The sequence below is a fragment of the Dendropsophus ebraccatus genome, chromosome 11 (genome assembly GCF_027789765.1).
Source record: "Dendropsophus ebraccatus isolate aDenEbr1 chromosome 11, aDenEbr1.pat, whole genome shotgun sequence".
Taxonomy (NCBI): Eukaryota; Metazoa; Chordata; class Amphibia; order Anura; family Hylidae; genus Dendropsophus; species Dendropsophus ebraccatus.
The window spans coordinates 13,917,748-14,046,848 of NC_091464.1; the positions used below are offsets into that span (position 1 = coordinate 13,917,748).

Here is a 129,101-nt window from a genome sequence, read left to right on the forward strand (position 1 = left end):
TCCCACCCAGTACAGGGAGCTCTTAAAGCAATGCTCTTAAACCAAGTCACAATTTTGAAAAACTGTGAGCTCTTCCTGCAAAACGCTCTTAATCCAAGTTACTTTTAAACCGAGGTACCACTGTATATAGTAACAAAAATTTTTTTTTAGCAATTCTTGTGTTTTTCCCCCCCATCTTTTAGTTTAAACCGTTTACCAAGGGGGAACAATATTGTTATATTTTAATAGTTTGAACAATTACGCTACGGTATATAATATTTTTATTTTATTGTTTTTACATGTTTTATTTGTATAATGGGAGGGGGGGGGTGGATTTTAACTTTTATTGAGGGAGAGGCTTTGGAATGTTTTAAAAAAAACATTTTTATTCTTTATCTTTTACACTTTTTAGGTCCCCCAGGGGGACTATTACATGCAATCATTGGCTGGCATACACTGATCATTGCTATGCCATTTCTGGAGCAGAAAGGGCCAGAGATACGTAATTTACTTCTAGTACACAGAGCGTAAATGTATGCCCTGGCACCACTAGGCGAGTTCAGAGCGGAGCGGCGGCCTTGCTCTGAACCGCCACAATCCCGGCTGCTATGTGCAGCCCGGGACCGCCGCAGGAAGTAATTAACCATTTAAATGCAGCTGTAAAACCAGAGGAGCGGTTCCTCCATCTGGTCCGGCTGCGGGTCTGCGCTGTAACGGCAATCTATTGTTCTCAGCTGCAGCAAGCCAGAGCATTAGATCACCGATATCATTGATCTATGCAGTATACATGTACGGCATAGGTCTCAATGAGAGATCAATGTAGTTATACTAGAAGTCCCCCAGGGGGAATAACCCTAACCCCAGGAGGAATAACCCTAACCCCAGGAGGAATAACCCTAACCCCAGGAAGAATTACGGTAATTAAGTTACATATCATTAGAATTGTAGCGACTTGAGGAACATGTGTAACAAGTCAGTTTTACCTTAGGCGAATGGCGTAAACACAAAACTGTCCCATATAAAAAAAAAATGTGTTTTATTTTCAATTTCACCGCACATATAATTTATTTTCTGGTTCACAGCATATTTTATGCAAAAATTAAGCCTGTCATTGCAAAGTACAATTAGTGGCAATTAATGTTCAGTGTACTGAACCAGCTGCAGAAAAATCCATATCCTTATATTGCTGTATAGTTGTTCATAATAATATTACTGTCACTCATCTCCCGGAGGGGGGGGGGGGGGAGTCAGTACAAGGACCTATATTTACAGCTTATTACCCCTTGAAGAGAATCCGTCACCTCTGAAAAAACAGTAGCCAATAGGACTCAGAAAATAGCTGAAAAGTTGCTGATCATTTGATGGGATCTTTGCAATGAAAATCCACATATTTGCCCCTTCAAAGCTATGGCTGATACATGGACTCTTAAGTGCAATTTATAATCAAACGTATGGATTGTAGTAATAGGGACCTAAAAAAAAAAAATACAGCTGCATTATAGTAAAGAACATAGCCGCCATTGGAGGGATGGAGGAGAAGGAAGAGCAGTGTGTGATTGTTATGTAAAAAGGTGAAGAATGTGGAGGAGGGACGGTGAGGAAGACAATGGCGGAGGAGAGGATGGTCAGGGAGCAGCCACAATGGACAGAAAAGAGTTCCTTGTACCGGACATAATTAGTGGAGGATAAAAGTCCTGGAGAGATCAACTACAGATGCCACAGCGGCTTAGGAGCTCCGGGTCACATCCCTGGGTGTCAGGGCAACTTTCTCTTTATAATATGCTGCTGGTGAGTATACAGGTCAATGATTATATATATATATATATATATATATATATATATATATATATATATTCCTATCTTTCCCTCTCTCTCTCTCTCTCTATATATATATAAATCCCTATCTCTCTCTCTATATATATATATATATATAAATTTTTTTTTGTTTCATACCAACAATTATGCATGATTTTCTTTATATACACATTTGTTACTTTAACTTGAAACTTGTAATAGCGCCATCAGCAGCGAGCGGGGAATGAGGAGCAAGCGAGCGATGACCTGACATCTAGAAAAAGATGGATGCATGTGTATGCAACGCATCCTTTTTGATCCGTTTTTCCATTGACTTCCATTATAAAAAGAAAGAACGAATCAAATCGGATCAGTTTTTTTTTAGCGGACACAAAAATGAGGTCGACCACGTTTTTGTGTAATCCGTTTGGATCCTTTTTATGTATAATGGAAGTAAATGGGAAATGGATCAAAATGGATACACACAGTTGCATCCATTTCTTTTCATGAGTTTTTCGTCAGTTTTTTACAAAATTCAGATAGCAAAAAGGGATTGCAAAAACGTAGTGTGAACCCAACCTAATAGGGGCTTAAAGCTTTCCCCATCTCACCGGACCAAAGATTGGTTGATCCATGGCCTCCCTTTGCTGTAGCTTAGGGCCCTATTCCACCGGACGATTATCGTTCAGATTATAGTTAAATCGTTCGAATCTAAACAATAATCGTTCAGTTGAAATGCAGTTAACGATTAACGACCGAACGAGAAATCGTTGATCGCTTTATAAGACCTGGACCTATTTTTATCGTTGCTCGTTCGCAAAACGATTGCAAATCGTTCGCATTGAATAAGACATTGTTTGGTCGTTCGCAATAGATACGAACGCAATAGCGAATAAATAGCGAAGTAAAAACAATCGCAATTACGATCATAAGTAACGATTATTGCTCCATGGAAATGAGTTAACGTTTTCAGGTCGGCAACGATGAAACTACTAACGGTAAATTTGTTCTTGTGTTGTTGATCGCATCTTCTGAGCCGACCGTATAATCCTCCGTAATTGTTTCTTAATCGTTTGTGAATCTTTCAGTCTATGTAGACATCGTTCATTCATTATTAGGATTGTTCACATACTATTGTTCTGGGTATTATGGTGAATGTTTTCAGGTTGTTTGCGATTGTTTATTGTTCGGAGAAAATGTAAAATCACTTTGTCTAATAGGACTGTAAAGAGGGAGCTAGGTTGCAGGTGCTTGTGCAAGTCTCAGATCATGTGAGCTTACCATCTCAACGTGCTGCCAGTCTGGGGCACCCATGTGGTCAAACTACCCAGAGTAACAGCAGCAAAGAACTTTGTATTTGTGATTTACTTCTATAAAAATTTTTCCAGTTTTTTAGTACTTATCAACTGCTGTATGTCCTGCAGGAAGTGGTGTATTCTTTCCAGTATGATACAGTGCTCTCTGCTGCCACCTTTGTCCATGTAAGGAACTGTCCAGAGCAGTAGCAAATCCTCCTGCTCTCCAAACTGGAAAAAATACACCATTTCTGCAGGACACACAGCAGCTGATAAGTACTGGAAGTCTTGAGATTTTTTTGTAATAGAAGTGAATGACAAATCTCTGGCACCAGTTGATTTGGAAGAAAACATTTTTTTGGTGAATAACCCCTTTAATGTTGTCTGACGGCCCCTGAATCTCTCACAACAGCAGATATCAGGGAAAAGAAAGATGGAAACCTAGCGGATCCCTCATACTCCCCATTCATTTCAATGGGTTTCTATTGTGCTCCATTTGCATCAAATCCATCAGTGTTCCGTTTGTTTGTTTTTTTAGAACGGAAATAATATTTTTTATGTACATATTTTTTGTCCGTCCAAAAAACGAACCGCTTTATAGTCAGTGATGACTGATCTAAACAGAAGTTGTTTCCGTTCATGTCCGTTTGCAAGTTATCCGTTGCCTCCGGTTTGTTTTTCACTGAGCATGTGCAGAAGAGGTGAGAAACCAGGAAGGAATATAAACTGATATGGATGAAAGTTTATTAAAGCCAAAGTGCAAACGGACCAAACGTCTAATTTTGCAGTCAGTTTGCTCCTCAGTTTGTGCTTATTTGTTCATTTAAAGGGGTTATCCAGTGCTACAAACATGGGCACCTTCTTCCAGAGACAACACGACTCTTGTCTCCAGTTCATGTGCGGTTTGCAATTAATCTCCATTCATTTCTATGGAACTGAGCAGCAAAACCTACACCAAAAAAAGAGTGGTGCTGTCTCTGGAAGAAAGTGGCCATGTTTTTGTAGCGCTGGATAACCCCTTTAATATGGACGGATCGCTTCATAAATGAGACAAATGCAGATGTGATCCCAGCCTTAATTTTAACTAAAAGTAAACAAACAACAACATAAAAACAGGATGCAAATGTTTTACAATACGGGTAGTTTAAGGTTGGCGTTCCCATCACTCTGAAGTTTGGGCTTTTACCGTTTAGGGCCTGGAGTTTATTCATTTATCCACAAAGGGGCAATGCAGGTCTTGCTGGGATAACTCTGTGCGGCTGCAGCTCTGTGTGTGCATCTGGGACTGGACGTCACCCTCCATATATTATCTTAGAATATTATCTTCACAGGGTGTCAGATATATTGTATATACAGTGTTGTCTTGGATTACGAGCATAATTCCTTCCGGGACCGTGCTTGTAATCCAAATCACTCTTAAACCAAAGCAAATGTTCCCATAAGAAATCATAGAAATGCAGACAATTGGTTCCACACCCCAAAAATAATGATTTATTATTCTGAATAGCATGTAAAACTAGAAAAACAAACATTTAGAAACAGCTGAATATGTGATATTATAAGTTACTTGTATATACAGGATGGAACTGCAGATCCCCATAATGCAGTAGCGTAGCACAACAGGCTAGAATTACCCCCACAGTCCTGTCCCCTGATGTGAGCCTCAGCCTAAAGTGGATATGCTATAATTTGAAGGGTGAGGGAGACTTCCTGGGTCAAAGTACAGGGCTATAGACCCTGTTATGCAGACCATGCCCCTCCCTCATATGCCCTCCCACCCAGTACAGGGAGCTCTTAAACCAAAGCGATGCTCTTAACCCTTAGGGGACACAGCCAGTTTTCATTTTTGCGTTTTCGTTTTTCCCTCCTCGTGTATATAAGGCCATAGCGCCTGCATTTTTCCACCTAGAGACCCAAATGAGCCCTTATTTTTTGCGCAACTAATTGTACTTTGCTATGGCAGATGTAATTTTTGCCTAAAATGTGCCGGGAAACCAGAAAAAAATTATATGTGTGGTGAAATTGGAAAAAAAATATGTTTTTTTTTATTTGGGGGGGGGGTTGTTTTTACTCCGTTCGCCCTGGGGTAAAACTGACTTGTTATATATGTTCCTTAAGTTGTTACGATTACAACGATATGTAACATGTATAACTTTTATTTGATTTGATGGCCTGTAAAAAATTAAAACCTTTTAAAGAAAGTATATGTTCCTTAAAATCGCTCCATTCCCAGGCTTATAGCGCTTTTATCCTTTGGTTTATGGGTCTGTGTGAGGAGTCATTTTTTGCGCCATGATGTGATCTTTCTATCGGTACCTTGATTGCGCATATGTGACATCAGGAATGTGATTAATTAATAGTTCGGGCGATTACGCATGCGGCGATAGCAAACATGTTTGTTTATTAATTTATTTATTTTTATTTATAAAATGGGGAAAGGGGGGTGATTCAGACTTCTATTAGGGGAGGGGATTTTGTGTTATTAAAAATACATTTTTCTTTTACTTTACACATATACTAGAAGCCCCCCTGGGGTTAGGGTTATTCCCCCTGGGGGACTTCTAGTATATGCACTCTGATCTCTCATAGAGATCCATGCAGTATAGTTATACTGCATGAATCCATGAGATCGGTGTTCTATTGCTTTTGGCTGCTGCAGCCAAAAGCAATAGAATGCCGAGCCGGGATCAGCGCCATTACGGCGCAGACCCCGGCCCGGGATGTATGCGGGGATCCCCCCCCCGCAATCGCGCCGCAGGGGGGCGATCCCCCCACTAGACCACCAGGGATGGATATGAGCAAGTATTTAGAAGCAGCTGTCAACTTTGACAGCTGCTTCTAAGTACTTAATTAGCGGGCACGGCGATAGGACCGTGCCCACTAATAGCCGCGATCCCGGGCTACATGCGGCACCCGGGATCGCGGCAGTTCAGAGGGGGGTCGCCGCGCGACCCCCCTCTGATCTCCCATAGCGGCACGAGGACGTTCAGTAACGTCCTGGTGCAGCTATGGGTTACAATTTTGAAAAACTGTGAGCTCTTCTTGCAAAATGCTCTTAATCCAAGTTAGGGTACTATTACACAGATCGATAATCGGCCCTATCCGGACGATTATCGTTCCGTGTAATAAAGACAACAATCAGCCAATGATCATTGTCATCGGCTGATCGGCTGATATTTTTCCATTGACTTCCATTATTTAAAAAACGGATCAAAACCCATCTGTTATGTAAACAGGGTCGACCACATTTTTGAGTATGTTAAAAAAAACGGATACCTTTTGATATGTTTTTTTTTTTTTAGTTTAAGTCAATGGAAAAATGGACGCACACAAATGCATCTGTTTTTCCATCAGAAACAAACGCAGCGTGAACTCTGCCTGCTATAAGAGTAGACATTGCACCACAGTTATTAGGTGCTATAGACAATTTTTGCACTTCGACCAACAAGGTCAAACAATATGGACCAAATTTTGGTATAAAAATAAAGTAACCAATTGGTAGGATAAACCGTGTCCAAAGCTGTGTGAAATGTATCCTCCACAAGTGACTGTAATACATAGGGGGCTTCAGACTGTCTGGTTCAGGTTTACACTGTCTAAGACAGGATTAGTACATCTGCCCTACTGTGTGCAGTGTACAGCCGGAGCACAGATCCCACAAGTGCCACCCATTGTAAACCTTACACATAACACAGCACTGGCTAGTATGGGAGATATTGTTACACAGAATGTGTGTTTTTTAGTAATAATTCTAGTATTCTAAAGTCTCTATTACACGGGGCTCCTCGTTCCACGCTTGCTGCCTGTGCTATTACACGCGACGGCAGTGAGCACCGGGGGAGGGGGGGCGGCGGAGAGGTGCTTCTCAAGAGTCTGGGGAAGTTGGATGCAGGCCAAGGTAGTCCTAGTGGATATAGCCTATGACCTATGGCTGTACCCATGTTTCCAGGACTCCCTAGGGTGGCATCTAACTTCTCCAGACTATACATATAGGTATACCACTGTACCGGCATACAATGGCATATGTTGCCCATGGGTTTTTGTTGTAAATCAAATGTAGATTGCACTGTAGTACAGGTATGTGGATAGGCAAATTCGTACCTCTCTGATGTAAGCCCAGACCATCTTAGTACTGGTAGAAATAGAAGAAAATTGCTGGTTTTATTGGCGCAATCTCTATGGGATGGACCCTGTAGTTCCCCACAGGATATTCAACACAGATTCAATAGTTTGATCAAAGTTACGGCTTTATTGGCAACGTGCCCTGATGAAGAAAGGGTTAGCCTGCTCGAAATGCGTTCAAGTAAAGCCCTTTAAACGAAATATTGAATTTGTGTCGACTAGAGGGCCCAGCCATAAGGGATTGTGCCAGTGAAACCACCAATTTTCTTCTACTTATTCCAGTGCTAATAATGTGACGGAACCCCAGGACAAGTTACCGGGAGGTGGAGGCTGCATCCCGCCTGACATCCAAGCTCTCAATAGTGTCGTCCCTATCCATGTACGACTTCATCAGGTGAGCGTGCACTGCACATGCATTCTCCCTGACACCCACATAGTTCATACTGGATGCCAGATACCTCAGCTCAGGTTAATCTCCATCACTCCGCAGGATATGGACGGATACTCCACTCCCACAATGGGAATAATTGGGTTTCCTTTATATGTTAGTAACTAAGGTTTGGACCTTTCCCATATTTTATATCTACCAACCCTGCTGCTTTTTACAAAGAAGCTGCCTTAGCACTGAGAGTGACAGGTATACAAAGGGTTACCTGCCAAGTCTTCCACTCCAGGTAGAAGGTTGCACATCCGGGCCCGGTCTGGTTGGCCGGTTTGAATACTCACACCCCTAACCTCCCCTCCTACTTTCTTACTGTTCAGGTAACTATGTATGTTTGTGCCAGAGGCGGAAGCATAAGCAGTGTCTGCAGAAACACGTCTGGGTCTCAGCTTTGTCTAGTATCCATAGTAAGGGATCACAGTCCAAGCACAAGACCAACAGCTAAAGCAAGTGAGTCCTTTCACCTATTTATTGCAGGGAGCCAGGTTGTGTGCACTGACAGAACGTCCATGAGGGATGTCTACATGGAGTGACAGAACGTCCATAAGGGATGTATACATGGAGTGACAGAATGTACATGAGGGATGTATACATGGAGTGACAGAACGTCCATAAGGGATGTATACATGGAGTGACAGAATGTACATGAGGGATGTATACATGGAGTGACAGAACGTACATGAGGGATGTATACTGTACATGGAGTAACAGAACGTCCATGAGGGATGTATACCTGGAGTGACAGAACGTACATGAGGGATGTATACATGGAGTGACAGAACATCCATGAGGGATGTATACATGGAGTGACAGAATGTACATGAGGGATGTATACTGTACATGAAGTGACAGAACGTCCATGAGGGATGTATACATGGAGTGACAGAATGTACATGAGGGATGTATACATGGAGTGACAGAATGTACATAAGGGATGTATACATGGAGTGACAGAACGTACATGAGGGATGTATACTGTACATGGAGTGACAGAAGGTACATGAGGGATGTATACATGGAGTGACAGAAGGTACATGAGGGATGTATACATGGAGTGACAGAAGGTACATGAGGGATATATACATGGAGTGACAGAATGTACATGAGGGATGTATACATGGAGTGACAGAAGGTACATGAGGGATGTATACATGGAGTGACAGAACGTACATGAGGGATGTATTCTGTACATGGAGTGACAGAACGTACATGAGGCATGTATACTGTACATGGAGTCACAGAACGTCCATGAGGGATGTATACATGGAGTGACAGAACGTACATGAGGGATGTATACTGTACATGGAGTCTCAGAACGTCCATGAGGGATGTATACATGGAGTGACAGAACGTACATGAGGGATGTATACGGTACATGGAGAGACAGAACGTCCATGAGGGATGTCTACATGGAGTGACAGAACGTCCATGAGGGATGTCTACATGGAGTGACAGAACGTCCATGAGGGATGTATACATGGAGTGACAGAACATCCATGAGGGATGTATACATGGAGTGACAGAATGTACATGAGGGATGTATTCTGTACATGGAGTGATAGAATGTACATGAGGGATGTATACATGGAGTAACAGAACATACATAAGGGATGTATACATGGAGTGACAGAATGTACATGAGGGATGTATACTGTACATGGAGTGACAGAATGTACATGAGGGATGTATACTGTAAATGGAGTGACAGAAGGTACATGAGGGATGTATTCTGTACATGGAGTGATGGGATGTATACATGGAGTGATAGAATGTACATGAGGGATGTACACATGGAGTGACAGAACGTCCATGAGGGATGCATACTGTACATGGAGTGACAGAACGTCCATGAGGGATGCATACTGTACATGGAGTGACAGAAGGTACATGAGGGATGTATACTGTACATGGAGTGACAGAAGGTCCATGAGGGATGCATACTGTACATGGAGTGACAGAACGTCCATGAGGGATGCATACTGTACATGGAGTGACAGAAGGTACATGAGGGATGTATACTGTACATGGAGTGACAGAAGGTACATGAGGGATGTATACATGGAGTGATAGAATGTACATGAGGGATGTATACTGTACATGGAGTGACAGAAGGTACATGAGGGATGTATACTGTACATGGAGTGACAGAAGGTACATGAGGGATGTATACTGTACATGGAGTGACAGATAGAGCCGGAAACAGATGACAAGCGTGTGCAGACTGATCATAGATTTAAAGGGGTTATCCAGTGCTACAAAAACATGGCCACTTTTCCCCCTACTGTTGTCTCCAGTTCAGGTGCAGTTTGCAATTAAGCTCCATTTACTTCAATGGAACTGAGCTTCAAAACTTGCACCAAAACTGGAGACAACAGTAGGGGGAAGTAGCGCTGGATAACCCCTTTAAAACATGGAAAGGTTCACTCCCTATCTGTCAAACATCAGCAAAACTAGAAAATATGGAAATCCTACTAGATCTGCTTCTGGTCAGTGCAAAGGGGGCCGAAAAGTTATAGCTTCTTATCTAATGTGACTGAAAACAGATATTGTAAGGTATAATCTGTTGTACCATGATAGATAGATAGATACTCTGTGGCGCTAAAGATCATCGAAGTGCACTGCAGTACCGGCCGGGATGAGTTTTTCCGAGACTGGCCGTTCCGTGACCGGTCTCGTACTGCACATCGTGTGCACATAGCCTTAGACCAGATACTTCATTTTGTATTTAAAAAGGAGTATGTAATTTGCTTTCCCTTTTATGCTATTAAATAAGGTTTAGACCTTTCCCATATTTTAGACCTGCCAACCCTACTGGCCGGCAATGGTTTGGTGTAATAGGGCCTCAAGGCCATTACATGGCTGGAGCATGAGATAGGGAGGACTGCACAGGCAAATGCCGGACTGTTCACCAGGCCCTTTGCTGAACTCAGTCACACATCCCCTATGTGCGTTCAATGGCCCAGGATTTTTTTTGGCCCCTATTTGGTGTAAGGTGTAAAAAACTGAATGGGGCTCCATTGCAAAATTTACGGGCCCACGGCCGTGCAGGGTCAGGGCAGGTGCTGGTACGGGCTGGCAGCTGTCTTTGGGGTGTATACTGTGTCAGTCCCATAGAGGCAGACCACGCCACACGGGTCCCGTAGCAGCTGTGTGGTCTGCCTCTATGGTAGCTATGCCAGTGGACATCGATATCAATATGCATATATGTGCATTGTAGACCCCACTCTAACCATGCCATGGGTACATATTACGTCCCCACTTGCATATGGGTCAGTAATGTATGATCTTTCTCCACCCTGTGGACACATTCTAGTTTGCAGTTTTTTCATAGTAAATGTATAGGGCCCATTGAGCACCTAGTTACATCAAGTGTGCAGGGTGGTGCATTTTATCTATTAGTTATCCACTTCCGATTGAATGAGATTAATGGATATTTGTAGATTCTGTCACGTCATACCTTGTATACCTTCCTTCAGGCAGTCGTGCTGTATATTTGCGCAGTGGGGTGTGTTGCTGTGGGTTGGTGTCTGTGTAGTCTTGCAGTGCATCTTGGGTGATATAATGCTGGCTATCGTCCAGGTAATTGTCATTATTGGTTGTCACCACTCACGCAGGGAAGTGTCTGGAGCGTTAGATGGAGACAGATTGACCATACATTGCATTTACACAACATTTATGAAATGACAATATTGCCTATAGCTGTATTCCTGGAGCAACCTCTACTTGTGTACTCCATCTACAATACTACTAATTGTGTATGACAGTCTGTCTGCTCTTATCCATCAGATATTCTTACCTGCAACATACCGGGCATTTTTCTCTTTGTGTAGTCTGTGTTCTCCTTGGGACTTGCAATTGTACATATCCTGGGGAAAACACTTGCGTGTTCTACAGACATCAATGTTTGGCGAGACTAAACAATTAGTAAATCCATAGTTTAATGCAAATCTTAAAGGGGTATTCCGCTCAAACATAACTTTTCATATGTTGCTGCTTATGGTGAGACTAACAATTCATTATATACTTGTTATTATCTATTCAGTCTCTTTTCCCCAGTTCTGAGCTGCTGCTTACTGCTGAAGGCATAAAAATCTGTGTATGCGCCTTTCTCTCCAACTCCCCCTCCTTTCCGAGACGGCTGATCTGGAACTTTGTAGCTTTTTTGTAATGCTGGGAAGGTTATTCTGAGGTCAAGTTGCTAATAAACTCAATCACAAAGTTGCAGATAGGGACTCATCATCAGTCGTCTCAGAAGGGAGGAGACGGAGAGAAAAGCTCACACACATTTTTTGTGTCTTCAGCAGAAAGCAGCAGCTGAGAACTGGGAGAAGGAGACTAAAGATAATAACAAGTATTAACTATTGTTATTATTAGTCTCCACATGGGCAGCAACCTATGAAAAGTTATGTATAAGCAGAATACCCCTTGAGGGTATGTTCACATGTACCGGATCCGCAGCGGACTTCTCGCTGCGAATTCGCAGCTAGACCCACTGCGGATCCCTGCCCAGTAAGCTCTATGGCCAGACAAACTCGCAGCAGGATGCACGTCCCGGCCAGCCAATCAGTGCGCTGCGGCGGGGCAGCGCACTGATTAGCCGAGCGGGACGTGCAGGAAACCCCCGAAGCAAGCCGGGGAGGTTAACGGGGCTGGCCATAGAGTTTACTGGGCAGGGATCCGCAGTGAGTTTCGCTGCGAATTCGCAGCGAGAAAGCCACTGCACATCCGACGCATGTGAACGTACCCTTAAGGACCAGGGTCCATTTTTCAAATCTCACTCCCTTTAACTTTAGATGCTTATAGCTCCCTGATTTAGCGATATCTGTAAAATTTTCTTGTGAAAAATGCCCCCATTTCATGAGGAAAATTGCAAAATTAGCATTTTTCTAACTTTTAATTTTCTGCGGTCACCATGTGGGTTTAATCATGTGACCATTTTATTGCCAGCATCATTACATGCACTTTTTTTTTCTTCTACATTTATTATTTGCAGGCTTTATTTTTTTTTACATTTTCACTTTATTTTATTCCTTGGGGACTTCACTATCCAATTGTCTGATGACAGGCATAATACATAACGTGCCTGTCATAGGCATAGCTGATCAGACTCTGAGCGCCCTGCATCGTTCAGGGTCTCTTCGCGCTGAAGAATGAACATGTTCATTCTTCAGCGCTGAGAGATGCAGCGTGCGCGCCTCCCATAGACTGTCATTATGACACGGAGGCTGGCGACATCCGCCACCGAGTTCCGCCTCTCTTGCTCTGTGTGAACGGGGCCTTAGGACTGAGCCTGATCAGCGACCATAGCTATAACACTCAGGGAGGCCTCCACTTGTCATAGCTACCACAGCAGCCAATCACAGCCCAGCTTTCATTTCATACACAGCTCAGGTAAGATGAGAGCTGAGCTGTGATTGGTCGCTCTGGGTAAATCACCCAGTCTGAGTCTCAGACAGATAAATCTAGGGCAGCGTCTTGGGGATCCATGACAAATCTGTTATGTAACCAGCACGACCTCTGACCCCGTCTGCCCGATGCTACCTGTCCGCCATCTATAAAGGACTAGGTCACCAGACATTAATGAATACATTCTGCCAGCTGTGATTTACAAGCTGTACATTCATTAAGTCGTCTCTCCTTATAACATCACATCTGGTGTTACTTTATATAGATGCTGAAAAAATAGCTAAAAATACTGCTTACACCTACACGTACAGCGACTAATAATAAAATATCCAGAACAAGGCGGATGGTGCTGTGCACCTGACCTGGGAGCTAAACTCTGCACATGTACGACAGTCATAGGAGACCATAGGAGGATCACAATGTCTGCAAATAACCATTATTCTTTCCGTAAAGAAACATTATGCAATTTAAGATGAATCCTTTATATTTCAATTCCTAATAGTCTTCAATATCAGTGCTTGCTGTCATTTAATAGAAAGTTTCATTGTTTAAAGGGGTAGTTCACCTATTTTTTTTTTCTTTCAAATCAACTGGTGCCAAAAAGTACCAGAGATTTGTAATTTAAAAAAATCTCAAGTCTTCCAGTACTTATCAGCTGCTGTATGCCCTGCAGAAACAGGTGTATCTTTCAGTACTTAAATTACAATTTTCTGGCACCATAAAAGAATTTTTTTTTGTAAACTATCTCTTTAAATTTAGCGGACAATAATCAACTGGTTTCAGAAAGTGCTCTGGAATCATGGGAAAAAATGAATCCATCCTACTGTCAGGATGGATCATCAGTAGCAGATTGGTGGGGTACCGACACCTGACACCCCTGCTGATCAGCTGCTTCCAGAGCCGCAGTGCCCAGACACAGAGTATGGAGCCGCAATCCTTGTCTCCATACATCGTATAGTAATAGTGGTCGTCCCAGGTTACTGCAGCTCAGCTCCCCCTTTTCTACTAAGCTGCAGTTTCCCAACATGGCCACTACACAGAGTACAAGTCCAGGCTTCCAGCTTCATACGTTGTGTTTACATCCAGGTGCTGTCACTCTCCTGCACAGCTAATAATTCATTCAGGTTTACCTGAAAAAACCCTTTAAGCTACCTTGTTATTTAAAGGTTTCAGCCCCCCCCCCCCTCATAGTATCATATGAGTATCCCATGTCACCTTCCTTGCTTGCCCCTCGGCTTTATCTTTGAAAATCACAAAAGATAACAGCACAATGAAGGTTTTCATCATGTTTTCTGAAATCTAACTCTTTATGGGCCTGTATCATGCCTTAAAGTGGCAGTAAGCGGAGCCGCTAGAATCCATGCCTCCGTCTCTTTTGCTTCGGGTAGATATGTTAGCCCTCTTTCTTCCGTATTTTGACATTTACGTTACAATGAAGCGCTCTCTTCTGGACGGTTCAGATTTCAGTTTGACAGTAATGTCAGAAATGCAGAAGTCGATGCATTCCCCTGCGCTGTCTCATCTGGATTGTTGTAAGACATTTGTAACATTATCATACGGATACATATTAATAAGCCCTCCGCATTGTTCTCACCATTCACTGTACTATGCAGCCATCATCTCTTCTCGCCGTGGCACTCCGCACATCTGTCAGACGATTTACCTCATTCATTTACAGGCTCTACAATATATATATGTATATATGCCAAGGCATACCTGTAATCAGGAGATCCCATGTGTGCACCTATGCTTAAAGGAGAACTCCTGTTAAGAAAGTTTTAACCCTGCTCAACACCCCCCCCCCCCCCCCATAATCTAAGCTTGTGTGTAATAGATTTCTATTACATGAATTGATCGATTTGTCTGCAGCACATCCTGACTCACACCCTAAAGCTGCTGAATATTCTCCCTTCCTGGTCCACTCTGCCTCCACTCCTCTGTCCTCCCCCTCCCTTCTGAGACACAGGTCACATGATCTGTCTCTTCTGTTGCCAGGCAAGCTGTAACAACTCATCTTTTCCAGTTACATCACACAGTGATTACCTGACCTGGGGCGGGGAAAAAACAGCTTCTCCTGAGTAGTATAGGGGAAAGGAGACACTGTTGTTTCATCTCTCTCTCTAATCTATCTATGTAGATGAACAGATAGATAGATAGATAGATAGATAGATAGATAGATAGATAGATAGATAGATAGGAGATAGATACTTTGTTTACTGTGCCAAGCAGAAGCAGTGGTGGGCAGGTACTACAAGACAGGGGCGGGTACCCGGCAATTGGCTCTGAAGTACAATGCATGCTGGGAGATGTAGTTTCCCAGCCGGCTGCCATGATGTGAAACTGGGATCATTTATAATAATTTGAATCCGGGGTTAGGAGCAGCTTAGACAAGTGGTAAAGGTGTCAAACACTTGGAGTTCCCCTTTAAGGATTAATAGATTAAAAACATATTATCTATTACTGTTAGATGAGAATGAAACCGGCTGTCGAATAGATGAACAATCGGTCACTGACAGTGCTCTTACCTGAGCATACACTAACATGCATAGGCAGCGATCTCTGATGAATGAGTGAAATCCCTGGGGGCGGCTGCACCGTCTCATGTATATAATATAACTCCCTATGTGACAAAAACTCCAGCTTAGCAGATCACCTAAAGCTCTGTCAGCACTTACTGTGTCTGTGATGAATGAACCAATTCACGGCTAACAAGCAGGAGATGTCTATGGTCATGTAACAATGACAGGGACAGCTATAACAGTCACTATGTGTGGACCCATCCTTACGCCTGCACACGCTTAGCTAAATACAGCTATTTTTTGTACCCAAACCATAGAGCATTGATGTTTTTGTTGGGGAGTGAACCGTAGAGCATTCTGATGGCTGTTTTTCTGTATTCTGTGGTTTGGAGAAAACCTCACCCTCTGCTTCCAATAGTGAGATAAAACAACCAGTAGCGTGGGACCGTACATAGAGATGTTATTATGGACTTGGCAGAGCCAGGGGGCTTTTTTTTTTTTGGTTTCGAGTATATTTTTAGGTGACAGCAGTGAGTGGAAAAAATGCTCATTGTATAGTAATACTACATGGTTATTGTGATACTTCATGGCTATAGTGATATCAATATAAAGAAAAGGCGGCACTCACCATCATTCCGTGCAGAACATAGTGCTTTATTTATTTCAGTATGTCCATAGTTACATACATCTTAACAGGTAAGACGCCAATCGGCCATGATAGTGTCTGGTGACAGCTGTTTCGCACTGTACAGCGCTTCTCCAGGGGTCTGGAGAAGCACTGTATAGCGCGAAACCGCTGTTACCTGACAACATCATTGTTATAGTGATACTACATGCTTATATGATACTACATGGTTAGTATAGTGATACTACATGATTATAGTGATACTCCATGGTTAGTATAGTGATACTACATTGTTATAGTGATACTACATGGTTATAGTGATACTACATGGTTATAGTAATACTACATGGTTATATGATACCACATGGTTAGTATAGTGATATTACATGGTTATAGTGATACTACTTGGTTAGTATTGTGATACTACATGGTTAGTATAGTGATACTACATTGTTATAGTGATACCACATGGTTAGTATAGTGATATTACATGGTTATAGTGATACTACTTGGTTAGTATAGTGATGTTACATAGTTATAGTGATAACTATAACTAAGTGGTAAGTATAGTAATACAACGAGGGTATAGTAAAACACTAAGGGGTGGTAGTTGTGAGTTCCAAATATTCGATACATGGATGACAGAATAAATAAATTAGCAGGGGTCTGACTCCATATCAGTTGTGGAAGGGGCTCTGAATAAATTACTTAGTCAATTGGAAAATTGTTACTCTCCACAGAACTAAATTTTGCATCTCAATATTGCAATGCCAACTAGTGGACACCCTTAAAGGGGTTAAATGTTATATAGATTTCTAATTTACTTCTATTTAAAAATCTCCAATCTTCTGGTACTTATCAGCTAATGTATGTCCTGCGGGAAGTGGTGTATTCTTTCCAGTCTGACACACTGCTCTCTGCTGCCACCTCTGTCTGTGTTAGGAATAGAGATGAGCGAACCGGGTTCGGGTTCGAGTCGATTCAAACCCGAACGTTCGGCATTTGATTAGCGGGGGCTGCTGAACTTGGATAAAGCTCTAAGGTTGTCTGGAAAACATGGATACAGCCAATGACTATATCCATGTTTTCTACATAGCCTTAGGGCTTTATCCAACTTCAGCAGCCACCGCTAATCAAATGCTGAAAGTTGGGGTTCGGATCGACTCGAGCATGCTCCAGGTTCGCTCATCTCTAGTTAGGAACTGTCCAGAGCAGGAGAGGTTTTCTATAGGGATTTGCTGCTGCTGTGGACAGTTCCTGACATGGACAGAGGTGGCAGCAGTGAGCAGTGTGTCATACTGGAAAAAATACACCACTCCCTGCAGGACATACAGCAGCTAATAAGTACTTGAGATTTTTAAATAGTAGTAAATTACAAATCTATATACGTTTCTGACACCAGTTGATCTAAAAGAAAACTTTTTTTTGTTGGAGTACCCCTTTAACTTGTTTTGCTGTTGCCTTGTATTATTATTAGTTCTCATACAAGTGCTATACAATGGACATGTTGTGCAGACATTTTTTAGTGATTAAATTCTGTCTGCTCATAGTGTGATGGGGCTGGTATGTGAGCAGAGTTAGCATGTATATGCAGGCTGTGCGTGAGATATAGAAGTATGCACTCACTGATCGCTATCGTGGTGACATGCTTGTGGATATTAATCAGGCATGATGTGCTTATTATCTATGGGACCTTTCAATAATATATATATATATATATATATATATATATATATATATATATATATATATATATATATAGTCCTCCACGTCCTAAGAAATATACTCCATTTGATATACCTCATCTGCATGGTGGAGAAACATGCAAAAATTGTCCTTTATTTACATTCAGTCATTGATAGGAAGCGTGATAGGGACAGGATCCCGGCTTTTTTCCGTTCACATCTTGACCGCACGTTATCTATACTTTTCTTTACCTAAAAATAAACCGGCCACACAGGTCCAACCTGATGTCTGTCCAGGTGTGAAAACAGTCTCATTCTGACTCTCGCTATGAGCGTGCACATTTGATATTTTGTTGCATCTTTTATTTAGTCCACCGATACAAATACTGAAAAAAAAAAATAAATATTCATTTTCAGAGGATGTCTTATTTTTCAATGAAGAAGATATCACATGACACATGCACAGCGGGGACAGAGCATATGGTATGGAGGCTTACGGCCACCAGGGGGAGCTCACCACAGCACACTCATACAGCACAGCAGGGACAGCGTACAGTATGGCGGCTTACGGCCACCAGAGGGAGCTCGCCACAGCACACTCATATAGCACAGCAGGAACAGAGCGTATGGTATGGCAGCTTCCAGCCACCAGGCGGAGCTCCCAACAGCACACTTGTACAGCACAGCAAGGACAGCGTATGGTATGGTGGCTTCCAGCTACGAGGGGAAGCTCACCACAGCACACTCCTACAGCACAGCAGGGACTGAGTGTACGGTATGGCAGCTTTCGGCCACCAGGGGGAGCTCACCACAGCACACTCGTACAGCAGGGACAGCGAATGGTAAGGTGGCTTCCATCCACTAGGGGGAGCTCACCACAGCACACTTATACAGCACAGCAGGGATAGCATACAGTATGGCGACAGGCAACGGGTTAATGGCAGACTGTATGAAGCTCTTCTTCTGTGGGTTGGGGAAAACAGGGATTGCGGCAGGCAATGGGCCTCTTGATGCCTTTTCTATGGAGACTTGCTGCTGCTCTGGACAGTTCCTGACATGGACAGAGGTGGCAGCAGAGAGCACTATGTCAGACTTGAGAGAATACACCACTTCCTGCAGGGCATACAGCAGCTGATAAGTACTGGAAGACTGGAAACTTTTAAATACAAGTAAAGGACAAATTGATTTAACTCTCTGACTCCAGTTGAATCCTTTAATACACAATAGAGTCTTTTCTATTGGGTATAATCTGATGTTGCATGTAGTTTATAGGTTGGTCTTTCCATGTGACATGTAAAACCATCCTGATGTCTATGACTTTATGGGGTTTTCCTTCAGATTCATGTTTAAGCTTGTATGAGCGGCAGTCGCACATAAGACGTACACCCTCCGATTGTCAACATTAATAAGAAAGCCTTATTATTCCTGCTGACTGTCACACCCCAAAGGATTGGGCTGTCAGTGACTGTCATACCCCGGAGAACTGGGCTGTCAGTGACTGTCACACCCCAGAGTAGTGTCTGTCACACCCCGGAGGATTGGGCTGTCAGTGACTGTCACACCCCGGAGTAGTGTCTGTCACACCCCGGAGGATTGGGCTGTCAGTGACTGTCATACCCCAGAGTAGTGTCTGTCACACCCCGGAGGATTGGGCTGTCAGTGACTGTCACACCCCGGAGTATTGGGCTGTCAGTTACTGTCACACCCCGAAGTATTGGGCTATCAGTGACTGTCACACCCCGGAGAACTGGGCTGTCAGTGACTGTCACACCCCAGAGTAGTGACTGTTACACCCTGGAGGATTGGGCTCTCAGTGACTGTCACACCCCGGAGGATTGGGCTGTCAGTGACTGTCACACCCCGGAGAATTGGGCTGTCAGTGACTGTCACACCCCGGAGGATTGGGCTGTCAGTGACTGTCACACCCCGGAGGATTGGGCTGTCAGTGCCTGTCACACCCTGGAGGATTTTGCTGTCAGTGACTGTCACACCCCAGAGGATTGGGCTGTCAGTGACTGTCACACCCCAGAGGATTGGGCTGTCAGTGACTGTCACTCCCCAGAGGATTGGGCTGTCAGTGACTGTCACACCCCAGAGGATTGGGCTTTCAGTGACTGTCACACCCTGGAGAACTGGGCTGTCAGTGACTGTCACATCCCAGAGGATTGGGCTGTCAATGACTGTCACACCCCAGAGGAGTTGGCTGTCAGTTACTGTCACACCCCGGAGAACTGGTCTATCCGTGACTGTCACACCCCGAAGTATTGGGCTCTCAGAGACTGTCACACCCCAGAGGATTGGGCTCTCAGAGACTGTCACACCCCAGAGGATTTGGCTGTCAGTGACTGTCACACAGCCTTGGAGCTGGGCTGCCAGGCAATCCAGAGTGCCTCTACATCAGGTCGCACTGCAGCTGCAGCGGGTGACATTGTAGTCTCATTGTGCGTGACATGGACAGGACACGTGGGGTGAAGTTATTGTCACGCTGTCTTCTTCTCTATATGTAAAGATGAGACATAAATCTAGTAGTTTCTCTGTATTGTTAGTGAAGGGTATGTGAGGAATCTGGAACCCTGTCGCCAGGATCCACCATACCTAGTCGCACTATTTTTATCATGTTAGAGGAATGCTGTATGCTGCCTGACTGGGTGAAGGTCCAGGGAGATGCACACAGACCCTGTATACTGGAGAGATCACAATACACTACCTATGATATACATAATATATAAACATAGTGCAGGGGTAGGGAACCTTGGCTCTCCAGCTGTTGCAAAACTACAATTCCCATCATGCCTGGACAGCCAACGGCTGTCCAGGCATGATGGGAGTTGTAGTTTTGTAACAGCTGGAGAGCCAAGGTTCCCTACCCCGGTATAGAGTTTTTTCCCCTCTAAACTCACTGTCAATTTGGACAATACCTAAGGACATGATGTCGGAGCTTTATAGCTGTAGTCAATCCATAGAATGCGGTCTGTATTTATCAGGGGGGATGTTGCCATGTCTTAAAAAGGGGTACTCCGGAAAGAAAAAAAAAAGGTTTTGAAATCAACTGGTGTCAGAAAGTTAAGCAGATTTGTTAATTACTTCTGTTTAAAAATCTCCAGTCTTTCCATACTTATCAGCTGCTGTATGTCCTGCAGGAAGTGGTGTATTCTTTCCAGTCTGACAGTGCTCTCTGCTGCCACCTCTGTCCATGTCAGGAACTGTCCAAAGCAGAGGAGGTTTTCTATGGGGATTTGCTGCAGTTCTGTACAGTTCCTGATATGGACAGAGGTGGCAGCAGAGAACATGTCAGTTCTTTGGACGGACGGCGGATTGAGCTTGAGAATATCACAGAATCAATGGGACAGGTGGAAATTTCTGTGCGTGTTCCTTAGTGCGCGCATACCCTTACAGACAGGATAAATGACTGACCTGCTACTTGATCTCTAATCCTGAGAACATTCATGATGATTTCCTGACATGAATATATATATATATATATATATATATATATATTTATTTTTTTATGCCCAGTATCCTCCTGGTATATGCAGGTTACACAGATGATGACTGCCACAGCACAGACCCCATCGCTGACTTGCTGACCCATGAGAAGATGACGCCCTAGGGCACCGTGGGGGAGGGGGGGTACCTGCACACGCCGGCCTTCCAACACCCTCCAGAACCTGTACGGCCACTCCAGTCATGTGACCTGGAGCTTTGGGCAGGACTGTGACAATTAACCTTTCAATTGACCTTATACTGATGTCCTAATAGTGATGATGCCGGATTTACTTGTAAAACATCAGGGATAAGCCGAGGCATCTAACCAGTGCGTTTCTGTGCCCGTATTAGGGCCCTATTACACAGAACGATAATCGTCCAAATCGGCCCTATCCAGCCGATTATCGTTCCGTGTAATAAACACAACGATCAGCTGATGACAACGACCATCGGCTGATTGCTGACATTGGTTTGGACCTATAATTGTCGGGCACCGACCGCGCATCGCTACGTGTAATAGCGGTGCGCGGTCGGCGGCTGACAATTTCCAAACTGTATACATTACCTGTCCATGGTCCATGGCTCCTCTTGTTCTGTGCTTCTTCCCGGGTCCCGCACGCTTCAGCGAGGCCTGTCTAAGCTGACAGGCTGCTCAGCCAATCACTGGCCAGGACCGCCATGGCCAGTCAGCTGAGACAGGCCGCTCTGAACCTGGAGCGCGCGAACCCGGGGAGAAGCAGAGCGCAAGAGGAGCCATGGACCATGGACAGGTAATGTATACAGTTTAAGCAAGGGCTGCAAGGACATCTGTAACGATGTCCATGCAGCCTTTGTTAAAAATTATCGGGCCGTGTAATAGGCCCAGTAAACGAGCGCCGATCTAGCAGATCGGCGCTCTTTTACAGTTATTATCGGGAAAAATATTTTTTTCAACTCAACCAGTACCAGAAAGTTATATACATTTGTAATTTACTTTTATTTAACAATCTCCAGTCTTCCAGTACTTATCAGCTGCTGTTTGTCCTGGCGGGAGTTCTCTCCAGTCTGACACAGTGTTCTCTGCTGCCACCTCTGTCCATGTCAGGAACTGTCCAGAGCAGCAGCAAATCCCCATAGAAAACCTCTCCTGCTCTGGACAGTTCCTGACATGGACAGAGGTGGCAGCAGAGAGCACTGTGTCAGACTGGAAAGAATACACCACTTCCTGCAGGACATACAACAGCTGATAAGTACTGGAAGACAGGAGATTGTTAAATAGAAGTAATTTACAAATCAGCTTTGGATGAAAGACCATTCATAGAAAAGTTATGGTGCGTTTGCACAGGCAGATTTATCTGACAGATTTTGAAAGCCAAAGCCAGGAATGGATTTGAAAAGAGGAGAAATCTGAGTCTTTCCTTTATGACCTGCTCCCTGTTTATAGTCTGTTCCTGGTTTTGGCTTCAAAGATCTGTCAGATAAATCTCTCTGTGTAAACGTCCCATTAGTCTCTGATAGGACAGTGTGCTAGGGCCGGTGATCAGCTGATTAAGCGGCATTAGGGTTGAGCACTTATTCTGGTGCCATGTACGAGGTCCCTGCGGGTGGCGTCACACTCTCCTTCCTGCTGGAAGTGGTATAATCCCAGTGACCGTGGCCTGAGGCTGTATACAGGTGCTGCTATATTCCTGGATCACAGACACAACAGTCTATTGGGCCACAAAGCAGCTGTCTCCATGGGAAACCCCTCAGGCCCTGTTCACATGATGCATCCTGTTATGGAATCCATGTCACATATTAGAGGTCCAGGCTGGGATTTCTACTTTCCGTGTCCCCTATATCCTATGGAGCTGATGCACATCCAGACTGGCTGACGCGTAACCTGCGGGTCCCATCACTCAGGGCCCTATTACACCAGCAGATATCTGACAGAATAGTTTGAATTTAAACGACAATCGTTCAGTGTAATTGCCGGCAACGATCGAAAAATCGTTTGTAAGTCGTTGATCGTTGATTTAGATCTGAACCTAAAAATCATCGTTCAGTGTAATTGCACATTGTCCATTGTTTTGCTGGGATTAAATGGATTAAACGATCATAGTAACGATCGCAATAACGATCGTAGTAAACGATTGTAACTAATGATTCTCGTTCTGTGTAATATGGTGAACGATTTCAGGTTAACGATAAACAATCTCCTTTGCGATCGTTTATCGTTAATTGTTGAAAAACGCTCTGTGTAATAGGATCCTAAGGGCCCTATTCCACAGTAACGATAATCGGCCGGATCGGCCCATTATCGTTCGGTGAAATAGAGAAAATGATCAGCCGATGATCGTGTCATCGGCTGATCGTTCATTTAGGGCCAGACCTAAAATCATCGTTCCCCCACCGCACATGGCTACGGTTGAATAGTGGTGCGCGGCGGGCGACCGACGATCTGACAAGCAGCAGCATCATACATTACCTGTCCAGGCTTCTTCTCCGCGCTGTCTTCATCCCCGGGTTCCGCACGCTCTATCTTAAGAATGGCCGGTCAGCTGACGGAGCGCTCAGCCAATCACAGGCCGGGACCGCCGCGGCCTGTGATTGGCTGAGTGTGGCCTGTCAGCTGACCGGCCATTCTGAAGATAGAGCGCGCGGGACCCGGGGATGAAGACAGAGCGGAGAAGAAGTCTGGACAGGTAATGTATGATGCTGCAAGGACATCAGTAACGATGTCCCTGCAGCCCTCGCTCAATGATCATTGGGCCGTGGACTAGGCCCAGTAAATGAGCAGCAATCTAGCAGATCGCCGCTCGTTTACATCGTTGATCGGGCCCTCCTCGGTCCGTGGAATAGGACCCTAAGCCAAAGCCAGGAGTGGATTTGAGAAGAGGAGAAATCTCAGTCTTTCCTTTATGACCTGTTCTCTGTTTATAGTCTGTTCCTGGCTTTGGCTGAAAAAAATCTGTCTGTGTAATAGGGCCCTTACAATCAAAACTGTTGTCTACTCAACATTATAAACTATGGGGCACATTGTATTGTATATATGTGTGGACGAGCGATGACGCATGTTCTGCACGGATTTTCGGTGGAAATCGCATCGGATTATCGGATGTCACTTTACATGGAGTACTCTGTGTGTTAGGCTGGGTTCACACTGCGTTTTTGCTGTCCGTTTTAAGGGCAACTCCTGAGAAAAAATATATTTCAAATCAACTGGTGTCAGAAAGCTGTATAGATTTGTAAATTATTCAAACCAAGCGTCTGTCCTCTAGAGTCTGTCAACTGGAGTCAGTATAAATGAATAAGAAAAACCGATTAGTACTATCAAAATAATTAGAATACATTTGTATTGAAAATCAATCATTTACCATGAATGCATAACCAACACATATAATAAGATAATAGGATAGTTTATCAGGTAAAAAGTGGCTTATTCGTGACTTTGGAGTATAACCACCATCATGGTAACTGCTGTAGACAATGGTGGGGAAGTAGTCCAAGGTCTATTTGGTCCTGTATCATATGAGATAGCGCCCCAGATTCAGGCCGTGCGATGTGCTGTCTGTTAGCTTCCCCGGCGTATATGTGATCTTATGTAGCCGTACAAGGAAGCTTGGTATATTCTTTGCTGATACATAGTTTTATTCCACGGGACGATTATCGTTCAGATTATCGTTAAATCGTTCGAATCTAAACGATAATCGTTCAGTTGAATAGCAGTTAACGATTAATGACCGAACGAGAAATCATTGATCGTTTAATAAGACCTGGACCTATTTTTATCGTTGCTAGTTTGCAAATCGTTCGCATGGAATAAGAAGTCGTTCAGTACTTATCAGCTGCTGTATGTCCTGCAGGAAGTGGTGTATTCTTTCCAGTCTCACACATTGCTCTCTGCTGCCACCTCTGTCCATGTCAGGAACTGTCCAGAGCAGAAGCAAATCCCCATAGAAAACTTCTCCTGCTCTCCACACTGGAGAGAATACACCACTTCCTGCAGGACATACAGCAGCTGATACGTACTGGAAGACATGAGATATTTTAATAGAAGTTACAAATCTCTGGCACTTTCTGACACCAGTTGATTTGAAATAATTTTTTGGATGGAGTACCCCTTTAACGGATCAGTTTACGTCATACCCCATGGTGACATCAGAACCCATGGTCACGTCATACCCCATGGTGACATCAGAACCCATGGTCACGTCATACCCCATGGTGACATCAGAACCCATGGTCACGTCATACCCCATGGTGACATCAAACCCCATAGTGACATCATACCCCATGGTGACATCAGAACCCATGGTCACGTCATACCCCATGGTGACATCAGAACCCATGGTCACATCAGACCCCATGGTGACATCAAACCCCATAGTGACATCATAACCCATGGTGACATCAAACCCCATAGTGACATCATAACCCATGGTGACATCATAGCCCATGGTGACGTCTCATGCTGCACACTAATACCACTAACATCATACCCTATGGTGACATCATACCCCATTGTGACGTCATACCCCATGGTGACACCATACCCAATAGTGACATCATACTCTATACTTTAACACCGCTGACATCATACCTCATGGTGATGTCATACCCCATGGTGACATACTATCCCATGATGACATCATACCCCATGGTGACGTCTCATGCCGCACACTCTCCTATTCATCTGCTTATTCAGACAATGGAACTGATAATTAGTTGCAGAATGTTGTGAATCTCATCCGCCCCATGTGAACACACGCTTTGGGAATCCGCTGATGTCGCCCGCCCCGCTCCTGTGTGCGGTATGACGGTGTGTGCTCGGTCCGGTATGAATGCGGTTATATACGGGGTCGGGGGAGGCGGGGCACACGGATGGGCGGGGTTACACAGCACCTGGGAGCGTCCCTGATAAGAGCAGCTCCGGTGGGCGGGGCAGGGGGCGGGGTCGGCTGCTCGGCCAGTTCTCGGGATCGGTGTGAGCTGCGGGAGTGGCTGTCACTTGTCACCGCGCTGTCACCGCCGGGCACAGGTGAGATGGCTGCGGCAGCCTGCTAGCTGTACGGCCGTGCTGTGTGCGGGGGAGGCCCGGCTGTGCGAGCGCTCCACGGCTCTGCTACACCCCGAGCGCAGCAGGTACGTGTGAGGGCAGGGGCTGCGGTTTTTACAGGGGGCTGCGGTTATTACAGGGGACTGCGGTTATTACAGAGGGCTGCGGTTATTACAGAGGGCTGCGGGTATTACAGAGGGCTGCGGGTATTACAGAGGGCTGCGGTTATTACAGGGGGCTGCGGGTATTACAGAGGGCTGCGGTTATTACAGGGGGCTGCGGGTATTACAGGGGGCTGTGCAGGGGGCTGCGGTTATTACAGAGGACTGTGCAGGGGGCTGCGGTTATTACAGAGGACTGTGCGGGGGGCTGCGGTTATTACAGAGGGCTGTGCGGGGGGCTGCGGTTATTACAGGGGGCTGCGGTTATTACAGGGGACTGTGCAGGGGGGCTGCGGTTATTACAGGGGGCTGCGGTTATTACAGGGGGCTGCGGTTATTACAGGGGACTGCGGTTATTACAGAGGGCTGCGGTTATTACAGGGGACTGTGCAGGGGGGCTGCGGTTATTACAGGGGACTGTGCAGGGGGCTGCGGTTATTACAGGGGGCTGCGGTTATTACAGGGAACTGTGCGGGGGGCTGCGGTTATTACAGGGGACTGTGCGGGGGGCTGCGGTTATTACAGGGGACTGTGCAGGGGGCTGCGGTTATTACAGGGGACTGTGCAGGGGGCTGCGGTTATTACTGGGGGCTGTGCAGGGGACTGCGGTTATTACAGGGGGCTGCGGTTATTACAGGGGACTGTGCAGGGGGGCTGCGGTTATTACAGGGGACTGTGCAGGGGGCTGCGGTTATTACAGGGGACTGTGCGGGGGGCTGCGGTTATTACAGGGGACTGTGCGGGGGGCTGCGGTTATTACAGGGGACTGTGCAGGGGACTGCGGTTATTACAGGGGACTGTGCAGGGGGGCTGCGGTTATTACAGGGGACTGCGGTTATTACAGGGGACTGTGCAGGGGGGCTGCGGTTATTACAGGGGACTGTGCAGGGGACTGCGGTTATTACAGGGGACTGTGCAGGGGACTGCGGTTATTACAGGGGACTGTGCAGGGGGGCTGCGGTTATTACAGGGGACTGTGGCAGGGGGCTGCGGTTATTACAGGGGACTGTGCCAGGGGGCTGCGGTTATTCAGGTCATTGTAGCGGGGGGCTGCAGTTATTCAGGGGATTGTGTAGGGAGGGCTGCGTTATATAAGGAAATGTTCACACCTGACTTCTCTGCCTCTGCTGTAATACCATTGTCGTTCTGTCTTGTATTACATTACAATCCCCCCAGTATCCTGCCTCTCACCCTTTCCCTGACTGCTGTGTGTGAACAGGGACTTGTTTACATCCTGTGCTGGTTACGTCCAATAATACAGGTGACCCTGAGATTGTGAGGTCACTAGGAGGATAGGGCCGGGTTCACACTCTGAGTTTGGCCCACGGCTTGTTTGGGGGGTCGGAATGGCTGCGGCCAGATGTTAGCTGAGAGTCAATGGGGAAGAATAATAGGTGATGCACACAAGATGGTTTCTGGTTTGGTGTTTTTGCAGTTTTGGTAAATGGCAGTGGGCCATGCCTTCTATAGCGGAGGGTAAAAACACCAGAAAATACATCTATAGATACAGCATATTGGCAGCTCTTCACCAATTCTTCTTCTTCAAAAAAATCTGGAATGCAAGGCTCACTCGACCTAAAAAAAAGAATGATTTTGAAAAAAAAAATTGAAAACAATTTTAAATGAGAAAAAAAGCATGAAAAACTGCCAAAAGCGTGAAAAACGCTTTTCTTTTTTTCAGTCTTAAAAATCAGTATGGAGAAGAAAGCTTCTTGGCTGAGCAGTGATAAAACTCTCCGGAAATCCTGGTGATAGTGCCCTGGGCGGCTGATCGCTATGCTGATATTGGTGTGTAGGGTTGATTGGTGTGTATATTGGTGTGTATATTTGTGTAATAGATTGGTGTATTGGATTGGTGTATATTGGTGTATTGGATTGGTGTATATTGGTGTAATGGATTGGTGTGTAAATTGGTGTATGGGATTGGTGAATATTGGTGTAATAGGTTGCTGTGTATATTGATGTAATGGATTGGTGTGTATATTGGTGTAATAGATTGGTGTGTATACTGGTGTAATAGATTGTTGTGTATATTGGTGTAATAGATTGGTGTATATATTGGTGTAATAGATTGGTGTGTATACTGGTGTAATAGATTGTTGTGTATATTGGTGTAATAGATTGTTGTGTATATTGGTGTAATAGATTGTTGTGTATATTGTTGTAATTGATTGGTGTGTATATTGGTGTAATAGATCAGTGTGTATATTGGTGTGACTGATTGGTGTGTATATTGGTGTAATAGATTGGTGTATATTGGTGTAATAGATTGGTTTGTATACTGGTGTAATAGATTGCTGTGTATACTGGTGTAATGGATTGCTGTATATTGGTGTAATGGATTGGTGTGTATACTGGTGTAATAGATTGGTGTGTATATTGGTGTAATATATTGCTGTGTATATTGGTGTAATAGATTGCTGTTTATATTGGTGTAATAGATTGTTGTGTATAGTGGTGTAATGGATTGGTGTATATTGGTGTAATGGATTGGTGTATATTGGTGTAATGGATTGGTGTATATTGGTGTAATAGATCAGTGTGTATATTGGTGTAACTGATTGGTGTGTATATTGGTGTAACTGATTGGTGTATATTGGTGTAATGGTTTGGTGTACATTGGTGTAATAGATTGGTGTGTATACTGGTGTAATGGATCGGTGTGTATATTGGTGTGACTGGTGTGTATACTGGTGTAATGGATCGGTGTGTATATTGGTGTGACTGGTGTGTATACTGGTGTAATGGATCGGTGTGTATATTGGTGTGACTGGTGTGTATACTGGTGTAATGGATCGGTGTGTATATTGGTGTGATTGGTGTGTATACTGGTGTAATGGATCGGTGTGTATATTGGTGTGATTGGTGTGTATACTGGTGTAATGGATTGCTGTGTATATTGGTGTAATGGATCGGTGTGTATATTGGTGTGACTGATTGGCGTGTTATGCTGCCAGGGGTGTGGGGCACCTGAAGAGGGGGGGCCCGGCTGCCAGCCATTCTATAGCTCTCAAGTTGTTGTAAAACTAAAACTTCCAACATGCAAACCAGGCTGTCCAGGCATGCTGGGAGTTGTAGTTTCACAACGGCTGGAAGGCAATAAGTCGGCGCATGCCTGGGACTAACTCTGTGTCTGTGCCCCAGTGATTTCTATGGGAGTCTGTCTCATTACTCTTATAGACTACAGTACTGATTTTTCCCATCGCAGATTTTGCGGATTCCACTTGGAATCCATGTCCAGTAGTCAGGATGTGGACTAGTCCCACCAGATAGGGCAAAGTCTCAGAGTCCAGACACCTGAGGATATGCTTGCAATGGATTTTTCCTTCTTGTAACGATTGCGCATAGTTTTTTTTCTGAAAGTGTCCCGGCTTCTATGCCGTGTTCTCCAGTTGGATGAAAGAGCTGGGAAAGATTCCACAGATGCTGGGAAAGATTCCACAGATGGTGGGAGAGAGTCCACAGATGGTGGGAGAGAGTCCACAGATGCTGGGAGAGAGTCCACAGATGCTGGGAGAGAGTCCACAGATGCTGGGAGAGAGTCCACAGATGGTGGGAGAGAGTCCACAGATACTGGGAGAGAGTCCACAGATGGTGGGAGAGAGTCCACAGATGGTGGGAGAGAGTCCACAGATGGTGGGAGAGAGTCCACAGATGGTGGGAGAGAGTCCACAGATGGTGGGAGAGAGTCCACAGATGGTGGGAGAGAGTCCACAGATGGTGGGAGAGAGTCCACAGATGGTGGGAGAGAGTCCACAGATGGTGGGAGAGAGTCCACAGATGGTGGGAGAGAGTCCACAGATGGTGGGAAAGAGTCCACAGATGGTGGGAGAGAGTCCACGGATACTGGGAGAGAGTCCACAGATGGTGGGAGAGAGTCCACAGATGGTGGGAGAGAGTCCACAGATACTGGGAGAGAGTCCACAGATACTGGGAGAGAGTCCACAGAGCGCTGGGAGTAGAATCAGCCGCAGAGGGGATGCAGGAGCAGGACCCTCCGCTGCTTCTTCTACCATCCCAGTGCTGAAGGGAGCTGCTGGAGCTGCTATAGCACTGTTCACATGGATTGGAACGAGCCACTCAGCGTCATGCATCTTTGACACTGGAGACCACCCAGTTGTCGGTTATTCATTCTCAGGAAAAGGGAAGGAATTAAAGGGGAACTCTGGCAAAATGTTTTTCTTTTCCCTTTCAAATGAACTTGTATCAGAAAGTTCTATAGATTTGTAATTTACTTCTATTTACAAACTCTCCAGTCTTCCAGTACTTATCAGCTGCTGTATGTCCTGCAGGAAGTGGTGTATTCTTTCCAGTCTGACACAGTGCTCTCTGCTGACACCTCTGTCCTTGTCAGGAACTGTCCAGAGCAGGAGAGGTTTTCTATAGGGACAGTTCCTGACATGGACAGAGGTGGCAGCAGAGAGCACTGTGTCAGACTGGAGAGAATACACCACTTCCTGCAGGACATGCAGCAGCTGATAAGTACTGGAAGACCGGAGATTGTTTAATAGAAGTAAATTACAAATCTGTAGAACTTTCTGACACCAGAAAGCGAGCTTTCCCCTTTAAGTTCTGCTGCTGGTTTAGGTATTTGGGGATGTGACAGCTTCTCTTTCATGTGTGATTTATTTCGGGAGGTTACACATTTCCCTCCTGCGCTCTCAGCTTTTCCATATCGCCCTTATCGCACTCTCCCACACACAGTGGGCACTGTCAGCTCTTACTTTTAGGCCCCTAATAGACCCCATCTTTGTGGCGTGTAAAGCAGGTGGTGGCGGCCCAGTAGCGGCAATGGTTAATAGGACAGTATACAGGGCTTGTTTGTTTTCCGCTGCAAACATTGTTCCAAGGTCCCTGGTCCTTTTAGAAGAGAATGGAGGCTGTGACAGGGCTGCGTACAGCTGCTGGCAGCTCTGAGGGCCGCTCTATCTGACTTCTGTTTACGCCGCTCTATTACAGAACGGACACAAACGTTTACGCTGGATTCGTAAATATTGTCGGGTTTGGTTGTTTTTTAGCTGTGTGGTTTATTGCATAGTAAACATCAGATTGTTCTTTCTGGTTTTGTCTCTGTATCACAGTAGTTGGCGTTAAGTGTGTTTGTCCGGGGACCTGCAGCCCTCCGCATCCCTTTGGTATGTTAGGAATGGGATGGTATGGTGGGATGTAACATGATACAGAGATACCTTGATACACTAAGCAATGGATCCGACACCCACACAGATACACAGGGATCTGCTGCACTCACATTCTTGTATGGAACATGCTATAGCAATGATCCCCTATGGAGCCACACTGGACAAGAAGGGTAGTCAACAGAATCCCAGCTAGTTGTCACCTGGAGCCATCTATGCTGGAGTCCCTTTAGGCCTTATTCACACGACCCGACCACAGACAATTTTAGGGCCCATTAAATCCTATGTGTGCATTCACACCATCCATCATCTGTGTTGTGATCCTTGCTGTGAAAAAATAGGACAGGTCATTGTACAAATGGCAGCACGGATGCCTCTCCCCGCTCCTGTCACCTGCTCCCTTCTCCCCCACTCCTGTCACTGCTCCCGTCTCCCCACCGCTCCTGTCATCGCTCCCATCTCCCCCGCTCCTGTCACCGCTCCTGTCTCTCCCATCTCCCCCACTCCTGTCACTGCTCCCGTCTCCCCCCGCTCCTGTCATCGCTCCCATCTCCCCCACTCCTGTCACTGCTCCCGTCTCCCCCCGCTCCTGTCATCGCTCCCATCTCCCCCACTCCTGTCACTGCTCCCATCTCCCCCACTCCTGTCACTGCTCCCGTCTCCCCCCGCTCCTGTCATCGCTCCCATCTCCCCCACTCCTGTCACTGCTCCCTTCTCCCCCCGCTCCTGTCATCGCTCCCATCTCCCCCACTCCTGTCATCGCTCCCATCTCCCCCGCTCCTGTCACCGCTCCTGTCTCCCCCCCGCTCCTGTCACTGTTCCTGTCTCCCCCCGCTCCTGTCACCTCTCCCTTCTCCCCCACTCCTATCTTCCCGACTCCTGTCACTGCTCCTGTCTCCCCCTGCTCCTGTCATCGCTCCCATCTCCCCCGCTCCTGTCACCACTCCTGTCTCTCCCATCTCCCCCACTCCTGTCACTGCTCCCGTCTCCCCTGCTCCTGTCATTGCTCTTGTCTCTCCCCCACTCCTGTCACTGTTCCTGTCTCCCCCCGCTCCTGTCACCTCTCCCTTCTCCCCACTCCTGTCACTGCTCCCGTCTCCCCCCCGCTCCTGTCATCGCTCCCATTTCCCCCGCTCCTGTCATTGCATAAACACAGATAGGTAATAAGTTCATGTTAACGGGGGAAAAAAGTAGAAAATCTGTGGTTTTCTGAGCGCTGGCCCCTTCATGGACCCGGTGAACGAACCTCAAAGGATCAGCCGACATTTGTAGCAGGAAAAAATCTTTATTGTGACGTGTTTTGAGGAGTTGAGACTCCCCTTCATCAGGCATGTGACATCACACCATAGTGTCCATTATATAATACAAGTAGTCATTGGTGACCCAGAACGGGTTCTGTGGGCACAACGTCACAGGTGGTACAGTAATGTCTAATAGTAAAAACTACACTATATAGAGTAAATACATGTACTGGCTGACCAGTGACTACTTTTATTATAAAATGGATACATGCCTGATGAAGAGGAGCCTCAACTCCTGGAAACACGTTGTAATAAAGGTTTGTCCTGCTACATACATATGATCCGTGTCAGAACTACAAGGTTCGTTCACCACGTCCACGACGGGGTCAGTGCCAAGAAAACCACCATTTTCTTTTACTTACTTTCCCACTGCATCCATATCCGAGCTCTGCCAGAGACATTGGGAGGTGGTAGGCTGCAGACCTGTAACTTATAGAGTTGTGCCTATCAGTATGAGGTGAGCGTGCACTGCTGTATGTGACCTCACACTGCTCACCAGCTATAGTCCTCCGGCACACTCACAGCCTATGGTGCGTTCTTGCTGCATATATACAAATAGTTGGATCAATATGATTACTATCTTTATGGGTTAAATAAATGGTCATCATGGAAATATGTTCTATCCATCATAACATGTATATTATTCCGGGATGAATCAGTTATTGTAAAAGCAAATACATGTGTTACACTGGATATGAGTTACAGCTCTCCCAATGATAATATTCATTGCCAATGGATCAGAACTAATGTGTAACATCATGAAGCTTATAGACACTGCTACTTGTAAGGATAACAGTACAGGACTGTGCCGGGATCATAGATGGCGCTCATATCACCATCAGTCTATGGCTGTGACTGGCCTCATTGGGCCCAGGGATAGCAGCACCGCTGTGGGACAGGACCTCTTGGTGGAGGTTGCAGTCCACACAGCCTTGGATTGGGGCAGTACTGCAAACGGATTGCAAAAACGTAGTGTGAACCCAGCCTAAATGATCTCAAACGATTCGAAATCTTTCAACCAATCACACGGAACGATGATAGTTACTTATGATGGTTCTTGAAATCGCCCTGTCATCGCTACTGTGATAGAACAAATGACGTCTTATTACACCGAACGATCAACGCGCGAACGATCAACGATGAAAATAGGTCTCGTTTAATCGTTGTCTGCTAATACACCAAATGTAATTGTTTTTTTGCCCAGAGGCTGTACACATATGATGAGAATGGGATGATGTCATATAGTGTTATATTATCACTAGTAATGACATCACTCCGTGCCATATAAGGGGCATAGACTGAGTTATTGAGGGATTGTGTCACTGCTGATGATGTCATTTATTGGGGGGGGGGGGTCACCTGAAATGTTGATAAGAGACGGGCGAACCTTGAGCCTCAGTCTCTGTTATTACGCCCTGCTACTGTGCTCGGACTGGGGAGGGTTTTATGGGACTATCATTAGGCAATCTTTCTCATTGCTGTTTATGACGCTGCTGCCGGTCTGTATGTTTACTTTGTGAGCGGTGGCTATTGACATTAGATATTTGTCTGCACAATGTGGCATCTGACATTGGGGAAAAAATAAACTAGACTTGGGATCTTGTAGTCCAGTTCTCTTGTCTCTCCCTCCAACAAGCACCTTAAAGGTGAACTGTGGACTCGAAAGAATACACCACTTCCTGCAGGACATACAGCAGCTGATAAGTACTGGAAGACCGGAGATTTTTAAATATAAGTAAATTACAAATCTATATAACTTTCTGACACCAGTTGATTTAAAAGAAAAAAAAATCACCCTAATTCCCCTTTAAATAATTGCCATCTATTTACTCCCCATAGCCTGCTGTCATGAATGTCCATGGCGCTAGACACACATAATCAGAGAGCTGAAGGCTAAATAAATAAGGGCAAGTCAAATAAATGAGAATTACTGGGATAACAAAGTTACCATTGGCCGACGTGACTTATTAACTCAATTTACTTAGCGCAATGAAGATGATTTCTGCAGGAAGGCAAACTCCTATTAACTAGTCGGTGACATCCAACTGGTGGTGAAAGCGGACGGAATAAGTCAGTGAGCGCCGCCATATGTCGTCCAGGAAAAGAGCGTGTATGTATCTAGATATGGAGCAGTAATAATAATAATAATAATAATAATAGATATAGTAATAATAATAATAATAATAATAATAATAATAATAATAAATAATAGATATAGTAGTAATAATAATAATAATAATAATAGATGTAATAGAAACGAGGAACGAAAAGACATTCAAATGTATTCCCGTTCACTATTGGATTATATTACCTCAGAGTGCATAGTCTCTTTGTAAAGTGGGAGTGTTAAACCCAATATATTATATCATATATCATTATACAACCCAATATATTGTATATTATTATACAACCCGATAAGCCACATTTATTTAAAGGGTTTGTTTAACCAAAAAAAAAATTATTTCAAATTAACTAGTGCCAGAAAGTGACATAGATTTGTAATTTACTTCTATTTTAAAAATCTCCCGTCTTCCAGTACTTATTAGCTGCTGTATGTCCTCCAGAAAATGGTGTATTCTTTCCAGTCTGGATAGCAGCAGAGGTTTTCTATGGGGACTTGCTCCTGCTCTGGACAGTTCCTGACGTGGACAGAGGTGGCAGCAGAGAGCACTGTGTCAGACTGGAGAGAATACACCACTTACTGCAGGACATACACCAGTTGATAAGTACTGGAACACTCAAGATTTTTTTTTATAGAAGTACAGTACAAATCAAAAAAATCTAAAAATAAAAAATGTTTGGTGAACTACCCATTTAAGTCATATTAACACAATAAATGAAGTTGACCAAACTGGGCCTGAGCTGAAGTATCATACACAGCGCACGGACAAGGAAAACCGGACTGAGCTAGTGGGACTGTGCAAGGACGTAAACGGGCAATAATCAGTGAGGTCAGCGCTTGTTTCAGTCCCGTTACACAGCAGAATAATCTGTCTGGCCACACGAATGATCCTTGTATTGTTCGTGGACTAATAGAACTGACGGCACAGATATGTATGTAGCCATGCTGGCAGCCCTTGCTATATAGAAAATAATAAAGTTTGTATTTACCTCTCCAGGCTCCTCCGCTGTCCTCCTGCCTGTTCCTCACTGACGCCGTCTCTATAGTGACAGGCAGCTCAGTGAGCGGCCTGTCACTGCACAGGCAGGTTCGGAAATGTCAGTAGTGGCTCCGGGAACAGGCAGCGGGACACTAGAGGAGTGCGGAGAGATAAGTAATAACTTTATTATCTTCTATACTCTTTTTAATAGCCGCCGACTGCGCACCTCCTATTACATGTAGCAAGGTGCGTCCAGCGGCCGACGACTTTTTAATACCCTTTTAAAAAATATGTTTATACTGAAAGACAACGATCAGGCAATGATCGGCTTCATGGTTGATCGTTGTCTTTATTACACAGAGCAATATCTGCCCGTTTCTGCCTGATGCAATGATCTAGTGTTTAAGTGCAGTGCCGACTGCTGTCTCTAATTGGGTCTCAATGAGAAATAGATTGTATAGTATGGCATACAGCAGCATCCATTTTTGAATCCATTATATTCCTTTTTAACATATATAAATTAACCCTTTCACGACCTGGGGTCATTGATTCCTCGATGCCCAGGTCGTTTTAGGACATCAGCTTATGGGATCATAATGATCCCAGAAGCTGATGTCCCTGTGTCTGCCCCCCTCTTCTCTGTCCCCTGCCGCTGTTACTATCTAGTGACAGCGGCAGGGGAGAGAGGGGAGGTGGCAGAGCTCATGGGCGTGTGCCTTGTGCGCCCAGCCTTCCCTCCCTCCCCCCGCCGGCTTCCATAGCCAGGAAACCGGAAGCCTGAGGCTTCCGGTTTCCATGGCTACCATCGGGGCTCTGCGATCACTTCACAGAGCCCCAATGGACACCAGACTCTGTAAAGGGAGAATCCTCTGTCAGAAGCCCTATAGATGCTGCGGTCGTGCTGACCGCAGTAGCTGTAAGGTTAACTCTTAGCACCGGAGCCGCAGTTGCGGCGGGTCTCCGGCTTTCATTGATAGCCAGGACCCGCCACGGATGACACAGGCGCAGCTCCTGCACCTGTGTCATCCTATGGCGTGAATTAATGTTGCTGCAGTGACGTTAATTTACTGCCCACCGGCGGGAGGGGGTTAAGGGTGTGATCACCCTGAGTAAAACAGAAGCGGAATTCCACAGCGGAGCCCCAGCTGCGGACTCTGCTCAGAATCCCGCCTGCCTCAGTGTGTTGGTGGCACGTCTCGCACGCCTCGCACACTTCCACTCTTCACTCAAAGAATTGACATTCCGCCTGTTTTACTCATATTCAGCCAGTAATCATTGATGTAATAGCAACGGCAACAATCCTCATCTTTCAACTTGTTGAAAAAAACCTACAGTCTGCTGACCATTGCTCCTTGTAATAGCAGACCGCTTCTCTCTTTTATGGGCCACCCAGATGATCTAAAGCTTATCTGCCCCTCCCGCAGCTCCCCGCACCTTCGCGGTCTCACCTTCTCGTTGTCGGCACGAGTAATAGCGGGGAAACGAGGAGCAAGCGAGTGCTGATCTGACAGGTCAGGGTTCTCTTGTTCCTAAGCATCGGCCCGTGTAATATGACTTTAAGGTCCCCCTACACTTTAGACCATTGTTGGCCGATCCCTTTGTTCAAAGAGAGATGAGCTCCCGCTGCGGCTTACCCCTCCCCATACAGAGTACAGGAACGCCCGGCAGTGCTGAATGTTCTGGTGTATAGGGAGGGCAGGCGGGAGATATAACGTGTGTATAACATGAAGGTGTATGGGGGCCTTTAGACAGAGCAGAACAATGGAAACAACAATGGTGATGTGGACAAAGCCTTTAGGCAAGAATGAAGGAGAAGATCATGTAAGATAAGTGGAAGAATCTACAAAGTTACTCAACACTTTATGTAAATGTTATCTGTGGAATGTTGTAAATTGGTGTTGAGAAGCCGGGCTTCCTCTGACTGTCAGCGGAGACAGACCACATCTAGATAGGGCAGGCTCGCACAAGCCCCTCGTCCGCATCTCCCCTCCGCTCTGCACACTGCAGAATTGCTGCTTTTCTCCATGACTTCTAATAACCCTTTATTATACAGAAGATATTATAATCCTGTATTTCTGGTGTAGCCACTGGAATCAAGTATTTTTTTTATAAGGAATGTGTAATCACGTACATGATGGCCGTGCAAGACTGTTTTGTTTCCTTATGTAGCTCAGTGCCACAGATGCCAACCGTTTATATATACCTGCATAGCCAGCATAGTTATATACTGAAATTGTCCCCACTAGGGTTTACAGCCGGGATGGGGAACCTTCGGCTCTCTAGCTGTTGCAAAACTACAATTCACATCATACCTGGACAGCCATCGACTGTCCAGGTATGATGGGAATTGTAGTTTTGCAACAGCGGGAGTGGCAAAGGTTCCCTATCCCTGGTTTACAGCCTAGTACTTATAGTCAATGGTCACTTTATTAGCGACCCCTAGCTAGTAGTGCATGGGACCTTCAGATTGGCAGGAATTTGCATAGATTTCACTGGGTGTCGGTATTAGTCATCAGGGCCATGTGCATGAGATAGAGCGGCCACCGGCGGCCGCTCTATCTTGTCCCTGAGATGCTTTATAGGAATTAGTTATTAGAACGGTGAAGGCCGGGGAAGCATTGAATACTCGCTGCATGGTACTGGGACCAGTCCTTGACTAGATGACCCTGGCATGGTACATTGTCCTGCTGAATGTCCTTCTGTCATAGGGTAAACAGCTGCCGTGAAGGGTCAGCCATAACGCTCAGATAAGTCCTTCCAGACAACCTTCCATCCAGGGGGACCAGGGGGTGGCAAGAAAACGTTTCTTAAGGTCATACACCTCCAATAGCTGTTTAATCATTCAGCCGTCAGTTATCTTCCCCTCCCATTCTCCTCATGTACAGGAACGTTTGATACGGACGATCGTACCTGCGTTCTCTGAGGAAGGTGTAAGCCGCAATGAGAGCGCTCTTTCTGTGGCTTACCTCTACCTGAACAAAGGGGTTGGTGGTGATTTTCCATCACTTCCAACAGCTATAATCTCCGACATCACTCAGCCAACTATAGTACAAGGTGTATGGGGACCATTACGCCACCTACACCAGTCGGATCTGGTCCTGTCTCATACATGACCAGTAGGGTTCATCTATTCATGCTGCCAAGTTCTGCCCTTACCATCAGACAGGCAGTGCTTCCACCAACCAGTGATCCAGCTTTTGCCATTCTGTTCCTCCTAATGCCCTATTACACGGGCCGATATTTAGGAGCAAGTGAGCACTGACCTGATGGGGGGCGGGTGGGTTGGTTCAAGCAGCTGCGGGAGGGGCTCCTTGGGTGATCTTTAGATTGTCTGGGTGGCCCATAAGGGCCCTATTCCACCAGACGATTGTCGTTCAGATTATCGTTAAATCGTTAGAATCTAAACGATAATCGTTCGGTTGAAATGCAGTTAACGATTAACGACCTAACGAGAAATCGTTGATCGCTTTATAAGACCTGGACCTATTTTTATCGTTGCTCGTTCGCAGTAGATACGAACGCAATAGCGAATAAATAGTGAAGAAAAAACGATCGCAATTACGATCATAAGTAACGATTATCGTTCCATGGAAATGAGTGAACGTTTTCAGGTCTTTCGCAATAGCGGTCGTTTGAGATCGTTAATCGTTAACGATTATGCAAACGATAATCGTCCGGTGGAATAGGGGGCCCTAAGAGAGAGTGGCGATTTGCTGCTTCCGTCCCTATTAGGCTCCGTGCACACGGAGCAAAACTGGCGGAAATCTCTGCCGCAGAATCCCGCCAGCCTCCCTATCATAATTATCATGAGTCTACATGTTAATTCTTCAGGGCAGAGAGAGGAGGCGCACAAGCCTCCCATAGACTGTTATTATGACAGGGAGGCTGGAAGGATTCCGCCAGTTTTGCTCTGTGTACACGGAGCCTTACACGGAGTGTCGGCCAGAAGATCGTCGTTATTGTTGTAATTTTTTTTCAACAGGCAGGGATTGGCCTAATGTGCATGTCTGCTGACAGTTGCCTTCTAATGCTGCATTTACACGGAACGATTGTTGTTCGAACTTTCGCAATAACGATCGCATTTGAGCGATAATCGTCTCGTGTAAACACAGCAAACGATCAAGCGACGAGCGAAAAATCGTTCATTTTGATCTTTCAACATGTTCTCAAATTGTCGTTCATCGTTCGCTAAAAATTAGCAGATTGCTTCGTGTAAACAGTCTTTCAAAGATTCACCCTATGTAAAAGATGGGCTTAAGCGATCCTAAAAACGATTGCAATAACGATTTTCCTTACGAATTTTCTTACGATTTTTCTAACGATTTATTCGTCTAAACACTGATCATTATAAAAACCAAATTGTTGCTTCAAAATCATTAAGCGATCGATTGGGCGAATTATCGCTTCGTGTAAATGCAGCATGGGGGTGCGTTTACACAGAAAGATTTATCTGACAGATTTTGGAAGCCAAAGACAGGAATGGATTTGAAAAGAGGATAGATCTCAGTCTTTCCTTTATGACCTGTTTCCTGTTTATAGTCTGTTCCTGGTTTTGGTTTCAAAGATCTGTCAGATAAATCTGTCTGTGTAAATGCAGCATTACAGTAGCTATTACACCAAGTGATTATCGTCCGTAACGGCTGATAATCGGCCAAATACGGCCAATAATCGCTTGGTGTAATAGGGCCTTTAGACAGAAATGACAATGAGACTGGTCATCTGCTACAAGAGGAACAATGGGGGGAATTTATGAAGACCGGTGTACTTATAAATCAGGGGCTTCCTCCCTACCTTGCCATGCCCCCCCCCCCCCCCTGCCCACATATCAGGCAAGCGTACGTCATAGAAAAGGTGCAGATTTTTGGATGGTTAAAAATCTTCGCCTTTTCCCTGGTGTATGCAGATGATGAATTCCCCCCAATGAGTGTTCCATTCAGGCGTTAGTTGGAGCACCAGCATTGCACTGTGCACTACCTGGTGGACATTCTACCCAACAGGAAGGGAGAAAATTGTAAATTCTGATCAGTCTTGGAAAGTAGTTGAAGCATGTAAGCGTATCCGTATGAGTACTAGTAGCCCTCCGTTCATGATCACCTCTCTAAGGATCTCCAGTAACATTTCCTACATTGCAGTGGTACATTAACCCGGCGGAGAGAAGATCCTAGCATTTCCGAGCGGCCTATTTCCTTTGTAGGCAGACGGTTAATGGAGCGAACCTTGCCATGATTGCTCCAGCAATGCTCCCTATGCTTTGTTTCTGCTGCCGAGGTGGAGGGGGGAGAGTGGCCGGGCAGGGTGTGGTTGGAATTTGGCTGGATGAAAAAAAAAGATTGAAATACAACATCTGTCTCCAGCTGTGTAAATGAAAGAACTTTACTAGGGCTGGGGTCATCGTCAGGCGTTTTACATTCTAAATTCCATAAGACATTGTGTCGCACTATAATGAATGGGTAGGAATAATAACTTTGTGCCAGATGAGGAGCGGGTGACTGCGGGCGGCTGCGGGTGGCTGACTTGTTTGTCTGCTGTCACCTAAGATAGGAAAGTGATACATGTGCTACTGTCCTGGGGGATTGTAATTCTTCTATTTGCTTTCATTGATAGACTAGTTACTGGTAAACCAGTTCCTGAAGCAAAGAAGGGAAACCTTGAAAGAGGGCTACACAGTAAAGGCCCGATTATCGGCCGTTCCTGTACATGCACTTCGGCTGATCCTTGTCTTTCAAAACTAGAGCGATAGCGACGGTCTGCTGTAATAGGAGCGGCGGCGGCAGACCGCTGCTATCCCCTATGGGCTCCTCGGTAGATCTAAGTTCATCAAAGCAACCCCCCCTAATAGCAAAGACAGCGAGCGTGGAACAAGGATTAGGCGAGCACTGATCTGACAGGTCGGAGCTCTCTTGCTCCTTAACATTGGCCCGTGTAATAGGGCCCTAAATTTGGTCGTATGACACAAAGATCCTGCCATGTCACTATAGACCTCAGTGCAAGCTGTGTGCGACTTCTCTGTATACAGGGGGTAAAAAAGGCAGGTCTTATAGCCCAGTGTCTATAAGACCAGCCTCACATGGCCTTAAAATCATGGAAAATTTCTATAAAAACGCCATGGCGTTATTTATTTTTTGCAAAAACACCATCAACTTGATGTTAGCTGGCGGTCAGAGAAACTTTATGATCGGCCTTACACACAGAGGGGGAGATTTATCAAACATGGTGTATAGTGAAACTGGCTCAGTTGCCCCTAGCAACCAATCAGATTCCACCTTTCATTCCTCACAGACTCTTTGGAAAATAAAAGGTGGAATCTGATTGGTTGCTGACATTTACGTCCATTGATTTCTATAGGGCTATTAGTTTTACGGCTCTGGAATTCATACAGAAAAAAAAAAAATAGGGCATGTTCTAGTACAGACCATAATTAGATGATTAGCCGATAGAAGTCTATGGGATCCGCAGTTTTTTGCGGGACATTACAGATGCGCAAATACGGATCTGCAGAAAAATACGAATTCCCCAAGAAACGTCATAGGCTGAGAACAATCATGTGACCTTTTTTTAGTTTTTTTTAGCACTGTACAATTTTTGCAGATGTGCAAAAAAACAAAAACGGACAATTTTTTGGTGCGGATTAGGGATGAGATCACAGACATTAATGTACGGACCAGAAAAAGGTGTGAATGAGGCCTGATGTGTGTCGTTACAAACCCCCCATGAAATGTATGCAGGACACCCAGCTTCTCTGTGTTCCTGAAAGGCAAAAGGGAATGGGAAGATTTTTAGTCTAGGAGGTTCCACAGAAAACCAGGCTAACCATATATTATACTAAGCAGTGCTGGATTATGTGTGATCATACATAGATAACTATTGCATTACTCCGCAGTGTTATGGGAGGTGACAGGAGAGGTTTCCTGGTAAATGATTGTAGCATGATAATTTCAATCCGACATGTTTTGATAGTACTGACACAACAGTGTTTGGTAGCAAGAAATGTGTGCCGACACATGATAAAGGATGATCCTATGCAGTGACTTAAAGGGTCACTCCGTCGTGAAAAACTTTTCTTTCAAATCAATTGGTTTCAGAAAGTTATATAGATTTGTAATTTACTTCTATTTATAAATCTCAAGTCTTCCAGTACTTATCAGCTGCTGTATGTCCTGCAGGAAGTGGTGTATTCTTTCCAGTCTGACACAGTGCTCTCTGCTGCCCCGTCTCTACATGTCAGGAACTGTCCAGAGCAGCAGCAAATCCCCATAGAAAGCCTCTCCTGCTCTGGACAGTTCCTGACATGGACAGAGGTGGCAGCAGAGAGCACTGTGTCAGACTGGAAAGAATACACCACTTCCTGCAGGACATACAGCAGCTGATAAGTACTGGAAGACTGGAGATTTTTTTCACAGTGACAGCTGCTCCATGCTCTCTTCATAACCCCCCAGGATTCCTTCAGTCTGTCTTGGCCTGTTTGTTGTTCTGTCCCCATCTAATCCCAGTAATACGCTTTGTCTAACCTCATGACCCTGTGCTGTTTTTACCCGAGCGATAAGATAAGAAGGTATAAATGGAGAACAGAATGTGTCTGGCAGGCCGTCCACATGTGTGTTCTGTCCAGATACCTTTGTCACACTTTATTGACCTGAACAATACAGAAAGAAAATAAATGAAGGTTTGAGTGTTTGCAGGGCCGACCCTAAAGAAGACCTAATGACACCTCACAATGATCCCTATGATCCCTATGATTCTGAGGGACCATAGTTATGACTGTCCAGGGTGTAAAACAATCGTAATAACCACTATACATCCTGACAATGGGTCATTCATACTGCAGATTTTACTGTGAGTTCCCTTAGGGCCCTATTCCACCGGACGATTATCGTTAAGATTATTGTTAAATCGTTCGAATCTAAACGATAATCATTCGGTTGAAATGCAGTTAACGATTAACGACCGAACAAGAAATCGTTGATCACTTTATAAGACCTGGACCTATTTTTATCGTTGCTCGTTCGCAGTAAATACGAACGCAATAGCGAAGAAATATCGAAGAAAAAACGATCGCAAATACGATTATCGTTCCATGGAAATGAGTGAACGTTTTCAGGTCTTTCGCAATAGCGGCCGTTTGAGATCTTTAATCGTTAACGATTATGCGAACGATAATCGTCCGGTGGAATAGGGCCCTTATTTTCTGCCTTTTCTGTGCAGTCACATAACATTCTGATGTATCCACCCCAAATTGTGCCGGATTTTTGTCTTGTCTGTTGACAGACGCAATGACTGCTCATTCCGAGAAACAAAAGCTAAGCTGTGATTGGCTGATAGCTGTTCATACGTCTATATCAGAGACTGGTGAAAAGAGGGTTAAAGGGGTACTCAGGTGAAAAGTTTTTTCTTTCAGAACAACTGGTGTCAGAAAGTTATATAGATTTGTAATTTACTTCTATTTAAAAAATCTCTAATCTTCCAGTACTTATCAGCTGCTGTATGTCCTGCAGGGAGTGGTGTACTTTTTCCAGTCTTACACTATGCTCTCTGCTGCCACCTCTGTCCAGAGCAGGAAATGTTTTCTATGGTGATTTGCTGCTGCTCTGGCAGTTCCTGTAATGGACAGAGGTGGCAGCAGAGAGCACTGTGTCATGCACCACATTCTGCAGGACATACAGCATCTGATAAGTACTGGAAGACTGGAGATTTTTAAAGAGAAGTAATTTACAAATCTATATACGTTTCTGACACCAGTTGATTTGAATAATCTATGGGTCCCGGTACTCATCTGAAAGAATCATTTCTGAGTTGATATGAAAGGTTTCCAGCTTTTCCCTGTCCGGTAATAATTCTGGGTCACGTGGCTGATTGTACGCGGACACGTCCGGGACTTTGTGTAATGTACACTCATCCTGAGTGGGTAGTGAATTGCTCGGGTTATAATAACTGTGTAATGTAGTTACCTGTTGGCATCCATCATAAGTGCAGACTTTACAAGGCGGTAACTAACAATCATAGTGAATTGTAGGCTGTGCAGGTAATTTAGGCTTATGTCTGTAGCCTGCTCCAGGGTGGCCATAGGCGGGCGGGCGGCGGGCAGCAGAGACCTGGAGTATAGCTGCCATATCTTCAACCCTCTTGAGTCGTGTTAATCACCCAAAAAAATTTCCAAAAAGTTTCCAGTTGAAGCATTGCCATGATTCCTGTTTGTTTATTGGGATATGTGGGTGCTGAATGGAGTATCCAGGAGAAGGTCAATGGAGTGGGATGACATCATGTCCAATGTATTTGGACGGTCATACTCAATCATTCTATACGGTGAGTGCACTGCCGGCCAATTTCCTATTGGCTTCAATGGAGCGTATTATTATATTCAAAATACTGCCGTATTTTACCTTTATTTTACGGTGTGTGAACATAGCCTGAATGTCATCAGCTTAGGATAGGGCAGTCACGTACTCTGCTGCCATAAGAACACATAAACTTATACAGTGGCATGCAAAAGTCTGCGCACCCCTTGTTAAAATGACTGGGAACGGTTAAGAAAGTCGAAGAAGAAATTATCTCCGAAAGGCAGAAAGTTGGAACACACTTTTTAACATTTTTAAGCAATATCAGTGCAATTTTGGTTTTGTACAGTTTTAGGCTATGTTCACACAATGTAAAAACAACATTGTTTTATAAAAAGTTGTATTGTGGGAACATAGCCTTAGAGTGAAAAAAGGAGAGGAGTATCAAAGAGTTTTGTTTGCTCTGACTTTGACCGAAGTCTCAGACCTTAAATGGCCGATAAGGGTTAAGGTTCACAATCATCATTGGGAAAGGCCAAGTGCTTTATAAATACCCAGACTTGTCCCAAAAGATTGGGTCCTTCTAAGCCAGAGCTTCGCTTTGGCTGTGCAGGCATGATGGGAATTGTAGTTTTGCAACAGCTGGAGGGCCGATGGTCCCCCATCCCTGTTCTAAACAGCTGCCTAACCGTCCTTTTACAGGACACGATCCTTGTTGCTGCAAATGAGTGCCGATCAGCGAGATCAGTGCCCGTTTGCAGTACCTTCACAAGCGTTTAAATATATTGCTATCGACCGCACATCTTCCTATGTAAACTGGGGATGTGCAGCCTATAGCGATAAATGTGCAAAACGTGATCAGCTAATCGGTTTCCCGCTCATCACCAGATGTCTTTTCAACACGGGCCAATTATCGGATGAATGAGGGTTTCTAGGAACGCACATTGTTAGTCTATGTCTATGTAAAAGGGCCTTAACACTGGAAATGAAAATGGTTGAGGTCCACAAAGCTGGAGAAGGCTATAATGTCATTAAAGGGAATCTGCCATTTGCAGAGTTATATAATAGCAGAAGAAGTGGTGCTGAGCCACAGTATGCACGCCTCCTCCCCCACCTCTTCTTTCACATATCCTCCCTTCCTTGGCTAATTGACATACAGGACTGGAGGCTCGAGACTGGGAGGCTGTGAGGGTGTGAGAGATAAGAGGCGTGCATGCTTTGGCTCAGCATCACCTCTGTGGCACTTCAGCTTCAAAGGAAAAATATAACACTACAAACGGCCATCAGCAAAGACAAAGGCTCGATCTGTTTTATCTCCCTATCACCTATCTGCCTGTGTCTGCAGCTCTGTACCTGCCACAGACCTGGCAGATTCCCTTTAAGAAATGGCAGATAACAAGAAAAGGTCTGGAAGACCAAGAAAAATTTCAGAGAAAGACGCCTGTAGAATGGCGAGACTGTAGAAGATCTTCCGGAAGATTTAGGGTATGTTCACACTTACCGGATCCGCAGCAGATTTCATTTAAATAACTGAACACAGCATCAAATTTGCACCATCAAATCTGCTGCGGATCTGCTGCGAATCCTGTAGGTGTGAACGCACCCTTAGCAGACTCTGGACTTGTGGTACATTGTTCTATGTCTTCTCCTGCATCCTCACTAGAAAACTCACTTTCAAAAGTTTGAATGTAGACAAGTCCTGTGAACCAATGAGGTTGGCCTTGGCCACAATGAGAAAAGATAGGTATGGAGGAAAAAGAGGCCGACAATTTCCTGAAAAGAACATCTCTCCATCCATTAGGCATGAGGGGGGATTGGTCATGCTTTAGGGGGTTTTTAGGGTCAGAAGGAAGAATGGATTCAGTGAAATTGCAGAAGCAAAGAGAACACCTGTAAAAAGTCTATGGTCGAAAAGAGGAAGGCTTCTACACATAGGTAATGACCCTAAACACACATTAAAACGCACAATAGACCACCTCAAAAGGCAGAAGCGGAAGGTTTTACCAGGACCCTCACTGTCCCCTGATCTGAACCTCTGTGGATAGACCTCAGAAGAGCCGTGCAAGCAAGACTGGGAATCGCACACAACTGGAGGACCCTTACGGGGAAGAATAATAATAATAATATTTGTTTGTATAGCGCCAACAGATTCCGCAGCGCTTAGAATGAATGGAAATCCCTCAAACAAGGCTACAAGAAACATTAGAAGAAACTCCAGAAATTCTCCAGCTCCTTGATCAGTAATTTCTTGATTAATTCATTTGTGAAACCGACACATTTCGGGCTGACTCACCCTTATTCATGGTCTTACAGATTTAGGCTATGTTCTCACTACGTAAGTTCTGCAGAAATCACAGCCGTTGTAACAACGGCCATGATTTCTGTGGAACTTACGTAGTGCTGCAGGCTGAGGGAATCCCGGCCAAAGTGTAAACACATAGGGGGAGATTTATCAGACATGGTGTAAAGTGAAACTGGCTCAGTTGCCCCTAGCAACCAATCAGATTCCCTTTCATTCCTCACAGACTCTTTGGAAAATGAAAGGTGGAATCTGATTGGTTGCTAGGGGCAACTGAGCCAGTTTCCGTTTACACCATGATTTGATAAATCTCCCCCATAGTATACACTCCGGCCAGGATCCCTAGCGGCACCGTAAACAGCTGACATGTCAGTTTTCTGCGGCCGCTATTCAGTGAATACAAGCCGCAGAAAACCCTGTCAGTTCACACAATGCAGCGAGCGGTCCGGCCGCATGCTTTATTGTTTGCTGTGGGGAGTTCAGAACTCGGCGGCGGTAAAGATCATCCAGCCGGGATGATCTTTTCTGAGATCGGCCATTCCGTGACCCAGCCGGGTCACAGAACGGCCAGTCTCATACTACGTGTGACCATAGTCTAAAAAGACATACAAAACATTTTTTTACAAGCTGTGATTCCTGCCAAAGAGGCTGCTAGGCACCATACAGGGGGCTCAAAGTTTGGTTTGGGCCCTTTTTACTTTAGGCCGCTCGGCCATTCAGTGACTGGGGTGGTGTCCCGTCAGCGGGACCCAGGAGCTGCGCTACAAGACAGGTTCGTTCGAGGACGGGTTCGTTTATTATTTTCCGGCATCTGCTTGCCTGCCTTTTTTGAATTTTTCAGGACTTCTCCTTTAACTTCATGCCGTTTGGAGATAATTTATTATTCCACTTATTTATCTGTTCCCAGTCCCAGTATGATCAGGGGTGCCTAAACTTTTGCATGGTACTGTAAGGAAGCGCTGGACATACATCACAAACCTGCAAACCTGACACTGGTTTCACTAGACTCTTTTTTTTTTTTTTTAACAATATTTTATTAAGTAGGCAAAAGCAAGAAAACATCTCAAAAGGAGCATGTGAAAGGTTTCACTAGATTCTAGGGACATGAGGTGTATTTTACTTATACTTATTACTATAGGCTGCTTGTGTAGGCAGAGCTATGTATATACAGTATGTCAGCATATGTATAGACATCAGGTTTATATCTCTGAGTCATTGTATTGCTCTTTTCATTTTTTATTAGAGTTCAGTGTTTGATGCTGGAAGTGGAGCAGTTTAGTCTATCAGTAATGTATAGATTGCGGTAAGATGACATTCAGGCAGAAAAAAAGATAATTTTCACTAGTGATTCCAAGTACTGAATGGTCACACATACCAGGGATTGTGTTACACATGAAGACGGAAAAAATCTGATTTTCAGCACTTCTATAGAATTCTGCTTCTTCCGAACATTCTTCTTTATCTGACAACAGAATGAAATGACATTTTCTCTGGCAGGTAAAGTGTTAAACTATTAGATTTCTTCTCCTCCTGTAATTTTCGGTAGATAGATATATGATAGATAGATAGATAGATAGATAGATAGATAGATAGATAGATAGACAGACAGATAGATAGACAGACAGATAGGAGATAGATAGGCAGATAGATAGATAGATAGATAGATAGGAGATAGATAGATAGATAGATAGATAGATAGGAGATAGATAGATAGGAGATAGATAGGAGATAGAGAGATAGATAGATAGGAGATAGATGATACATAGATAGATAGATAGATAGATAGATAGATAGGCGATAGATAGGAGATAGATAGATAGATAGATAGATAGATAGATAGGCGATAGATAGGAGATAGATAGACAGACAGATAGGAGATAGATAGGCAGATAGATAGATAGATAGATAGATAGGAGATAGATAGATAGATAGATAATAGATGGATAGATAGATAGATAGATAGATGATACATAGATAGATAGATAATGGATAGATAGGCGATAGATAGGAGATAGATAGAGAGATAGATAGATAGATCTTCTTTATCTGACAACAGAATAAAATGACATTTTCCCTGGCAGGTAAAGTGTTAAACTATTAGATTTCTTCTCCTGTAATTTTCGATAGATAGATAGATAGACAGATATTCAGAAAGAGTGCTTCCTTCGTTCCTAGATAGATAAATAGATAGATAGATAGATAGGTAGATAGGTAGATAGATAGATAGGCAGATAGGAGATAGATAGATAGATAGATAGATAGATAGATAGGAGATAGATAGATAGGAGATAGATAGACAGATAGATAGATAGGAGATAGATAGGAGATAGATAGATAGATAGATAGATAGGAGATAGATAGATAGATAGATAGGAGATAGATAGATAGATAGATAGATAGGTGATAGATAGATAGATAGATAGATAGATAGATAGATACATAGATAGATAGGAGATAGATAGATAGATAGGAGATAGATAGATAGGAGATAGATAGATAGGAGATAGATAGATAGATAGATAGATAGATAGGTGATAGATAGATAGATAGATAGGAGATAGATAGATAGATAGATAGGAGATAGATAGATAGATAGATAGATAGATAGATAGATAGATAGATAGGTGATAGATAGATAGATAGGAGATAGATAGATAGATAGATAGATAGATAGATAGATAGATAGATAGATAGGAGATAGATAGATAGATAGATAATAGATAGATAGAAGATAGATAGATAGATAGATAGGAGATAGATAGATAGGAGATAGATAGATAGGCAGATAGATAGATAGATAGATAGATAGGAGATAGATAGATAGATAGATAGATAGATAGATAGATAGATAGATAGATAGATAGATCTTCTTTATCTGACAACAGAATGAAATGACATTTTCTCTGGCAGGTAAAGTGTTAAGCTATTAGATTTCTTCTGCTCCTGTGATTTTCGGTAGTGTGTAAGCCCCCTTTCATGGATATTGAGGGGCTACAGATCGGTGCATTGTGTGTCTGGAGGGGGATGAACATTCCTGGAGCTAATATTAACTCCAGATGTTTCTCCTCTCAGACTCTGGAATCCGGGAAACACCTTATCTGCTGCAGAGTGTTCCAAAACCTACACTCAAGGCTGGTCCTGATGTGAGTGCAGCCTAGACGGAGGAGGAGGAGGGGGCATGCAGCGCACTAACCAGGAACTTTCTATAGACTGCATAGACGCTCCTTCCAGATAGGCGGCAGACACAGATAGCTTTATTTATTAATATTTACATTAGAGATGAGAGAATTAGGCTTTCTAAACCGAGATTCATTCTAAACTTTGCAAAAAGTTCAGGACAAGTTTGGAGAAATGGCGGTGGCTCGTCCTAAAAAAAAAAAAAAGTTTTCTCACCTGTCCGCGCTCCCCAGATGTCCTTCTGTGGGCCTCCAGCCCATTCAGCCAATCACTGACTGAGACGGGACATCACTGCAGGCAATGTGACGGCCTGTTCAGCCAATCACTGGCCGCGGTGCTGTGTCAGTGATTGGCTGAACAGGATGTTGCCTGCAATAAACCACACTAAAACAGCTAAATACCTGCAATCGTTTAGCTTTTTTAGTGTTTTTACTTTTAAATCAACTGGTTTCAGAAAGTTATATGTATTTGTAATTTACTTCTATTTAAAAATCTCATACGTATCAGTGTGACACAGTGCTCTCTGCTGCCACCTCTGTCCATGTCAGGAACTGTCCAGAGCAGGAAAGGTTTTCTATGGGGATTTGCTGCTGCTCTGGACAGTTCCTGACATGGACAGAGGTGGCAGCAGAGAGCACTGTGTCAGACTGGAAAGAATCTACCACTTCCTGCAAGACATACAGCAGCTGATAAGTATGGGAAGACTGGAGATTTTTATATGCAAGTAAATTACAAATTTCTATAACTTTCTGAAACCAGTTGATTCGAAAGAAAAGATTTTCGCCGGAGTACCCCTTTAAGGTTTGGACGAATGCAAACGCAAACTTGTTGAGCTTTACTTTTGAAAAGTTGGCTGATCTCTAATTTACATGTATCCTATTGAAAATATAGCACATACATAGAATGCTAGTGGAAAGAAGCATAACCTGTGTAGGACCTAAGCTGTGTCATTTTAGGGTATGTTCCCACTACGGAATGGGCAAAGAATCCGCGCCCGCGCCACAAACTTCCCTTGAAATTCTGCCTGTCCCATTGACTCAATGCGATTTCTTTGGGCCGATTGCGCTTGTACATACCCTAATACAGTCTATAGGACTTGTAGGTACGAGTGCTCTGCCTGTGAAGAGCTTGTGTGCAGGTGTATGTGAGCAGGTGGAGGACCTTCCAGAACACCATAAATAGAAGAGACGTAAAGTGTTACACAAATATATATAGGTCATGCCTCGAAGAGGTCAGGTGCCTCCTCCTCATAGAACAGGATGTTTGGGATGACTTGTGCTGAGCATAGTCCTGATCCGCCATAAGCAAGGTTAAACTTGGAGGGATTTTCTTGCATTTAGCCTGGTTTTCGAGTAGGGTGGAACACGATAATTGAGGCGATCCTAAGACAACCGTCTAATGGAAAGATTAAGGTCACCGAAGAATCAGGATGTGATTGAGATCTACCCCCTGCTGGTAAACCGGGGACTTTACAGACGAGATTCAGCTTGATTTATAAGTCAGATAACTATACGGTGAAGCCCTGGACTTTGCAGCACAAGCTAATGATTTGAAACAATTGTAACTCGGTAAACCAGATGGATTTCTTAAAGGGGTTGTTCACCAATTTTTTTTCCTTTCAAATGGTGCTGGAAAGTTATATAGATTTGTAATTTTTTTCTTAAAAAAAAAATCTCAAACCTTCCAGTACTTATCAACTGCTGTATGTCCTGCAGGAATTGGTGTATTCTTTCAAGTCTGACACAGTGCTCTCTGCTGCCACCTCTGTCCATGTCAGGAACTGTCCAGAGCAGCAGCGAATCCCCATAGAAAACCTCTCCTGCGCTCCAGACTGAAGAGAGTACACCACTTACTGCAGATCATACAGCAGCCGATAAGTACTGGAAGATTGGAGATTTTTTTATAGGACTAAATCACTAATCTATATAACTTTCTGGTACCAGTTGATTTGAAAGAAAAATATTTTTGGTGAACAACCCCTTTAATTCAAGCAGATACCTCTATGTCCCTATCCTGATACTGTACTAGGTAGAAAGGCCTCTCATTTTAACCCACTGCTACCTGATCAACCCTGTCGGTGATCGGACACCTTCCGTCTCTCCTCTCTCCCATCCACGTCATCGCTGCTTCTCTCTAAATTAACCCCTTCACCGATAGCTGCTCCAGGCGGCCGGCACTAGCACCAGCATCGGCAGGTTTTCAGCCCCTTGAGGAGGTGTGTGAAGAGAGAGAGAGAGAGAGAGTTAGCTGATTAACCCCTTCTTTACTGATACAGTGCTCTTTATTGATGCAGAACACCTTTCCTACCTTATTCTTGGGTTGTAGAACGAATCATCTGCGTTTCAATAATTTCTTATGGGAAAGATATACAAGTGATTTGGATTACAAGCACGGAACTAATTCTGCCTGTAATCCAAGGTTTCACTGTATGTGAATTGACTCTTGGTAGAATGCTGAATAGATTAGTTTACGTGGTGCACGGCTGTCATTGTGAGCTATAGGCCCTGTGGGTTCCATTCCCCCAGTCTCTCCGGATCCCTTCCTTACTGCGGAGCAGCGTGGGCACCTGGCTGCCTCATATCACTCCGACTCCCAAAGCTTCTTTCACCTCTCACCTATTATCTGCTTATCCCCTACACCAAGTGACCTGCCCTCCTCCTAGTTATCCCTGGCTGTGTCCTCTTCTGCCCATGGCACTAGCATGTGCCACCTTCTCCCCATCACCAGCCTCTCCCATATCGCACAACATGCTGAAGTTTCGTGTCGGTGGCAGGGGCAGGTACGTACTTCTCTTTAACCCCTTCCCTGCTACCTCTCCAATACACTTGACCGGCTGATGTAATTTATTGATAGGACAGCGAGAGGGAGGCAGTGCTGCATTGCAGTATCCGACTATGTAGAAACAGCTGAACTCACCGATTGGGAGAATAATGTATTTATAATGCTGTCCTGCAGTTATATATAATGTATAGGCTTTGTTTTATCATTGCTCTTATGTAAGCGTCCTCCTCATCATCTTCATCCATCCTGTTTATAGCCACCAGGTGCCCCCTGTTCATTCCCAGCTTCGAATTGGAAACTCAACACAAACTTATAGCGATTTGTAATGCCGCGCTTACACAAAACGATTATCGTGCGAATTTGCGCGATAACGATCGAATTCGAACGATAATCGTACGTGTAAACGCAACGAACGATCGAACGACGAGCAAGAAATCGTTCATTTTGATCTTTGAACATGTTCTTAAATCGTCGTTCGCAAAAAAAACGCAGATCGTTCCGTGTAAACAGTCGTTTACTTATTTTACCTATGTGCGAGATAGGCTTAAGCGATCGCAAAACGATCGCAAAACGAAATTTCCGTACGATATATCATTCTATCTAAACGCTGATCGTTATAAAAAAAAAAAATCACTACTTCTAAATCGTTAATCGTACGATCGGGCGAATTATCGTTCTGTGTAAACGTAGCATAATTTATTTCTATTTAAGTGTCTTCAGTCTTCCATTACTTATCAGCTGCTGTATGTCCTGCAGGAAGTGGTGTATGACAGTGCTCTCTGCTGACATGTCAGGAACTGTCCAGAGCAGGAGAGGTTTTCTATGGGGATTTGCTGCTGCTCTGGACATTTCCTGACATGTCAGCAGAGAGCACTGTCATACACCACTTCCTGCGGGACATACAGCAGCTGATAAGCACTTGGAGACTGGAGATTTTTAAATAGAAGTAAATTACAAATCTATATAACTTTCTGATTTTCGCTGGAGTACCCCTTTAACTGCTCAAAGCGAGAACCTGCTCATAGAAAGGTGATGACATGTCGGACGCCAGGGTTTTCATTAGTTCAGACAACTCGCGGAGCCTGTTGTCCTGTAAGATATGCAGATTATTCACCAAACTTAACAATTCAGGGACCTGCCTTAGTTGCATCATTGGGTATATAATATATAAGGGTGTTGTGGATGTTATTCTTTCTGGCTTGCACAATGTCCGTCTTGCAGTGATAGGAAGCACAGGGATTAATGATTCATCTCAGGTGGTGTTTGTGTTTGTGACGTTCCTGCCCATTAGAATGGTAATCAACCTGTAAGTTATCTTCATGAAATCCATTCACAGGGATGGGGAACCCTCTGCCCTCCAGCTGTTGCAAAACTACAATTCCCATCATGCCTGGACAGCCTTGGCTGATGGGAATTGTAGTTTTGCAACAGCTGGAGGGCCGAAGGTTCCCTATCCCGGACTTAGAGTAACACTGGGCATGAGTCTACAGTAGTATATGGAGTGTGGCCATGTACATTCTATGGTTGTTGGTCTATTGAGATCTTTGATTTTGCTACTGGAGACCTGTATAGACTCCATGGGGGAGATTTATCAAACATGGTGTAAAGTGACACTGGCTCAGTCGCCCCTAGCAACCAATCAGATTCCACCTTTCATTCCTCACAGACTCTTTGGAAAATGAAAGGAGGAATCTGATTGGTTGCTAGGGGCAACTGAGCCAGTTTCACTTTACACCATCTTTGATTAATCTCCCCCCTTGTGTATAACATTATAGAATATAAATTACTTCAGGGCAGACATTCACTGCGGCCACAAACCCTTGTAAGGGGCTACCATAGCTAAGCACTGATCACGCATGCAGGTGGTTGTATGTTTATGGACAATATAACCAAATATTAAATGGGAAACCAGTCGATTTCTTTGAAATCGACTGGTTTCAGAAAGAGATATAGATTTGTAATTTATTTCTTTTTTAAAATCTCAAGTGTTCCCATACTTATCAGCTGCTGTATGTCCCGCAGTAAGTGGTGTTTTCTCTCCAGTCTGACACAACGCTCTCTGCTGCCACCTCTGTCCATGTCAGGAACTGTCCAGATCAGGAGAGGTTTTCTGTGGGAATTTTCTGATGTTCTGGACAGTTTCTGACATGGACAGAGGTGGCAGCAGAGAGTACTGTGTCTGACTGGAGAGAATACACCACTTCCTGCAGAACATACAGCAGCTAGTAAGTATGGGAACACTTGAGATTTTCAAATAGAAAGTTATATAGATTTGTAATTTATTTCTGACACCAGAAAAACATCTTCGCTGGACGACCCCTTTAAGGGGAACTTTTCATCGCTTTCATGCTACCCGAACCATGAGTCATTGGGGCAGTTTTTTGCTCACCAGCCTTGACTGATAGATCTCTACCTGTTTGGGTTTAGGAAGAGAACGATCAATCAAGGTTCCTTTTAAGTGAAATTGCCATATATTGCTCACAACTGTTTTATCTCCTATAACATTTTTCTTGCTTTATATAATGTATGTGTACATAATACCACGCCGATATGTCCAGTATACTTAGGTGGTATTCCGGAGATAGGCTTGCTTATGGACATTAGATAGAGATGGGGCAGAAAGGGGGGAGGGGGGTTAAAATGACATAATAAAAAATAATACAGCTCCATTATAGGGGAACGGAGGCTTTTATCTTTTTGGTTCTGTCCAACAATTCATTCACATATTGATATCGGTCCGACGTCCGTGGTTGAAATCTTAAGTAGCTTGACCTGAGACTGGAATAGTTGTGCTGAGCAGAAGCAGAACATCTCCTACAAGTACAACCAGTCCAGCAGGTGACTACTATGGCCGACCATGTTGACTATTTTGTTGATTATTTAGCTTTTTTGTGTGTAGCTTGTGTACTATATACATAACATACAAGAAGGCTAAAATTAGGAATCCGATGTGTGTTAAATTTATTTGAAGGGGAACTCCGGCTAATTTTTCTTTCTTTCCAACTGGTGTCTGAAAGTATATACAGTGGTACCTTGGTTTAAGAGTAACTTGGTTTAAGAGCGTTTTGCAAGAGCTCACATTTTTTCAAAATTGTGACTTGGTGTAAGAGCATTGCTTTGGTTTAAGAGCTCCATGTACTGGGTGGGAGGTGGAGTCGAAGTCTCCCTCACCTTCCAAATCATGGCACTCAGATACACTCAGATCAGATCCACTTCAGGCTGGGGCTTACATGAGGGGACAGGACTGTGGAGGTAATCTCTCCATAGCTGTAACCCCTCTCTCCCCGGACAGAGAGTGCTGCATGTATGTGCCCACATCTGCCCTGCTCATTCCTTCATGCTACCTGCAGTCTCTGTCCGCCCTTGTGTTTCCCATCCTCTCCATTACTGTACAATAACTTATAATATCACAGGTTCTGCAGTTTCTGAATGTTTGTTTCATCTGTTCTACATGTTATTCAGAATAATAAATCATTATTTTTGGGGTGTGGAACCAATTTTCTGCATTTCAATGATTTCTTATGGGAAAATTTGCTTTGGTTTAAGAGTGATTTGCATTACAAGCTCGGCCCCGGAAGGAATTATGCTCCTAATCCAAGGCACCACTGTGTGTGTGTGTGTGTGTATATATATATATATATATATATATATATATATATATATATATATATATATATGTATATATATATATTTACTTCTATTTAAAAATCTTAAGTCTTCCAGTACTTATCAGCTGCTGTATGTCCTGCAGGAAGTGGTGTATTCTTTCCAGTCTGACACAGTGCTCTCTGCTGCCACCTCTGTCTATGGGGATTTGCTCCGACTGGACAGTTCCTGACATGGACAGAGGTGGCAGCAGAGAGCACTGTGTCAGACTAGAAAGAATACACCACTTCCTGCAGGACATACAGCAGCTGATAAGTACTGGAAGACTGGATATTTTTAAACAGAAGTAAATTACAGGCTATATAACTTACTGACACCAGTTGATTTGGAAAAAAAAAAGTGCTGGATAACCCCCTTAAGGCTTTGTGCACTCAAATATGGTAGCCATAGAAGTTCAGGGTATCTATTATAGATGTCTTTTAAATGAAGACGAGTTGAGTTATTTCCCCCATTTTTTTCTTCCCCAGCCACGATGCGCACATTACTACTCTTCTGCACCCAGTGACTGGACTGATCCCAAAGAAGACAGGACTGGGGTGAGTGTGGACTCTTCTTCCATAGACGCTACAGGACGGATATTATGCTGGAATCCATACACTCTTCTTTTTTCCTGGTCCTCCAGGTCTGAGATGAGCTCAGAAGCAGGAGGAAAGCGCACCAGTAACCTAGCCAACGAAAATCCCACCTTCACCATGGTTTCTGACACCATTCAGGATGGCCCCAGCATTAGGGTAAGTTTACTATCTTTAACACCTTCCCGTCCAAAGGTCATTTTGTCCCGGATGTCCAGATTACACATTTTTTTTAATAAGAAAAACAATTCTGATATATAATTTAAAAAGTCAGCAATCCTGGTGTTTTTTTTTTCTCTTTTCATTCATGAATTCACCATGTGCCAAAAATATTGTTACATTTTAATAGATCGGACATTTCGGCACACTACAATACCAAATATGTTTATTTTTTTTTTTTTTTTTTTTTTTTACATATTTTTATTTGTATAACTGGAAAGGGCTGATTTAAACTTTTATTGGGAGTTTTTTTTATATATATTTAAAGGGATTGTTAACCAGCATTTTTTTTCCGTCGAATCGATTTATGGTTCACTTCTATTTAAAAAATCTCCCAGTCTTCCAGTACTTATCAGCTGATGTATGCCCTGCACAGGAAGTGATGTATTCTTTCCAGTCTGGAGAGCAGAAGGGTTTTTTTATGGTGATTTGCTGCTGCTCTGGACAGTTCCTGACATGGACAGAGGTGGCAGCAGAGAGCACTGTGTCAGACTGGAAAGAATACACCACTTCCTGCAGGACATTCAGCAGCTGATAAGTACTGGAAGACTTGAGGTTTTTTAATACAAGTAAATGGCACGTCTGTGGAACTTTCTGGCACCAGTTGATTTGAAAGATTATTTTAGTGAAGAACCCCTTAAAAAAAAAAAATAAATATATATATATATATATATATATATATATATATATATATATATACTGGGCATCAGCACTAGGAACTTGTATAGCCGTATGAATGACAAGAATGAGTTAAAGGTCCTAATTTCAGAAACCATTCTTTAATATGGAAGTAATTGGATTGTTATGCAGAGATGATGATGGATCACACTGACTGATCCCCTTATTTCCCTGTAGTGGGGCCCTTTTCTTACTCCCCTTGCTGTAGTGGAGGTCTGCTCTCCATGTAGTGACTTCCTGACAGCTTATGCATATACATTACTAATAGTATACAGTATGGGGTCAGGGGTCTGAACCTCTGGTGAGGCAGGAGGAGGATTTCAGACACCATCAGACTCCCTGTAGATAATGTATTCTTAGCTGTGACCTTTTGAAGCGGAGCTAAAAAGTGTAAACTAACCAACAGAGAAAACAAATAGCTGGTTGTACACTACATATGACATACCCGTATCTATGGGAATACCACGGTATACATCTTTAGATTATGCCAGTCTCAGAAAAGATCATCCCGATCGGTACTGCAGTACAGGCCGGATGATCTTTAGTGCCGCTGAGTTCTGATGCGGGCGCATCCGTGCGCGCCCGCATCAAAACTCCCCACAGCACACAATGGAGCGTGCGTCTGGAGCCGCACGCTCCATAGTGTGCAATGACGGGGTTTTCTGCGGCCGCTATTCAATGGATAGTGGCCGCAGAAAACTGACATGTCAGTTTTCTTTGGCGCCATGTGTATACACTCCGGCCGGGATTCCCTTGGCCTACAGTACCACATAAGTACTGCAGAAATCACGGCCGTTGTAACAACGGAACTTTTGTAGTGTGAACAAAGCCTTAAAATGTATCCGCACTGGGGATGATTTACTCCTGTTGTTCAGTCAGAAAATTATGGGTCTTGTGTCCATTTTTCCTGCCGATTTATTGTTCCGCCTTATTTACTAACGGTGTGTCACACATAAATACCAGAAACCCGACTCACCCGTTGTTTTTGAAGAAAAACCTGAAAAGTGGGTGTGTCCTTTACGACCCACATATTTAATTAAGCAATCCATCTTTTTTAATAGGTTTTTTATTCTAAAAATCAGCCGCTTCTGGTGTGATGGGATGGTCGGGTTTTAGTTTTCTCATGTGAAAATCCTTTCAGACTCACTAAGGGCAATAGGACACATAATAAATCTGTCAGGTCGGGAAACTAAAAGACTGAGGTGCAGGGCTCATGAAAACCAGGCAATCTTAGTCCCACTTACTTCCCTTCCCTTTCCCTTTCCCTTTCCTTTTATTAGTTTTAGGGCCCTATTACACGGGACGATTATCGTGAGAATTATCGTTATATCGTTAAAATTTAAACGATAATCATTTTCTATTAATGCATGCAAACGACTAAGGAGAAATCGTTCATCAATCGTTCATCTGGTGCTGACACCAAAATCATCTTTAACCATTTGCAGTATTTCCATATTTGTTCACTAATTGCTCAGTGTAATTCCAAATCGTTCCTTCATTTGCTGCGATCAGAAGGAATAAAACAACCGTAGTAGCGACTATCGTTCTCTGTAATACGGTGAACGATTTCATGTTAATGATAAACAATCTCGTTTATAATATTTTATTGTTAAAAATCGTTTCTTCTAATAGATTTTTAATGATTAACGACTAACGATAAACGATTGAAAACGAGACTGTTTATCGTTGAACTGAAACGGTTCACCACATTACACAGAACGATAGTCGTTAGATACAATCGTTACTACGACTGTTATTGCGATCGTTACTACGATCGTTTATTCCTTTTGATCTCAGGAAAACAATGAACAATATGCAATTACACTGAACGATTAGTGAAAAAATGTGGAACTTTTAGGTCCAGATCTAAATCAACAATTACACAGAACGACTATCGTTTAAATTCGAACGATATAATGATTTTTCGTCCCGAATAATAGGGCCCTAAGTTTTATGCATCACTTTTAAACAAGAGGTAAACGTTAACATTCCTGCCTTCCTGCAGCCACCACTAGGGGGAGCTGACTGAAAACAGATTTGTATAACTTCCATTGATCTTAAAAAAAACTTTGGTATGGTACCAAACCATGCAGGGATATGGTGGTGGAGTTGGTTTATTTCTGTGTGATCTTGTGGTGATCGTTGATTTTGACACAGTTTGTTTTTGTTCTATAAAGTCTCGACCGTCTAAGAAAGGAATTGCCTTTGGGAAACGCTCCAATTCCATGAAGAGGAATCCAAATGCTGAGGTCACAAAGACCGGCTGGTTATACAAACAGGTAGGAAACCGATACAAAATAAACATATATAATTGATATCAGCAGCTGACCTCCTCTTACCGGCATCAGTCTAGTTTTCTTTGTAGTTCCCACCATTTTGGGGAACTTAAATCCAAATGGAATGTGAGCTGGTTAGGAGCACTGTGGGCGTTCCTCGGCTCCCCAGTGCACTGTTCAGTCCGCCCCCTACTAAAGGAGCCAGCAGGCGGGCCAAACGGTGCTCTAGGAGGACGAGGAACGCCCACAGGGCACATAACAAACTTAATTTACATATGGTGGGAAATACAAAAATAACAAGACCGGCGCTGGAAAGATGAGGTAGGCGGCTGCAGGGAGACATCAGCAGGTTTTTTTTTTGCACAAAACTGCTTTCCCTTTAAGAAGCTTTAAAAAATAAATGTCCTAGTTATCAATGGTTGTTGCTACTTTTTGCTTTAAAGGGGTACTCCAGCTAAAAAAAAAAAAAAATTCAAACCATCTCTATTAAAAAAAAAAAATCTACAGTCTTCCAGTACTTTTCTTCCAGTACTGTATGCCCTGCATACATGTGGTGTATTCTTTTCTGCCTGACACAGTGCTGCCACCTCTGTCCATGTCAGGAACTGTCCAGAGCAGCAGCAAATCCCCATAGAAAACCTCTCCTGCTCTGGACAGTTCCTGACATGGACAGAGGTGGCAGTAGAGAGCACTGTGTCAGACTGGAGAGAATACACCACTTCCTGCAGGAAATACAGCAGCTGATAAGTACTGGAAGACTCAAAACTTATGGCACCAGTTGTTTTGAAAGAAATTATTTTTATGGCGTACCCCTTTAAGTTGGAATCCAACCTGCTGATATATCCCTATTGCACAGAAGACGCAGAGGAGGAAACTATGTCTCTTACCTTCATCCTCGGCGCCGATCCAGGGCTGTTAGTAGTGTGCTCCACGGTCCTTCCTCCTCTGTGTCGTTCCGGTACAGTCAGTCGTCTGCTCCACGGACTAGTGACACCGTTAGGAGCACTGCCCGCCCCCATAGCACCGATCTGGCCTGCCCCTGGCTGGTCCGCTCCTTTCATTATCATTAGAACGGGATTGGCTGGCCGGGAGCTAATCGGGCCTATAGGGGCGGACAGTGTCACTGAACCGCGGAGCAGACTACTAACTGCACCGGAACGACGTGGAGGAGGAAGGTAAGAGACATAGCTTCATCCTCTGTGTCTCCTGTGCAGTAGGGACATATCAGCAGGTTATAGTTTCCTTTTTTCAAAACGTTCCCCGTAGGTTCCCACCAGATGTGATACATTTTCCCTCTGCACTTTTTGCACTCCTGTATTATCCCTTTTTCTCTTGCCGGCCATTAGAGACAAAGCGTTACCCGTTTTCCCCAGCAGGTTATTTATTTCGGCATTTCCTACATCTCTAAATTGTAATTGAATTACTTCTGCTCTACTTCCACATTTTGCAGTGCCCGGCTCTCCGGCTTGGCATAGAGCTGTACCAGGTGCTTGGTTTTATGTCATCACCATCGTTCCCCTGTTTTATAATATCGCTCTGCTTTCCTCCTCGTCTCTTCTCCCCTCTTTGATGGCCTATATCTCTGTTCTCCGCAGGCCAGCTCTGGAGTGAAGCAGTGGAACAAGCGCTGGTTCGTCCTTGTCGATCGTTGCCTCTTCTATTACAAAGGTAGATAGAAATACCTGAATCTCTGTGCCAGGTTATTATCCAGTACCCTCCCCCCCCACCAGAACAGATGGATAGAGGACCTCTGCTCCCATCTGTTGCCGGTCCCAATTCACCTGTGCTCAGGCATGGAACAGGTGGAGTCTGAATAATTTATCAGGAGCCTATTGTGTTATGTGTGCTTGTGGAAAGCCGCCCACACACTGTTATCACTGGCAGGCATGTATGTGCGAGGATTAACTCTGCGGGGAAGGTATTTACTATGGCAAGGGCCGTGCAAACAGCATTACTCCTGGAAAACAGCCTGGCAGAGAAAGAGTTACGTCAGGTGCATAAAACCAGTTTGTCACGATATGTCATCCTCCTGCTGTCTGGGTCTCTCCCCTTCGCCTGCGTATTGTTTGGCAGCTATTCGGCATCCACATTTTCCTTCTATATGTTCCTCGCAGACGCTGTCGCTCTGTCCTCCTCCCCGGCCACCCTGACTATTTCATCTCTTCCTTCTTCTTGCCTCTTTCTTTCAAGATTCTCATTGTTTTCTTAAATTCAGATGAAAAAGAAGAAGGGATTTTGGGAAGCATCCCCTTGCTGAGCTTCCGCATCGCTCCCGTGCAGCCCTCGGATAACATCAGTCGGAAACACACCTTCAAGGTCAGTAGGGTTGCCGCGTGGTTGTAAACGTAAGTAAGAGTGAGGGGCTGCATTCACACGTTCGGTAGTTTGTTTCAGGACTGTATATGATGTCTGCAATCTTCATCCGCAATCTTCAAAAATTCATCGGTATTGCGTCCGTAATTTGTATTTTTGCGGATCAGCAGAGAAGGGGAAGGTGATAGTTAAAGGAGAAGTCCGGTCATTCTAAAAATCTGGCAGCCGACGGGGGAATTTGATCAAGAGTACAAACTTGCCTCTCCCTCTGTGCCTGCGGTGAGTGGCAGGACCAGCCTCGGGACCCCCGGCAGGCTCCGGGATCTCTGGTGCTGACATGTCATGACCAGACTGATTGGCTGAACAGCCAGTCCATCAACTCGGGGGAAAATGGGGTCCTGAGGCCGCTCCTGCTGTTCACTGCACAGGGAGAAGTAAGATCGTACTCAATATCAAATTCCCCACTGCCGGCTGCCAAATTTTAAAAATGGCCTGACTTCTCCTTTAAATAAGTGGGAATGGTTTAAAATGATGAATCATCCGTAATTTCTTACAGATTTGAGGCGTTACGGACGTTTCATCCATAAAAATTACTGCAGAAATTTCGGACTTCTATGGGACAATCTGTGCCCGTCTTAGAGCTTGTCAGTAAATTTTGCAGATTTTACCTTATTACAGATCTGTAAATATACGGACAGTGAGGCAGATTTATCAAACATGGTGTAAAGTGAAACTGGCTCAGTTGCCCCTAGCAACCAATCAGATTCCATTTTACATTCCTCACAAACTCTTTGGAAAATGAAAGGTGGAATCTGATTTGTTGCTAGGGGCAACTGAGCCAGTTTCACTTTACACCATGTCTAATAAATCTCTCCCAGAGTGCACAGCCCAATTGAAATCAATGAGCCCGTAATTGCGGATCCACAAAACAACGGAACGTGTGAATGTAGCCTTACTATGTGTTGATCCATAGGCGAGTATTTGAGGCCGCGTAAGGCGGCAGGTCTCCATTTTCCTATAGGGTTATTAAAATGTTCACGCAAACTACGATTTTTCCAGGTTGTCGCCCGAAAACAGTGTAGACTGTAAAATCCAGGTGACTTTCTTCGATTTTAGAAGAGATCTCATCCAATACTTATGACTTTTTGTTGAAGGATTGCTCCTTCTTAGGGCAAATACTTACTGACGACAGTGACATGTTTAAAGGGGGAAACCATTTGAACCTTACGATTTATATATAACCAGACAAATATGAGTTCCTCCATTTCTTACTATACGAAACCTAACAAGTCTTGTCCAGCATTGTAACGATTTCCAATGGCGTCTGATGATTTGGGAATCTTTAAACATGAAGCTGTCTTTAGTATATTTTATTCCTAAGAGATCCATTATTTTTTTTTTTTTATTATTTTATGTTCCGACAAGTCATATAAATCGTTCATTTAAGCCACCAATGGGGGTTTGTGCTTTGAGTGATGCAAGCCCCCCCGGCGTATGCTACCTCTCTCACCTGTTCTGTCTTCCCTCCTGTGCTGGTGAGAGGAGTCCATGGAACGTACCCCCGCCAAGAGCCTGTCCCCTGCAGAGTCGCTGTGCTAGGTAGTAAGTCCTGCTGTACCTGCTGCATGCTGACATTCTCCGCTCCCTGCCTGCCGCAGGCCAAGCATGCATGTTGCATAGATTTGGTTTTCCATCCACATCCACATGCATGCAGCCAGTTCTAGTGTATTTGCTTGAGGATGGCTGGGGGATTTAAATGTCTTTTTGTAGATTTGTACAGTACGCTGTGAGTTCATGCATGGGGATCCATATTTCAGTATCTTACAACATGAATAAGTATTTGGTGAATGGAAACAGAACAGGATAATGATGTTGCTTTAGCCGGCTCGGCTGATTTCTGCTGTAAAGGTGTTGTTCAGTCTTATGGTAATACAGCTTACAATGTCATCTTATGCAGCTTTCTAAAATACTTTGCGTTTCAGATCCTCGCCGTTACTAAAGACCTTCTTATACTGTCAGTAAGTGGGAAAAGCTGTTTTATACTCGGAACTGCACTTTATTACGAGGTGTCCCTGTAGGGCAGAGCCTTGTATGGAGAGTGTATGGATAGGGGACCTTTGGCCCTCCAGCTGTCCAGGCATGATGGAAAATGTAGTTTTGCAACAGCTGGAGGGCCAAAGGTTACCCATCCCTGATGTAAAGTGTAGGACTGGACACCTATGGCACAGGGTTGCTGTAAAGGGTACTCTGGTGAAAATCTTTTTCTTTCAAATCAACTGGTTTCAGAAAGTTATATATATTATTTGTATTTTACTTCTATTTAAAAATCTCCAGTCTTCCAGTACTTATCAGCTGCTGTATGTCCCGTAGAAAGTGGTGTATTCTTTCCAATCTGACACAGTGCTCTCTGCTTCCACCTCTGTCCATGTCAGGAACTGTCCAGAGCAGCAGCAAATCCCCATAGAAAACCTCTCCTGCTCTGGACAGTTCCTGACATGGACAGAGGTGGCAGCAGAGAGCACTGTGTCAGACTGGAATGAATACACCACTTCCTGCAGGACATACAGCAGCTGATAAGTATTTGAGATTTTTAAATAGAAGTAAATTACATATCTATATAACTTTCTGAAACCAGTTTTTCACTGGAGTAGCCCTTTAATCTGCAAGGAGACACATGATACCTTTCATATATCCAGCTGTGCTTTCAGAATGTGAAGAAAAGCTTTTATTCTCTGGTACAAGGATTAAGAGGCTCCTGAATAGCTGTAATGTCTTCTCTCCACCTCCCTGCTTGATTGACACCTGAGTCCCAAGCAGTGTCATGATGGGAGGGGGAGGTGGCTGCACTGGAACATCTCTTAGACTCTTCATGCTATAGATTATATAATATAACATAGATTAATATAATATAGCATTTTTCTACAATCTGGAAGCACAGACCGAGATATAGAAAGTACCTTGTGTCCCCTTGTCCTAACAGCATCGAACAGTGTCAGCAGGCTGGCACATAAATTGCAGCTGACAGATGCCCTTTAACTGATGTATTAGGCTGTGTTCAGATTATGTTTTTGTCATACATTGGGGTATATGTTGGCAACTTATTCAAAAAGGTATGCTGATTTATACAGTGGCATGCTGGAATAGTACCCAATGGGGCACATTTTGCAGTCAGAGAGAAATAGTGGTGGGCACAGCCAATGATAATAAGGTAGAGGTGCAAACAGCATGTCCGTCATAATAATCTTGACAAGAAGAAAAGCGACTAAGTTATATAAAAAGTTGCACACTCAAAAATACAAATAAATCTTTTATATCTTTATTAATGCACCAACACCAAAACAAATCTACAAAAAACATTTAAAGTGTCACTGTTGTTTAATTTTTTTTTGCAGAAATCAATAGTATGGGCGATTTTTAGAAACCTTGTAATTGGGTTTATTAGCTGAAAAATGCATTTTTAGGCTATGTTCACACTACGTATATGTCCGGCTGCATATTTTCGCGGCCGGACATGTACGTGTTAAACTCCGGCCAGGAATTTACGCTACTTGCGGCCGGCTACGTACGGAGCGCGAACTTACGCCCAAAGTCTACTTACGCTTCCCGAGCGCCCTACGTAGCGATCTGACAGCGGTCTTTTACTTGGAAATCTTCGCCTAGCCCCGGACACCCCACAGAACCTTTTGGATCGGCACAAAAAGCTTGCAAAATGAAGAAATCACCACTACGTACGGGACCGCATGTAACGCTACAGGCGTAAGTTACGCCATTTTTGTCCTCAAGCAATGGTCTGGTTCATTTTTTACGGCGCCGTGTACGATCCGGGCGTAAGTTTGTACGTAGTGTGAACGGTGCAGCCGTACATCGTATATTTTCCATTGTACGTAAACTACGTAAGTCTCCGGCCGCTTATTCACGGAACGCGCTACGGCCGGAAACTTACGTAGTGTGAACATAGCCCTATCATGAAAAAGCAGCTTGAAGCTCTCCCCCCTGTCTTCATGGTTCTCCTATGGAGAGGGGAGGGGTGGAGGGAGATGAGGCACCAAAACAGGACAACAAAGAGTTAATTTACAGCTACATCACCTGGCTATCTCCTCTGAATACCGTCTTTCACACAGGTCCCACCTGTGTAATCCTTTGTTCTGTGAATGAGGGGGGGGGGACCTGGGGAATGTCTTTTTGAATGCAGGTAATGGCATATTTGCCTAATAAACCCAATTACAAAGTTTACAAAATTGCCTGTACTATTGATTTCTGCAAAAGTAAAAAAAAAAAACAAAACAACAGTGACACTTTAAAATGAGGCCACAAACCAGCCACAATGTAAACACAAGTATGCCCACCGATTCGGCCGATTATCGCTCGGTGGAATAGAGAAAACGATCAGCTGATGATCGTGTCATCGGCTGATCGTTTATTTAGGCCCAAACCTAAAATCATCGGTCACCCACAGCGCATCGCCGCGTGGAATAGCGGGCGCAGTGGCCGACAAGCAGCATACACTACCTTGCAGGGCTTCTCCCCCCGTTCCATCTTCATCCCGGTCCCACGCGCAACAGCAGCTTCGGTGCCACCTGACTGATCTGTCAGACCACACAGCCAATCACAGGCCGGGGCCAATGCGGCCCGTGATTGGCTGAGCAGTCTGACAGATCAGTCAGGCCGCTCCGGAGTTGATGCTGCGAGCGGGACCGGGATGAAGACGGAGCGGAGGAGAAGCCCTGCAAGGTAATGTATACTGCAAGGACATCAATAACGATGTCCCTGCATCCCTCTCTAAACGATTATCGGGCAGTGGAATAGGCCCAGCAAACGAGCGCCGATATAGCAGATCGGCGCTCGTTTACATTATTGATTGGCCTGTGGAATAGGGCCCTAAGGGTAGGTGCACATTACGGAATCCCGGCGGATCACCTGCCACGGATTCCGCAGCTAACTCCTGCTCGCGAACGCTGGTGGACGCACGCATCTTCGCTGCTTCCATAGACTCCATTCTATGATTTGCAGCTTCATTCTTTGGGCGGATGGCGGAATCTGGCAAAAAGCCTAGAATAAATCCTATAGAACCAGCAGAGATGCGCGCGTCCAGCAGAGTCTGCGAGCGGGGGTGAGCTGCGGAATCCGCGGTAGGTGATCCACCTGGATTCTGTAGTGTGCACAATCCCTAAGGCAATAATGTTCCTAATGCAGCCAGGAAATGTGCGGCTTATAGTCACTTTTGTAAAAACTGCCCCCCAGCTGTGCCTGACCAGCAACTACCTCACCTCACAGTTTGAGGTATTTATTTTTTATTATGTAAAAAACGGATGAAAAAGCGGATGCATATGTGTGCATCCGTTTTTCCATTGACTTTCAATATAAAAAAAACTGATTAAAATTTAGCATGCACAAAAATGGAATCGACCACATTTTTTTTGTGTACACTAAAAATATTGACGTGTTTTGATCTGTTTTTTTTTTTTTTTTTTTTTTTAGAATAGAGGTCAATGTAAAAACGGATGCACATGCATGCATACGTTTTTCATACTTTTTTTTTTTTTTTTTGCAAAAAAAAAAAAAACGGATTGCAAACAACACAGTGTGAACCCAGCCCTGTGTGCTGGGACCAGCAGTGAGCTACTCTTTTACAGGTTGTAGCCATATACCCTGTATGTATCTAAACATAACTTTACCCAAGATGAGTTCTACATCTATAGGAATCTATAGGCCTCTGACTGTAAACAGAAGAGCCCCACTCTCTGACAGCAAATGGATCACAAAGTTTATTAGAAAGCTGCAGATCTTTTCTTTATAGTGAGTAAGCATTATTTGAATTGGATTGAACAACCCCTTTAAGTATTGCTCAATAGTAAATGCCTTCCTATTGAATTCCAAAATAACCTAAAATAAAATGAAAAAATTAATCAAATATATATAATAAAATATTATATATAGAGGAAACCAACAACCTAGAAAATAAAAGCTGTCAATGTAAGTTTGTGTGGTAGTCTAACACACAAGCAGGCGGGCTTCTTGGGATCCTTGTCCCTGTCTTTGCATGATACCTGCGGCTCTATAGTCACTATGTTGTCTTTTCATATTTGCTTTTGTATCTTGTTCCACAGGTGACAGTGTGCTGGGTCGGGGATGATTCTCACCATAATGAAGCCCAAATGTCTCGACAGGCAGAACACGCCGGTATTCGCACGTATTACTTTAGTGCGGAAAGCAGAGAAGAACAAGAGGCTTGGATACGAGCAATGGCGGACGCGTCACAAGTACAGAACCCTCCCACTCCTAGGTCAGTAAGTCATTTGTTCTTGTAGACGTCAAGCATAAAGACAAGTGCAACTCAAGCATGCTCTGGTCCGTCCAAACCTGGAAGTCTCAGCATTTCATTAACAGTGGCTAAAGAAGTTGGATGCAGCCCAAGGGAGTCCTGGTGAATGCAGCCAATGCTTTTGGCTGTATCTGTCCTTCCCACGACTCCCTAGGGCTGCATCCAACTTTTTAGCCAAAAGTTATCAAATGCTGAGACTTCTGGCCTTGGACGGACCAGAGCACGCTCCAGTTGCGCTCATCTCTACCAAGCATATAAATATGGCATCCCTGTATACCCCAGTATGTGCTACTTGCAGTAAAAAGTACATGCTCACTTTCTTTAAAGGGGTTATCCAGCGCTACAAAAACATGGCCACTTTCCCCCTCTCTTGTCTCTACTTTGGGTGGGGTTTTGAAACTCAGTTCCATTGAAGTAAATGGAGCATAATTGCAAACCACACCTGAACTGGAGACAACAGTAGGGGGAAAGTGGCCATGTTTTTGTAGCACTGGATAACCCCTTTAAGGTTATTATATTCTGTGCAGACCCAGCACTATAGTAAAAATAGCCAGAGTACCTGTTTAACAGAAAAAAAAAGATGGTGACAGATCTGGTGTACACCAGACACTAAGGGCCCTATTCCACCGGACGATTATCGTTCAGATTATCGTTAAATCGTTCGAATCTAAACAATAATCGTTCGGTTGAAATGCAGTTAATGATTAACGACCGAAAGCGAAATCGTTGACCGCTTTATAAGACCTGGACCTATTTTTATCGTTGCTCGTTCGCAAAACGTTCGCATTGAATAAGGCCTCGTTCGGTCGTTCGCAGTAGATACGAACGCAATAGCGAATAAATAGCGAAGAAAAACTATTGCAATTACGATCATAAGTAACGATTATCGTTCCATGGAAATGAGTAAATGTTTTCAGGCCTTTCGCAATAGCGGTCGTTTGAGATTGTTAAATGTTAACGATTATGCAAACGATAATCGTCTGGTGGAATAGGGCCCTAACAGCGCCCAGCGAACCCCATTGACTGTAAGGCTCTGTTCACACTACGGAATCGGCGCCGAGATTCTGTGCAGAAACCCCACCACCATGCAGACTTGGCTCCGGATCCTGCCTTCAATGCGCACCTCCACTGACATGTCAATTCTTTAAGCGTAGAGGCGCGTAGAGCGGAGGAAGTAATCGGAATGAGATCATGTAGATTTTGGTGCAGATTTCCCTTTTGTCGATTTCAAATAATAATAATAATTTTTTTTTAAAAAAGTATACTTCTTATGTCCCCATGTGATCTGGTAGCACATAGTCCAGGGGTAGGATATCTTGGCCCTCCAGCTGTTGCAAAACTACAAGTCCCATCATGCCTGGACAGCCAAAGCTAAATCTGGAGGACCAAAGGTTCCCGACCTAGAGAAACTGCACAAAGCAGAGCTGGAAGAAAAGATGGCAGGTTACTCCTAAATCATTACTGTTATTTCAAAAGTCTTTGGACATGTGGTACGGACGTGTCAAAAGTTTTCTCAAATAGTAATGTCGCTTTAAGGGTTTGACCGTAGATGTAGTGCTAGGGTGCTGTCTTGACATAAGTGTCTTTATCCTATAATTATGACCGGTCCAGATTGGTCCCAAGGTTTAGTGTTCCATATCTATAAAAGCTGCTATTTAGTAACACAGGTACCTGCTATAACGGGGATGTGTATGTGACAGGCATGTTACAAGGGGTTTATTCCAGTCTAGTTATTGTAATACCTTACTGTCTGTATTTGCCTACCTAAATACTGTACAATTACAGCAGGAAAAAAACATTTTGGATTGCACTGAATTTTTGCACTGTCATTTATCTTAAAGGGGCACTCCCATCTCACCTAATGTAGCTAAACTTGTAGGGCTCGTCAGGTTGAATAGTTTTATGAATACATTTATTTAGAGCAGATGTGTCTCCTTCCCCTAATATATCTGCTCCTTCCCTCCTATTGTTGACAGCTTATTGTCTAGGTTACCAACCACCACTCTGCTCTAAAAGCAGTAGACTGGTATATACACATCTATATATATTATACAGTGTATGTATAGGCTATGGGGGAGATTTATCAATCATGGTGTAAAGTGAGACTGGCTTAGTTGCCCCTAGCAACCAATCAGATTCCATCTTTTATTCCTCACAGACTCTTGGAAAATGAAAGGTGGAATCTGATTGGTTGCTAGGGGCAAATGAGCCAGTTTCACTCCAAATCTCCCCCAATATTTTTAACTTATAACTTCTTTATATCAAGCCCCACCATTATTTATGTCTTACAGATTGGAGAGGCAGGATAGTGAAAATATACCCCCTGCGAGGGATCGTGATCCAGAAACCAGAAGCCGCGGTGAAGGAGATGGGAGAGGTTCTGAGAAGCTGGAGAGGAGGTCTGAGTGCAGGAAGGATCCGCTGACCAAAGTAAACGGGACAGGGACTTCATCTGAGCGGCTTCCTGACCTGGAACCTCCCAGACATTTTCCGGAAGGAGAACGCCCCCCACAGCCTAATGGTTGGGGCTTTGTTCCGTCTCCGGGTCGGCCGGCCAGTACTGCTTTTCCAGAGGGCAATGGGCAACGGAGAGGAAACCTGCCGCGCAGCCACCCGGAGAAAGTGGCCCAAAGACAGAACTCCATGTCACAATTACAGCAGTGGGTCAACCTGCGCAGGGCGGCCGCTCCCACAGAGGAGATGCAAAGGTGAGAGAATAATCTGCAGCGGCAGTGGGTAATGTCTAGGAAACAGCTGGGCTGAGAATACAACATCAGCTCACTCTGTATTCCAAGGTAAAGGCCCTACTACACAAAACGATCATCAGCCGATATCGGTCGTTACAGACAATAATCGTCTCGTGTAATAGAAGACAACCATCAGCTGAAATGAACGATGCCAGCTGATCGTTGTATTTTATCATGTTGAAAACTGTAACGCCCGGAGCAGTGGATCCACTGGACCGGCACCAGCGATGGCACAAACCTCACCAGGGAGCGGAGTCTAAGGGGCCGCTGGTTTTCACCAGAGCCCGCCGCAAGGCGGGATGGACTTGCTGCGGCAGGCGACCCCCAGGTCGCTACCCCTGGCTTGGTTGCTGGTGTCGGCAGGCGAGGCGTGGCTGGAGATGGCACAGGCAATAGTCTGCAGATGAGAGAGCACGTGACAAGCTGGACACAGGAACAGGTGGAGTGACAGGGGAACAGGAACCAGGAACAGGGACTAGGGACCAGGTAACGGACAGGACTCAGGAACAGGGACTAGGGACCAGGTAACGGACAGGACACAGGAACAACAGGGAGCTGGGCCAAACGCTATGGGAAGCATGTAGAGGCTCCAACACTAAGGACAGGGCATGCTGGGATTTATAGGGGAGTGATTGGGTGCAACTACCAATTAGGAGCGCACTGCCCCTTTAAATCTGAGACAGCCGGCGCGCGCGCGCCCTAGGAGGCGGGGACGCGCGCGCCGGCCGGCACAGCGGGAGACAGGAGCGTGGAGAGGTGAGGCGCCCCCCGGGGCCGAGGTGACAGCAGCGCCGGGTCCCCGACTATGGACACCGGCTGCTGCATAGGGCAGGCAGCGGTCGCGGCGGCGGCCCGGAACGCGGGACGCCGCCGCGGCCGTAACAAAAGCCAATTGACTAAGACTGCACCGATATGCTGCCGTCACTCCATGTAACAGAAGCGGCAGCAGCAGACCAATGCTATCTTTTATGGGCTGCCCAGACGATGTAGCGATCACCCTGGCAGCCACGCCGCAGCTCCCTGCGGCGCCTCCGGCTCTTACCCGCTCGCTGCCTATGCGTGTAATAGCGCCGGCAGTGAGCAGGGAACGAGGAGCAAGTGAGTGCTGACCTGACAGGTCGGCGCTTGCTTGCTCCTCTGCATCGCCCCATGTAATAGGGGCTTAAGGCTTAAAGGGGTAATCCAGAGTAAAAAAAAACATGGCTTCTTTCTTCCAGAGACAGCACCACTCTTGTCTCCAGTGTGGGTGCAGATTTTGTAACTTAGTTCCATTGAAGTGAATGGAGCTAAACTGCAAAACACACCTGATCTGGAGACAAGTGCTGTGTCTGAAAGAAAGTAGCCATTTTTTTAACCTCTTTGGAGGGTAAAATAATAAAAAAAAACAGCAACTGTCCTGCACAAACAGTTCCAACACTGTGCTCAGGTTGTGTGTTATATTACAATTCAGCTCCATTCACTTAAATGGAACTGAGCTGCAAAACCCCCACACCCAACCTGAAGAGGTGTTGTTGTTTCTGGAAGAAAGCAGACATGTTTTTGTTAGTATGGATTAACCCTTTAAAACATTCTACTGGAATGCTGGTTACTGTTTTGTGTGTGTCTGTGTAAATGATGTACAGTAGAGGCAGCTGAAGTATACTGGAGTCCGATCGTTCGGCATTTGATTACCGGTGGCTGAAGAAGTTGGATGCAGCCCTAGGGAGTCCTGGAATACATGGATACAGCCTATGGCCTATGCCTGGATCCATGTTTTCCCATACTGCCTTCAGACACCGGTAATCAAATACAAAACAATCAGTCTCCAGCATGCTTCGGCTGCCCTCATCTCTAATGTTCAGTAAATATACTTTTTTTATCTCTTGCAATCCCAGCCCCAGCAGATACTTCCCAGGATCGCACCATATGGCAGATTACTATCCTCAGTACCAGTATCCTGATGGTTATCAGTATTACACCCCTGCGGGATCACGACCAGACAGCATTTGCTCTATGTCAGCTTTTCCCCAATGGGCTTTGGAGGAAAAACATCAGGTTCTTCGCAATGGAGCGCCATATCAGCCTCGTGACTGGAAGGATCCCGGTGTATATGGACGCCCAGCGGAGTTGTGGGGCCCTCGTCCAGCTTTGTACTATCCGGAGGTGGATTCAGCTTGTGGATCTCTCCGGCGTCTCTCCCTGCAGCCCCGCTCTCGCTCAGTACCTCGATCTCCTAGTCAGGGGGCTTACAGTACTCGCCCAAGGGTCTACTCCCCTGTGCGGTCTCCCAGTGCACGATTTGAGACCATGTCACGGGATGAAAGCTTCAGAGAACCTGCAGCTTATACAATGAGGCGATCTATAAGTTCTCCTAAAGTAAGTGTGACTTTTTAAAGTTAAGCTGTTGACTTCAAAGAGCTGCAGATGGTACCGATATAGATCTGTTGGAACATGCTGCATATTGGAAAAATCACTATGCAGATCAAGTTAATAAACAATACATTTTAATATTTAGATGTATTGAAAGCATTATTTTCTTCTGTCTGAAAGTTATACAGATTTGTAAATTACTTCAGTTACAAAATCTCCAGTCTTCCAGTACTTATCAGCTGCTGTATGTCCTGCAGGAAGGGGTGGAATCTTTCCAGTCTGACACAGTGCTCTCTACTGACACCTCTGTCCATGTCAGGAACTATCCAGAGCAGCAGCAAATCCCCATAGAAAACCTCTCCTGCTCTGGACAGTTCCTGACATGGACAGAGGTGGCAGCAGAGAGCACTGTGTCAGACTGGAAAGAATACACCACTTCCTGCAGGACATGCAGCAGCTGATAAGTAAACTGGAAGACTGGAGATTTTTTAACAGAAGTAAATCACAAATATGTATAACTTTCTGGCACCAGTTAATTCGAAAGAAAAACTTTTTTGCTGGAGTACTCCTTTAAAATAAAAAACTAAATTAATATGGATCTGATATTAAAAAAAATGCGATTGACCCCTTTTCTGTGTTCAAAAAAGAGACTAAACACAAGAAGTTAGAGTGCTTTGTGCACACACGCAAGGAAAGACGCTAGTTCATCATCAGCTCTGCAGCTTACCAGGAGACAATGCTCTTTGTAATGTAACAATTCAGTCAGTATAATGTCACTGTGTGGTTACAGAGGTGTTGGTGCTGTGTGACAGGAGAGCTGACCATACAGTGCGAGCACCCCCAGGATTCTCTGCTCCTGAATGTGGACGCACAGCAGCTGTACACATACGCAGTGTACACTTGTCCTGCTCTGTGCACCCTCAGGAATGGCTGTCAGTCAATACCAAGCCATGTCTGTGAGTGCACAAAGGATGGGGACTTCCTAAGTTTGGTCTCTTTTTTTGAACAGCGAAAAAAACAAATATCAGTAGGGTGGGAGCATGGAGCACAGGAAGGGGAGAAAGGGAGACACCTAGTGGCCATGTGTAAAACATTGATTTAAACATAGAAGGTTAGGGGTAAAGCCGCGCCCGCAAGCAGTGTTCCTGATGTACAGACGTTTTCCATGTTCAGCTATAAATTGTGACTCCATATCTTAGTGTATATTATCTATATGTTCTGCGTCTGTAGTGAATGCTGAGAGATCGCAGGTTAAAGGTCGGCAGAACTGTAGATCTTCCTCTGGACAATATTAGAAGGTATCACTCAGAATCCGACCTCGATAACTACAGCAATATCATAGTCACAGAAGGGCTCAGCTTTTCTGTAGCTAATGTTGCCAGGGTTTTAGTGCGAATCCAGAACATGTGACCCTGGTCTGTTACCTCCGCTCTCATAGAAATTATAATTTAAAGGGGTTATGTAAAGATTTAAAGGGTACCTGTAAACTTCATCTACCCTCCATTCTCTGTTTGGGAGCGGTGGATTCAGTGCTGGGCGCTCTGGTTGCCAGGGCAACCATATGAGGCCCAGCAAGTTTTCTGATTATTAGGACTCATACACAGAGCTCACTAGGCATTGTAAGGGTTACTGGTTAGAGATACTTCATGCAGAGGATAGGACATAATTAAAAGATTGTAGGGGGGTTTGGGGCCCCCCACAATCTTGGGGATGGGCCTCCCTGTAATCTCTTAGGGTCCTATTACACAGGCCGATGGCAGCCCGATCAATATTATAAATTAAACAATATTGTAAATCTGTTAGATCGACGCTTGTTTTCTGAGCCTGTTACACGGCCCAACAATCGTTTTGCAAGGGCTGCACAAACACCGTTAGCAATGTCCATGCAGCCCTTGTTCAAACAGTTTACATCACCTGTCCACGACCCCGGTCTTCTCCTGCGCTCTGCTTCCTCCCCGGTCCCGCGCGCTGCAGTTTCAGAGCGGCCTGTCAACTCAGGCCATAGGCAGGGAACGTGGGCAACGGCCGCTGTTTACATTGACTTCACATTTTTTATGATAAGCACAGCCGTTGTTTTAATTGCAAACAACGGCCATTCTTGTCACAAAAAATATGCTGTGTGAACATAGCCTTATGTTGGAATAAATACACAGTCACTGAATTCACACATTCACATTGTAATTCCACAACGTCAGGAATCCTTTTTCTTTCTTTCCTCAGTATGACTATTTGGGTGACCGTCGGCCGATGCCTGCTGGTGTGTACTCGTACAGCTACCCCTCATCCCCTCCTCTTCACGACAAAATGGTAAGCTTTTATATACGAAATAAAGGCAGAGGCCAGTTATTGGATTAGGTGGGCATGGTGATGGGATAGGACCCCCCCCCCCGTCTCTTCCGAGCTTTATATTTGCCCTTGTTGTGTGTCTGTGTCAGCAGTGTCTCTGATTTTATTTTGGTATTTATATTGCTTAGTTGCTATTAGATCCATAAATTTAAAAGCTAAACATAAAAAAATATACATTTTTATCAGTATTTTATACCGCTGATACAGCTTCTATATAGTATTCCATTTACTGTGAAGAGATCTCCAGGATTTGTTATTGACCACAGGAAGGTTGAAGTGATAAAGTTACCTCTAAACTGATTGAGATTGTAGAGTTTTTCTCTTAGCAATGTGACTCGCCATAGAGAATGGATGGGGTGCCGGCCACATATGCACAGTGTGCACAATTCATTTGTTGGCGCATATACTTACCAATGATGATCAGTTTCGTGCGGCGTAGCTTCATTCCGGTCCTACAGCGCCGTTCAGATCCTGCAGACGGTGACATCACTGCTCTTCTGACCCCTTTTCTTTCTCCATGGCTGTTGAAGGCCGGAAGTCGGGGTCTCTAATGCATCTCTATGAGAGCACTCTCTTAAGGCCCAATTACACGGAACGATTATTGCCCGTATTCAGCCGATATTGGCTGTTACAGCCAATAATCGTCCTGTGTAAAAGAACACGACGATCAGCCGACATGAACAATGTCAGCTGATCTTTGTAGTCGTTTGTCTTTCAACATGTCGCACCGCAGAATAGGAGCGACGGCAGCAGACCGCTGCTATATGCTATGAGCTGCCCGGACGATCAAGCGATCACCCGGGCAGCCCGAACCCCCCGCCCCCCCCGCACCTCTCTGCTGCTTGAGCCTCCCTGGCTCCCCCCCCCCCCCCGGCTCTCACCCACTCGATGTCGCCACGTGTAATAGCAGCGGCAGCGAGCAGGCAAGGAGGAGCAAATGAGCGCTGACAGTGCTCGTTTGCTCCTCAGTTTCCCCGTGTAATAGGGGCTTTAGAGATGCACTGAAGACTCTGACTTCCGGCCTTCCTAGCTGCAGGCCAATGGGCAAAGAGGTCACGTAGGCACCCGGGGGATTTCAATGTTGCCGTAGGACTGGAATTAAGCTGTGCTGTGGGACACCAATCATCATTGGTGAGTGTATGTGCCAGTCTGCAGCAGGGGGTAGGGATAAAATAACCCTGTTCAATCCCTACCTGTAATCTAAGCTTGTGTGTAATAGGTTTCTATTATATAAATTGGGCCTCTTGTCTGCAGCACATCTTAACTTACACCCTGAAGTTGCTGTAAATCCTTACTGCCTGCTCCACTCTGTCTCCACTCCTCTGTCCTCCCCCTCCCTTCTGAGACAAAGGTCACATGATCTCTGTCTCTTCTGTTGCCAGGTGAACCGTAACACTTTATCTGTAACCCCACCCACCACTGACATCACACATTGATCACCTGGCCAAGATCGGGGAAACAACAGCCTCACCTGAGTAGTATAGGGGAAAGGAGACACTGTTGTTTCATTTCTATCTTTTTCAAATCTATCTATATAGATGAATAGGTAGATAGATACTGTGTTTACTGAGCAAAGCAGAAGCAGATGGAGCCAGTGGTGGACAGATACTATAAGACAGGGGCAGGTACCCAACAGGGGCAGGTACCCAACAGTGGGCTCTGAGGTGCAATGCATGCTGGGAGATGTAGTTTCCAGGCCAGGTGCCATGATGTAAAACTATGATCATTTGTAAAAATTTTAATCTGGGGCTAGGAGCAGCGTAGACAAGTGGGGAAGGTGTCAGACAATCAGTGGGGGATCGGGGAGTGCACCTATATGCTTTTTGTGTTTTTTTTTTTTACGGGATTGCTGGAGTTCCCCTTTAAATCCCCATTTAAGATGGTAGGTGATTACTTTTGGAGCTAGGACTAATCACCACCCCTTTAAGAAGAATTTAAATTTAAGAGGTCCTGTCATGTCTATTTTAATAAATAGTTTTATTTCTCCCAAAATAATACCTCCGGAACAGATTTTCTTAGATCTCAGCATTATTCCGTTGCTTTGTTATTGCTCATTAATATTTATAAATGAATTAACAACTAGGTATTACTATTGGCCAATAGAAGTGTCCTATGTACAGAATACCAATAGGTAGCAAATTTCCCCAAATACCCTATGCTCTTATTAGATATAAAACCTTTATTATGGTCGCCTATGGATTAATAAACCCAGTAAGGGATTAGTATAGTAATGTCTGGGTAATAAAAATGGCACTGGTTAGCTGCCCATAATAACCTTTTAGGCTGGGTTCACACTACGTATATTTCAGTCAGTATTGTGGTCCTCATATTGCAACCAAAACCAGGAGTGGATTAAAAACACAGAAAGGATCTGTTCACACAATGTTGAAATTGAGTGGATGGCCGCCATATAACAGTAAATAACGGCCATTATTTCAATATAACAGCCGTTGTTTTAAAATAACAGCAAATATTTGCCATTAAATGGCGGCCATCCACTCAATTTCAACTTTGTGTGAACAGAGCCTTTCTGTGTTTTCAATCCACTCCTGGTTTTGGTAGCAATATGAGGACCACAATACTGACTGAAATATACGTAGTGTGAACCCAGCCTCAATATGATTCGCGCAGTTTAAAAAAAAAAATAATAATATAGCAATCTGTCTATAACAGCATCACCCAATAGGACGCCATATAAATCATAGTGGCTGATAAGAACATAATGACTGCCCTGTGACATCACAACCACAACAACCCCTGTAATTGCCCCTTTTCCCCCTGAAGATGCCACATCTGTGGTGAAACCTGTGTGTGAGGGGTGGAAGATAACAGGGGGGAAGGTTAGTTCTATGGTTTTTAGATACAACAGGGCTTAGTTTTAAACACACTGCTGGTACCTGCAGGCGTGTGCAGTAATCACATTGAAAGGTTATTACTGCCAGCTGGCAAATGGTATTCTTTGCTTCCCAGAGACTATTATACTGATTTCTTGCTGTGCTTACTAATTTATTTATACATATATATAACTAGTGCTGCCCTAGGGAACAGGTCCACAAGTAGTTTTTTTTAACATTTTTGCATATATATACATTTTTTTTTAAAGTTATATAATATGACCGTATTAAAGGCAACCAATCACCAGGATTTTACTGATAAAGTTACTTGCAGAGCCCAGCTATACAGTCAGAGATTGATCCGCAGTGGAACAAAGAGCCTAAGCTGAAGTATCCCACCGATACCAGCTCGGCCTTCTTGGGTTATCTTGAGAGGTTAGCTTTGCCCAGTAGTTCAACCCTGGGGCTCATACTACCAAACTTGACACTCTGTGGACTTGTTTGGCAAAAGACAGTCTTATTCTCTACTTTTCTAACCGTGAGTACAAGGTCTTCTTCTTCTTCAACACTAAGTTATTCTACACCACCATCCCGGCAGAGTACTGCACTTATTAGGTTAGGTCCCCAAGACAGTCCCTGAACCAACCCTAAGTCAGGGAATCATGTGACGGAAATGCAAGGAAGCTTCATTTCAATGGGTGAAATAGTGCAGCCATCCAAATTTATGATAGTGCCTGCGGCATTTTGATAAATTTTTATTGGGAAAAAAATGATCTAAAGGAACAATATAGACAGCTTTGCATTTAGAACAATGTCGATAAAATTCTCCCATTTTCCGTATAAACACAGCCGACATGTTTCTATTGTTATAGTTATAAGCGCACTTGCAGAATTGCCTCTGCTCTCACTAATTTATGTGCATTGGTCATGACGGCCAGAATTTCAGGAAACAGGTAGATCACAGCAAATTGCTAAGAATTCATTTCCCTTAATATATTAGTGGGGCTTCACTTTTAGATTGATGTGCCCCCTGAGAGGTGGGGTAGCTGAGCTCTTCCTGTTAGAGGATGCCAGGAGTTCGGTCACCCATGTGATCTCTATTAACACCTATTTATCATGCTGTCTGAGGGTGAACATGGGAACAGTAGAATAAACATTTATTAAGTACATTTCCAAGACTGGAAATCCATCTCGTTGTATGAACTAGAATGCGGATTTCCCATTGAAATCATTGGCATGTGGTTTGTAGGCATTTTACATCTACTCCAAAATTGGGAGTGGAATCTCATCCAGCAAAAATGTTAAAATCGCTTATTCCAAAGGGGCCCGATAGATTACAGGTACAGGGTCACAGGTCATTATTCTTCTCCCCTCTGACAATAGAGATATGCAGTAGAAGAGACGCATAGAATTCTTCATCCCGGCTGACAGCATAGGAGAAATGTTCAGGGTCTGCGGAAAGGTGACTGTAATGGCCCGAGTTACTGCTAATCCTGCTATTCATATAGACTAGGTACCGTCCATGGTGATAACCAATAGGCTGTAATGGTGCATGAAAATACTTCTTGGCTCATGTAGAATCCTGCCCGGGGGCCATAATGTAGTCCACTTACATTTTCTAAAAGGTTTTGATTCACTGCAACAGAGGAGGTTAAACCAAAGGATAGAATAGGCCTGGGGGAAGGTTCTTGTACTTAAATGGGGAAAAGTACTGACGTAGAAATAGAGTAAAAGGCTCCTTGTATGACCACAAAGTGAAGAACTTATCGTGTGGTGACATTTATGGTTCATTTTCTAATGAGTCTCTGATGTTATTGAGCATGGTTCATGTAAATATGGACAGGCACAATGGGTAGCAGCCCACCATGCCATCACCCTGAAAATGCTATCTCAGCTATCGGCATCATGTTATAGAGCAGAAGGAGATAAGCGGAGTGATATATAACTTTAGGGGAAAGGATTCAGTATAACTTGTAATTTATTGATTGGAATCCGCTGAGTGACTCCGCCCACTGGACTCCTTACCACAGATGAGCAGGAATATCAACCAACATGTTACAAGTTATACTGAATCTTTTCCCACAAAGATATATATCAATCTGCTCAGCTCTCCCTTCCCTATAACATGATGGGAAAAGATTAGATAGCATTGTCTTGGTGACAGGTTCCCTTTAAAGAGGTACTCTGGGCATTGATTTTTTTATGTATATATATATTGCTGGGGTTGCAGAGAGAATCCCTGAATGCTCTGGCCGCAGACAGTTTTCTCAGCTAATATATGTAGCGTGCAGGTAGAGAAGTGAACAGCACAAGGCCCTTCCGCTGGCCTTTGCCTTCATTGTGACCACCACAATTCTATTTGTATGAACTGTTCCTGGTTGTTTATTCAATAATGGCAATTACATCCTGGCATTACACCCTTAGGCTATGTTCCCACAGCGTAAGAGACCGGCCGTACTGCAGTACCGGGCGGATGATCTTTCGGGCCGCAGAGTTCTGATGCGCATCAGAACGCTTCACTGAACACTATGGAGCGTGCGGCCGGATCCGCTTGCTCCACTGTGTGCACTGACAGCGTTTCATGTCAGTTGTTTGTGGTGTCGCGAAAGTTCCCGGCCGGAGCATATACTATGTGTATACGCTCCGGCCAAGATCCCATAGAAAAATAGGTAACGTATCTTTTTTGCAAAAAGTATGGCTGGCTGTTGTTGCCGATTTCAACAACGGGCGTACTTTTACGAAAAGATACGTTGTGTGAACATAGCCTAACTGTAGTTACTTTATTGTTCATTTTGAAGTCTGAGTCTAACCGAATTGCTGTATCCATGTGCCTTTGGAGGTATAGTGCACTGCGACTATGCATTTCCTTTCCTTAAAGGGGAACTATCAACAGCTTAGACGACTCTAACCTGCTGATATGTCTCTATTGCACAGGAGATGCTGAGGAGGAGAGTATGTCTCCTCCGTTACGGTGCAGTTAGTAGTTTACTCCACGGTCCGGTAAGACTGGGGCACCCGTTAGGGGTACTGCCCACCCCCATAGTGCCAATCCACCCCTGGCCCGCACCCCTCTCAAATTATAGTGAAACGAGCCAGACGGATAGGTGCTATGGGGGCGGGAAGTGCTCTTCACGGTCTTACCGGACTGTGGAGCAAACAACTAACTGCACTGGAACTGCGCCGAGGAGGAAGGTAAGAGACATACACTCCTCCTCAGCGTCTCCTGTGCAATAGGGACATATCAGCAGGTTAGATTAGTCTAACTTGCTAATAGTTCCCCTTTAATTCCTTGTATTAAAGACACCTCTGTAAAAAAATTTAATTTAAAGGGATTATTGCAACATGCTCTCATCTCGGAGGGTGTACTTATTGGAAATATGGATAGGTGGGATGGATGGGTGTGGTTGTATGTATGATCCTTAAATTCTATGTGTTAAGAAAGGACCTGAAAGACATGCATTATAGGGATATTTCCATCTTTTATATGTTAAAAAAATAGAAATGTGCATTCTGTGTGTCATAAAGGCCTGTATCCTGCGTGTATCATATGTTCCTGCATCAGCCATCCTCAGTGTTTAGTGGACTTTGTACATGTTGCATGCAATGTGTGTATAAGGGAATCTGAACTACATCATGCTGTCCTGTCTGATAGCACTGGTGACAGGCACACTGCTTTCAGTAGTTATGTAGCTTGGCCAAACTTTATTGATAGCAGTACAATGTAGGCTCTGTGAGTCCTCGGTATTTATGAGCTGGTGCACTGGGGGCGGGTCTTTTGCCCCCCTGGGCACTGGTCCACGCCCCCCCCCCACCAGTCCTCCCCTTCTAATGAATATTAGTGGAGCGGGCCTGCTGATAGTTTCCCTTTAAGCATATTGACACCTAGCAGATGGGCTTGAGATCAGCATGCCTGTCACTAGAGCTGCAGATATAGTAACAGGTTCTCCTTATAGACGTGTCACCTGTAGTGTGCACTATATGGCAGGCAGTATGGATTGTCATGGATGTTGCATGGCACGTTCTCTTCCCTTCCCCGCTTTAGCGCTCTCTGCACTCCTCTCTGCAGCCGGCCGGGTCTCGGCTCCTCCAGCAGACCTTGCCTAGTAGCCAGTAATATTAATAAGTAAATGTGAGGTTGGAGGCTCACAGTCCAGCTTTTGCTCTGCTTTGCCTTTTTAACCCTGTGTTTGTCTCCTGCCGCTGCTTCCCCTTCCCCACAGGATGAAATGTTAGATCTTCAGTTACAGAGGCACCTTGATTTTTTGGATCAGCAGGTATGAAGCCGCAGAGCTATGTCCGTTCCTCCCTACAGTGTGACCCAATGTCTGACCTTCCTCTCCCTCTGTCTCTTAGATTGTAGTGTGATGTGTGATCCGGTAGCCGTCCCTGCTTCAAAGCATTTGTGCATTGTCAGTGTCTGTGTAATCCGGCATCCTGCACATCAAAGCTTCCAGATGACAATAATGCATGAATCTAAGAAAGATGTCAGTCGTACCACGGGGTTAGGGGTCATTCACACGTTCCGGGATTGCTGTCCATGCACGGACGATGTGCTATAACGGAACTCCTGGCACTATGATTCATTACAAAACTGTTCAAATATTCACGCTACTGTACTGATACAACCACAGGGCTGTGCCAGTAGAGTAGCACGAGCATTTAACCAGTTTTGTAGCATAACGTCAGGATCTCTGAACTTTGTTCCACAGCACATTGTCTGTATTTATAGACCATCCATGGAACGTGTGAATGTCCCCTTAGAAGAGGTCACTGAGGTGTTCCTTGACCAGCTAAAAAACGGAGATGTTGGGTTTTGGCCTGTAGGTTACCAAGTTGACATATTCCAGGTAGAATAGAATCAGTATAGAATCAGTATTGCACCCGCCTTACAATGACAGGATCTTCTAGGCAGGGAATTCAAGTAAAGTTTAAAAATGCAATACCGATCAAATACTGACATGATGTACAGGACACATACAGATGCCTCCATGTTTTTTTCCCTCTACATAGACTTTAGTAGATGTTTTCCCTTCCTCAAAGCAGATGAAAGTAGCACATGCTATTACTATTAATGGGAAACTAACTGCAGGTTAGACATCTAACCTGCTATTATGTTCCCATAGTGCAGGATGAAGGTAAGTTTTTTTACCATTGAAATCTTCAGTTTTATTAATATGTAAATTACCACCAATCCGCTTTGCCTATCAGCTGTCCCTTCAGCGGATGTCGCTCCAGCATACAGAGCGCTGGAGTAGGACTCTTGTCTTATCAGGAAATTTGCATTTCCTGATCCATAGGGTTCTATTGGGCATGGACAACCTTCAGGATTTGTTTTTGAAGGATGTCCATGCCAGAAATTATAGGACCTGTCCTGTAATGGTATAATAAATATAAAACCCTATGGGGACATCCAGAATTCCAGATAGCTCTGGAAGCATATTCGGAAACTGTCTGGAATTATGGATACATTGCTTGGCAGCCCAGCCAGAATCAGGGAAAGTGCCACTGGGTGCTGATGCTGGCCCTTGAATTGTGCATGCAAATAGTTAAATGCAACCCCTGGCCCTGTCAACCACTCTTGTGGCTGGAGACAGCATTATATCTCAGGCCACAAGAGGCCGCTCTTTCCCCTCCATCGCTGTGGCGCACAAGACATCACTTGTGCGCTCGCAGAGCCAGAAGACACAGGGAGAATCTGGCTGGGAGCACCGTTGCAGCCGTCCAGCAGGTAAGTATGTTTTTGTTTTTTTAACTCTTATTTTTACGGTTAAGGAACCGCTGATGTTTCCTGAAGGCTTCCTAATCAATGTTTCCTGACCATGAAACCGTCACACTCATGTTCAAGAGGCCAAATTATTCATAAATAGTGGCTATAATCCCAACCCCCGGGGCACCAAACCACCTAATTTACATATTTAAAAACTGCAGATTGAATAAAAACGCCACTGAGGTTGGCGGTAAAAAAAATTACTTCATTCTCCATGCACCGTGGGAACATAACAGCAGCTTAGAGTTGTCAAACTCGCTATTAGTTTCCTTTTTAACACATGCAAAAATAAAATTGGTGTAAATTTTAGACGCCCATTGGAAAATAGATTTACAATAGTTCCTTATTATGGACAGATAACAAATAGAATACTAATGAAGGATATGCTTGTGGGAAGGCATCCCTAAGAAACATAAAAGATCAAGAGATCTGTGCATCATATAGGCATCAACTTACTTCATGCATCATGCTGGAAAGCCATGATCTTTCTAAGGGTAAAAACACACAATCTGGTTGATCACCATATTCAGTGAGACCATCTGGAAGCTAAATCTCTCATTTATAGTATTCTCAGAGCTGGTGGACAGACCCTGACATCTATGGTGCCGACACACACAGAGGAGGAGATCCTGCACTTTCATGTGTTGTGGCCAGCCTATTAAGCAGCATGGAAGCCATGATAAAGCTGTAGTGGGCAGTCAGTAGGGAGAGTATTGTTGGCATGGCTTTCATGACTGTTGCAAATGCTTCTGCTAATTCTTTGCTCACTTTTTTTTTATTGCGACCCTATGGTCACTATAGTATATGTACCATAGTGTAGGCGGGTTATACAATTTCAGTGTGAATGTTATGACTGGACTTCTTCTTCATCCTCTCTTTCCCCCACATGACCCGCTGCAGATGAGTGAGAGTGAGACTTTGATCAGCATGGTGAATAATATGGTACACTCCTCCCCCAGAGCACAGATCTTCATGCAAGTAAGACAGCACCTAAGTGTCACCTTCACTCTGCATGGCACAACTCATTCCCATTACCACATTGAGATTATTCTGTCAACTACCCACCAGAGAGGGCAACGCCAGCATGCTCGAATCTGATCGTTCTGCGTTAAGAAAACATGGATACCGCCTATGAACTCCTTAGGGCTGCATCCAACTTCTTCAGCCACTGGTAACCGAATGCAGAATGGTCGGACTCGAGCACGCTCCAGTTGCGCTCATCTCTACTACCCACCATTCATTGGTTGCAGGTAACCTCAGGTTATCTGCCTGTATATATAGAGTATGTGCGCATTAGCTGGTAAGGGCTTACAGAGGCGTCATTGTGTCATCTGCATGAGTGTCACACCATGCAGTGCCATATACTTATACAGATCAGGAAAAGATGCACAAACAATGGATTCGGTATTGGATTAACACTAGGGGGAAAAAAAGAAACAACCTCCATACTGTCAGTTCTCATAAATGACTGCAGCATGTAATCCGCTCATTCACCAGCTCTGACATAATTCGCTCTTCAGGATCTCAGTGACCTTATCTTGTTCTTTCTATAAATTGGTGGCCCGCTCTCCCGAGGCTTTTACTCTCTTGATGTGGTCACCCAGTTTCTGAAGTCCATATATATTACATACTTCTAGTAACAATTGCTGAGCATATTTCTTTTTGGGTTGTACCTCCCCCCTTCAGGTCTCTCCTTATGCGGACCCATACAGAGAAGCTTTGCAGAGCTACAAGTTCAATGAACAGGACACAGATGTAAGTATACAGTGTGCGTGTGTTCCCATGCCGTCTGTCTTTGTCAGATTTCATCATCCTGCGATAAGGACAGAGTATGGCAGCATGAAGGACGTTGTGTTTCTTTCTACTAGAAACTCCTGGGCAGGCTGTGTGAACAACACAAGGTGGTGCGGGAGCAGGACCGGCTAGTGCAACAACTACGGGCGGAGAAGGTAAGAGAAGCTACGTCATCATCTATAGAAGGCTGCCATAGTCAAACATAGAACCAGACTAAGCAAGAATGGAAAAAAAATTGCAGAATGGTTAATAATTAGTGTTGAGCGAATAGGCTCAGTTTAGCATAATGCTCCATGGAACATCAAGGTGCTCAGGCCCCTAAATATTTGCACTATTGCACTAACACATACCGTGACTATTTAAACAGTTCCAGAGCTCCTGGCATCATCATTCATGATGATGCTGGGAGCTACAAAACTGTTAAGGTTACAGTGAAAAACAATAAATTAGCCATACTTACCTGTCCACACTCCTCCTGATGCCCTTCTGCATCGGCTCCTGTCTCCCGCTCACTGACAGCTCACTCAGCCAATCATTGGTTGCGGCAAGATCGTGCAGGCTGTCACTGAGCGGGGTACCAGAGCTGATGCTGGAGGGCATCGGGAGGCGTGCGGACAGGTAAGTATGGCTGCTTTATTTTTTTACTATATCAGCTGCATCTTGTAAAATGTGTATTGCATAGTATCATGTAAAACCTAAGATGCTGTGCAAGACACAGATGTTTCTGCAAGACACATTAGAACTCCGGCAGTATGCCGGAAGTTGACTAAATCCTGCAGAGTTCCAATGTACCTTGCAGAGATCTGTTTCATTCAAATTTTTGTATATTTCGTCCCTTAAACGAAATATATAAAAATTAGAACAAAACAGTTCAATAGGTTTCTGCAGGACACCTCAGTGCGATGCATTCAATTGGGGGCAAATACTGTCGGAGTTCTAATGCGTCTTACAGAAACCTTTTACAGATTTTCACTCTAATTTTTGTATATTACGTTTAAACATCCCTTCAAGGGACGAAATATACATAAGTTAGATGGAAAAAATGCAATAGGCTAATAGGGGCTCCTTACTCAAGCACTAAAACTACTCAACTAATGAGCACTCACATATTTCAGTGCTTGCTCAACACTAGTACTAATATGTAACAGTACGTATAATGGTGTATATAGATATATGGTACTAATGGTTATCCAGCGTTGGAAAAACATGGCCACTTTCTTCCAGAGACAGCACCACTCTGCTGCACCCAACCTGGAGACAAGAGTTGTGCTGTTTCTGGAAGAAAGTGGCCAGAGATTGCACTGTACATATAGAAGTATAATGAGGGGGTCTCACAATAGGCTAAATTAGGAACAGTCTTGTATTATAATATCCAAAAGTAGTATAAAATGTTAGAAATTTATACAGCTAATTTGGCATGTGAATATATAGCCAACAATAATCATTCTACATAACTCCAATAAAGACCTGTTTGATGAGTAATGAGTGAACTGGAGTAATGGGAGTACTGAGACAGTGTCTGATTCTCCCCCTGTGTAGGAGAGCCTAGAGAGTGCACTTATGGGGACTCACCAGGAGATGGAGATGTTTGGCAGTCAGACGACTTTTCCAGAAAAACTCCTGCATCGGAAGGAATCGCTCCAGAACCAGCTGATCAGTATCCGTGTGGAGCTGTCACAGGCCACCACGGTAAGGCACACAGTAACAGCCATGACAATATGCACTTAAAGAGACTCTGTCAGTAGATTTATGGTGTCCTATCTCAGGGTAGCATAAACTAGTGACAGAGAAGCTGAACAGAATGATAGATTACATTATTCTGTGCAGCTAATTCAGAAATAACTAGGACTCTGAGCACCGCACACTAGTCCTCTCCATTATGTGCATGTGCTCAATTGTCCTTGATATTCTTGAGCACCAGCTTCCTCTGCTCGCCGGCCACTGACTGACAGTTGACTTTCTATAACACGGTGTATAGACACAGCTGTCAATCAGCAGCCAGAGGGTGAGGGGAGTGTTGCAGCACAAAGCCCATTCTCCTGCATATTAGGAGAACGGCTGAACAGAATGATGTCGGTAATACACTGATCTGTTCAGTGTTTCTTTCACTAGCTTATGCCACCCTTAAGTATAACAATAGTAGTAAATAACTAAAACAAATAGGCAGAAGTTCTCACCTGAGCGCTGTGCGTTTTCCTACCACTCTGTACTGCTCAGCTTTATTTAGAGAACGTTCCAAGCAGTGTACAGATGTAGAGAGAGTCGCTTAAAAACAAATGGGTGCAGCTTCTGCCCATTTATTTTAGAGATTGGGGGTTGGGGTGGTAACGCACTATGACATTATGGCATTATTTAAATTGACAGTCACCCTTTCAAGGGGTTTTCTGGGCAAAACATACTGATGAACAATATACAGGATAGCAGGATGGCAGGGTGTTGGGTGTCACCTGAATGGGAGCTGAGCTGCAGTTACAGGTCACCAGGTGTCGGCACCCCACCAATTTACTGTCCAATCCTCTGCCTCTCCCCCCTGGTCCTTATGTCCCTGTAATAGTGACTGCTGTACAGTCTGTACTCCTGCAGACAGTCAGTTAGCTCAGCGGTCATGTGCTGTACATGCTAGCATCACCAATGAGGCCAGTGACATGCAGATTGTCATTGCTCCAGGAAGATAAACAAAGACCAGTGTAGAATACCAGAACATGAGCTCTGCGTGGCAGAGGGATTTATTGGTAAGTTATGTTTTATTTTCACTGTATTAAATGTATGAAATCAACTGGTGTCAGAAAGTTATACAGATTTGCAATTACCTTCTATTTAAAAATCTCTAATCTTCCAGTACTTATCAGCTGCTGTATATCCTACAGGAAGTGGTGTGTTCTTTCCAGTCTGACACAGTGCTCTCTGCTGCCACCTCTGTCCATGTCAGGAACTGTTCAAAGCAGGAGAGGTTTTCTATGGGGATTTGCTACTGCTCTGGACAGTTCCTGACATGGACAGAGGTGGCAGCAGAGAGCACTGTGCCAGACTGGAAAGAATACACCACTTCCTGCAGGACATACAACAGCTAATAAGTACTGGAAGACTGGAGATTTTTAAATAGAAGTAAATTACAAATGTATACAACTTTCTGACACCAGATTAAAAAAAATAGCTGCAGTCCCCCTTTAAACTCTCAGACAACCTCTTTAGTTAAATGATCTTTTTATGACATGTGTCCAGATTGACAAGGACAGCATTACAATTATTACATCCTTCAGGGTAACTGGATAATTTCATTAAAGCATTAAATAACATCGGTCTATCCAAGCAGATGACTTCTTCTTACTACGTGTCTTTTTCACCAGGTGGTTGCTTTAGGCCAGTGTAATAACCTTTCTTGTATTGTAGGCATTGAACAATAGCAGCATGGAGTACGAGGTGCTGGAGGGCGAGGTCTCGGCTTTACATGATGCTTTGTGGGAGCAGCTGAACCTTAACATACAGGTAGGGACTACAAAGTTCTCTGGATCACAGGCGGTACGTGTCAGGGCAAGCAATTCACGGCTTTCATGACTATTTTACAGAACGAATTGATGAATAGACACATTCAAAGGGAAATCTGGAGGATTCAAGATGTCATGGAAGGCCTTAGGAAAAACAACCCCTCCAGGGGTACAGACACCGCCAAACACAGAGGTCAGTCCCATACAGAGAACATGTTAATAATCCAACAAATGAAGGTATATGCTTAGAGATGGATCTGCCACCAGGACCTGGGGCGGCATATTCAGACATACATGAATGGTGAGGCTTTTACACTGGATGATCAACACTAACAGATAATCAGCCTGTGTAAAACGGCCAGAGATCAGCCAATGAGCGAACATTTCTGCGGCCATAAAAATCATAGTTATTGGCCCCATATGTCTAAATAGGAGAACAATTAATGTTGATGACCGCCATACTGTCTATTCAGCGATTGCCCATGCAGCCAGGCTGCGTCATTAATCCTGCCTTGTAAAGGCACTACAAGCGAGCACCGACCTTGCGGTATAGATTGTAAGCTCTTGTGACCAGGGCCGCACTCCCTATGAATGAATAATTAGTGGAGCTAGATAAATGAATATTATTATTACTGGTACCGCCATTTTCTACACAAATCTGTGGCAGAAAATCAGCGAGTGAGGGAATTATATAGCATTGTGATAACTGTGGTTCGGGCAGCATGAAACTAGTAATAGGCTTCCTTTAATACTGTGTGGATTTTATATATAGTTACATAGTTAATACGGTTGAAAAAAGACACATGTCCATCATATATATATATCTGTATCAGGACATTGGGAACCTATTATCACTTTAGATTACACACTCATTTATAAATTCCTCCTTTTTTCTAACATTGGTTTGTTTCCTCTCCCATAGTGGTTGTGGGACCTTCAACAACTTTCACCTCTAACAGTCCAGCAAGTCCTTTGAGCTCTGCCAGTCTCACAAGCCCCCTCAGCCCATTCTCTCTTATTTCTGGATCTCAGGGATCACCTACCAAGCATACTACAAGTGAAGTAAGTGCTAATGATATCAGGAGTTGGATGTTCTGCTGTTTCTGGGTGTCTCCACCAGAGGGCAGTGCTCTATGATACTGGTACACCACTTTATGCCACCAGAGGGCAGTGCTCTATGATACTGGTACACTTCTTTATGCCACCAGAGGGCAGTGCTCTAGGATACTGGTACACCACTTTATGCCACCAGAGGGCAGTGCTCTATGATACTGGTACACCACTTTATGCCACCAGAGGGCAGTGCTCTATGATACTGGTACACCACTTTATGCCACCAGAGGGCAGTGCTCTATGATACTGGTACACCACTTTATGCCACCAGAGGGCAGTGCTCTATGATACTGGTACACCACTTTATGCCACCAGAGGGCAGTGCTCTATGATACTGGTACACCACTTTATGCCACCAGAGGGCAGTGCTCTATGATACTGGTACACCACTTTATGCCACCAGAGGGCAGTGCTCTATGATACCAGTACACTACTGGACTCTTAACTGATTTCTTAAAGTGTCACTGTCGTGAATTTTTTTTGCAGAAATCAATAGTCCAGGCGATTTTAAGAAACTTTGTAATTAGGTTTATTAGCTGAAAAATGCATTTTTATCATGAAAAAGCAGTTTGAAGCTCTCCCCCCTGTCTTCATTGTTCTCCTATGGAGAGAGGTAAATAAAAGACCTAAACAGGACAACAAAGAGTTAATCTACAAATACCTCACCCTTTATCTCCTCTGACAGTCACCACTGACCTCTCTGAGCTCTGATTACAGCTGTCACCCAGCTCCCTGCCTGTAATCCTCTGTTATCAGCTCTCTGCTGTCGGCTAACTCCCTTCTTCCCCCTCCCCTCTCTATAGAACAGACTGGGGACGTCTGATGCAACAAGTCACAATTTCCTGATTTTTTTTGCAGTGGATGGAAAAGAGGAGGGAGGGAGGGACCTGGGAAAAGGCTTTTTAAATACAGATAATGGCATATTTGGCTAATAAACCCAATTACAAAGTTTCTTAAAATCGCCTGGACTATTGATTTCTGCAGAAAAAAAAATTTGACAGTGACTCTTTAACACTTTATTTCTTAAATATACAAAAATATGTATGATTTGTATGGGGAATGTTTATTAACCCCTTCCTGATCGGACTGCAAAATAGTGCTTGAAGCTTGTTTATGCCCAAGGTTTGATGCTCTTATAGGTCTCAGCACTGTTGGCAGGATGGTCCTATCACACTGACAGCGGGACCAGAGCTGGTTTGACAGTAATACACACACAGGCATTTCCTTTCCCTTACTTCTCTGACAAATCACCGAACTGCACATTGCTGGGAAGCTGCGCTGGACTGAACAGGCTGCACAGTGCTAGAGGAGGATGTGGAGCGAGAAGAGGTTACTGATGCACTGGCTCTGCAAGGTGCTCTGTGAGCAGATATGATAAAAGTAGGACAGCAAAATTAAATTAATCACAGAACTCCTGCTGTTGAGAAGCTAAAGGGTAGGGGTAGATGGCACTGCAGCAATGTGGACATACATATGTACACTGGATTTACACTATGGACAACCACCCTGAGCTTTATGCGTGTTGAGAGATGAGAGGGAGGCCTTGATTTACCCTTTAGGAACAGCCTGGATTGTTTTTAACAGCAGTGTGCAGGTACACAGTCCAGACTCTCTTTCCTTCACATAGCACATTCTAAGCTCTGCCCCACTTTCTGTGTTCTGTCCTGGTGTCTCTGTTACTAGAGACATAGTTCTCCTAACAACAGTCAGAGAACAGCAGATTGCAGGGAAGAGAGACATCTAGATGTTTTTTTTGGGGGGGATAAGGGGCCATTTATTTGAAACTACATTGACTATGTTATAAGGAAGCACCATTTTGAGGAAATAAAAAAGAAATGGTGGACGTTTGCTCATGGCGGAGTCCTCAAAACCCAGTATTATCAGAGGGTTAAAGGTGGTGCTAGATTTCTGTAGTTTTTAAAACAAAAAAAAAAATGTATGGTCACCTGTCCAGGGGCCCGAGCAGAGCTGCATCCACCTTCTGGACTCCGCCGGCTGTCTTCTGAGATCCCTTTCAGTTACGTCATGACCAGGCTGGCGGATGCCCTGCTGAGCCAGTCAGTGACTGGGGCGGGACACTGATGCAGTCACTCATTGGCTGAGCACGCTAAATCCCACCCATCTATTACTTCGAGCCCGGTTCACAAGATATCCGGAATCTGGGAGAAGATGACAGCTGGCGGGGTATGGGAGTTCCATGATACGGCATATTGTCTTTTTTATTGTCCCCCACCTCCTGCCTGTAATAAATTTTTTCTTCCATGTTGGACTTCTCCTTTTACCTTTTATGCTTGCTGCTATTGAATAGAAACATTATTGGAGGCTAAAAACGCATTTTGACAATGCTTTTGAGCTAAACCAAACCGTAGCGGCTTAAATGTCTATTGTGACACATTGTAGCGATGCAGCGGTCATAGTCAGGAAGGATTTCCGCCTCCAAGTGCAAACAGTGTTTCTATTCACTGACAAGTAAGAATTTTGAAAATAAGTTGTAATTCGAAGTACATTTTTAAAGGTTTTATCCAGCACTACAAAAGCATGGCCACTTTCTTCCAGAGACAGCACCACTCTTGTCTCCAGTTTGGGTGCAGGTTTTGTAACTCAGTTCCATTAAATTGAATGGGGCTTAATTGCAAACCTCACCTGAACTGGAGACAAGAGCGGTGCTGTCTCTGGAAGAAAGTGGATATGTTTTTGTAGTGCTGGATAATCCCTTTAAGTTTCATAACTTGTTATAACTATCAAGATTTATTTAAGATTGGATGGCCCTTTAACTTAACTGCATCACAACAATATGAGGTTGTGTTCCCAGCGATGTCGCCATCCTTTATAGTCTACCTCCTATATCTCCTGCCTATTCTTCATGTTGGGAGCAGTGCAGGTCCATGCTGGTATATAACAACCAGTGAGTACTGTGCAATTGTTAGAAATGGATTCGGCCCAGGAGCGGCTGGGCATCATACGGTGTTACCAGCCAGTGTGGATCTGTGTCTCTCTATCTGAAGAATGAATGGACATAACCATCCCGGGTATGTCCTGGACTAGTTATAAATGCTCATACTATGTAACAGATTTCTTCCTCCTCCTTTTTTAGCATTTGAATTCCTGTTTTTTTCCTGCAGTCTCTGATTTATAAAGCTATTCACCAGTAAGCCTGTTTGGATTTCTTTCCTGTGACTTTTTCTCTCTATTTCCTCCTCTTTTTACCCTTATGATTTCCCTATTGCATCCCTTGCTGCTAATGCTTTCTGGCTTCCTCTCTGCTCAGGACTCGGGCCCCCCTCGGCCCCCTCTCCCTCTTTCGTACACTCCCCTGGATTCTCCTCCAGCTGTCCCCCCACCCCCGGGGGAGGGCCGCTTCCAGCCTTGGCCTTACCCTATCTCTCCCTGCTGGCCACACAGTGAGGTAACTAGAAGGAATGAGGGGAAAGCAAAGGGGAGGGATAAAAGTGCATGTCGTAACACATTTTTAACCTTCTAATTGACCTCTGGTTTATGTAATGTATAGATTCCTCAAGTGGGGAAAGTATGTGTGAAATATAATCTACATTGTTTTCATTATAATGATTGATTTTCTATAGAGCTTTCAAGCGTACCTGTGACAAAGATTTTTTTTAAGAAATCAAAAGTGGTTTTGATTTTTTTTTTTACTTTTAAATCAATGTTATACATACGGCCACTAGGTGTCTCCCTTCCTGTGCTCCATGCTCCCTCCGTGCTGATATTTGGTCTTTTGTCTGTTCAAAAAAAAGACCAAACACAGGAAGTCCCCGTCCCCGCCCCGTCCAAGAAAAGACACCTGTCCTGTATATCAGCTGAGGGCAATTATTTTACACTAATTATATTAGTAACTCTTGCTAATTCTATCCTCAGCTCTGCAGCTTACCAGGAGACAATGCTTTTTGTTATGTAACAATTCAGTCAGTATAATGTCACTGTGTGGGTTACAGAGGTTTTGGTGCTCTGTGACAGGAGAGCTGACCATACAATGCGAGCACCCCAGGATTCTCTGCTTCTGAATGTGGACGTGCAGCAGCTGTACACTTGTCCCACTCCATGCGTGCTCAGGAATGGCTGTCAATCATTATCAAGCCCAGGATTGGGACTTCTTGTATTTGAACAGAGAAAAGATTGAAAGCCAGCTTAAATGGAGCGTAGAACATGGTATGATAGGAAGGGAGACACCTAGTGGCCATATGTATGACATCAATTTTAACATAGAAAACTTAAAAAAAGAAAAAGCAAGTATACTACAAAACTGCAGGCTAGGATGTGAGCAGGCCCTTACCTAGGCTTCATTTTACCTCTGTTTCAGTTCATTTCACCTTCAGAAATATTTTCTGCCTAATGACCCATGTTATTTTGCAGTTGAAGTCAAGCTTAGATTCATATAAGAGAGAATCACCTCGTCTCTCAACATCTCTCCCCAATGAAGGGGTCAGCTCCATGCAGACAAAACCTGACCAGGAGAATGAGAAGCAACAGGCCATCAATAAAGGTACAGTAATAAAGATATCATTTAAAGGGAACCCGTCACCATGATAATGCTACCTAATCTATCCATCATGTTATAGAGCAGAGGGAGCTGAACGGATTGATATATATCGTTATAGGAAAAGATTCAGTATAACTTGTAATTTTTTGATTGAAACCTCCATGCTAAGGAGTCCAGTCCATTGAGTGACTCCGCCCACTGGACTCCTTAACATAGAATGAGCAGGGATTTCAATCACCAAGTTACAAGTTATTTTGTTTTTTTTCTATACAAAGATATATATCAATCTGCTCAGCTCTTCTTGCTCTATAACATGATGGGGATAGATTAGAAAACATTGTCTTGGTGATGAGTTCCCTTTAAATTAAACGTTACTGGATTTGGTGGGATTTTTTTATTTATTATATCTGTCTTTTCAGTTGGAATTGTCCCACCACGAACTAAGTCACCAAATGAGGAAGGAACCGTGACAAAGCCGACAGTGGTTAGAAGAGGAGGCAGCCATGCACCAAACGGCCAGATCTCACGGGTGAGACCACATGACTTTTCACATGTATGTATTTGTGGTATTGGTTTCCATAGTGTTAGTGGGAAGGTCATAGGGAATATCTGCCTTTTATCACAAGGTTATTTTTTAGGTTGAATAATTATTTTTTAATTTTCCATTTTTCCAAACTAGAGCTCCATCTGCATAGAAATAGAGGTAAAGGCGCCTACCAGGACTAGAGAAAAGGTCCTGTATTTTTTCCAAAAATCTGCCCATGGGTTGTGTCTGCTATTGCATTTCTGCTCCATTCACTTGAATAGGAATGAACAGCAATACCAGACACTGCATGTTGAGGGTAAAAGGACTCGTTGGCATCGCCTTAAAGGGATACTCTGGCGAAAAATTAACTGGTGTCAGAAAGTTATGCAAATATGAAAATGACTTCTGTTAAAAAATCTTAATTCTTCCCCAACACATTTACTAAGTAGTCTCAGAAACCCCTCCTACCAGGGGTATTCTGGTGAAATTTTATTTTATTTTTTTCAAATTAACTGGTATCAGAAAGTAATATAAAATTGTAAATTACTCCTATCATTCTTTCCAGTATGACACAATATTCTCTGCTGCCACCTCATGTCAGGAACTGTCCAGAGCAGGAGCAAATCCCCATAGAAAACCTCCCCTGCTCTGGACCTAAAATGGACAGAGGTGGCGCAGAGAGCAGACTGTGTCAGACTGGAGAGAATACACCACTTCCTGCAGGACATACAGCAGCTTTTGATTTTTTTTTTATAAGATCATTTACAAATTTGTTTAACTTTGTGACACCAGTTAATTAGAAAATATTTTTGCCCCCAGAGTACCCCTTTAAGTGGTGGTAGTGGGAGGGGTTACTGTGACTACTGGGAAGTGGGAAGGAGAGCACAGGAGAATGTGTACATGGGGTGGTAATGGTGTGAAGGTGTGACGGTTTTAGATCCTTTTATATCATATACCTGATAACTAACATATTCACTTTGATGCTAGGAACGTCCAAAGAGTGCGCTGTTCCCTAGTGAGGTGAAGTCTAAGATGAGCGTGGAAGAGCAGATCGATCGCATGAAGCGTCATCAAAGTGGCTCAATGAAAGAGAAGAGACGAAGCCTCCAGCTCCCATCCGGTCAGCAGACAGAAACAAGCATGACAAAACCAGCCGGCTCATACCGAGTGGTGAGTCAAGCTTTACCTATATATTTCTACCTACACTTAGTATTTCTTAAAGGTATACTCCATAAAAAAAACACTTTTTTTTTTTCAAATCAACTGAAGTCAGAAAGATTTGTAAATTACTCCTATTTAAAAATCCCAAGTCTTCCAGTACTTATCAGCTGCTGTATTTCCTCTAGGAAGTGATGTATTCTTTCCATTTTGACACAGTGCCTTCTGCTGCCACCTCTGTCAATGTCAGGAACTGTCTAGAGCAGGAGAAAATCCTATAGAAAACCATAGAAAATCCCTTCTTGCTTTGAAAAGTTCCTGACATGGACAGAGGTGGCAGCAGTGTATCAGACTGGAAAAAATAAACACCACTTCCCGCAGGGCTTACAGCAGCGGGTAAGTACTAAAATACTTGAGATTTTTAAATAGAAGTAATTTACAATTCTCTATAACTTTCTGACGACATCAGTTGATTGGAAAAAATAAGTCATCTGAGTTAAAGGGGTAGTCCGGCGGGGGGGCATTTTTTTCTTGACACCGGGGAGGAGGTGGCTGAGGGAAACAACGTCCACTCACCTCCCCGCTTCCAGCGGCGGGTCCAGCATCGCGGCGCTCTGGTCCCCGGTTCCCGGCCGCTTCCTGGCCGCTTCCTGATGACTGATGCGGGCCTGAGACGTGGTGTCTCAGGTCCGCTCAGCCAGTCAGTGACGGAGGCGGGGTCCGCTCAGATCCCGCCTCTGTCACTGACTGGCTGAGTGGACCTGAGACGTATCGTCTCGGGCTTGCGTCAGACACCAGTAAGCAGGCACTGGAGCGCCGCGATGCGGGACCCACCGCTGGAACCGGGGCGGTGACACTCCCCCTCCCCCTGCTGGAGTACCCCTTTAAGTATCCTTATAATATACATTGATCACTACATCTCACACATCTCGGGGCCAGGTGCGGAGACATCGTAGCATTCATGAAGTGGATATTTCCGACCTTGAAGCTGCTATCCGATCCCAAGAGTCCCAAAGGGCATATGAATCACCTCGGGAGGAAATTGCCCGTCTGCGCAAAATGGAGCTGGACCCCCAGGGTTACGACATGGATATCACCAGAGAGGTAACTGCCGAAAACACTCACTTAGGAAATGGAGTCACCTTTCTCTAAGTCACCTGTATAATTCCTTCCCCTCTTTTCTTCTGTCCCTTCTCCGGCCTCAGTCATTATGTCCCCATTCCTTACATTCTCCTTCCTCTCCAACTATTTTGAGCTCTTTTTGGGGTAACCTTTTCCTGCTTTACCAATATAACTGTTCCCCTCTGTGTTTCAGATCAACACACCCGACAAGGTGCCACTCCCTGAATTTTCTATCAGATTTTAACACTTTCCCATGCGTACCTCTGTGTATCAGTCCCATACTTGTGTCCCGCCTATGCTGTAGTATCTCTGTAGTCACTCTGTAGTCCACAATGCATGTCATTACATACACGTCCCATCTCTGACACCTTGTACATGGCTGGCAGGGTCATTTGCACTGTATGTATCACACTTTGTATGTCCGTCTCTATGTCTCAGCTCTCCACCCCAGACAAGGTGCTCATTCCAGAGCGTTACATTGATATGGAGCCTGAGAGCCCTCTGAGCCCAGAGGAGCTGCAGGAGAAGCAGAGGAAGGTGGAACGCATCAAAACACTCATCGCCAAATCCAGGTTGGACATATGTAGTTCTATCTTGTATCTGTATGCTTGTTAGATTGATAGTAGGTAGAATTTCTTAGGTGTGCGGCCAGAAGCAGATTATACATGTTAAAAGACGGCGATCAGCTCGTCTGCTGATCCCTGGCTCCATTACATGGGGAGATATCTGCCTGATTTGAGGGCTAATCGCTCTATATAATAGCACCTTAAAGGGGAACTCTGAAAAAAAAATTATTTAAAATCTACTAGTACCAGAAAGTTATGTATGTTTGTAAATAATATCTTTTTTTAAATCCTAGTTATCAGCTGCTGTATGTCCTGCAGGAAGTGGTGTATTCTTTCCAGTCTGACACAGTGCTCTCTGCTTCCACCTCTGTCCATTTCAGGAACTGTCCAGAGCAGGAGAGGGTTATTATGTAAGATTTGCTTCTGCTCTGGACAGTTCCTGACAGCAGAGAGCACTGTGTCACACTGGATAGAATACACTACTTCTTGCAGGACATACAACAGCTGATAAGTTCTGGAAGACTTGAGATTTTTAAATAGAAGTAATTTACAAACCTGTATAGTTTTCTGGTACCAGTTGATTTCAAAAAGTTTACCGGAGTGCCCCTTTAAGGTCCTGTTACATGGAGAGATTATCTGCCAAGTCAGGTGTTATCATTATCAATTGGCCATAGGCTGTATCCTTGTTTTCCCGTACTCCCTAGGGCTGCATCCAACTTCTTCAGCCACTGGTAATCAAATGCCAAACAGTCAGACTCGAGCATGCTTGAGTTGCGATCATCTCAACTATTGATAACAATGGCCGCAAATGGTCATTATTTGTGACCATCCATATAAATAGACTGCCGCCTTTTGCCGTTAAATAGTGGGAACATAGCCTCAAAGTGTATGGCCGCATTGGCAAAATGAGTGTTCAATCAGTGATTGTCCTATCCACCTCCTGCTATGTAATGTGTATGGCCACACATTGGTGTGTGTATGCAGCAACCAAACTGTTTACAACATAGCAGGGAGACTGCAAATTAAAGGAGATTAAATGAACCCACTTACCTCTCCCCGTGCCTCAGTAGCGCTGTCTTACCACTCCGGGACCCCCGCTGTGATCGGGGATCTTCTGCTCCAGCAACGTCTTGACTGATGGATGCTCACTGAGCCAGATAATGAGTAATCCATCAGCCGGGTCGGGCATTTTCCCCTGAGTCTTGACATGGAAAATGATTCGGGGATACTGGAGCCTGTGACATGGCGCTCCAGAGGCACAGGGAGAGGTAAGTACTGAATGTTTATTATGTTCCCCCCTGCCTCTGCCTGTTTGCAAATTATTATTTTCTTCAGACTTCTCTTTTAAAGGGGAACTGCAGACAGGGACACTTTTTTGGGGAGGGGGTGGGTGAAAAAATTAAATGCACTTAACCTCCACGGCTCCAGCGTGCCGACATTCTGCTTCTGCGGTCCTCTGATCACCGGCCCCCTCCTGGTCTGAGACGGGACTTGGGACGTGACGGGTCAGGCCCGCTCAGGCAGTCAACAGCAGAGGCGGGACACCATTACAGCTGCTGACTGGCTGGGCGGGCCTACCACGTCACATCCCAGGTCCCGTCTCAGACCAGGAAATGACCAGCGACCAAGGGACGTGAGCACCAGCGCTGAAGCCAGGGAGGTAAGTGCATATTATTTTTTTTCATCCATCCCCTCCCCAGCAGTTTTGAAGAAAGTGTCCTTGTCCAGAGTTCTTCTTTAATAGCGAGTCACTCTACCATTCTTTTTCTCAATCTATTTTACTAAGTAGATTTTATTAAATTAATTTAGACAAGATATTTGGTAAAGGCTTAAGATTCACCTCAGCTCCTAATCTCACCTATGCACAGGGCCGGACTGGCCATCTGGCATTTCTGTCAAATGCCAGATGGGCCGGTCCCCTTTGTGGTCTCCTAGTGATGTGGTATTTCCCTGCACATCACCAGGATCAAGTTGTACTGGGGGTAGGGTGCGATTACCAGGATGGATTACCTACAGGGAAATGTGTACATGAAGGGGAGAAATTATACTACAAGGGGGATTACTTACAAGAAGTGGGGTTGGAATTGCCTACAAGGGTATTGCCTACTGCTTTTTAGTCCCAGTCCGGCCCTGTTCTTGCATGTTTGATAACATTCTGTCTTCATGTCCATTCCCAAGTTTACAGAACGTTATTCCATTGAGTGACTCTGAGATGGAGTTGCCTCCTGATCCCGAATCTCAGCTTCAAGAGCAGGAGAAGCGCATTGAGTTATCCTGCGCTCTTGCGGCCGAAGCTTCTCGGCGCGGTCGGCTCCTTTCCGGTAAGCACCCCTATGGCTTTCATCCGATCACATGTATTACTGTCATGCAGCGAGGGCGTAGATGGAGCCGATACGGCAGATCATATATACAGGAGAACAGACGGAGAGTCCTCTTTTCCACAGCTGTTCTAAAGAAAATGTACTCATCTGTAGGAGTAGAAGGAACGAATGCTACAGTGATCAATCATAGACAGGAGTTGTTCATATTGACCTGTGAAGATTGATTTTTACATGGCTCCGACTTACTCAGTACTGCATGTGCCAACGTCTGTACTCCGCTACAGGCTTTGTTTAACAGTACAATTTAATGAGCCCTATTGTATGGCCGGAGCGGTTCAGATGGTGACACAGTCCAGTGGCTTCTCTTTCTAGATCACTGGCATTCTGTTCTCCAAATGAGTTATCCTTTTGTCACAGACGTGGTCTTATTATATCTCAGGAACATGGGGGATGCGGGGACCCTGCGGTATCAGCTGCACTAACTTTAGCCGTAATTTTCTCTATAAAATGGCTCAAGCACTTGAGTGTGCAACTCATAACATTGCTGGAATAGTTGTGTTTCATCAATATGCCGTTTGCCGTAATCTTACCGCACTCTCCTCAAGTAGCATCGGTGTATAGAAGTATCTCATCGCCGTTCCAGTGATTCATAGTTATAAAGAAAAACTTCAGATTTGGAGGAGCGACATAAGTTAATACAAGGATAGGGTTTAATGGAATCTTTGTTTTCCCAGTTCATATTAATAAATTGGTTATGTTGCTTTTTTTTTTTTTTTTTTTAAGAAATCAGCTGGGTTTGTGATCGCAAGTATTTTTGCATTATACTTGCTTTATTATTTTTTAACTTTTACATTATACATATGGCCACTAGGTGTCTCCCCTTCTGGCCTTCCTGTGCTCCATGCTCCCTCCGTGCTGATATTTGGTCTTTTCCGTGTTCAAAAAAAGAGACCAAACCCAGGAAGTCCCCGTCCTCTGTGCAGTCACACATCGAAAGACACCTGTTCCTCATGCAGGTTGTATATCAGCTGAGTGCAACTAACTTAGGCTAATAATATAATTAGCAAAAGTTAATAATATAATCAACTATGCATGCTTGCCAGGAGACAATACTCTTTGTTATGTAACAATAGTCAGTATAATGTCACTGTGTGCTTATATAGGTTTTGGTGCTTTGTGAAAAGAGAGCTGACCATACAATGCAAGCACCCCCAGGATTCCCTGCTATTGAATGTGGACATGCAGCAACAGTACACATGTGTAGTGAAGGGAGACACCTAGTGGCCATATGTATAACACTGATTTAAACAAAAAACTTAAAGACTCTGTCAGTTGGTTTATGCTATCCTATCTAAGGGTAGCATAAAGCAGTGACAGAGAAACTGAACAGAATGATCACTTACATTGTTCTGTGCAGCTGATTCGGAGATATCCTCCTGAATAACATGGACAATAAGTAGTTTTCTCTATTATGTGCATGAGCCCAGTAGTCCTGGATATTAATGAGAATTAGGAAACTCCGCCCACCTGCTGCTGATTGGCAGTTATCTATCCATGCTGTGTATAGGCAGTCATCTGTCAATTGGCAGCTAGAGGGAGGGGTGTGGCCAGAATCCTATTCTCCTGCATATTAGGACAACGGCTGAACAGAATGAAGTAAGTAATCCACCCATCTGTTCAGCATTCTGTCACTAGTTAATGCTGCCCTCATGTAAGGCAGAACATACCTAGTGACAGATTCCCTAACAGAGTAAATTGCAAAACTGCTTGTGATTTACAAACCCTGTTGATTTCTTTGTAAAAAAAAAAAAAATGTAATTAAAAAAATAAATAACATTATTATCTTTAAACTGACACTGAAGTATTTGGAGTCTTACCTTGGAAACAATATGTGGTAGGTGTCATGTAATATTCCTGTTTACTCAAGTGTCTTTTTGGGTCACGTTATGCTTCTGCTTAGACAAAGAATGACTGATCCCTTTTATTATTTATGCAACCATTTTCTTTAACCAGGCTATAACCTGACGACATGACAAAATAAAAAACTAACAATGTATAAATGTTCTGGTTACTTTATTAAAGGGGTACTCTATCTGTTTTTTTTTTTTAATCAACTGGTACCAGAAAATAATATAAATTACTTTTATTAAAAAAATCTCCAACCTTCCAGTACTTATCAGCCGCTGTATGTCCGGCAGGAAGTGGTGTATTCTTTCCAGTCTGACACAGTGCTCTCTGCTGCCACCTCTGTCCATGTCAGGAACTGTCCAGACCAGGAGAGGTTTTCTATGGGGATTTGCTGCTGCTCTGGACAGTTCCTGACATGGACAGAGGTGGCAGCAGAGAGCACTGTGTCAGACTGGAGAGAAAACACCACTTCCTGCAGGACATACAGCAGCTGATAAGTACTGGAAGGCTAAAGATCTTTTAATAAAATTTACAAATTTGTGTAACTTTCTGACAATTGATTTAAAATATTTTTTTCCTCTGGATTACCTCTTAAACCTATCTGCAGTTTTTTTTTATTTTCCCTTTGGAAAGCGTATAGGATGCCAATTCCCTTTTCTCCTTTTTCCTTATACAGATACACACATTAACCCCTTCATGCTTGCCGCATCATCTCATTCTCATTTTCTGTTTCCAGCTATGTGTGCCACCCCGAGCCCCCCTACGTCTCCCACGTCCCCAGCTCCTCAGACCCTCCCCTCCTCTCCTGAGCGCACGGCTCTAGGGGGCGGCAGCAGCAGCAGTGACAGCGCTGGGGAATACGGGGCGAACATCATGTGTGTCTGAGCCGCAGTGTAAGAAGCTACTTCCCCTTCATGTATGCCTATGATAGCTACTGAAGAAAAAGGGATATCCTGTATATTGGATGGGAATGTATACCTGACTGTTTTATAATGTTTTGGGCTAGGCTTTTTTTTTGTAATGTTTAAGGATAGCAGTCCTGTAAAATGTGCTGATTGGAAGACTATTAAAAATGAGTACAAAATATTCAGAGAATTAATTGTATAGTGGTTGTGGTAAATAGTCATGTGTTAGGGGCATTGAGGAGGAGGGTATGTGTCTTAAATTCCTCCTCTTCGCTGTTCCCTTGCACTTAGTAGTGGAATCCACGGCCCGGAGCACCATTAGGAGCACTGCCCCGCCAACTCCCTTGATTATGATTAGAAGGAGTGGGGCGCTATAGGGGTGGGGCAGTGATCCTAATGGTGCTTCGGGCTGTGGATTCCACTACTAAGTGCAAGGGAACGGCGCCCAGGATGAAGGTAAGAGACTTAGGTTACTATTACACGGAACCATAATCGTCTGTGTAATAAAGACAACGATCAGCGGATGATCGTTGTCATCGGCTGATCGTTTATATAGGTTCTGACCTATAATTGTAGGACGCCAACTGCGCATCGCTACGTGTAATAGCGGTGCGCAGCCGGCGACTGACTATATACATTATCTGTCCAGGCTGCAGGGCTTCTCTTCCTCTGTGCTTCTCCCCGGGTCCCGCACACTCTAGCTTCAGAGTGGCCTATCACTGGCTGGGACCGCTGCGCAGTGATTGGCTGAGTGGCCTGTCAGCTGAGACAGGCCACTCTGAAGCTGGAGCGCACAGAACACTGGGAGAAGCACAGAGGAAGTGGAGCCCTTCAACCTGGACAGGTAATGTATAACGTTTAAACAAGGGCTGCAAGGACATCGGTAACTGTTAAACGATTATCAGGCCGTGTAATAGGCCCAGTAAACGAGCGCCGATCTAGCAGATCGGTGCTCGTTTACATTTATTATTGGGCCCCTATCAGCCCGGCTTATAGGGCCCTTCCTGTCTTCCTTAGTGTCCTGTGCACATTAGGGGGCTATCAGGTTACATTCGTCTAACCTGCTAATAGTTCCTCTTTAAAGGGAGGGGATGTCCCTTAAGCCCAGGGGTGCTGAGGTCCAAGGTAAGTTTCTCATCTTAATCCTCGGCTCCATTTACGTAGACTTTGTAGTTGAACTTATAAGCTAATTAAGGGTATGGAATACCACCCTCAGTGCACCGATCCACCCTGGCCGCCCTTCCAATGAATATTAGGGAGGTGCTCTGCAATAACGTTATTCCTACTCTCATCACTGCAGAGCACTGGATGACTATTCAGTAGGAGAAGCAGATCGGTGCGCTGAGGGAGGTTATCCCGCCCCCCAGGGCACCAAACCACCTCATTTGCATATCTAATAAACTACAAAGCTCACAACAACTGTGCTGAGGATGAAGGTAAGAAACTCATGTCTTACTATGTGCCCCATGGGCTATAGGGAAATATCAGCAGGGTACATAAAAAAAAGGAAATAAGTGAAAAAAAAAAATTATGGATCCAACTTCTTCAGCCACCGGTGACCAAATGCTGAACGTTCTGACTCCAGCATGCATCAGTTGTGCTCATCTCTAAAACTATAGGTTATTATTACTCTGAATAAGTGATGGAATAATGTAATCTTTGGGACTTAAAACCTCCAATTCTTGTCTTTTTCGTTTTCATACAGCCCAGGCAGCCACAGCTGCAAAGTTACACCGAGCCTAGATGTAATGTAGCCATTCCTTACGCTGATGTCCACCTGTCGCCAGAATATTCCACCTCCGTTTCTCAACCCCCAATGGGAATCGCTCCTGCAGTGAAGAGAAGATCTGGAAAGGGAGAAACATTGCAGCGTTAATGGAAAAGCAGTGTCCGTTTTTTACCAATCTTTGGTATATGGCTAATATAAGCTTTGCAGAATCTTCTGATATATACAGGGACGTACCTGAAGAAAAAACTGCACAAGAATCACCAAGAATTTATCACTGTTGTCACTGCAGCTCCATGGGATGTCACTTATCCCAGCACCAAACTCATCCAGCAATGACTCATATATATATATATATATATATATACACGATTCCAGTGACTCTATGGCTTATCTAATGCTCATTTTTACCAATGAACGCTGGCAGCTTTCCTCCAAGCTTGAGCTGCGTTTCCTTTGTAAAGCAATAACCACATCCGAATAGCGCTCCTATAGCCCTCCAGCTATATTCCGTGTATATACCGCGTCAGGATGACACGTAACCCGCTCCGGTCCATTTTGCATAGTGTACAAAACATATCGTTCTCTATATATAGCTCTATATATATATATATAAATATATTTTACTTTATGATAAAGAATATTTATTGTATGTATATAATTAGGTAATGGATTGGTCGTTTAGGCTACGAAAGCTACAGACCGATGGGGTCCTGTAGGATTGCAGCGTTGAGCGGATCGATATAGGTTATTCCAATAGCATTGCATCACAACTTAAATGCCTCACAGAGTCTGTGGACCATTTTTTATTATGTTTTTATTTCAGTAAGTAATTTTAGCTTAAATAATGGAACTGTAAAATATATATATGTATAGCACTTGTGCTAGACAAGACTTTATTGGCTTTTGCAAATTTTCATAAATCCCTCGAAATTTGTACAGTATGTAACACGTCAACCTAGAGACTGGGTATTTGATTCCTATGATATCGCTCTGCTGTGGTGCCTGATGCTTGTTGGCCAATAGTCCAGTCCTCTTTTTGTATGTTCATTCACCATTGGCGGGATCTGTCTTCATACTAAACCCCGTTACTTCGGGGCCCTTTTTGGATATGAACCTCACAATAATACTTATACAATGTTTTACATGTGATACCAAGTGGAATCATCCGGTCGAGCCCTAATTGTATAGTTTTATTCCTGCGAGTGATAAAAAAAAAACTAAAAAAAAATCAGTTCCTAATAGAAAAGTGACCGAGGGAACGTGAATGTGTGGTCTAGTTTTGTACATACAGACGGGTCTTGTACATGCAGGTTTTAGCTCTGTGTTTTTGTCATAAAACGCCTTGTATATATATATCTAACCCAAAGGTTTGTTGTGGCCTAAAGGGGGGAAAAATTGTTAAAAAAAAGGATTTTTAATTGAAAATATTATATTGAAGAAATTCAACTGTGGCCTTCAAAAACGATTGTCGTATTTGAAATGACAAAATGTGTGCGATGTTGGAGGCTGCGATAGATGGGAAAGAAAAACTCCAGTCTGCAGCTAAATTTACACCGGGAATCGTTGTGATGCTCAGGGCTGAGAATTATTACATGAAATAACAATTTTTTTTTTATTACATAGTATCCCAAAAAAATTTCTAAGCTGGACTGAACATTGCCGGTAGATAGCTGTCTGTACCCGCCCATTGACCCTGGTAGGGAGAGGGATAGCAGCCATACTCTGCTACAATATGGGAGCTATCTCTGATCTAGTTCCCCATCTCTGATCTGTTGCAAAACTACAACTCCCACCATGCCTTCGGCTGTCCAGGCATGATGGGAGTTGTAGTTTTGCAACAGCTGGAGGGCCGAAGCTTCCCTATCTCTGTACTAGACTAGTGACTGGAGTTTTCCTTTCCATAACCCAGCCCCTGTACTAGAATGTGAATGGTGACAATATACACAGCCTCAGATAATGATATCGGCCAAATTTTTTTTTTTTTTTTTAAGAATCATGCAAAAAGGTAAAATAAATAGTGGTAGAATGTATAAATGCAGAGATAACCAGATGGTGAGTCTTAAGGAGTGCAATCACTAAGCAACAGCATCTAGTGTGTATTAGAATTAAAGGTTGAATGCTATTCTGCAAAATAGCTGCCTACGACTTAAAGGGGTAAAAACACAGCTACTTTCTTTCATTAAAGGGGTACTCCATAATTTTTTTTCTTTCAAATCAACTAGTGCCGGAATAATATATATATATATATATATGTGTGTAATTTAGTGCTGTTAAAAAATCTCAAGTCTTCCAGTACTTATCAGCTGCTTTATGTACGGCAGGAAGTGGTGTACTCTTTCCAGTCTCTGCAGCCACCCTTGTCCATGGCATGAACTGTCCAAAGCATCTTTCTTTGCTTTGGACAGTTCCTGTCACGGACAAAGGTGGCAGCAGAGAGCACTGTGTCAGACTGGAGAGAATACACCACTGCCTGCAGGACATACAGCAGCTGATAAGTACTGGAAGACTTGAGATCTTTAAATAAAAGTTAATTATAAATTTATATAACTTTCTGACATTAGTTGACTAAAAAAAAAAAAAATATATATATATATATATATATATATATATATATATATATATATGTATATGTATTAACAGTACCCCTTTAACAGCACCACACCTGTCCTCAGGTTGTGTGGTATAACAGTTCAGCTTCATTCATTTTTGTGGAACTGCACTACAAGACCCATACCTGAATTGAGGACAATAGTGATGTTTTTGGAAGAAAGCGGATGTGTAACCCCTTTAATTGTACAACTAATTAAACATCTCCCCTTTTGTAAAGTACCTGTGCCTCTTGGTCATACATTACAGTATGTCATGCAATAATGGATGCAAGTAGATAGTGGTATACACAACGAAAAGGGAAATCGGTATGTTGCAATAGTTTACTGGAAGGGTTAAACAACCAAGCCATGTATTCACATTATTATACTATGTAATATCTTGAACCATTGACCCTGTGGCGTGAAGAATAATGTATACTTGTAACTTTGGTGGTAATGATAACTATGGGAGCAGATTGGGTGACTCAGTATTCATGGACTTTATTTTTGCACTCTTATTTCCATGTCATAATCTGCTTTTAGGTTTGTCTATGTTACTGACTTTACTAGTACTAGAAAATAAAAAAATAAACCAAAAAATTCTGCCATGTTTAATGTGTATGGTATCTGTTGGTACATAACTGCTGGCACAGTTCTGCACCTTTGTAGAGCATTTGCCTCTGAAATAATAGTAATAAAATGAAATGCCAGCGCAACGTTCCTGAGTTTGTGCCTTGTATAAAGTTTTTAATAAATACACAAATGTTTTTTTTTTATTTATTTATATTTATTTTATTTGTATTTTGCTGAAGTAACCAAACAAAATGATTAAACAACAATGGGGAAAAAATCGAAACATCTTGTAATTACAATATTGATTACAATAGTCAGCCCCCCCCCCCTTCCCCTCCACACCTCCCACAAAGTTAAATGGTCACTGTAGTTTCAAACAACATTTGAAAACCTAAAGGTAATCTGTCAGCACCCAGACCCTACCTGAGGTGGTGACAGTGTGCTGTAGTTGGCAGTCCCCTAGTGAGCATGGTGCCTTTAAGTAATTTGCAATTTTTGTAATTCTCAGGTCTCCTACTGTAATTAAGTAGAGTTGTGGCTTAGTGTTTGTGCAGCACTTTAGTACGCCTTACTATTGCTTTAGTCTTCTCCTTCATGAATATTCCTTCTCGCTCATGCTGTTGGACAGTGTCTGAGTTTTTATTTTAGTCATAAACTACAGAGGACTGATCTGCAATCAGCTACAGTTGTGTTGGAGCTGTGGTCTAGGTGTAAACCACATGTCTAGAATTTTTTTTTTCTCCTGGATTCAATTCCCTAAAGGACATGAAATGTAGGTTTTTTTTTGTTTGTTTGTTTTTCTCATCATGGTTTTAAAAAAAATTAAAAATAATTTGAACTTGGTTGGGAATTCTTTGTACTTTTAAAAATGATACATGATGAGAAAATAATAACTACATTTCATTTCTATCAGGGGAATCGAACCCCAAAAAAACAAAATCATTGGTCTCTTGACAAGTGATTTACCAACTATATATGATTGCAGATGAGTCCTCTATGGGCAGTTTATGCCGTAGATAAACACACAGAGACACTGGCTGACCGCATGAGAGAGCAGGAGGACGGGCAGCAGAGATTATTCATGAAGAAGATGGAGGAGGAAGCAGTGATGGCTTATAGGTGCTCATAGGAGCAGAGCAGAGCCAGCAGTCCATAAGTGGTAACTAGAGCCGGGGAACATATTTACGGTAACCCCTTGCCTTAGGGGCCTATTCCATGGAGCGATAATCGGCCCGATTCGGCAATTATCGCTCCATGGAATAAAGAAAACGATCAGCCGATGATCGGGTCATCGGCTGATTGTTCATTTAGGTTCAAACCTAAAATCATCGGTCGCCACCAGCACATCGCTGCGTGGAATAGCGATGTGCGGCGGGTGACCAACGATTCCATAAGTAGCACCATACATTACCTAACCATGTTGCAGGTCTTCTCCTGCGCTTCTTCTTCCTCCCGATCCCGCGCGCAGCAGCAGCTTCGGTGCGACCTGTTAGCTGACAGACTGCTCAGCTAAGACAGGCCGCATCAAAGCTGCTGCTGCTGCGCGCGGGACCGGGAGGAAGAGGAGTGCAGGAAAAGCCCTGCAACATGGTTAGGTAATGTATGGTGTTTACAATAAAAGGAGTATAAAGGTGCAGCTCACAATCGATGTACTGGTTGTGGCCGAGGTTAAACTAAAAATGCCCTAACCTAGAGATGGGCAGATAAGAAATGGGATAATAGAAAAATGGATATAGTCCTCCAAGGATCAGCCCTACTTCATACAGTAGTAGTTAAAATTTAATGTGATTCAATAATAGTAAAAAAAAAAATAACAAAATTTATAATAACCAGGGTATGTAAGAAGAATGAACCTGGCACCATGTAATAATGCAGATTAATAAATGTCATAAAAATCACACAAAGAGCATAAAAAATAGATACATAAAAAAGAAAAAAAGGCTCTATATATTGTGCGGTACCGCTGGGTGCTGGCCAGATGTAAAATCGTAATATTTAAACCCTTGAGTTAATTTCATATAAGCCACTATTGCAGAGGAAGCAAGATGTAGTTTGTATTCCTTCAGATATAAATAATTGATGGGGGTTTTTTTTCCAATCTTTATTCATAATTTTAAATAGAAAAGAAGATTCATGTTTAAAATCATATAGGATGAAGAACAGAACTTTTGAATTATTCCAAACAGAGGGATATATCCAGGAAGATTACATCTACACCAAATTTCAAGAGGGGGTATCCCCGAGAATGCTTCCAGGTCATCTAATGCTGCTTACACTGGGCCCGCTAAAATTTAGCCCTTTGCAGAAGATACTGCTTCTCCCTTGTCCATGATTATTTTCGCCTCTCTATACATCCAAAACCTACCACAACAATCCGAATTTGTTCTCAACAATCTGTGATATTACCTACTAAGCACTCCTCGAAAGGAATGGCCATTTATTAAAGGGGTTATCCAGCGCTACAAAAACATGGCCACTTTTCCCCCTACTGTTGTCTCCAGTTCAGGTGCGGTATGCAATTAGGCTCCATTTACTTCAATGGAACTGAGTTTCAAAACCCCACCCAAACTGGAGACAACAGTAGGGGGAAAGTGGCCATGTTTTTGTAGCGCTGGATAACCCCTTTAATTGTACTAGCTGGAGCAGTGCACCCAGCGGCCCCAAACACCTTCAATCCCTAACCACATTCATCCCACAGATTAAGCGGTCATGGCCTCACTCTTATTTTTGTGGGTGCCCCTCCCACACATCTACTGAAGTCCGACTTGGTACAGCGAATGTCCCTATATTAGGGACCTTATCCACTCCACCTGCCGAGGCATTCCAACTCCCATACCCTCATGTGCCACAAGGGCTGAGAGTCAGATCCCCCGACCCTTGCACACTTCTGCGGCAACTGAGGACCCCTGCCAAGAGTCCCCACCACCAACCAGATTATACCACTCATTCTGTGGGGCGCCCACCTCTATTTTCATTTTGTTTCAATTGACCTGCTCAGTCACAATTACTCAGCCCATTCACCTTAAGAGGCCACTGACCACACTGCCCCAACCAGCACCCTGATAAATAATTGATGATTAGTTGGTAGTTAGTCTGGGACTTGTAGTCCTACCACTCTCCGAATTTGTGGTCCGTTTGGTTATATATATATAGTCTCATTAAAAGTGTCTCTGTGTTATAAACATACTTCAACACCAATTTGGGTTGTTAGTGAAATTCATAGGTTTCATCTGCCACCTCTCCTTTTTGCCCACGCTCACGATTGCTTCTCCAGCTCCCTGACGTCCCGATCAGCCAATCAGTGAGTGCAGCGAGGCAGTGCACTGATTGGCTGAGCGGGACACCGGGGAGCTGGAGAACCAAGTGGGAGCGCGGGTAGATAATGAATTAGCCCGGTGCTGGTGGTTTAAGTGGGAAGGGGCTACATTCTAGCAGTGCTGCAATAGCTAATGACAGTACAGAGTATCGCAGTGGATTTTGCTGCAGAACTCGCAATGTGAAATCCGCTTGAATGTGGTAAGTGTGAAGGCACCCTAAGTTAACAATAAAGAGAGATTTAAAAAAAAAATTTCCGGAAATTCAAGCTACTGATAAAAAAGTACAGGTCATGGCACAAAAAAAAACATTATATATATATTTAAAAAAAGGTTTTAATTTTTTCAAAGTCAAATAAAATAAAAGTTTTTTCAGTTTCACAAATATCTTTTTTTTCAGTTTTGCAGCATATTTCATGTCATTGCAAAGTACCTTAAAGGGAGGGAGATAAGATGTCAAGACCGCCTTCAAAGTCTCCTAGTGGCCGCCTTTGTATTATGGTGTTAAAGTGACTCTGTACCCACAATCTGCCCACCCCAAACCGCTTGTACTGTCAGATAGCTGCTTTTAATCCAAGATCTGTCCTGGGGTCCGTTTGGCAGGTGATGCAGTTATTGTCCTAAAAAACTACTTTTAAACTTGCAGCCCTGTGTCAAACTGCCGTGGCCTAGAGTATCTGTGCCCTAACCTTGCACTGCCCCTCCGTCCCTCGTCCCCGCCCTCCTCATCATTAGGAATGACACTGGCAGGATTTTCCCTATTTCTCTGCAGTGAACACTGCACAGGTGCCTTAATAATCCAGCCCATGTGCCGTGTTCACACAGCTGATGAATAGGAGAATACCTGCCTGGGAAGAGGAGGGCGCGGAGGAGGGACAGAGAGGTTGTGCCAGCCTAATGCATACACACTCTAGGCTACGCCAGTCTGCCACAGGGCTGCAAGTTTAAAAGTTGTTTTTTAGGGCCATCACCTGCTGAACAGACCCCAGGACAGATCTTGGATTAAAAGCAGCTATCTGACGGTACAAGCGGTTGGGGGGAGGGGCAGAATGTGGGTACAGAGTCGCTTTAAGCATTTTTTCGTGTAGAGCAGAGCTTTGCTTTGGCTGTCCAGGCCTGATGGGAATTGTAGTTTTGCAACAGCTGGAGGGCCGCAGGTTCCCTATCCCTAGTGTAGAGCGATGTGCTGTGCCAATGCTAGCCAAAGGCTAAATTGTGTAATACCAATCTTAAATATTGTCTTGTAGATCTGCAGCTAGTTCCCGGCCTCTGCCCCTCACAGAGTTAACATTCCTATTGATTTCTTCATATTCCAAGGGTCATTTGTGACAGAACACATAAACTAGGAAGTGGAAGGGAAGACACTGCGTCCCCGAAATTGAGTGACAATGATCAGCGAGATACAGAGTGAGTGTGCCGGCTCCAGGTAAATCCTTCCTATGAAGTGTAAAGCATGTCTCTATGGCCGTGTCTATCTACTGTAACATCTCTCCTATGTCATCTTGCTGCTCTTTCACTACGCCGGTGTCATGACTACAAGCTGATGTGTCCTCTCTTCTAATCTCACATAATGAGCACGGCACATACAGTACTCTGCTCTGACACGTCCATTGTCGCATAGACATTCAGCAGAGATCATGTGCGCTCTTTGGCTTCTGTTTTTTTTTTAATAACATATTCAGGCGGCACTTGTTCAATCAAACAAGTTGTCGGGTGACATAGATTCAATGGGGGATTCTCATACACTCTTCTTAAAGGGAACCCGTCACCATGTAAATGCTACCTAAGCTATCTGCATCATGTTATAGAGCAGAAGGAGCTGAGTGGATTGATATATAACTTTATAGAGAAAAGATTTCGTATAACTAAATAATTTATTGATTGAAATCTCTGATTTTTCCAGAGTCCAGTCCATTGAGTGACTCCGCCCACTGGACTCCTTATCACAGAATGATCAGGGATTTCAATCAACATATTACAAGGTATACTGAATATTTTCCCAGAAAGATATATATCAATCTGCTCAGCTTTTCCTGCTCTGTAACATGATGGGGATATGTTAGATAGCATTGTCTTGGTGACAGGTTCCCTTTAAGTGGTTTTTATGCAGATCATAGATTGTTAATTGGTCAGAAACGATATACCAGCTCTGAGGCTATGTTCACACACAGCATTTAATTAGCATTAGTACAATTTTGCTGTGGATTACACAACTGTGGTAAAATAGCTCTATTTATGCAGTGGTTCTGTCAACATTGCGGCAAAAATAGCAATACTTTACCGTGACTGTGAGATTTGCGGCAATAATAGCACTAATTATCACTAATTAAATGCTGTGTGTGAACATAGCCTTATGCTGCGTTTACATGAAGTGATAATTCGCCCAATTGATCGTTTAACGATTTTGAAGCAACGATTTGGTTTTTATAACGATCAGTGTTTAGACGAATAAATCATTAGAAAAATCGTTAGAAAATTTGTAAGAAAAATCGTTATTGCGATCATTTTTAAGATCGCTTAAGCCCATCTCACACATAGGGTGAATCTTTGAAGCGCTGTTTACATGAAGCGATCTGCGAACGACGACATGGCCACTTTCTTCCAGAGACAGCACAACTGTTGTCTCCAGTTCAGGTGCGGTTTGCAATTAAACTCCATTCACTTCAATGGAAAAGGCAAAAGTGTGGAAACTACTGCAGAAAAACATTAACCCCTTAACACAGCAGGGTGTACATGGGGGGGCGCACTATGAAGCGAGCTCAGGAGCTGAGCTTGCTTTATAACGGGTGAGGATCGGCTGCTATCAGCAGCCAGACCCTCACCCTCAACGGCAGCGATCACAGCTTTTAAAGGGGTTGTCCGGCGCAAAAAAATTATTCACAGAATAACACACATTACAAAGTTATACAACTTTGTAATGTATGTTATGTCTGTGAATGGCCCCCTTCCCCGTGTCCCACCACCCCCGCACGTGTACCCGGAAGTGTGGTGCGCTATACTCACTTGTCACGTGCCGACCACGGTCTCCGATCCTCAGCAGTGACGTCTTCTTCGGGCGGCTGGCGGATCTTCCCGAGTGCCGGCCGCCCTCTGCAGCTGCATAGCGTGCGTAATCTTCCGATCTATTAAAATAAAATAATATTATTCCATCAAGGTGAACGGTGTGAACAAAAAGCTGTAAAAAAAATGCCAGGATCACTGATTTTTTAAATTACATTTTATATGTAAAAAAATGAATAGTGATCATTGTGTCCGATCTATACATATATGGTACTAATAAAAACTAGAGATCATGGCGCAAAAATGACACCCCATAGATAATAAAATAAAAGCGCTATAAGAGTCACAATAGGGCCATTTTAAATATGCCTATTTGCGAAAAAAAGTTTTACTGTTAATAAAAATAGTAAAACATTAGTATAGCCATGTAATGTATGTATGTGCATAGATCCTGGTGGCACCATCCATTTTTCAAACCACTGCCCAGTTCCCGGGATCTGTGGCGGTTTCTCTATATGCAAATGAGGTTTCTTGGTGCACTGGAGGCGGGCCCAGCACTGATATCTCCTCCCCTGAGGCAGAGCCAGGCCGGGGCCAGACTTGATTCGGAAGGTTTGAAAAATGGCCGTCGCCAACCAGGTTGTATGAAAATATTTGGTAAATATAAGTAGTGCCATAAATACAATATAAGAAATCGCCTCTTTTATAAGGCTTACACTGCCCTGTGGCACCTACTCTGATACTAGTCTGATTTTGGTCTGCTGCCTCTTGCAGAGCTGGGTGCCGGTCTGGCTGGATTTGGTATTTTCTTCCTCGTGTTTGGCGTTTTGCTCTATTTTGACAGTGTCCTCTTAGCTTTTGGAAATGTAAGTATTTTCTACAGACTGAAAAAACTTGCAAGAATATTTAGAGGAATTTCACTTGAAAACTTTGTCTATGTTCAACTTGTAGATTTTGTTCCTGTCAGGGCTGGCACTGATCATCGGCCTCAGGCGGACTTTCAGTTTCTTCTTCCAAAGACACAAGCTGAGGGGCAGCTCCTTCTTTTTAGGGGGGGCCCTGTTGGTCCTTTGCCGATGGCCACTGATAGGAATGCTGTGCGAATTCTATGGCTTCATCAGTCTTTTCAGGTACATATCCATTAAAAGTATCTAAGCCTGCAAAGTATTCTGCTGATGTGACGCCCCGATGACCAATCTGTCCTTATCTGTATATTCACTGATCTTGTACATTATAATAATCCTTACCAAATAAAACACAGTGCTATAGAATTGATACAAGATGAAAAGCGATCAGACCAAATAACGCTATTAGGGTGGGTTCACACGTACCGGAGTGACAGCAGATTTCACACTGCGAGTTCATAGCAAAATCTGATGTGATTACCAATACTGTTGGTTTGTATGGATTTACATACTCATTCCGCTGTATGTAAAGCCTCATCCACCTTAACCTGTTGTGGCCCGGTGAATACTATACCGGTCTGCCTCTGTGACTCTCTGCCCCCTGACGTCACACTCAGCCAGTATGCGGGACGTCGGGGAGCCACAGGAGTAGGCCGGAGCACGAACAGGGAAAGTATTCACCCGGCCCCGGTGGGAACACAAATAATGCTGTATTTTCAACGCGTGCTTGATCCCCCTCCCCAATAAAATCCAAAGTAGGGCCTTCTGGGGGAGAGTTTCTTATGATTTTTAAACATACAATGTATGCCCGCTGTCACAGTAATACAACTTCACGTGAGCACAAAATATATGAAAAATCCCTAATTTTTTGCGGTCTTCACTTCGACTTCTCTTTATTTGTAAACAGTAGAGTAGGTTCAGCTGTGTGTGAACAGGGCTCTGGAGGTAGTTGGAGGCTAGGCTTTCGGAAGGAGAGGCTTCCTTACTCATGCGCACAGGTGATCGCTACCTGCTCAGCTAAGTAACGACGTCTGATATCACAGGTTAACCCCAGGTTAATACACCTATTACACATTCTGTTATAAAACACAATTAGGAAGATTTATCAAGCATGGTGTAAAGTGAAACTGGCTCAGTCGCCCCTAGCAACCAATCAGATTCCACCTTTCATCCCTCACAGACTCTTTGGAAAATGAAAGGTGGAATCTGATTGGTTGCTAGGGGCAACTGAGCCAGTTTCACTTTACACCATGTTTGATAAATCTCCCCCAATATTGTTATAACATTACACAAACTTATTTTATATTACTGATACTGTTTGTCCCACATATGTTTTGCTGAATGTTGTATCCTTGTGTAGGGTGTTGAAGATATTCTCTTATTATAATAGATGAACAAATTTGACATTGTAAGCAAGCATATGTGCCTTTCCTTTGTGTCCTTAAATTAGTACTCCAGTGGGGGGGGGGGGGGGGGGGGGGGGGGGAATTTTTTTGCTGGGTCTGCATCGCGGCACTCCGGTGGCCGGTTTCCGGCCACTTCCGGGTGTCTGACGAGGGCCCGAGACGATACGTCTCAGCCACTCAGTGACAGAGGCGGGATCTGAGCGGACTTTAAACAGATCCCACCTCCTTCACTGAGTGGCTGAGCGGACCTGAGACGTCACGTGCCCGCGTCAGACACCTGGAAGCGTCCGGGAACCGGCCACCGGAGCGCCGCGATGCGGGACCCACCGCTGGAACCGGGAAGGTGAGTGGATGTCTTTTCCCTCGGCCACCTCTTCCCAGAAAAAAAGTGCCCCCCCCACAGGAGTACCCCTTTAAAAATGTTTGTTTATTGATCCTTTTATTTTTATGTCAATCTTGATTACTTTATTAATCAAGCTAACCTAGGAATATTTTGGAACAAGCTCCCAAATGTGGGTTCCTTCTGCATAATTGGCCAAAATTTGTTAATAGTTTTACGTATCAGTGGTGTATGGTGGTCAAAAGTTGTAACAAAAATCTGTCTCTGTTCATTCTGTATTTGTGTGGATGTTCCTCTTACTTTTTTATTTTTTGTTATTGCTTTATTTATTTGTTCATGTTTATATCCCCTTTGTTGGAATTTTGTCCTCATTTTGTTTTCAGATTGTACTTGTTCTTATTCTGTACTCACTATTCTTTTTATTCTTTGCATCTGACTCTTGACTATACTGTCTAACACTTCTGGTGGGTGGTAGCTTGTATCATGTAAAAGGTTATTTTTATCTGTAGATTTCACATATAGTGTAGTCTCAAACTTCTCTTTCTCTTTTTAAACTAGCTCATCCAGGTAGTGGATAGTGTCTTTGTCATATTTCAATGTGAATTTAATTGTAGGATGACAGGTGTTCAGATAGGAAATGAACTCCATTAAAGTGACTCTGTACCCACAATCTGACCCCCCCCCCCCAAACCACTTGTACCTTCGGATAGCTGCTTTTAATCCAAGATCTGTCCTGGGGTCCATTTGGCAGGGGATGCAGTTATTGTCCTGAAAAAATTCTTTTAAACTTGAAGCCCCGTGCCCTACGGGAGTATCTGTGCCCTAACTTTGCACCCCCCCTCCGTCCCCCCTCCCCACCCTCTTCATCATTAGGAATGCCACTGAAACATTTTCTCCATGCTGAACATTGCACAGGTCCTTAACAATCCAGCCCATGTGCCGGGCTGCCACAGGTGGGGAATAGGAGGCAATCTGTCTGGAGCATTCCTAATGGTGAGGAGGGTGGGGAGGAGGGACGGAGGGGTGGTGCAAAGTTAGGGCACAGATACTCCCGTTTGGCACGGGGCTGCAAGTTTAAAAGTATTTTTTTAGGACAATAACTGCATCACCTGCCAAACGGACCCCAGGACAGATCTTGGAATAAAAGCAGCTGTCTAAAGGGGAAAAGTGGGGGGGTCAGATTGTGGGTACAGAGTCGCGTTAATGCCTCTTCACTCTCTCTCCACAGTAGGAACACGTCCTCCACATATCTGTACCATGTGAATGACGTGTTCCCCTGCGTTTTTTCAAACACATATCTCCTCTCAAAAGTCTCCATGAACATATTGGCGACACTAGGTGGCCTACACTACTGTTTACAAATAAAGAGAAGTCGAAGTAAAGACTGCAAAAGTGAGTGGATTTTTCATATATTTTGCACTCACATGAAGTTGTATTACTGTGACAGCGGGCATACATAGTATGTTTTAGCCATGGGTCTCTAAACTGCGGCCCTGCAAACCACAATTCCCATCATGCCCGGATAGCTAAAGCTTTGGCTGTCCAGGCATGATGGTAAATGTAGTATTACAACAGCTGGAGGGCCGCAGTTTGGAGACCCATGGTTTAAGGTGTTACAAGCCAAGCAGGTGGTAATTGGCGGTATCCCATGGCAGCACACATTAGTGTGAATATAGTGGCACCTGACCAAAACTTGTGATATAGATGTTTCTTATGATTTGGCACCTCAGTTTCTTTGGAAACCCAATATGGTACTTGAAGAAACACCCCATTATGGGTATGATTCCATTCCCAGAATTACTTGGATGTGTTAAAGTGTCACAAAGTTACTGCCACATAAAGTCCAATCAGATTTGAAAAATGTGACCGTGTCCTGATGGTTAAAACTGTCTGCATTCTTAAAGGGTTAATGGTGGAAAAGGCTGGGAAAGGGCCTCCAGCTGTTTGGATACAATGGCAACATGAATTGGGAACTTGAGATTTGGTTCTGTAAATCTTAGAAAGTAAAGTCGCCAATACGGTCAGGGAGTCAGTAAATACAGTAGAACAGGTCATTTTGGAATTGCGTGGTTTTCAGGTTCTAAGACCAAGCTGGCAGTATGGGGCAGAGGATGCCATGCAAGATGGAAATACTCCATTTGGCTATGTTTCCACCATGTCTTTTTTTTTTTTTTTTTGCCCGTTTTACAGACTTTTTTTGTAGACCAAATAACGGGTGTATTCTGCAAATAACTATTGGCAGAATCTGGCTATTATTTGGCCTCAAAATTACAGCCATACAAAAAGACGTCTGTAAAACGACCAGAAAAATACATAGTGCGAACATAGCCCCTTTCAGATCTTTGTCTTTTCATCTGTCTCTTTTTTTTCCCAGAGGATTCTTCCCCTTAGTGTTTGGTTTCCTAGGATCACTGGGCAATATTCCTTTGCTTACTAAGGTAATTTTCACTACAAATAAATAAAAGTGGTATAATAAAGACTAGCATGTATAATTATAGGCGACAGCTCTTTATATGTTTATAACTTTAAAGAAAGTAAGAAAGATTTTCAGAAAATTGTGAAAAATTATGTTTTCAAAATGTGAAAAACTCTAAATTGTTAAATAATAATGATACCCCCACAAAATAGTAAATACATTTTTAGGCTATGTTCACACTCTGTAAGAGACCGGCCGTTCTGTGACTTCAGCCGGGTCACGGAACGGCAAGTCTTTGCACAGATCATCCCGGCCGGTACTGCCTTTGGCTGGTCTCCCTGAGATCAGTGATCTGTTTTCCGTATTTCTGTGAATACGGCATTCATACAAAAATATTATTTTTTTAGTAAAGTTCTACAGTTTATTTTGTCATTTTCATTTCCATTGATCTTGTTTTTAACCCTTCAGTGTTTTTCCTTTCTAAATATCATGTCTGTAGGGTTTTCTATAGAATCTCATAAATATAGTGCTAAATATAGCATCTGAATGGGTTTTTCGTGTGTCCTCTTATACAGACTCCCCCACACAACAGTCCCTGCATGGTTTCTCTGAAAGCATCTATGACCAATATAAAACTATTCTATTGCTTTATTTCATAGAACCTTACAAGGCTCTTATATTATTGCCAGAACATTCTGGATATGTCCCTCCATACCTTCAAGCTTCTGCATGGTTTTCTGTTGAGGCGTAGATAACACAATGCTTTTTTACATAGAAACAGTTGTAGAAGTATTTCCTTGAATTGCTTTTTTAAAAGAGGAAACATCATAACAGTCATTAAATGAAGAAAAAGTAGTGGCACTCACCAATGTAGATACTACTACAGATTTCTTTATTTAGAATGCATGGACAAACACCGGACGTCTGACTAGTGTTTGTCCATGCGTTCTTAATAAAGAAATCTGCAGTAGTATCTACATTGGTGAGTGCCACTACTTTTTCTTCATTTAATGACTGTTACCGATATGGCTATATAAATTTATTGAGCACCACAGAATACTTCATATCCAGCTGGGCATTGATGGTCTCTCCACTTTGCGACCTGTAGTGCCGATCACCTTCATTTGTTGGAAACATCCTAACAGTATAGATATATATACGCATATACTTTACATATCTACCCAGCTCTATTTCTTCCACCTCTCTACCATTGCTCACAGATAGGGCAACATGTGTAAATTCATATTTATTATCATGTGTACGCACCTTTGAATATGTTCTATGTTTTCTAGCTTTTTCAGAGCCTGGCAGGAGGTGATACGACCATGGTTTAATTATAATAAGATGACTACAGATCAACGCCCACAAGTTCAAGCTCACAAGTATCTGACATTCCTGAAGGCAACCTATACATCTGCGTCAGTAACATGGCCGCCTCTACCTGCTCGTCCATCATCACAACTATATGTCAACCAAAGCCCCTGTGTTCTACAATGTAGTATTTAATATAAAAATAAAACGGAAAACTTGTAAGACAGATGTGATAATTGTACTACAAGAATTTGTCTTCCTTTTAGGCCGACAACATCTACTAAAGCAGGCACTGTGCCTTAGATATGGCACTTAGAAATCTTCATTTCATCAGCATTAAAGGGGTTCTCCAGCCCTATAAAAACATGGCCACTTTCTTCCAGAGACAGCACCGCTCTTGTCTGAAGTTTGGGTGCAGATTTTGTAACTCAGTTCTATTGAAGTGAATGGAGCTTAATTCAAAACCACACCTTACCTGGAAACAAGAGCGGTGCTGTCTCTGGAAGAAAGTGGCCATGTTTTTTAGCGCTGGATGACCCCTTTAAAGCAAAATTACCACTAGGTACATCTCTTTGTATTTTTTACATGAACAGACCAGTGGGGGGATGCCAGTGCCACAGTCCTTTTTTGAGCCGCCACCCAGTTCCCATGCACAGCGTGGGTCTATTTCGAGGACCGGACGGCACTGGGGGTAGGCCCGCCAGTCCCCAGTATGATGGTCTCCCCTACCCTCTGTGACGCGACTCCATTGATTGTAATAGAGCCGCATCACAGAGGGGAGGGGGTTTCATCACACTGAGGGCTCGCCCAGTGCTTCATGCTGGGCCGGTCCTCGGGAATAGACTAGGTGGTGCTTAAAAAAAAAAAAAAAAGGACTGCTGCCCGAGATTCCCGCACCAACGCGGTCTGTTCATGTAAAAAAAACAAAGCGATATACCTAGTGGTACATTCGCTTTAAGTTATATCAATTCCTAATTTCAAGATACCTGCGTGAATAGGTCTGTGGCTGAAGACCTGTACTAAGTAATTCCATGGAGAGAAAAACCTGACAAGGCCGCACATCCACAAGGCTCCCACTGATCCTTCTCTGCACTATTAATACTAACATCAGGTGTTAGTTACAATTGGATGAAAGTGTATAAGCCTACACACCACTTCAAGGTTCCTGATTCGTGTGGGTCCCCAACCTGAAATGACTTGGGAACACACAGTGACTGCCACCGCCACGACAACAGTGCCCGAGGAGGGAGCGACCCAGTAGTCCAGCAGCCCCAGTGTTGCCAGACATAACCCTCTGGGCCATACCACCCCACAGACACTGCGCTGCAGCAATGGCCGCCACATGGCACCACACCAACAGAAGCAGATTGAATAGCTCACTGTATGCTTTCAGCCAAGACTGAAGAGAGCTAGGTACTGACCCTATATAGAATTTCTTACTAAAAACCACTGGGGTATGGGAAGGAGTGCTGGGCCAAGGTAAAAAAAAACAACTTTCCCCTATTTTATTTTTTTGTCATTTCTTTGCCTAGGTCCAGTGCGGTGAGGCACCGAGGAATTTTTGGTTTTCTCTGCTGGGTCAGCTGGTACGGTGGTGTGCAGCCCAGTGCATTGCCCCCTAGTTGCGAGCTACCCATCCTAGGTGGGTAGTACGAGCCCCAGGCCTTTGTTATCTGGGTGTTGCAGACTCCTGAGACTTCCCAGTTGTCCTGCACTGCACAATGGGATACACAGACGTTCCATACCTTTGCCCCACTGGGGTCAGTTCTTATAGCTTCTGAGGTAACTGCCCTGCACATTTTAGAAAGGTTCCTGGCGTGGGCAAGGTGACCACTAGAGATGAGTGGACCGTCGGACTTTTGGTCCAACAGCATCGGCGCTCTCTCGTCATGCCTGTAATCCCGGCCGCGCAGTTGCGGTCCCCCGAATATGCGGCCAGGATATTCCAGGGAATTCAACATTGATTCCCTGGAATATCCTGGCCGCATTTTCGGGGGAGCGCAACTATGCGGCCGGGATCACAGGCATGACGAGAGAGCGAACTGCTTTCGGACTAAAAGTCCGAACAGTTCGCTCATCTCTAGTGATCACTGTTTGGCTTCTCACCCCTTTGTAAGAGCTTATTACTTTATAGTTAACTGGTTACTTGCATAAAGAAAAAAAAGTCTTAAAATGCTGCCCTGTGTCCCAGGCCCTGGCAGAGATTCGTCTGCTTCCTCTCACACTAAGAACTAGCCCAGAACTCTCTACTTCCTCCCACCAAGAACTAACTCCTTCTACAGGGGCAGACTAAACTCTCCTGTGAGTGGTGGGGGCTGTGTGTGTGGAGAAAGAGAGGATAGGATAGGAAAGAATCTAAAAAGCAACTGCACCTATAAGTGGTTAGAAGACAACATGTGGTACACAATATAGTTAACTCTTCAGTTCCTTCAGCTGTGCATAAGGTTAGACAAAGACAGTAGTGACACCTAGTGGGAAAAATACAATAGTACAGTTACACCATCTCCCACTTGTGTGAACCTGAGGGAGTTACTTACTCAGGTGCAATATACCAGTACCTTCTGTTGGGGCACTCACCAGCACTCCTTCCCATACCCAGGTGGTTTTAATTAAAAAGCTTCTTCCAGTCTTTTGGCGGAGAGCACAGGGTGAACTTTATTACGGCATTGCGGTGTCTGTGGGGTGGTGGGGCCTAGAGCCTGGCGGGGCGTGTTCTGGAAGCATTGGGGTTGCTAGGCAATTTGGTCATTCCCTCCTCGAGCACTGTAGTGGTCACCACATGGTGCTGCACCATCTTTGGTTACCGACCCACAGGAAACAGAAATTGTAAAGTAATGAGTGGGCTTATACACTTTGATGAAATTGTAAACTAACTCCTGATGTTAGTAGGTATAATGCTCAGAAGCAAAAGGGTTGGTAATAAGTTTATGGATATGCGGCCATGTCTGTTTTTTCTCCCCATAGATTTACTTGAAAACCTGAACTGATCCCATCCAGTAGATATGCAGAACCCCGGGAAGAAACTCTGATGTCCACAAATCCTTTTCGAGCTGCTCCCAATCACACTGACATCATCTCTATGTGAACAAGCAACCCCATCACAATGATGGCACTGGGACCTCACATGCATAAGTTATTATAAGGCTATACGGACATGGAGAGAAAGGAGCTGCTGCACCTCACACCTATGGCTGACACTAATGCCTCTCGGCTACATATAAAAACCAACGCCAGGATGTTGGTATATAATTCGATCAATCCATATTGCCTCATGTACCACGTGCAGGTCCCCTGAGTCCCTACACTAACTCCACACTATGTCGGTCAGCAACCGAAAACCCCGCAAATCGACCACAAACAGGGAAGGGAGGCTATAGAACGGCCCTGCAAACCCAATGTCACAGGACCAAACCCAGCAGGCACCGCCGGCGGAGAAAGTGGCCACCAGGCAACGCAAGTGTGAACATGGTCTTACTACTCACCATTGCTCCTGCAGGTAGAATGGGAAGAGTAGGAGGTACTTGCCATGTGTGCACAGGTGCTTCCTTCTAAATGGGGTCACATGGAAGAGTGCTAGAACTCAGAAAAGAGAGAAACGTAAAATACGGACATGGAGAGAAAGGAGCTGCTGCACCTCACACCTATGGCTGACACTAATGCCTCTCGGCTACATTTAAAAACCAACGCCAGGATGTTGGTATATAATTTGATCAAACCATATTGCCTCATGTACCACGTGCAGGTCCCTTGGTTCAGTGACCGCAAACCCCGCAAAGCGAGCGCAAGCAGGGAAGGGAGGCCATAGAATGGCCCTGCAACCCCAATGTCACAGGACAAAACCCCAAGGGACCCCCAAACCCAGCAGGCGCCGCCGGCGGAGAAAGTGGCCACCAAGCAACACAAGTGTGAACGTGGTGAATATTAAGTGTGAATATTATAAGGCTACGTTCCCACAATGACCTTTTTTTGGCTGCTTCGGGAACCAGTGCTGGAGCCGAAAAAACGGATGGAAAAAGTGATGCATTTGGGTGCATCCGTTTTGAACCGTTCTTCCATTGACTTCCATTAAAAAAAAGGATCAAAACGCATCAATTTTTTAAACGTACACAAAAATAAGGCCAGCTACATTTTTGTGTACATTAAGAAAAAAAAAAAAAAAAACGTTCTTTTTTTAGGCTATGGTCACACATAGTATGAGGCGGAACGGCCGGTTTCAGAAAAGATCATCCCGGTCGGTACAGCTGATCTTTAGCGCCGCCGACTTCTGATGCTCAGAACTCCCCACAGCACACAATGGAGAGTGTGGCTGGAGCTGCTCCCTCCATTGTGTGCACTGACAGGGTTTTCTGTGGCTGCTATTCACTGAATAGCAGCCACAGAAAACTGACATGTCAGTTTTTTATGGAACCGCTAGGGATCCTGCCCGGAGTGTATACCATGTGTATACACTCTGGCCAGGATTCCCTCAGCCTGCAGCACTACGTAACAACAGCCGTGATTTCTGCGGAACTTACGTAGTGTGAACTTATAACGGAAGTCAAAACGGATGCACACAAATGCATCAGTTTTTCAGCCATTTTTTCATCCGTTTTTTTTTTTTTTTTGCAAAAACGGAGTGTGACCCCAGCCTTAGGGTTAGTTTTGTTACAGTGTTGGTAAAGCATGTGGGTGATCACAGTTGTGCTGAACTCATCCAACCTGGTTCAGATACATGAACAAGGCATTCCCAGCAGCTCGCTATCCTCTCATAGATCCTTGCACACTCTGCATTACGGTATGCCAGTATTATTAAATATAAATAGAAAAATTGCATTTCTTGTATACATGGAAATGAAAATTTTAAAAAAACTTAAAAAAAATGAAATGTGGTGGTCTAGTACAGACATTTCTACAAATAAACCTAGGGGCTATATGCTAGTCATCATATGCGGAATACATTTCTTATTCGTTCAAGTTGGGTTATATTGTTTAGGCGCTTGTCTGTGAAGGGGAAGTCTCTTCGAGTGCTGATGTCACCTGGTCAGCATATAAAAGACAGACATTTGGAGTGGTGAAGAATTCAGGGGGATGCAAGAGCTGACGTTCAGTGAGCCTGCCAGAACTCGAGTCACTGACCAGGACCATTACCTGTAACAAAGGTGAGTGTCTGCAAAACATTACTTATAGTGAAAAGTTAGAATTGACAGAAAGAGATGATCCCAGTCTTAGGTGTAAGGAAATCCATAGGTTATATATATATATATATATATATATATATATATATATATCAGACAAGAATCAATCCAGACAAATGAAGTCACTTACATGTTGCTTCTTCCCCTCTTCGTCTTCTCTTCCCATAACATTAAGCAGAGGAATGAAAGGGTTTTGTGGTAACTGATGGTGACTGATGCTTGTGGTCACTTTGATATTGTCTTGTTTTGATCCGACCTCAAAGAACTGTTCTAAGATACAAGAGCAGTGATGCTCAAACGGATAAGCAGGTAACAGGTATTTTACGTTCGTTTATTTTGGTTAATCTTGCATGTATGACCTTTGGTTTGATGAATATAAAACTTAATTTTTCAATAATTTCAAGCAAAAATTATAACTCAGGTCTGATAATGTAATATAGCATCACAGAAATATACTAATACTATTGATTATTGATTATCCTGGGTACTGTATTTAGAACATTTAGGTGTACAAAAAAAATACAATAGTTAAAGGGGTACTCTGCTGAAATGTTTCGTTTTTCTTCAAATTAACTGGTTTCAGAAAGTTTATAGATTTGCATTTTACTTTGCTGTATGTCCTGCAGGAAATGGTGTATTCTCTCCAGTCTGACACAGTGCTCTCTGCTGCCACTTTTGTCTATGTCAGGGACTGTCCAGAGCAGGAGAGGTTTTCTATGGGGATTTGCTGCTGCTCTGGACAGTTCCTGACATGGACAGAGGTGGTAGCAGAGAGCAGTGTGTCACACTGGAAAAAATACACCACTTCCTTCAGGACATGCAGCAGCTGATAAGTACTGGAAACCTGGAGATTTCTAAATTGAAATAAATTGTGCTGAATATGTGATATTATAGGTTTCTGTACAGTATAGCAATCAGCATGTGGTGTATAATGTATAGTAAGGGCATAACCCTGAAAAACAGCCGCAGTCTGTAAATACAGAAAGGAGCTGCAGATCCCCATAATGCAGTAGCGTAGTACAACAGGCTGGAATAGAGAAGCAGGGCTGCTGTCAGAGGGCTGTGTGATCACATGACTGCAATAGGGAAGGGCAGGTGTTCAGCATGGACCAATCAGGAAATAAGAATCACAGAGCTGTGCAGGAGGAGAGACAGAAACTTTTCTACACAGCAGTGTGAATGGCTGAGTGTAAGTGCAGGCACATTATTGCATGAATGGAGAGGATAAGGTAATTTAGTATACTGGTAATATTGGTCTCAGTATAC

The 129,101-nt window shown here is 44.0% G+C and overlaps 2 protein-coding genes across 16 annotated transcripts; both read left to right on the forward strand.

Annotated features, from left to right (window-relative positions):
• Nucleotides 1–7,990: 7,990 nt before the first annotated feature.
• Nucleotides 7,991–108,602, forward strand: PLEKHA6 (pleckstrin homology domain containing A6). Of its 15 annotated transcripts, none has more exons than XM_069945802.1 (28): nt 7,991–8,082; nt 57,731–57,799; nt 57,886–57,994; nt 60,910–61,011; nt 62,604–62,676; nt 63,224–63,324; nt 69,429–69,604; nt 71,935–72,351; nt 74,265–74,745; nt 76,960–77,046; nt 84,140–84,193; nt 86,587–86,664; nt 87,373–87,441; nt 87,555–87,635; nt 89,020–89,169; nt 90,871–90,966; nt 91,047–91,158; nt 91,888–92,027; nt 96,447–96,576; nt 96,993–97,126; nt 97,253–97,276; nt 98,087–98,269; nt 99,197–99,361; nt 99,573–99,590; nt 99,818–99,951; nt 102,124–102,266; nt 104,911–105,090; nt 106,785–108,602. In XM_069945802.1, exons 3-27 carry the CDS (start codon nt 57,893–57,895, stop codon nt 105,057–105,059), a joined length of 3,399 nt encoding a protein of 1,132 aa, XP_069801903.1. In that variant the 5' UTR covers nt 7,991–8,082; nt 57,731–57,799; nt 57,886–57,892; the 3' UTR covers nt 105,060–105,090; nt 106,785–108,602. The 15 variants fall into 15 exon arrangements, with proteins under 15 accessions (XP_069801903.1, XP_069801901.1, XP_069801906.1 ...); XM_069945800.1 differs by having other exon boundaries at nt 104,911–105,067; XM_069945805.1 differs by having other exon boundaries at nt 96,993–97,102; nt 104,911–105,067.
• A 5,991-nt stretch (nt 108,603–114,593) lies between these two features.
• GOLT1A (golgi transport 1A) lies at nt 114,594–122,887 on the forward strand. Its single transcript, XM_069945471.1, has 5 exons — nt 114,594–114,690; nt 117,058–117,149; nt 117,235–117,413; nt 121,309–121,372; nt 122,643–122,887. The coding sequence occupies exons 1-5, from the start codon at nt 114,672–114,674 to the stop codon at nt 122,682–122,684; spliced, it is 396 nt and encodes a 131-aa protein (XP_069801572.1). The 5' UTR covers nt 114,594–114,671; the 3' UTR covers nt 122,685–122,887.
• The last annotated feature ends 6,214 nt before the right edge of the window (nt 122,888–129,101 follow it).

Bases quoted from the DNA above. Each gene is read 5' to 3' on its own strand.
- GOLT1A (XM_069945471.1), top strand. The intron at 117,150-117,234 runs GTAAGTATTTTC...TTCAACTTGTAG, and splicing joins TCCTCTTAGCTTTTGGAAAT to ATTTTGTTCCTGTCAGGGCT. The intron at 117,414-121,308 runs GTACATATCCAT...TTTTTTTCCCAG, and splicing joins GGCTTCATCAGTCTTTTCAG to AGGATTCTTCCCCTTAGTGT.
- PLEKHA6 (XM_069945802.1), top strand. From the start codon at position 57,893: ATGAGCTCAGAAGCAGGAGGAAAGCGCACCAGTAACCTAGCCAACGAA. The intron at 74,746-76,959 runs GTAAGTGTGACT...TTCTTTCCTCAG, and splicing joins GATCTATAAGTTCTCCTAAA to TATGACTATTTGGGTGACCG. The intron at 91,159-91,887 runs GTCAGTCCCATA...CCTCTCCCATAG, and splicing joins AGACACCGCCAAACACAGAG to TGGTTGTGGGACCTTCAACA.